Genomic DNA, 144179 nt, shown 5'->3' with positions numbered 1-144179 from the left:
TAGGTTCGCCTCAGTGAATCCCCACTGCCACCGAGCTCAACATTGTTTTGTCTCAGTTCCCCCCCCTCAGAACTGCGACATCCTTGTCGCAGTTATGAACTACACTTTTCTGCCGAAACAAGGTCGATACCGCTTCGAAGTGGGGAAGTATCGAAACAACACCTAATCTGTTCAACCAATCACGAGAAGCTTTTGTGGCATGCGCAGAATGGGAGAGTTTTGGCAGGCAGAAAGCACATGTAACTGTAAACTGTAAAAACTGTAAAAAAAAAAGAAAGAACGCTCCCGTTTCCCGCCATAACACAAGCGCCAATCACGATCGAGGAGCGAAACAGGCACCAAGATGATCCCACCCACTTAGCTCGGTTCCAGGGGGCCAACTCAGTTGCTGTGGGGACAGCCTGGAATCGCCCTACATAACTACAGGTTACGATGCAGAAAGGCAGCAGGAAACTGACAGTAGAGGAGACCCATTACCATGATAGAAACCACGACTCCGTTCGATAGCAGGTGTGCTGCCTGATATTGTCCCAAGATTCCTTTGATTTTGGCCGTTGGTTGTGTTCATATCAGCTGCATGTTCATTTAGATTTTTCAAAGTAATGTAGTGGTTAAGAGCAGTCGATTCAGCCCTGGAGAACCAGGTTCAGTTCTCCACATGAAGCCTGCTGGGTGACCTTGGGCCAGTCGCAGTTCTCTCAGAACTCTCTCAGCTCAAGTGGAGGCAGGCAATGGCAAACCACCTTTGAATGTCTCTTGCCTTGCCAACCTCTTCAGGATTGCCATGAGTCAGCTGTGACTTGACGGCAAAACCTCACATACACACAAACACACACACACACACACACAACAAATCCACCGTGGACAAAGCTTGGGAATCCAGTCCATTTCTGTGACGGCTCAGAGGCACTCTTCATCTATTCAGAGGCTGAATCCTTGCAGTTGGACATTGTTCCTGCCTGACCAGGTCTCGGTTGAATCTGAGCCACGTTTAACCAGCAGTGACTCGTCAAGACTCTGTCCTTTACCGTGCCCCAACAATGTCACCACATCAATTCGTCCATCTGTTGAGTGGCCCCCATGTTTATAAAGTTGTCCCTTTGGGGAACTGAGCTAAACTCCAATCTGGCATGCAGCCGATAGGCTGCTGCCGCTGTGGACTTTGGAAGTGACCTGCTTTGCATTATTGGGGAATGCACACTCTCTTCCACATGTGGCAAACAGATTGTGCCTGGGGCCATGGACTGGTGAGCGGGCAGCTTTGCTCCAGCTTCTGAGCTGTACAGCCTGCATCCTTTCACTTCCTGCCTCCTCTCTGTTCCAACTAAACACAGAAAGTGAGAGGGGGCCAGCTGGAGGCGAATCCTTCTTCTGTGGTTGCTGGTAACTTTCTAGCATAAGGTGGACAGTGGTTATGCCCTGTTCATTTTCCCTCATACCATTTTCTCAGCCTTTTAGCTAAGATTGACTGCATTTTCCCTTTTCCATAGGGCAACAATCTTCTGCTTTTCCAAACCCACTGAACAGGGAACCCACCAAGCTAGAAGGTCATGACAGGAAGTAATATGACATCACAGTCATCAGACAGGAAGAGGGGACTGAGAACTATGACCTCATCAGGGTCCAAGACAGGATCATGAAGATCAGACCAAGAAAACCAGTGAACAGGAAACACAAATGAAGTACCAGGAGATGGATCACAGTGAAGAACAAGTCAAGGGTCAAAAACACTCTGAAATTGTTCCCACTGCTAAATGATCTCACCTCCTCATTACAGTTGCCAGCAGGTTGGGAAATACCTGGAGAATTTGAGGGCGGAGCCTGGGGAGGGCGGGGTCTGGGGAGGGGAGCTACTTTAACAAGATATAATGCTGTCACCTCCATATTCCAAAGTGGCTATTTTTTCCAGGTGAACTGATCTCTGTTGCCTGCAGATCAGATGTAATAAGTGGGAAGTCTCCACCCACAACTTGTTTGGGTCACCAGCAAATCTATGCTGAGGACCACAGAACTTGCATTGTGCATATGGTGAGTAGGGAGGCAGGTTCATAGTAAGGAGGAGACTTGAACGCTACCAAGAGCAAAAGCTGGCTGGATCCAACCGCAATGATTTGACGCATGATGAACCCTGCCCTCAACCGCCTTAACATTTACACTAGAGAAGTCAGGAATGGAGGCTGAGGTGTGGGTGGGATAATGAGGGCGAGGAGCAAAAGTGAAGAGAGTTGTCAGTGAAGGCTACAGTGCTGAAGACATGGATTTGGAAGAGGGAAAGGTGGGGAAAAGGGATAGGGAAAGGCTTTTTCAGGTATGTAGAAAAGGAAGGTAAGCTGGGAAAAATAGCAGAGGAGTCCAAAGCCACTGCTGGATGATGATCCTATGTGAGGTGAAGAAAGCAACTGTAAGAAGAGACGAGGAGATGGTCATGGGGAGACAGGTAGAGCAATGGAAGTGAGACCTACGAACTGTGACACTCATTCTTTGAGCTCCCTCAGTCATGGTCTGAAGAAGAAGAAGAAGAGGAGGAGGAGGAGGAGGAGTTTGGATTTATGCTTACAAACTCCTTTCCAGTGGTGGGATTCAAATAATTTAACAACTGGTTGTTTACAAGCACCATTTTAACAACCGGTTCTGCCGAAGTGGCGCGAACCGGCTGAATCCCACCACTGCTCCTTTCCCTTCCTCTCCCCATGTAAGGCTGAAACCTTTTTAACTGGTCCCTCTAGATTATCATCTCCAGCAGTTAGCAGATGATGTGGTTTAACTTCATGTCATGAAAGTCTTCCATGTATATTAAACATCCACTAAAAGGACAGGCCTGTTTTGAAGGGGTATTTTTTTTTGCCCCCTGGCCAATTGGCAGCCTTATCCAGAACAGAACAAAGAACGAAGCTGGTTTTCCCACTTGTACATATAATTTCCCAGCATTCGTTCACAGTCACCCCATCAGTGTCAAAACTGGGCTTCATTCTCTTAAGACCTATCTGGAAGTGTTTGGGGTCCACTCCCACAAGCTATTCTGACTTATGGCAACCATATGGGGTTTTCAAGGCAAGAGACATTGAGAGGTAGTTTGCCGTTGCCTTCTTTTGTGTCACGCTGGTATTCCTTGGAGGTCTCCCATCCAAATACTAACCACGACTGACCATGCTTAGCTTCTGAGACCTGATGAGATCAGGCTAGCTAGCCTGTGGCTATCTGCTGGATAATGTGGCTATTCTGGTTGATTGGGGGAAGCTGACTGAGCCAATTTTTCTGAACTATGGGACCCATCCTCCCTCCATATCTGCCAGGGGTAGGCCCCTGGGAGTTTGGCCACCTAGGTGAGCCATTTCATCTTGGCACCTAGGAGAGCCAGTGTGGTGTAATGGTTAAGAGCAGGTGGATTCTAATCTGGAGAACCGGGTTTGATTCCCCACTCCTCCTACTTCACAAGGTGTCTGTTGTGGGGAGAGGAAGAGAAAAGAGCTTGTAAGCCACCTTGAGTCTCCTTACAGCAGGGGTCTTCAAACTATGGCCATCCAGATGTTCATGGACTACAATTCCCATCAGCCCCTGTCAGCATGGCCAAGTGGTAGGGCTCATGGGAATTGTAGTCTATGAACATCTGAAGGGCCATAGTTTGAAGACCCATGCCTTACAGGAAAGAAAGGGGAGGGGGGTATAAATCCAAACTCCTCCTCCTGCTCCTCCTTCTTTGTTATAGGGGAAAAGGGGGATTTAAGGGGGGGAGGCACCGGTCTGGAACCACAGCTGGGGAAAAATGCTAGAATCAACCAAGCACAGAGAGGTGAGGTGGGAAGGGAAGGTTCAGGGTTTTACTTCTTTCACATGCTTCAGTTTTTGTTCATAAAGAAACACGTCTGCCATCACTTGATACTTTGGAAACTCAGGGAACTCAGGGAAAAAACTCTCTCCTATGTTGTCACCCTGTGTTGGTTCTATAAGCAAGAATAGGAATTGCCTATGAATGGGGGATGCTATCTCCTTGCCTGTGTTTAAGCAGTGCCAATGATACAGGCATGCTATCTCTTATTCGACTGAGACTTGGCTCAAATGATCCCTTGGGTGAGGGAAACAATGCTGGGAATTTTCATCCCAGTTGAATGGGGGAGGGGAAAGTGACCATGGAGCTAAGCATTATCTATCCCCCTGCTCAAGTCTGCAGTTCTATCCAGGTAAGAGGTGTAGGAGCAGAGGTTGATTGAAAAGATGGCCACCTTGAGTGAGGATGAGGTCCTGTATCTACCTATATGAGGGCAAGGTTCAATCCCCACCATGCAGTTTGCAATATTTGCTAAGGCTAGTAGGGCCTGGCATGGACCAGTTACATCATGGATATTTGAAAAAGCAGGTGTTGTACAATAGCTAGTGTATTGAACTTAATTAGGGAGATCCAGGTTTGAATCTTAGCTCTGCCATGGTGGAATTGCCAATGTGTCCTGCCCCTTGAATCGAGGCTTAATAGGGTATTATTTTCTAGGTGATGTGATTTACATCCATGCCATGAAAAGCTACAGCTGACTATTTCCCTACATGATGCCTCTCTCTTGAGGGGGAGGAGTTTTGATTTATACCTGCTTTTCCCAACAGCAAGGAGTCTCAAAGTGGCTTACAAATTCCTTCCCTTCCTCTCCCTACAATTGACTCCTTGTGAGGTAGGTAGGGCTGGGACAGTTCTGAGAGAACTGTGACTGGCCCAAGGTCACCCACCTGGCTTCGTGTGGATGAGTGGGGAATCAAAACAGGTTCAACAGATTAGAGTTTGCTGCTCATATGGAGGGGAAACTCTGTGGCATTATGCCCTTTTCTTCCCAGGCTCCAGCCTCAAATCTCCATTGAAAATGCTGGGGGGAAGAATTAGGACTAATAAAAGGAAACATTTCTTCTCGCAACGCGTGATTGGTGTTTGGAATATGCTGCCACAGAAGGTGGTGATGGCCACTAACCTGGACAGCTTTAAAGGGTGCTTGGACAGATTTATGGAGGAGAAGTCGAGCTATGGCTACCAATCTTGATCCGAGATTGCAAATGCCTTAGCAGACTAGGTGTTCGGGAGCAGGAGCAGCAGCAGAAGGCCATTGCTTTCACATGCTAAATGTGAGCTCCCAAAGGCTTCTGGTGGACCACTGCGAGTAGCAGAGTGTTGGACTAGATGAATGAATAAGCAGCAACATAAAGAACATAGCTTCAGCTGGATCAGCACCAGGAGTCCATCTGGTCCGAAGCTATGCCTCTGCTACTCGCAGTGGCCCACCAGGTGCCTTTGGGAGTTCACATGTAGGATGTGAAAGCAATGGCCTTCTGCGGCTGTTGCTCCCGAGCACCTGGACTGTTAAGGCATTTGCAATCTCAGATCAAAGAGGATCAAGATTGCAGGTATGTAAATCGATTTCTCCTCCATAAATCTGTCCAAGCCCCTTTTAAAAGGCTAAGCATATCCAGGTTAGTGGCCATCACCACCTCGCTGTGGCGGCATATTCCAAACACCAATCACACGTTGTGTGAAGAAGTGGTTCTTTTTATTAGCCTGAAATTCTTCCCCAGCATTTCATCAATGGATGCCCCCTGGTTCTAGTATTGTGAGAAAGAGAGAAAAATTTCTCTCTGTCAACATTTTCTACCCCATGCATAATTTTATAGACTACAATCATATCCCCCCTCAGACGTCTCCTCTCCAAACTAAAGAGTCCCAAACACTGCAGCCTCTCCTCATAGGGAAGGTGCTCCAGTCCCTCAATCATCCTCGTTGCCCTTCTCTGCACTTTTTCTATCTCTTCGATATCCTTTTTGAGATGTGGCGACCAGAACTGAACAGATGGACTCTGGTCTGATCCAACAGGCTCTTTCTTATGTTCCTATGTTCCAGGAGTTTCCCAACCTGTATCTAGCCACACTTGATCACCTGTATATTCCACATGTCAACTGTCTATAGGGGGAAAACATCTGTCCCTTTAACTGAATCTGAATGGGAAGTTATTTACTAGGTTACTTGCCTGGAAGCCATGAAAAGTTTCATCTGCCCATATCCACACATTAAACGTCTAAGGGACAACAGCATTCTCATAGGCCAACAGAAAACCCTCTTATTTCTGGACAATGGCTGAAGAGAACTCTAAGAGTTGACTGCCAGGTTCCTCTGTATTGTAATTGGAAGGCGTTCTTAATGTAACCTTTGAAACATTTTATTCAGTTTTTAAATTATCGTTTTAAAGGGTTTTTTAATATATATATATAGATCCCTATTTTGTTATATGCTCTTTTATAAATTTGTATTTTTAAAGTATGTATTATTGTTATCTGAGGCTCATTCCGCACATGCAGAATAATGCAGTTTCAAACTGCTTTCAGTGCTCTTTGAAGCTGTGCGAAATAGCAAAATCCACTTGCAAACAGTTGTGAAAGTGGTTTGAAAACACATTATTTTGCGTGTGCGGAAGGGGCCAGAATTGCATTAAAGGTTTCAGCTCAGTTCAGTTCACACATTAAACCTCTAAGGGACAGGACATCCCCCCCCCCCGCCCCGTCCTGTTGGCAATCCTTGAAGGCAAGGCACTGTGTATATATGTACACACAGTGTACATATGTAAAGCACAGTGTATATATGTAAAGGTCTTGAACTGTGACTTCATTTCTGCTGTACCTTTTGGTTTGTGTCCCATATTTCTTCTCTACCCATCTACTCCAGCAGCCTCCAAAGTTATAGGAATTCAGCAGCCTCCAAAGTTATGGAGCGTGATGAGCTAGTTCAGGAAGTTAACAAGTTCCAGATCTGGGAGATGAAGGGGAGGGAGTGGTATTTGGGGGTTAAGCTCTCTTTCCCCACCTGCAGAACCGTTTATGCCACCCGGAGCTTATCGGAGAAAGGGTGGGATGAAAATGTGATTGATTCATTGATTTGCTGATGGATATCTCTCTCCTGGTCTTGCTCTGCAGAGAGGAAACAGCCACTGGGCTGGGAGAACGTGCCTTGGGATGATGGACAAATGTTGCTGCGGTCTTTTCTCCATTGCAGAATAAGGGGGGGGATTTGACTTTTGGGGAAAAGGCTGTATGTTACCTCATTTCCCTGTTATCCTTTTAAACTCCAAAACTACCCCCGCATCTATTTTCCCCCTCACTGCTAGTATTCCAAGTTAGGGATGCGGGCAATCCTGGAAGTGAAAATTTCCAGCATCTGGATAAAGTTGTCCAAGAACTTTCCCTTTTTGCACACAGAAGAATTGGAGTGTTGCAAGGCGATGTCGTAGGTATCAAGACTCTTTGTGCTAGCAGCGATTTGAGTTGCAGGAGCAAAGAGCATTCGTGATTCAGCGCGGCCTGCCATTGCTGCCTGGGGAAGGGCGCGGGGAAGAGGCTCCGCTACGCCTGCCCTTGGTAGGGCAGAAGACAGGGGGCGGCCATGCCCACTGTGGGCAATTATGTCAGCAAAAGCGGAGGCCAGGAGCCTTTATAAGGCTTTGCCCGGCCCGTTGGCCCCTCGAGCAATATAGCGGAAGGGAAGGCAATGTGGTATAGCTCAGTGTCATCAGATCTCCAAAACTAAGCAGGATCAGTACGTGTAAAGGGGATCTTCAAGAAGAACTCTGCAGAGGATGGAAACAGTCAACCACCTCTGCTTCTCACTCGCCTTGAAAGCCCCTTGGTGGGGTTGCCATAGATCTGCTGTGACTTGACAACACTTTACACAAACACAGCAAGATAGCAAACTTCTTTTTTTTAGGCACCAAAAAGATGTGCTGAGTCAGGAGGAAATGGTTGCCGCAGTGAGGTGACAGCAGTGAAGCGGTTCCAGTCTGGATTGGGAGTTTCAAAAAGGCGCGTTTTCCCATCCACACAGTGTGCGAACCTGCTTGGGCTACTTGCGAATTCCCGCAAAAGAGTGCGTCAACACTGGTTTGGGAAAGACTGGAACGAAGCCAGGGAAACCCTGGACAGTAGGATGACATTGGGCCTTTCCCCACTCGAAGGGATCCCCCCTATGCCGTGCGCTGCTCTCAGCGCACGGCATCCCTGGTGTGTGCCCCGGCGTCCCCACAACCCCACGCTCTGCGCGGGGTCATCAACAGGTGCCATTTTCTCCACCGCCAGGGATGCCGCGCGCTGAGGGGTGCGACCGCGGCAGCATCGGGGCGACTTCGCTGTAGCCGCCCCTGTCGTGGGGAGTGCCCAAGGACCCCGCGCTACTTGAAGAGAGTAGCGCGGGGCTTAAGGTAAGTGGGCAAAGGCCCATTGTGTGGATGCTCCGAAGATCACTGTTTACGTTTGGGAGTAAAACGTCTGTGGAGACTGCAGGATTTTTCATTCAATGAAGGGTCCTTTTTGGATTTTTCAAACAGAAGGCTAGAATAGGTTTCTGCTTCCTGTTCCATCATAGCCTATCTTGCCTAAAATCCACTGAAATGCTCTCCGTTGTCCTCTGAGAAACCTCCTGGATCTGGTCATGTGGAAATCCAGTTACGGCAGATGGGAGATTAAAGATCTATTCCTGTCTACTTTCTCCCCATGAAGCTATAAAACTGCCAACGGGAGGATTTCAGAGGCCTGTTGCTCTCCCCAAGCTGTTATTAACCTTGTCCTCCTCTTCAGCTCCTTCAGTTAATATTTTTTGCCTCCCACAATAACCATAAATTGGACTGGTTTTTCTTGGGTGGCACATTGTGTGAAAGGTCTTAAGCATGCAGGGACCACCTAGTCAGGTCTAGAAGTTCTGGCATGCCTCTGTCTCTGCCTCCCTTCCTAGGTTGTGTTTCTTCCTCCTCTTTTCAACTGGATATTAATTAATCAGAATTGATAATACCCTATTTGTTAATCATAGATGGAAAAAAATGACAACACTTGAAAATATTAATAAATGGTCAGCTCTGGCCATTATCTTAGCACCTGGTTCTGGCTGAGAGGACACGCATATCAGAGGGAGGAGTAGAGTGTAATTCCATAGATAGGTAGCTGGCAGGGGTGTTTGCCAATCAGCAGTTACACACATCAGAGAATTGTGTTGTTAGGTTTGCCTTTGCAAAGTATTATTTGCACCAATCACATTGTTTTGATTTGATGTTCTTTTCTTTCTAATGCTGTGCCAGTTGGGCACTGGGGGAAAAGTTTTGTTTTTGTTTTCACTGTCAAGTTACAGCTGACTTATGGCGACCCTGTAGGTTTCTCAATGCAAAAGTTATACCATCACCTTGGTATTCCTCGGAGGTCTCCCACCTAGTACAAACCAAGGCTGACCCTGCTTAGCTTCTGGCCCTCCTTAGCTTCTAAGATCTGATGAGATCAAGGAATAGATGGTGCATGATGTCGAGGCAGGCAATGGCAAACCACCTCTGAATCTCTCTTGCCTTCAAAACCCTACGGGGTCACCATGTTAGCTATGATGTGATGGCAGAAAAATCCCCTATATGCAAAACTGTACAAGCACCTTAGCCCCCTGTCCCTGAGAGCCAGCATGGTGTAGTGGTTAAGAGCTGGTGGATTTTAATAAGGAGAACTGGGTTTGATTCCCCACTGTTCCACCTGAGTGGCAGAGACTTATCTGGTGAACCAGATGGGTTTCCGCACTCCTGCATTCTTGCTGGATGACCTTGGGCTAGTCACAGTTCTTCGGAACTCTTTCAGCCCCACTTACCTCACAAGGTGTCTGTTGTAGGAAGAGGAAGGGAAAGGAGCTTGTAAGCCACCTTGAGTCTCTTCACAGAAATTTCTGAGCATGGGCTGCCAGGGTGCTGTCCCCTCAAAATGCACAGCAGCCTGATGATGAGTTAAAGGTGGGTGAATAGGAACATGTTTTCAGTGCCCAAGAATATGTAAAATTATTAAAAGGGGAGATGGTCTTTGAACAACCCCAGAGTTTCTTTCCCTGCTCATAGACCTAACGAGAGCAGCCGCCTTCCCCACATATTAGGTTATAAAAAGACTTCCAGTTTCAGATCTGCTTCTAAATTGTTGAGTCAAGATAACAACGCTGAATTAAACAACCGTGGCTATCGTGCAACGTGTAAACAAAAACTCTTTTCTGAAATTGGGAACATCTGGAGAGCTCTCCCAACTTCTCTTGCTGCCCGTGCAAGCTGTTTATTCCCTTCCTGTGGGAGGTTTGGGGTTTAAGAGGAAATGGGTTAAAATAAGTAGTTGCTTGACATTACTCCCAATTCAGGCTAGTGTTAGAAGGTCTCCACCACCACAAACACTTTGTGCATGTGATTTTCTACGGGGTGCTGCACAATAGTGCATAGCTAGATTTGAGTTTAGAGTTGCCGGCATGCAGGCAGAGAAAGAAAGAGAGAGAACAAGTTCAGCTTGCGATCACTCGTGGCCGTTTCCGCATGGCACAATTATACCGGGTTACAATCAGAATCTTACAATCCGGGTCTATTTTATCCTAGTTTCTCCCTTCGCGTGGCTTCCTGTTTCTTTGAAGGAATCGAGTGAAGATTGGAGGAAATACTCCAGTTTGTTTCGCACAAGCTCCGGTCTTTTGTATTTACACCGCAAGCGTATCTGTACAGAAAAGAAAACGGGGACATTTTGGGACTCCTGGGTTAACTTCTGGGTTAACTTCTGGTTAACCCAGGCAAAATGGCACCTGCTCAATACCGTAAGCAGAAAACGTGCTTGGGGAAACATTTCTGGAAGGGTGGGCTGCAATGGTTGGCAGCTCAGCAGAATTGAAAACGGACATGGTGTCAGGTACAGAGATCAGAGGGGCAGGCAGCAGGGTGTAAAGATCAGGCGGATGCGTGGGAAAAATAAACTGGTTCTGCTGTTGTGGTGTTTGCATGATTGTGGGTTCACAGAGGGATTTTAAAAAAGAATTGCCCAATTGGTGATTTTTGAAAATCCCGGGATGAGGGAAATATCATGGGGCAAACTTGCTTTAGGACCGGGAACCATGCAAACTTCTTGGCCGGACTGGGATATTTCCCTTGCTCAACCCGGGATTTGGACCTTGCAGAAGCAACCTATAAGTGCATATGCCCACATATTTATTCAGCTTTTGAGTATGTATGTACAGTTTATGTTAATGTGTGTGCAGAAACACAATATTCATGCATGCACATGCATGTTCAAATTATGCTTATGCGTGCATACACATAACAACCATGCAAAGGTGGAGTGAGGGGAAACTCTGCCCAGGGTACACACGCGCCCTGCGCCCTTGCTGCGGTGCTGCTCACCCGCCCTGGAACACTCCCAGAATGCCGCCTGCACGGACTCCACCGTGACTCCTTCCGGGGCGTTGCACCCCACCCTGTCCCATTGGCGCTACATCTCTGCAACCGTGCTCAGCCATGAACACGAACAAATGATGCTTATCTGTGCACTTACACATTATGTACAGCCATGTACACCCATGTACAAATTATGTGTATTCAGGCACATACAAATTATGTGCACACGTGTACAAATTATGCTCAGCCATGAATATACATGTACAAATTATGCTTATCTATGCACATCCAAATTATGCTCAACATGCTTGCACATGTACAAGTTATGCTAATCTATGCGTGTATATATACACATTATGCTCAGCCATGCACATGCATACAAATTACAATCATGCATACATGTACCTGCACAAATTATGCTCATATATGCACATCCAAGCACACATGCCCATGTTTGTATTCTCACATAGGAATTAGGTTGGCAGATTGAGTCACACGGAGCAGTTTTAGGACTGTTTTCAGTGCTGAAGTGTGCGAAGTTGTAATGCAAATGGGATTTCAGAACATGTGTAGGACGAGGGCTTCTCCTTCGTTGCAACTGGTAATCGTTGCCAGCTGCCACCCATTAAAGGTTTGAAGGAGCCCAGTCACACCAGCTTCCAGGCAGTCTTGTACTCTGGCACCTCTCGAGCCGATCAGCCGCAAGGGCTCAGGGAAGGGGGCTGTTCTATTGCAGGTTTTTGTATATAGCAATGCTGCCTTACAATATAAATAACCACCATACAGACACAAGTAAACCATTCCGATCTGGAATCATTCAAATCAGCTCCTCACTTCTGCAAATCAGCATTTCAATCTTTCCAAATTGGATACAAACAGGCATAAGCTGCTGATTGAGTTACACAGATAAGGGGCAGGGGTCATTTGGGCATTGACGTTTCCTGAGGGCTTATGTGTCAGCGAAGAAGAAGAAGAAGAAGAAGAAGAAGAAGAAGAAGAAGAAGAAGAAGAAGAAGAAGAAGAAGAAGAAGAAGAAGAAGAAGAAGAAGAAGAAGAAGAAGAAGAAGAAGAAGAAGAAGAAGAAGAAGAAGAAGAAGAAGAGGAGGAGGAGGAGGAGGAGGAGGAGGAAGAGGAGGAGGAGGAGGAAGAGGAGGAGGAGGAGGAGTTTGAATTTATACCCCACCTTTCTCAAGGAGACTCAAGGTGACTTACAAACTCCTTTCCCTTCCTCTCCCCACAACAGACACCCTGTGAGGTAGGTAAGGCTGAGAGAGTCCTGAAGAACTGTGACTAGCCCAAGGTCAACCAGCAGCCTTCATGTGTAGGAATGGGGAAACACATCTGGTTCACCAGACAAGCCTCTGGCACTCAGGTGGAGGAGTGGGGAATCAAACCTGATCAAAGGTCAAAGACTATCCCCACAGGAGGGGCTGTGACTTAATTGTACAGCATCTGCTTAGCATGCAGAAGTTCCTGGGTGCAGTCCTTGGTATCTCCAGCTGAAAGGGTCAAGTGATGTGAAAGAACTTGACCTGAGACAATGGACAGCTTCCAGTGAGAGCAGGCAGTGCTGACTCTTAGACCAAGGGCCTGACTCAGTAGAAGACAGCTTTATGTGCTAAGGTGGGCCTAGAGCCCTTTGGCAGAGCACTCAGAAGGTCCCCATTTCCATCTCTACCATCTCCATCCCTTGAATCTCCAGCTAAAGGATCAAGAGATGATGAGGAAGACCTTTTTGCCTGAAATTCCGGAGAGCTGATGTTGAACCAGACCAGACTTGACAGAAGGTGGCTTCACACCTATGTAGCCTCTGAAGAAAGGCAATGGCTTTGACTAATGTCAGACTGGAGTTCAGAGACCCTTGGAAGCCATGACAATCCTCATATGACATGTTGCCAGGTTTTGTGTAGCAGGACTTGATGTACATTACAGGATGGCCTGTGCTATAAGGCTTAATGCATACTAAGGTTATCTTACTAGAGTGCACTGTGATCTAATAGTGATAGCCTTTTATCTGCCAATTTTACTATTCCCTCATGCCTTGTTTCCCTTTAATATTTACACTCTTATCCAGTGGTGGGATCCAAAAGTTTTAATAACAGGTTCCCTCGCCAGCCCCCACCCCACTCAGCAAAGGGGGCAGAGGCGTATCTAGGCAAACCCGAGCCCTGGGCAAAACCTGAGTTGGGTGCCCCCAATGGGCAGCCACCCCACCACGACCCCCCCCCATTTTTTTTGCACCAGGTCATTTCTAAATCATCATCACATTATAGAAAATGCCCCAACTCACAAATCTGAACACAGCCATGGGGAAACACACAGGTTCTTTGATAGAGACTGGTGAGATAAAAGGTACGAAAGGCTGAGAATCAATGAATTGCAGTACCTGAAAGGGATTAACCCAGTTCAGGGAGTTATATTACTAGTCGCAATTGCTATATTGAACCTTCACGTTCAAAGGCAGTATGCCTCTCAGGGAGGCGAGGGCGTGGAGATGGAAAAGCGGACCCAATCAGTAACCCCCTCTCGGCCCACACAAATAATTAGTAACCCACTCTCGGGAACTGGTGAGAACCTGCTGGATCCCACCTCTGCTCTTATCCCATCCCTTTTTGTTTCCATACCATTTTGTGTTCTAATTTTCTTCTGTCAGTAGCTTCTTCCATGTATGTATTTATTGTTTCAATGCATTTTATCCTTTTAATTGTGAGTATCTCATCTACCCAATGCTGGTCCATTGACTCATAGATAGATTGGAAGCCATAAATCTTCTGTCTGCTTTCATGTGCTTCAGGGTGACTCTGGAGACAAGACCACACTTTTTTTTGAGTTGGTAGCAAACTTTGCTTGGGGGCCACCAACATTCCCTGTAAGCTGTGCGGCCACGCAGACACCGTATTGGTGCCACACAGCTTGGGCAGCCTCCAGCAGGAGGAAATCCAGCACGTGGCTCAGTTCCACGCAGAGGTAGGGAACTTCTGTTCAAGTCCCTACCAGTGTTAGAGGGATTATTGGAGGCTGCACATTTTGGCTAACTTCCAAGGCCAGTCCAAACAGTGAGAGCCAGTGTGATGTAGTGGTTAAGAGCAGCAGACTCTTATCTCGTGATATGGCATACAGAGGAGATCTGGCTACTGGAGTACTTCAAGCCTTTATCATCAGAGCTACAAGCAGCACACTATTTGTCTAATCAAATGTTTTTGATGGAGGATAAGCATTCATCGCACCGCAATTGACTTAATTACTGGTGGTCTGCTTGACGCTTACTACACTGCAAGGATTTTCACTGAAGAGATATTATTTATGTTGGAAGTGAAGGACGTTACGCTGTTTCCTGCCTCAACCTACAGAGGGGGTTTTACTAGAGAGCTAGTGGCTAGATAGGGACCTAGGGATTTGACACCTTTATATCATGCTGCTTCTATCCCTTTGATGTTAGACTGATACTCTCAGGGACTTCCTTCCTTCCGGCTTCTTCCTCCACCCCTTCTCCCTCTTCTATTCCTACCATGCCTAGAGAGAGGATGGATGCTCCTCACATCCATCTCCATCCAGCTAGATTAGGATAGCATAGTGACTCTATCTACCTACCTTTCTATCCAGAATGGAGTTCACTAATAAATACTCTTTTTATTAGACTAGAAACTACAACTGACTCCGACTTTCTTTTGTGTAAGCTTGCCACACATTGGGATCCATCAAGCACATGCACGCACACGAGGTAAGGGCTTCTGCTGTGTTCTAGCCACCCGTACCGCTCTGCTAACTACGATAAGGGGTAATCTCCAACTACCAGGAGCACTTATCCCAACAATTTATACAGAGACTTATTATCTTTTGTGTATCTTTTGGGATCCCTTTTCTGTTTGTTATGTATTGTATTGTATTATTTTTCATTGTTGGTATTTGGGTTATTTGATATTGTACTTTTAAATCATTTCTATTATTATAGTTTTACTGCTGTTTTTTGAGCCGGACAAAGTAATTTTTCTTGCAGAGGCCTTGGGCTAGTCACAGTTCTCTCTGAACTCTCTCAGCCCCACCTAACTCACAAGGTGTCTGTGGTGGGAAGGGAAGCGGAGTTTGTGAACTGCTTTGAGACTCCTTACAAGAGAGAAAGGCAGGGTGCAAGTCCAAACTCTTCCTCTTCTCTTCAGAGGACACATTGTTCATAAGCATAAGCATAAGCATTTTATTCTCATTGTGCACGCACAACGAAATTTACAGCAGCATTCCTCGATGCACACAATTTCAGACTCATACCCCATCCTCACTTTCCCCATCCTCCACCTATCCCTACACAGCCCCAAAACATCAACATGAAGCCGCAGAGTTTACCATAGCCACAGCTCATAGCCACTAACCCGGATAGCTTTAAAAAGGGCTTGGACAGATTTATGGAGGAGAAGTTGATCTCTGGCTACCAATCTTGATCCTCCTTGATCTCAGATTGCAAATGCCTTAGCAGACTAGGTGCTCAGAAGCAGCAGCAGCAGAAGGCCATTGCTTTCACATCCTGCACGTGAGCTCCCAAAGGCACCTGGTGGGCCACTGCGAGTAGCAGAATGCTGGACTAGATGGACTCTGGTCTGATCCAGCAGGCTAGTTCTTATGTTCTTATGTTCTTAGAGTAGAAGCTGTCTCTAAGCCTCTTTGTCCTAGTTTTTATAGACCTGTATCATCTGCCAGATGGGGGAAGGTTATGCTGCTAAATGTGTTTGAACACCTACAGTGCTGGTTCTCCCAAAAAACCCCACATGGCAGTTCAAGAAGCAAGAGACCAACACTGGAAATAATTCAGAAAGGGAAGGACGTAGTCTGTGGACATGCACTTTCCAGTTTTGGAAACTGCTTCCAGAGTGTGGTCTGAAGGCACCTGTTGGATTTAAGCTGGCCTGGGCCTGACTTGGCGCTGGAGGGGGGACCACCCAGGGGCTGAGATCCCCGTGGACATTATGCCAAGGATCTCCATGAAAGAAATAAGCTGCCACATGAAAACATGAAGGGGCGCTCTGACCTGCTGTAGGCGCACATGCTTGCTTGTCAATTAGCGCCAGTGTACTTGAACTGGCATATTAGGAAATACAAACAAAGGTGGTCCAGAATATTTATTCCTAAGAGCAAACATCTGTGACTGAACTAGAATGTCTGAAATAAGTGTATGCAGATGTTTACCTAAATCAGCAGTTTTGATTGCAAAGTAAACTTGGAGCGCTGCAGGATTTTTTTCCTTTCTTGCATGTTCCAGGGAAGGAGGCAAGATCGAGGGAGGAGGGATATACTGATCACTGGAAGATCTTGGGTGCTGTGTGGTTTCCGGGCTGTATGGCCGTGTTCTAGCAGCATTCTCTCCTGACGATTCGCCTGCATCTGTGGCTGGCATCTTCAGAGGATCTGAAGATGCCAGCCACAGATGCAGGCGAACTGTCAGGAGAGAATGCAGCTAGAACACGGCCACACAGCCTGGAAACCCCACAGCACCCAAGTGATTCCGGCCGTGAAAGCCTTCGACAATACACTGGAAGATCAATTGCTGGAATACACATGAAATGCAACGGGCACAGGTATGCATATTTATTCACATCTGAACAGTACACAGTTACAGTTGTCCACGCAGCCGCTACAAAATCATCTACGGTCACACAGGTGCATCCGCCCACCCCCAGCTGACCACCCCCCGCGTGTCATCCATCCATGCAAACTGAAAGGTGAGGGGGATGGCTCTTGGGATGAACCCAGTCGAGCCTATGGACCAATCCAGAGCGTCAATTACAGAAACATTTATTCACGGTAAGAATTTTCTAATAAACGGGCATTTGTGTCACAGGCAAACCATGGGACAGTATCAACAAAACAAATCTCCCACACATTTTATAAAACAAAAATAAAAATATAAAAGGCAAAAAGGTCATTAACTTTGGCTGTTTTAGTTCTCTTTCAGAAGCAGTAATTATACCTTCCTTCCTTCCTTCCTTCCTTCCTTCCTTCCTTCCTTCCTTCCTTCCTTCCTTCCTTCCTTCCTTCCTTCCTTCCTTCCTTCCTTCCTTCCTTCCTTCAGTTTGAAAGCATGCCAACAGAATTTTATAGGAAAACATAACTTTCCAAACAATGGCCTGTCTCTGACCACTCCACTAAGTAAAGTTTGAAGCTTTCCTCCTTTCTAAAGAGGCTTCCTTCAGCATAAGCAGCCGTTCCTCCAAAGGAAGAGCTACATTATATTAGAAGGACTTCCTCCCGCCTAAAGTGGGATTACCCCTCTCAATATTATTTTTTTCATGCGAATTTCTTTTAAAATTAAGCATGACTCTTGACAGATGAGTCCATTCTTATTGGTATGACTTAGTCAGTGCAACCCACCATGTTTTGATTCACAATCCCCCATTTTTGCCTGTTGTATTCCCCTCTCCCCCATCACAGATAACCATTCACTATTCTTTACTTCCTGGATGGGAACAGCATTTGGTCCTGGACTCCTATGTTCCATATACGCACCAAGTACTCCTTTGGTATTCTGAGCTCTCCATTGTCCTCACTGGTCAGGTACCATCAGGTGCCTCCATATCCACACTCCCAACAATATTGATTCAGCTAGTGCTGTATACTGGGTTAGATCCAAAGGTCTCATCCCACCAATGGCGGAACCTTCCTCTATGTCATGGAACCCTTCTTCAATATAAGAGGTTTGGTCTTCCAGAGAAGTGACTGTTAACGTTGCAACAAAGATCCATCAATAGTGGAACCACTGATATCCCAGTCACTATGAAGAAACAATATTGTGGTATGCTAAGCCGATGTTGTGCAAAGTCTGTATTATCGATGACTATTATTTATTGCAGTCCATTACACTAAAAAAACCACCTGTTGTATAAACACATTCAGAACATGGAAGTTAGAAATAAAAGATGCAGAGTCTACTGCTCAATGAAATGGGTTGGATCCAGACTGTATTCTCCATTGCTAGAATTTTCCACCTGCTGCAGGCTGTCTTCATGTGGTTCCTCTGGGTGCCCTATTCTCCAAGAGCGGGCGTTTTGTGGAGATCCATAGGTTGCCGTGGGAAAGGGGAGGCAGAAAATCCTTATACATAATTGTCTAAGAGGGATGGAATGTCCGATGATGAACTCCCAGCCAATGGGTGTACAGGACTCACAACATTCCATCCTGTCCCTGCCCACCTTTCTCCAACCCAGGAGCCTCCCCCACCCCAAACAATATGAGCTGCTTTCCTAGAGGGAGGAGGAGGTCCCCTGCCCTCCCTCCCCCCGTTCTTGAGCCCATTTTGTTTTAATTTAAAATGGGCTTTAGTGCTAGTCTCTATTGTATTGTTGTAAAATCTGGAACTGTAGAAGTCTGGATCCAACCCGCTGTGCAGTATATCTTTTGGTGTACTACCACAGATGTTCTTCTACAAGCATAACAGCCATGATTCGGCCTATAAATCCTGTAAGATTCCTAGAACATTTCTTTCTTGATTATTTCCTTGAAGGCTCTGGGGTGAGTCATGTAAAGGGGACCTCACTCTGGGTAAAAGCTGGTTGGTTGCTGTCTCTATGAAAATACATTTCTTTGCTTTGCCTCCTTTACCTGAGCAATGAGCCATGTTCACATGCTACAGTGAACATCCGGCAAGTACATAGGAACATCTGTTGGGCAGAAAGAGCCAATGAGCATTCACTTGGCAAATTAAACCAAGGGCCTGTACCTGGAGACATGCGGGATTTAAATCACACTTTCAGCTTGTACGTGCATTGATTGTAACATGAGAATCATTCAATGCTTCAATGGGCTTCTTAAAGCACTGGCCTTAAACTTGAGCAACTCTGCAAGACTTCAGGGTAAAGATCTTCAGTGCATGTATAACTCGAGTCTTGACTTCCCTGTGGCCTCATTCTTTGACATGATTCCTTGGCCTTTCTGTTTGCCCAGGTTGAACTTAATGATGCACAACACAAAGAAGACTAGTGTGTATCCTACCGCCTGCTCAGCAATATTGGAAACCTTCCAGCCCAACAACATAGACAGTTCTGTCGAAGGAAGTCTCCTTAGACTGGAAGAAGCTTCCAGTGTTGCTGAGTGGAATCATAGGACACCAGCAAAGTACCTTCCAAAGTACCTTCCAAACAAGAAAGCCAAGTCCCACCGATGTCCCCCTTGCAGTTAATGTTAAATAAGTTATGCTCCTATGTTTGTGTCTCTTCTCTCAATACTGTAAGCTCAGTGGTGGGATCCAAAAATTTTAGTAACAAATTCCCGTGGTGGTGGGATTCAAACTGTGGCGTAGTGCCAATGGGGCTGGGCGGGGCATGACAGGGGTGTGGCCGGGCATTCCGGGGGCGGGGCGTTGCTGGGCAGGGCTGTGGCAAGGACACAGCCGCTGCGCCGGTCCTTGGGCGGGAAACGAATGCACGCAGGCGCCCAGGCTGCCATGCACGCTGGTGCACCTTCTGCTAGACTGCTTCAAGTTCTGCGCACTACTGCTGAGAGGAGGGCAAAAATCACATGGCAAAATCACCAATTAGTAACCCCCTCTCGGCATACACAAATAATTAGTAACCTACTCTCGGGAACCTGTGAGAACCTGCTGGATCCCACCTCTGGGTGGGATCCAAAAGTTTTAATAACAGGTTCCGATGGTGGTGGGATTCAAACAGTGGCGCCGCCGTACACACACACCTCCAGTCCCTATTGGGCAGGGAGGTTGCTTTAGTAAACCCTTCTCGGCACTCAGAAAAAATTAGTAACCACTTCTAGAGAAGTGGTGAGAACTGGTTGGATCCCACCTCTGTGTAAGCTCCTTGCTGTTGTGAAATCATGATGGGAAATGCTGAAGCTCCTTCTTCACAAATGTAACAGTGACAATCTGAACTGAGCCTGGCACACCCAGGAATAAAGAATACCACACCCCTCACATGTGACTATTACAGAGGGCCCTGTGAGAACTCTGGGCCTGACACATCTTCCCTGTAATTTGTGAATGAGCCTTGTCACACAGCTTCTTTTCCCCCCAAGAGACTTGGTGTTTGGTTTTTATTTCCCCCTTGATGATAACTAGATTGTATATTATTGTCTTCATATTGGTGGAAATATTCCTGATTCTGCCGCATCACGCGGGAGAGGGCATCTTAAGACAATGCCATCAGCAGGTCTACTTAGATTGGGTAGGTGACACGGTTGGCCCTGGGGTTTCACCCCACGTGGGATATTCTAAGAAAGCGGGGGTCTGACTGCAAACGGTGCACTCTGTGAAGCCTCCCGTCAGGATTCCAGGATCACCGGGAATTCTCCTGGACTGGGGAGTCAGGAACTGTGAGCTGCTTGAAGCCATCCGTGAAGCTTGGATAAGCGGGACTGGTAACTATCAAGAAGCCTTGCCATCTGTTTGTCTTTGCTGTATGTTAGATGATCTCCTGTTGAGACTAGGAAGACTTCATTTGTTTTCTCACTGTCTAAATCCTTTCTGCTTCATAAACTTTTCGTCAGCATTTCTTTGCTCTCTTGTGGCTTGAATTAAAATGCAACACACCTTTCGGATTCCGTGCTACTGGTTAAGCAACTAAGAAGAGAAGAAGAGTTTGGATTTATACCCCACCTTTCTCTCCTGTAAGGAGACTCGAGGTGGCTTACAAACTCCTCTCCCTTCCTCTCCCCACAACAGACACCTTGTGAGGTTGGTGGGGCTGAGAGAGCTCTGAAGAACTGTAACTAGCCCAAGGTCACCCAGCAGGAATGCAGGAAGGTGGAAACACATCTGGTGAACCAGATAAGCCTCTGCCACTCAGGTGGGGAATCAAACCCGGTTCTCCAGACTAGAATCCACCTGCTCTTAACCACTACCCCACACTGGCTCTCTAAGCCTACCTTACAGGGCTGGTCAGCTGCTTTGTTCCCAACTTTGGGACAGGGCTGGAGTTTTGGTAACCCAGAGTTCCCCTTGGCTTGCGGGAACGTCTTGACAAGTTTTAATCAGCAATCTGGGCACAACTGCATTGAATAATCCAAGCATTCGTCAAGCACATAACTTTCACTGGAGGAGTTTGCCCTCAAATATTGAGACTGATCAATTCAATGGCTGAAGCAGGTTCAGAATAATTCTGACAACCAGAATTTCTCCACAGAGCCTTTCCAGCAGTGAAACAGCCGTTTGGCCCATTTCTGCCTTACAGGGTTTGGGAGTATAGAGCCATTCTTTTATCACTAGAGGCTGAACATTCTTCAGTGTGTGTGCACGTGCACACGCCAACAAGTCACAGCTGACATGTGGCGACCGAGTACGGTTTTCCAAGCAAGAGACCTTTGGAGGTAGTTTTCCATTGCCTGCCTCGGATACATGACCCTGGTAGTTTTTGGAGGTTATCCATCCAAATTCTAACCAAGGAGACCCTGTCTAGCTTCTAAGATCTGATGAGATCAGATTAGCCTGGCACTATCCCGGTCACACAAGTAAGGGATTTGTATATACGCCGTGTTCTACATGGAGTTTGCTCATGATGTTCAGCTGGATTCTCTTTTGTATATTACTACACTGTAGGTTTTGTTTTGTATTTTTCTGTGTGAAATCAAAGTAGGCGTAGCATTTGATTTGTATTGTTCCTGCATTGGGTTCAGTGTTTATCATGATTTGTTTTGCACTTGATTGTTTGGTGTTTGGCTCGCTAGCCAGGTTAGAGACAACACAACTGCGACAGAAATTGCATAAAACGATGGCCAACACATATGAGGCCCGGGAGTTTGTACTTTGTGTCGCCTGCAAGTTCTGGAGCAAGACTACTTAATGGCCTGGGGAAAATTCTAAGCAAGGTTGACTTGAGTGATCGGAATTTTATGGAGACCTTTCCTTTGCCTGCATATCTCTATGAGGAGTACAGATGCCAGCTTCCAGGTAGGACTGTGCCAACTGATTTCCAGACTAGAATCAGTTCCCCTGGAGAACATGGATGCTTTGGAAGATGAACTCAAGCCCCTTCCGCCCATGCAGAATAATGCACTTTCAATCCACTTTCACGATTGTTTTTTGCTATTCCGCACAGTAAAATCCAGCTGCAGAGTGCATTGAAAGTGGATTGAAAGGGCATTATTCTGCCTGTGTAGAAGAGGCCCCAGTGGCATTGTCCCCCCAAATCTCCAGATAGTCCTCAACCTGGAGCTGGCACCCCAACCCCCTTTACCCTCCGATGGTGGCCCACTTGGTCCTGGTAATCCTAACGTTCAAAAGTGCAGCCATGCTGAGAAAACAGCACATACACAGTGTGGTGGCATTAAACAGCCGATAATTACTTGTGTATGTTTGAGGAAAGCTACAATTGGTTTTTGGCATGATCTTTTTGCTTCTTTTGGATAGCAGTTGAAAACTGGGGGCACTTTCTTTCCCAGGAAGAAGAGGAAAGAAGGCTAATGCATGCTGACATGGACATCACACGGCCATCAAGAGGAAACTGCAAACAGCCTTCTGAACAAGATTGCAGATTAAGGCAGGATTTGAATGTCATCAGATACTGTGTTATTGTAGTAATGTAGGATGACAATAGCTCAATAGCATCTGATGAGTGGATCCAATCTAAGCTACTTAAGGCTCCATTACAAATTTGGCTGCCTCCTCCTTTCCAACCTGGAATGATTCTTATTTTTGGGTGGCTACCAGGATCTTGCCAATGAAAAGATGGACTCAGTTTCTTGCGGTGTATTCAATCATTCTGGTTTGTCTCCTTCCCACCCTACTAGGCAAAGGTTGCAGTTTTTCTCCAGCCTAAGAATCCTTCTTCCAAAGGATGTGGCTCTTCCTTCAGTGGATTAACTGCTCAAGGAAGAAGCCTCTTAGCTTCGAAGAAATCCTCAAACATCACTGAGAAAAAAAGGCATGATACAGGATCCTCCTTTTCGTCACTAGCCCTTTCTGCACAGCACAAATAGAATGTCCTGGGGATGGGGAAAAAAGCATTTTGGGGAAGAACTCCGCATAGCATTTCCCCAACATGACTTCAGAAAGGTTTATTTCTGCTCAACCTGGATGTTTCAGAAGATGCTAAGTTAGCAATGCTTTTCCCCCAAGACAAGGTCAAGTCGTTTTCTCTTGGCTGTGCAGAACAAAAAGTGTTTTATTTTTCCTGCCTGAGTTTAAATGGCTCTCACTTTCGATTTTCTCCGCACCTCATGGCGGCCATTTTCTTCTCTCCTCAGGAGGCTCCACCCTGCTGCCATTTGCTTAACGTTCCCATGCTTTCAGCTCATCTGCACATCCTTTCAGTGTCTAAAGTGCATTAATAAAGTTATTTTTCCTGGCGATCCCGTGCATGTGTCATTTCTCTCTTTCTTTTTTTCCTTTTAAATGAGATATCTTCGAAGCTTCAACATCATGATATGAGAATCGCAGCCGATGGGGGGAGGGAAGGCGGGAAAAATAAACACTTTCCCTGCCAAAGCTTTATTTGTCCGCACTATGTAGACAAAAAAAGTTTTTTAAAAAGTGTCTGCAAGACATTTTATTTGTGCCAAGCAGAAAGGGTCATTGTGATTTCAGAAACCTGTTTAGCACCACAGATCCATTTTTGCCTAATGCAGAAGTCTATGGCAAGGTTGGAATTCCTGTTCAGGTACCACAACATAACAAGTCAAATAAAGCAAAGATAATGTTGATAGGAGTAGTACAATTTCTCTGGAGGATTCTGAGAATTTTTTAATCATACCTGACCACTATTTAGGGCAGATGGCAGAAGATTCCTTCTTTCCTGGTCACCTGTTTGGATTTTCTCCTCACCCTTCCTAACGTTCTTTGAAGAACACCCTTCTCTACATTTTCCAGTTCAGAGAGACAGTGAAGGTGATGAGACAATCTCTTCACTGGGTCAGCTAGTTCCTTAAAACGCTGCAAGCTTGCACGTTCTTCTTCGGTGGTCAGAAGAGAAGTAAAAACAAATCATGTAATATATATCAAGCTAGGGAACGTGATAACATTTCAGTTCACATTTTTGTTGGCTACGGAAACTTAGTGACTCCTCTTAGCTCCTGGGGAGACTTTCCTTCCGTTACTACACTGTATTATTTTGCAGACCCTGCCCATGGAAAAAATTAGCAAGCCCCAGCAGGGGTGCTTTGGAGGGAATGACACCAAACCCAATTCTAGTTTGGACACATTGGTACGGAACCAACTGAACCCTTCTCTCCACCCAACATCTTATGGCCACCCCCCAAGGTGACTCTGCACGATGCTTTAAATAATGCAACATAGGTAATGGTTTTAGTAACCCACAGTGATTGGTTCACTAGTGTGAGGAAGAACACAGGGCATAGCTTCTGATATTTCACCAGTGTAACAGATAGGATGACAACAGAGATGACATTTGGCCTGGCTTAGAGTATCACAGTGATTTGTAATTCGCACACCCGTGAGCCACGTGCGCTATTTTGGTTGGCTGCGGGTGTTTCTCCAGCTCTGCTCTCTGGTATGGCTTTTGACCCCATCAGAGGACTCCGCCCACTTTTGATCAAGGAACAAAGCTGGCCAGAAAGTTCAGGACCAACTACAGGACTGCATCAAAGCAAGAAGTAGAAGACGGAGACTGAGGGTGCTCTTGATGTGTGGAGATCGTGGGTGGAAAAGTGAAGGGGAAGCCCACGTATCCCTTTTCTCTCCATCCCTACCCTTCCAGGTTTGATCTTCATGCAGTGACAGTTTTAGCAGTCAGGAATCACTCCTCCTTCCTTTGAGGAGGGTCTCTCATCTTGTCTTCGAAACATCTCTTTGCTGATTCCCTTCCAAGGCTGAACTCCCCACTTGGTTGAGCCGTGCAATGTGTCCCACCAAGCGTCCCTTTATCTCTTGGCTTAGGGAGTGTACAAGAGAAGAGCTGGTGACTGAACATAAATGGAGGGAGAGCGGAAAGAGAAGCGACATCGATCGGAAGCAGAGATGCCCGCGGGACGAGCAGTGATGTCAGAGAGGCACCTGAAAGAGAGGCATTGACCGGATGCGATTGCCCACCTTGTGTTTTAACAGGAACAACAAAACGCTGCCCTCCAGCCCAGGAGATATTTGATAAAGAAAACAAAATCCACTCCATTTACTCTCTTCCTTTTAGCATTTTCCAGTCTGCTACCAGCAAGAGGTACTAGGTGAAAATACCTGGGTAGGGTAGAGGGACAGCAATCAATTCAGTGCATACAGGATTGCTCCAAGACCCCAGAAATCAGGGAGAGGAGCAAGCTCTGTTTTTCCTTCACATACTTTCGCTCGAGAGGCACCAGCGAGGAAAGGGGGCGCGATCCAAGCTTGCCACCCAGCGCACTTCCTCCACCCCTCCTCCAGGCATCACACTGGTGAGCTAGCAGTGGACTCGCTGTACAGACTTTCCACAATGTCCCCTCTTTGGATTTTGCGCAAGGCGGAATAAAGAGCGTCTATGGTGGCGCTGTCCTTGCTAGACCAGTCGGAGAGGAGCGCGCGGACCGGATATTCCTCCTGTGTGAAGGAGTCTATGTGGTCTTCCTTGTAACCCAACTCCTCGGCCAAGTGGCGCCATGTCTCCTCCGTGGATCCGTTCAGCAGTTTCTCCACCTCCTCTCGTTTGTTGGCCAACAGACCGTTGTATATGTTCCCATCTCCTTTAAAGCCTGAATTGGGGAGAACAAGAGGAAAGCACAGAAGGGCAACCGCCATGAGTGATTAAAATGGGGAATCCTCCACCAGAAGATGTAGCGATGCCCAGAATTACAGGTAGCTTTCGAATGGTTCGTGTAGAACAGGGGTCTGCAACCTGCGGCTCTGGAGCCGCATGCGGCTCTTTCAGCCTTATACTGCGGCTCCGCGTGGCCTGGAGCTTGGAGGGTAGTGTGAGCGTGTCCCTCCAGACCTCCAAAGCAGCACTGGAAGGAAAGGTGAGTGGAGGGGCTGAACCAGAGGTGGCTCCATGTGGAGCTGCCTCTCCGGCTCGGTAGATTTTCGGGGCTGTGGAAAAAGGGTCCAAATGGCTCTTTGGGTGGTAAAGGTTGCCGACCCCTGGTGTAGAAAGATCCATTACTAAAAGGAACCTCCACTACTAAAAGGAACCTCCACATTAAAAAGGCAGTGAACTCTAAATGCCAGTACTGGAAATCAACATCAGGGAAGGCTTTAGCCTCTGTTGACCCTCCAAAGTAACTGGTTGGCTGCTGTCTAAGACAGGATGCTAGACCGCTGGTCTGATCCAGCAGGGCTCTTCATCTGTTCTCAGGATTATGAAAAATTGGTCAGAAACCACCTAATGTGGTCCTGACCAACAGAACGAAGCACTGCTGGACCTGACCAGGTCCTGGATGAGAGATAATGGGGAGCTCCGTTACTGGCTTTGCTTTGTGCTCACAATAAAGGGCAAAATCCAGATGTAACACAGGGATCAGGGAGGTTGTTGGGAGCAAGGGCATTGGTTTGAAAGGCACAGCTTCCGCACCATGGCTGCTTGGTTGGGGAAGGGGTTAGAGGGTGGGCGGGGAAATGGGTGGGCCACAGGGTGCAGCTTGTTGGAGGGTGGTTGGAAGATGGGCAACAGAGAGGCTGGTGTGGCGGGGCAGCAGGCCACATGGTGTTGCTTCCCCATTGTGGTGGCTTATCTGGGGGGGAGGTAGTTGGAGGGAGGGCAGGGCAACAGGAAGACTGTTGGGATGCAGTGGGGCAGCGGGCTTCAAGGCGCCACTTCCCCACCACACCAGGGCCAGCGAGGCCTTCCAGCACCCCAACAAACCCCCAACCGATGGGTGCACAGGGCAGTTCTGAGCACACATTGGTTGGGGTTTTGTTGTCAGCACACGTTGCATGTTAGTGAATTATATAGGTAAAGATATAGAGAGAGCCATCAAGTCACAGTTGACTTATGGCAACCCCACGACTTATAGCAACCCCATAGGGCCTTGAAGGCAAGAGATGTTCAGAGGTGGTTTGCCATTTCCTGTGTCTGTGTATTCCTTGGAGGTCTCCCACTCAAATACTAGCAGGAGCCACCCCTGGGGCTATCCAGGTCAGGACCAAGAAATAATTACTCCCTGTTTAAATTGACTGCGGAGCCTGTGCGAAGATGAGCTGGCGTGTGCACGTTGGCGCTACCCTGTTGTGTTTTTCTTGGCTCGCTTGCTCATCTCAGTCGACACTGTTGCCCTACTGACAACTTATGCATACCAGTTTTCTGCCTGGCCTACTGAGAGCAAGATTTCATGGCCCAATTTACTGGAGAGCTACAAGATCTACCTTCCATTGCCTCCTGTGACCATTGACGCTACTTGTCCTAAATTTGGTTCCTTCCCATTGTCTTGGCTCCCCATCCCCCCATTCCTGTAGAAACCATTCACTCCCTTACTTTGCATGGATGCCGTTTGTGTCTGAGGCTGTTGGTCGTGGAGGCTTTGGCTGTCGACTGAGATGCCGCTGTCACTGTGAAGTTTCTCTCCTTCTGGCGAAGGTGTCTGATTAACAGGGCGGTTGTTGGCACCTTGTTTGTTCTGCTTGCAGCTGTTCCACCTGCAGGTGAAAACATCCAACAGCCTTTTTCCCCCCTCGGACCGCGTCTCCTGCTCGACTCAAGGCACAGCGCAAATTTGGCACGATGGCTGACCTGCAGATTCTTCAAAGCTTTGGGTGTGGTAAATCAGGGCTTGCTTAGGCCCCTTCCACACGTGCAGAATAATGTACTTTCAATCCACTTTCAATGCACTTTGCAGCTGGATTTTACTGTGCAGAATAGCAAAATCCACTTGCAAGCAATTGTGGAAGTGAATTGACCTGTTATTCCCATCCTGTGAGTCCAGATTGCCCCCCCGCCCACCTCCACCCCAGAACCCTGCTTTGTGGGAGATGGGCACAATGCCAGCTCTGAAATGCATGTTGAGCATTTTGTTCACAGCTCCCGTTTGGTGGAATTTGTAAAACTATCTGTGGATAGTTTTACAAATTCCAGCAAAGAATGTCATGGTTTTTACTCTAGTTTGGAAGGGTGTCTGATTTCTGGGAACGCCACTGCTCAGAGGAGCAGCAGAAACGCCAGAGCTGGACAAAGGATGCTGCCTCCAGAGGACCTTCACGGAAGCATGCGGGAACATTCAGAGCGCTTCCCTCACTCTTTCACATTGCACATTAAGGGTAGCAAAGCTCCTGTGTTGTTGCAGGAAAAGAAATGAGTCTCAGGGCACCTGAAAGAGGAATCTCAGCCACAGGACATGTGTTTGTTCTTGTGCCCATTCTTTTCCACAGGCATGACAGGGAACAAGGGGGAGAAGGACGGGGTGGAGGGTGGCAGCGACAGGAATGAGCACAGGAATCTTGATGATGGTAGAAGAAGAAGAAGAAGAAGAAGAAGAAGAAGAAGAAGAAGAAGAAGAAGAAGAAGAAGAAGAAGAAGAAGAAGAAGAAGAAGAAGAAGAAGAAGAAGAAGAAGAAGAAGAAGAAGAAGAAGAAGAAGAAGAAGAAGAAGAAGAAGAAGAAGAAGAAGAAGAAGAAGAAGAAGAAGAAGAAGAAGAAGAAGAAACACCCTGTGAGGTGGGTGGGGCTGAGAGAGCTCAGCTGAGGGTGGGGTGGGGCTGAGAGAGCTCTGAAGCCCAAGGTCACCCAGCTGGCATGTGTTGGAGTGTACAAGCTAGTCTGGTTCACCAGATAAGCCTCCACAGCTTAAGTGGCAGACTGGGGCAATCAAACCCGGTTCTCCAGATTAGAGTCCTCTGCTCATTCGAATCTCTAGTTTACATTCTATGTTGCCACAGTGGGCACTATCCCCTTAACAATTTACACGCCACTTGCTAGTGCTGCTGTGCGGGGTTGTATTTTCTTGCCCAAGTCAAGAAACAGCTAAGTGAGCTCTGGCACATATAAGATTATGGTATAATACATTTGTTCAACTTCCTGATGCTGCCAGAGTCTTTCCCATCAAAGCTGACTCTCGTTCGGAGCAGAAGATACCATCCAAAAAGCATGAAATGAAGAGAAAGACTGTTTCGCTTAGACTGTTTCCTGGGTCACTTAGTCCTCTTCTTCCTGGTCTCAGGAGGAACACACCACACTTACCTCTTAAACACAATGTACGCCACCAGGCCCACAACAACGGCTGCCAAGATGGAGCAGTAGACGGGGATGAAGTTGTCTGGGGTGCCACTTCGGACAACTGGCTGAGAGCTTCCCATCACTGTGGCGGCTGTGCCGGCAACAGTGCTCCCGAAGCCGTCCAGCTCATTTGGATCATTTGTGAAAGGGATAGTGTTCTCAGAACCCTCTAGGTCGTATTCTGCACAGAAAGACAAGGAAGCAAAAGGACAGCCGAGTAACTAGTTTGGACAATTTGGGATTGCAGATCAGATCGCTACACACCTGTACACCTGAGGTTAAAAAAATCTACAAAACCATGATCCGCCCCATAGCACTCTATGGGTCAGAGTGCTGGTCTGTAACGAAAGCGACGGAGCAACGACTACACATCATGGAAATGCACATGATTCGCTGGACACTGGATGTATCCCTCCTCAACCACATCACCAACAACATGGTCTGAAAACAATTTGGCATCAAGCCCATCGAGACAAAAATGAGAGAGAGACGCCTGTGCTGGTTTGTCCATTTCCAACGAGCAGCCCCGGACTCTGTCGCCAGCATCACCTATCACACTGAGGTGTTTGGTCAGCGGCCACATGGACGGCAAAAGCAACGATGGCAAGATACCATCAATGCAGATCTGAAAGTTACAGGCCTCAACCAGAAATCGCGCTCGATCGAGAGAAGTGGCATTTAAAAATCCGAGTGGCAAACCATGCATTAGCGGGACAACGCTAAGAAGAAGATGAGATCGCTAGAGGGATGCATTTCGGGGCCAAATGAAACATAAGAAAGCTGTGCCAGATTGGATCAGAGTTGGATCTAGCTGAATTTTAACTGATTTAACTTCCATACATCCCCCAATGTATGGACTTTTTAAAAAAAGAGATCTCTTAAGTGCAGACTTGACATTTTCAGCAGGATCCATACTGGAACTCAAATTGGGTAAGCAGATTAGACATGGTTTATGCATAGCTGGGAAAAACCGAAATGTACCTGCATCGACGTCCAAGTCAGTATCATTGGTGTAGGACTCCGTTGGGAATGTGGTGGTTGTTGAAAACCGTGGGTGAATCTCTGCCAAGCAAACAGAAGTAGCACCTTAGCAATGGTTCATCTGTAGCCAGAATCAAAAGTCTTCGTTCTCCCTTACTGAAGATTCCAGTCTCCAACAAGGCAAAACCAGTGTTCAGATATCACAGTGTACTGTCACTTGAGCAAACCCTAGTTAGTTGTAATGTGTGGATGCACACAGTTCAACTAACTAGGGTTTGTTGTAATTGATGTCAAACAAGCTCAGATTCCCACTCTTCTGGGGGAGCCTGCTGGATGATCGTGGCCTAGTCATACCCTCTCAATCTAATTTACCTTAGCAGGTTGTTGTGGGAGGTAAAATGGAAGATAGGAGAGTAAGGTACGCCACCTTGAACTCTTTAAAAGAAAGGTGGGATAAAAACGTATGAAATAAATAATTAAAATAGAAATGATGTTCAGATTCGCACTCTTTAGAAGTTAATATTCACAGTTCCTTTAAATTCAATTATCTTTCCAATGTAGCAGGACACATTTCAAATAAAAACAAATGAATTTGCATGTTTGCATATTAGGGGTTCTGTTATTTTACTACAAAAAGCGAATGTTTGCAACGTGTCGGGTTCTTTGCTTCTATCTTGGCAAGCTTCAGATATGAAGATCTGGGGAGCCATCAACTCTCAAATACTAATTGCAAGTTATTTATCAAACATTGACAAACACTCCATATCACCACTTGATGTCTATCATATATTATCCATGGTTATACGCCAAGCCTCAGATACTGTAAAAAAACAAAACAGAAAATGCTTCTTGAATAATCTTCTGGAGAGCCTTCAACTCTTCTAATGCTTGCCGGGAGTTTCTCCATCAGAAGATGAGTAGTGGTTGTTTCCCTGCAAACATTCTCCCCACCACCACCTTTGTTTCCAAACTGGAGTGTGGTTTTAGGGTGAATCCACATGATATTGTCCTCTAATATATAAATGTAAGTGCATCGGTGGGATCCAAAAATTTTAGTAACAGGTTCCCATGGTGGTGGGATTCAAACTGTGGGTAGCGCCAATGGGGCTGGGCGGGGCACGACAGGGGCGTGGCTGGGCATTACGGGGCTGGGGCATTCCTGGGTGGGGCTGTGGCAAGGACGCAGCCGCGATCCTTGGGCGGGAAATGAATGCACGCAGGCGCAGGCTGCCATGCACGCTGGTGCACCTCCTGCTAGACTGCTTCAAGTTCTGCGTGCTACTGCTGAGAGGAGGGCGTAACTAAGGCAAAAATCACATGGCAAAATCACCAATTAGTAACCCCCTCTCGGCACACACAAATAATTAGTAACCTACTCCCGGGAACCTGTGAGAACCTGCTGGATCCCACCTCTGTGTAAGTCTGTTCATCTGGATAATTGCTTCTGTATTTGCAGACATCTCCCCCTCCTTTTAAAAAATTAAAGAGCATTCTGAGAAATCAGGAGGAGAGGGGGAATGTGGTTTAGCTGCATCGGGTCGTAATGCAAAGCACTGTCTGGCTTGCTCCTTCTCTGCCCATTTGATTTCCACTAAGCCTTGCACCTCTGAAAGAACCGGCATCGTAGAGTGTGCTTTCCTTGGGTTCCTTAGCTGCCTGACGCAAGCTCTTTTGCCATCTGCCTTGCGATTGCCCAGGCCTAGTGTTTGAATGTTGTGCATTACACACCACTCCTCTAGCTAATACGTGTCTCATTCATGGGCTTTGCTCTATTAAATGACTTGACAGCAGAAGCGTGGGGGGGGGGAATGGCGCCCAGGGCAACTCCTCCTCCTGGCACCTCCCCCCACTGCCTCTGCACCCCACCCCTCGCGCCCCACTGACCTTAGTTGGCAAGAGCCTGCCACAGGCTGCCCCTCTGAAGGAGCAGCCTGGAGGGGCCGGGCCAAGGGAAGGAGTGTCGAGGTGATTCTCTGCCCCCCATGTGACCAGCTGGCATGTGCCCAGGGATATGTGACCCCACATGTCCCCATGAGCTCTCCACCTCTGCTTGACAGTGCCAGATCTCAAATGGGTCACCTGTATCCAGACATCTCATTTGTATGAAATGCATCTGCAGCTTTGTGGCATGCTTCTGAATTCCTAGTTGCATTCAAATCGGTCTCTGTTGCATCTAAAAGGCTCCCCCATGGATCCACAGCCCCCCTTCTGACTTGACTCCCGCTCCCTCCTTTCAAGGTTCCCTGTCGTCCTGACCCACCCCCGCTTAGCTTTGTAATTTGGCTGCGCCTAAGGGAACAGCTGTTCCTTCTGCTGTGTAGCCAGCACAACCTTCCCCACCTGGAATCTTGTTACATCACGCCGATGCTTACTCATCATCATTGGACACGACTCAGTGATTCAACTGCTCCACCCTTCATCAAGGGAATCCTGAAGTCTGGGGCTGAGTCGAGGTGTCCATATGCGTCTTTCATCCCCAATATGGCTCTACTTTACTGTTATTGACTTACTTTATTTCTGGTCTAATTTTGAGCCCCGAAACTGTTTCCAAAATGACCATTAAGATCCAATCCATGTAGCTATTATCCCTGCACAAAATCTACAGCCTTCTGCAGCATTTCACTTCTCATATTTTTTTTAAAAATGTCCTTTTTAATGCTGACTTTATTATGAGCCATTTACGCACTTGCGGTCCGCCCTGCAGTGAGCGTACATGGCCTTTGGGGCAGATTCACTGCTGCGCACGTTTTCCAACTCCTGAACTCACCCGCTGCAGATCAGAGAAGCCCCACAGTTTGTGAAAGTGGGCAAAGTGCAACTTTCCCCCTGGGGAAAATGAAGCAGAGCAGTATGAGTTTGGCTTTTCCACTCCTGCCTATTTTTCTCTGTACGTATACAGTTCTCCCCACTCCTCCACCAGCACATCTGGCAGATCAATGGGGTGTCTTTGTTAGAAGAAAGTTGATGCTTTTGATCTATCGCAGGAGCAATAGATTGTTAAAATGACTCAAAAAGAAAAGAAAAAGGTGGCAGACAACCTCCTGATCTGGGAGCGGGTTGCAAGCAAAATTGCAGCTAGATTGGGAGGAGTTGCAAACTAAGAGTTGCAAACTAAGAAATGCAGGGAGACCGCACTGTGGTGCAAACAGCCTTGGGGTAAGTAGTGCATGCATAAAGAACCATGGTGTCTTGTAGAACTATTTAAAAGGGATAATCTGAATTGTCTTCCATCGGGGCCACCATGCTAAAAGATGCTAACACAAGCTTCTTTTATTGGATAGCATGCTATCATTGTGCATGTAACCAGGATTGCCAGCTCTGGGTAAGAAATACCTGGAAATTTAGAAAAAGAAGAAGGGTTTGGATTTATACCCCATCTTTCTCTTCTGTAAGGAGATTCAAGATGGGTTACAAGCTCCTTTCCTTTCCTCTCCCCACAACAGACACCTGGTGAGGTAGAGTTCCAAAGAACTGTGACTAGCCCAAGGTCAGCCAGCAGGAACATAGGAGTGTGGAAACACATCTGGTTCACTAGATAAGCCTCTGCCACTCAGGTGGAGGAGTGGGGAATCAAACCCAGTGCTCCAGATTAGAATCCACCTGCTTTTAGCCACTACACCAGGAGTAGGGAACCTGCGGCTCTCCAGATGTTCAGGAACTACAATTCCCATCAGCCTCTGCCAGCATGGCCAATTGGCCATGCTGACATGGGCTGATGGGAATTGCAGTTCCTGAACATCTGGAGAGCCACAGGTTCCCTACCCCTGCACTACACCATGCTGGCTTTAGGGGAGGAGCCTGAGGAGAGGGCAGGGTTTGGGGAGCGGAGGGACTTCAATGGGGTATAGTGTCCACTTTCTAACATGGTGAATTGTTCTGTGCTAGCTGGAATTAAGTTGTAATGCCAGGAGATATCCAGGTACCACCTGGCGGTTGGCAACCTTAGCATAAATATTTACAACTGGATTTTCCTTTGTGGTCAAGACAGTGTCATTGAAGACAACTGTTGTAGTGCAATATCTGTTCTGTTTTCAGATTTTAGGTTGGTTCTGTATTTCTACAATCCAAATCCTACTGCACTGTTAATTTGATGTCTCATCCTGTTAATTGTATTGATCTACTCTGGTTAATTCTCCTTGGGCCAAGAAAGGTGCACTGTACATAATGTAAATCAAACAATCAGTAACAATATCCAGCAACGTGTGAGCACACTCCTTGTTTTATATATCCAGACTTCCACCCTTTCTCTCCCGTATTTATCTAATAAAGACAGCATGTTGTAATAGTCAGAGTGTTAGACTAGTTTCTGGGAGACCCAGGTTCGAATTCCTACTCTGCCATGGAAGCTTGGTGGGTGACCTTGGGCTGAACACTGTTTTAGGCCCCTTCTGCACTTGCAGAATAAAGCATTTTCAATCCACTTTCACCACTGTTTGAAAGTGGATTTTGCTATTTCGCATAGCAAAATCCAGCTGCAATGTGCATTTAAGGTGGATTGAAAGTGGACCCTACATCACAGGGTTGTTGTGAAAATGCAGTGGAGGAGGGGAGAACAGCATTTGTTAAGCTGCCTCTGAAAAGTATTTCAGTAATGGAAGGAAAAAAGGGGGCGGGGAAATTCATAGCCATGTAAGTGGTATTGGAGGCATCTTACTGGCTTTTTTCCAGGAGCAGAGAAGGGGAAAATAAGGGATAGATCGCAGTTGGATTCTCATTCTTCTCTTATGCGCCTGATGAGAACGTTCAGGCAATGAGGACAAATCTCTCTAATATACAATAAAGGGAAGAAGCACTAATCTGGTCAAGGAAACATGGCTGTTTGTGTTTAAAATGTTATCAGAGTCTGAATCAATCTTTCAGCTTTCTGCTTTAACGTTTTTCGGCTGCATTCGGCTGTGTATTGTCCCAAGTTGCTGCAATCAGATCTTGGTTTGTGACTCGGTTATCCCTTGTGCAAGATGCTCTGTGTCCACAAAATGAGAAGCAAAATTATTTTTCAAAAAAAAAAAAACTATGATAGAGGGACTGCCGTTTGGAGCACTCTCCAAAACGAGCAGCGGCAAGAGGTCGAGAAGGGAAGCGTTGAATAAATGGGGGGTTGTGAAGGGAAAGAGACAGGCTGCCTATTGTCGGTGGCTCCCTTTGCTTGGGGGGCTGTGAAAAAGGGCAAGGTTGCAGCGAAGTCAGAAATAGCCCTGGCTGAAGTGGCACTTTGAAGGCCAGGGAGATCCAACAGGCAACGCTCTGTTCCTGGCGCTCTGAGGAAAGGGACAGAGGCCAGAGTCATGATCCAGCCGTCCCTCCTCTGGGCCAAGAGCTATTGTTGGCATGGGATAACCTCTTCTCATCTGGCTTTCAAACAAGGCTTCTCCGTTTCTGCAAGGGCCTCCATCCCCCACAGTGTGGGAAATGACAGGAACATGAGCCCGGACCAGGTCAATGGCACAGTGGTGAGAGACAGTGGATAGGAGGAGGTGGCCTGTCATGAGGTTCTGACTGGCAGATGCGCAGGGGCGCCATGGCAACCGGCAGTAGTCTGGGTAGAACAGCAACGTGTGGGGGACACGGTCAATGACAGTGTGGCATCCGGTTGCCAACCTCCAGGTGGGGCCTGGAGCTCTCCAGCTATTACAATTGATCCCCAGGCAATCTAAATCAGTTCCTCTGAAGAAAATGGCGGCTCTGGAGCATTCGCCCTAGGGCATTGCACCCTGCTGAAGTCCTTCCCTTCCCCAAACCCTGCCCTCCCCAGGCTCCACCAGCATGGGGGAGTGGTTAAGAGCAGGTGGATTCTAATCTGGAGAACCGGGTTTGATTCCCCACTCCTCCACCTGAGTAGCAGAAACTTATCTGGTGAACACCAGATGTGTTTCCGCACTCCTGCATTCCTGGGTGACCTTGGGCTAGTCACAGTTCTCTCAGAACTCTCTCAGCCCCGCCTACCTCACCAGCAGAGGTGGGATCCAGCAGGTTCTCACAGATTCCTGAGAGTAGGTTACTAATTATTTGTGTGTGCCGAGAGGGGGTTGCTAATTGGTGATTTTGCCACGTGATTTTTGCCTTAGTTACGCCCCTCCTCTCAGCAGTAGCGCGCAGAACTTGTAGCAGTCTAGCAGGAGGTGCACCGGAGTGCGTGGCATCCTGTGCCTGCGTTCATTCGTTTCCTGCCCAAGGACCGGCGCAGCGGCTGCGTCCTTGCCACAGCCCCGCCCAGGAATGCCCCACCCCTGGAATGCCTAGCCACACCCCTGTCGTGCCCTGCCCATCCCCATTGGCGCTAAGCCACAGTTTGAATCCCACCACCATGGGAACCTGTTACTAAAAATTTTGGATCCCACCACTGCTCACCAGGTGTGGGGAGAGGAAGGGAAAAGAGCTTATAAGCCACCTTGAGTCTCCTTACAGGAGAGAAAGGTGGGGTTTAAATACAAACTCTTCTTCTTAAACTCTCCAGGTATTTCCCCACCCAGAGCTGGCCACCCCGTGACAACCTCCAAGTTAGAATGTCTGAGAATATTCCTAGGCACCAGCCAATTGGGGGCTTATTAAAACCCTTACCTCTGCACACAGCGTCGGATCCTGTGGTACATTCTCTGACCATGATCTCATTCTCCTCGCAAATGGTGCAAGGGAAACAGGGGTCCACATGGTTGGCTTCCTCTGAGAAGGTCCCCAGGGGGCATTCCTCACAAACCGTGTTTTGATATTCACTGCATGGGTACACGAGGCCAAAGCCCACTCCGCAGATGGTGCACTCTGTGCAGTCGCCGGTTTCCTCATCCTGGTAGTAGCCGTAAACGCATTTGCAGACGGTGTTGTCTGACTCCACGCAGGGCGCCAACATACTTTGAAGACCCACACACTCCTTGCATTGCTTGCACGGCTCGGTGGCGCTCACCGTGTCTGAGTAGCTCACACCTGGAACGCGTCGGAAGAAAAGAATGGGAGTAAGACACAGTTCCGCAAAGAAGCAATAATCCGCTGCCCTGATAGTCCAATAAATGCACACCGAGGGCCAACGTGCATGCTACAATGTGCACAAGCCGGCCAGATGGCAGCTGTAGCTTCCTGGTGGGAATGCCATTGAAAGGTGCAGAGGCATTATTTGAATGGGTACTATGGCACAGTGCAATGGGGTAGGGAACCCTTGCCCGATTCCCCCGGCACTCGTTTCTCAAGCCAAAATAGTACCAGGAGGGTATTTTCCCTGTCGTGGGGCTGCAGGTGCAAGAACTCGATTTTGATTAGCGGTAGAGACAGACTGGAAGAAATGCTGGCTTGCATATTTTCACAGTGAAATGGCCACTGCTTCCTGATCCCAGGATGCTTTGGGGCATCTCAGTTTCTCATTGTACGAGACACAGACTAGCCTCATCGCCATGTTAAAATAACACTTTATAGATGGTGGAGTCTTGTACATCTTTTGACAAGAACTCACGTTTCTTATTTGTTTCAAGAAAACTGTTCTGGGGAAAGGTGAGGGATACTTTACTGCCTTGTGATTTCTGGCTGGACCTAAACCGGGTATTATGATACTGTATGTTTGGATTTTTTTCTGTAGAAGCAACATGGTTTGTGTTTGATGTGGAAACACAGAGCTGGAAGGAACCCCACAGGTCATTTAGTTCAACTGCCTGCACAATGAAGGAGATTCATAGCTACCACAACCCCACTACTCCGGTGAACCCTGCTCTATATCCAGAGGAAGGCAAAAAAAACCCCTCGAAGATCCCTGGACTGATCCGGCCTGGAGGAAAATTGCTTCCTGACCCCAAAGTGGCCATTGGCATTATCCTGGACAAATAGGAAAGGACACGAGAGCTGAGGATTGCCCTGGGTCTCAGGCAGATAGCTGTCTAGATAGTTAGATTTATCATAAGAAGAAGAAAAGGTTGGATTTATACCCCCCTTTCTCTCCTGTGAGGAGACTCAAAGAGACTCCTTTTCCTCCCCTCCCCCACAACAAACACCCTGTGAGGCAAGAGAGCTTTGAAGAGATGTGACAAGGCCAAGGTTGCCCAGCTGGCATGTGTTGGAGTACACAGGCTAATCTGGTTCACCAGATAAGCCACCACAACTCAAGTAGCAGAGCGGGGAATCAAACCTGGTTCCCCAGATTAGAGTGCACCTGCTCTTAACCAGTACGCCACTGCTGTTTCTAAGCTGCTTCAATGCCATTCTAAACAGGGTTATACCCCTTCTAAGTCCACTGGGTTAGTCGTAGGGTTGCCAGGCACTAGGGTTACCTACCACCTTCCAGGTGGGAGCTGGAGATTGCCTGGTTTTTGAGATGACAAACAGTAGCTACCCTGAAGAAACGGCTGCTTTGGAAGTTGGAATCTATGGCATTGTATCCCATGATGGTCCCTCCCCACCACAAATCCAACCTCCTCAGGGTCTACCCCAAATCTCCAGGAATTTCCCAACACGGAGTTGGCAACCTAACTAGGCACCTGTCAACTCTGCAAGGAGACTTTTTTGTGGTGGAGCTTGGGAAATGATGTCAACAATATAGTAGCATCCCTTCCAGAGGTAGCCAGGAAATGAAATCAGCAACACTCTAGGATTTTACCCAGTTTGATATAAAAACTATACTACACATCCTTGTACTATTGGAAGTGACATGAATGCATTGCCAATCCCTTCCCCTCCCCCATCCCCAAATTTTCCTTCACTGCTCAGTTGAGCATTTGGAGGGAGGGAGGGAGCATAAGCAGGAGTTTGCCCACCAACACCATAGAAATTATTGTTATTTTGATTTTCTTTAATTAATTTATAGGCCGCCTTTCTCCTTGTAGGCTATGGGGGGCTTCCATCATTAAACAGTACAATCAAATAAAAACAACATCCCTCAGCCCAGTTAACAATCTCTGTTAAAAAGTATAATCCCGACGGTAAATTAAAAACAAATTATTTAAATCCCAATGACTTAAAACAGGGAAGGGGAAAGAGAGAGGCCATTAAATGATAACCCCTGCACAGAAGGATGTAATTCTGTTTAGGATGGCACTGTAAACTCACCAACTAAATGCTGACTGGACTACAGATGTTCACTGGCTCGTGAATCATCCTGTCAAACTCAAGCCCCGTCCGCACATGCAGAAGAATGCACTTTCAATCCACTTTCACAATTGTCTGCAAGTGGATTTTCTCGCCAGGTTTAATGTTATGCCTTCTGCCTTGTTACATGGCAGATTTAATAAGCAAGAAAAGGCTAAAAGATTGTGCCCATGTAACGATGGCTCAGTTGAATCTCTGGCCCACCAATTACTTCACTGTCTCAGATTCAAGGAAATCAGATCCAAGTATGTGAATTTCACTCCTTCACATTTACCCAATCTCCCCGATTTATTTAGATTACACTACTTGTTGGACAACCCTGATCCTTCTCTCTGTATGATAGTGGCAGACTTTCTCCTGGAAATTACTAAATGCCAGTTGATTTCCTTCATCCTAACATGTATATCCTGTACTGTACATGCTTTTTAATCTGTTTTTTATTATTGTTGTACTGCTGTCTATGCCAATAAAGGCTTGCTTCTGCTGCAAGTGGATTTTGCTATTCCACACGGTAAAATCCAGCTGCAAGGCGCAGTGAAAGTAGATTGAAAGTGCATTATTCTGCATGTGCGGAAGGTTGATGAAACCTCATCACTGGCCCCCAGGTTGAAGCAGCAGGCCAAGTTTGAACAAGATGCAATTAATTAATTAATACCTTGCAAGTGCTTTCTCTCTCTCTTTTAATTTTTAAAAAGGGGGAGACTGAGGTGGCTTCCAAACTAATGCAAATGTCAATATGAAAACACCCGTGGTCTTTATTACAAAGAATAATAATACAAAAGACCTAGGGGTACAAATGAAGGGCTGAAAACAGTTAAGAAAAGTTGCTTAAAGTAATAAAACGCACCATCAAATAGCAAAAACAAAGCCAGCACAAGAGAACAGGGACAATTAAAAAATGGGTTTGCGGGAGGGATTCTTGGAATACCCATCAGTTTACCGGTAGTTCATATTCTCTGTTCACCACTTACAAGTCCACAAGCCGCTGAAGTCTGTTCATCAGGTTAACCTTCTTGTATTAAAACAGGGCAACTGGCAGCGTTTCACACATTCACACACGTTTATTTGCACACCACCCAAAGGAGTAAAAAAGGTGAAATGACAATTCTCATTCAACTTGACAAATGTTTGGCCATTCCATTCAGTTCCATAGCTTTTATTGGCAACACATAACTATTAACAGTACACCGGTCACAAAAAATAGGATCACATAGTTTAAAATTAAGTTATAAACTCCAAAATACAATATTATTAAAAGGGGGGGGGAGGAAATAAACCCATCAAATCTGTCCTGAAGTCACTGAAAAATATGGGAACCAAAGTTAAAAGTTCTATAGAGTACCACACCACAACGAAACTCTATTGCTGCTTGCAAGAAACTAGCTACATCTTCGCATATGATTGGATCAGAAGTGTTTAACAAACAAAATAGCTTTTAGAATATCTAGGGAAAATGTACAAGCGTATCTAGGGAAAATGTAGCCTGGTGCAAAATCTGACACACACACACACACACACACACACACACACACACACACACACACACACACACACACACACACACACACACACACACACACACACACGGTATGAGCGGCCACCCTCCTGCACCACAACCAAACACCTTTTTTTGCACCAGGTCTTGAAGTCAGTGTATGGACCCGGGGGAAAGGAGGAGGGGCATAGGGTGTAGATATAACTCTGTAGATACAGGGCAACTCTGTAGATACGGGGCAATTGACAATATTTCCCATGCTCACGTACGCATATTTCCACACTGCCCAATGGGGTAGGGAAGGTTAAATAACAATTCTGATTCAACTTGACAAATTTTTGGCCACTAGGTTTCCCTTTTTTAAAACCGTAAAGTCGACCTAACAGCAGTATCTTGGCTTTCCTAATTTTGGTCCCTCCTCCCACCCCATTTCCTCTCCAAATTAAGCAATTGAATTGTGACTCTCAAAGGATGAAGGAGGCCTGCTTAGAGTTTGTATAACTGCGCCTGACGGCCAAATTCACTTGCTATTCATTGCTGCGCCGTTACAATCAGCTCGTAACAATCAAATTGACCCGACTCCCTTGCAAGTCTCTTGCAGGGATGAATCGTGCACTAGTGAGTATTATAAAGTGAATTGGAAAGCCTGAAGAGGCCATATATTATGATTTAATGGTAAGTTAAACCAGCGGAAGGAGCGAGGCGTACACGCTGACTTCGGGTTAAAATATTTTATTTCGATTTCAGCTCAGGGCTTTGGCTCCAGTGAGCTGTCTACCTCTGCTTGGAAAACAGCAAAGATCATCTCCAGTTTCACATGTATAGAAGGCGGGTGCAGGGCAGGCAGAGAATCGCTTCCCGGTTAACAGAGCTACAAGGCCCAAGAGGGCTCTTGTATCTGTCCAAATTGTACACATGGGAGCAGAGGAGTAGGAGTACCCTCCGCTAGGAGCAGTCGGGCTAGGAGCCTGCTGCGGGCCTGTCGGGCACCCCCCCCCCACATGATCAAATGGGGGCGCCCAAGGTCAATTGCCCCCCATGTTCCTCTGGCAGATACGCCCATGCCTGGGAGGGAGGATGCCACCTGGAGTGGCTTTTCCCATTGCCTACTGGAGCAGCAGTGGCGTAGGAGGTTAAGAGCTCGTGTATCTAATCTGGAGGAATTTGGTTTGATTTCCAGCTCTGCCGCCTGAGCTGTGGAGGCTTATCTGGGGAATTCAGATTAGCCTGTACACTCCCACACACACCAGCTGGGTGACCTTGGGCTAGTCACAGCTTCTCGGAGCTCTCTCAGCCCCACCTACCTCACAGGGTGTTTGTTGTGAGGGGGGAAGGGCAAGGAGATTGTAAGCCCCTTTGAGTCTCCTGCAGGAGAGAAAGGGGGGATATAAATCCAAACTCTTCTCTTCTTCTACTACTTGCAATAACTGGAGAAGCTGCACTTGCCAGAATTCTCCCTTCCATGTAACCCCAGGAAGGTTATAGTACTGGCAAAATACATCGTGTTGGCGCTTCTGCGCTCATACAACAGAAGAAGAGTTTGGCTTTATACCTCACCTTTCTCAACTGTAAAGAGTCCCAAAGCAGCTGACAAACTCCTTCCTTTCCTCTCCGCACTACAGACACCCTGTGAGGTAGGCGGGGCTGAGAGAGTTCTGAGAGAACTGTGCCTAGCCCAAGATCCCCCAGCAGGCTTCATTTGAGAAGGGGCTCCAGTAATAGAGATGCAGTGGGGATGGCGTGGGAGGATGCTGCTCCCATACTGCTGACCTCTGCAATGGGGCAAAGATGTTGCTCCTGGCCCCAATATGGATGCAACCACACAGAGACCGTGGTGTTTCCCTATCCCCGGACCAAAGAAACAGGGACTCTTATGCAAAAGATGAACTACAAAAACTCTCTGAAATTCCTCCCCTCCAGCCACAGTTGCAAGTCTGCTGGGTAAAAGATCCATCCAAAGAGGTGGTTTTTCCGAAGGAATTTCTTTCAATGGGGCTCAAATCTGAATCAGCCACTGCTCCCTGACCCTTTACTGAGACGAGTACAAACCAAGCAACTTCAAAGCTCTCAAAGAGCACTTCAGTTGGAAGCACACAACAGCCTACACCTTCATGAGTGTGCAAACTCTGTTTTCTTTGGCCTCTTTGCAGCTGTGGCTCCAAAACCATTTGGAAGATTATGATCTGTTAATGAGAGTGATCTCATCTCGAGACCCTGGATCAGCCAGGGCTTACACAGACAACCCAACAAGTCACAAACCATATAAATCAGTCACGGATACATTTTGTGTTTAAAAGGAACTCTGCTGTTCAGCACTGGTCTAAGCAGTCCTTCGTGATGTTAACGGCTGCCAATCTGTTCGGTTCAACATTGTGTGCGTGCTTGCATGTTTTTGATCCAAAACAATTCAGACCTCTTGGGCAGGCATTTGAGTCATTCCACATCAAACTGGACAGACCCTGGAAATCAGATCACATAGGACTGTCCCTGCCAAACACAGCAAGTTCACCATGAAATCTGTGGCGTTGTCAGGGTGATTGCATCTAGTTGATCGAGATGCATTCCTAACTCAATGTAATTGCTACAGGATATATGTGACTAGTCTGCTATATGTTACCATTACTGTTCTGGGACATTGTTTCCTTGATCCTTTGCTTTATGGCTTCACACGTCAAGTAGATAACTAGGCTTACCCCTGACACTTCTGGTCTCATGGGAAATGGGATTGTTTCCATTGTCCTGCAGGGGCAGGATGCCAGGTGGCTCTATCTCTATCTATAGTCAACCTTGGGGCATCTTAGCTCCAAATTAACACTTTCTCACATTCTTTGGGGAAATGGGAGGAGGAACTAACATCAGAATAAAGAACATCAGAAGCCAGAACCGGCTTTGATAAGCTGAGTGCTTCAGTGCCAATCAATAAACGCTGCTGATCAACAAAACAGAGTCCGTTTATCGTTATAAGGTTCGAGACCTAACTAACATCCCTAATTGGAATCCCATCCTCCTTCAATAACAAAGAATCCTGAACAGATTTCTTGTGGCAGATGCTTTCATGAGCCAGTGTTCACATCAGCCGATGCAGCCCATGTTAGCTTATGTGTTGAGAAAACTGTTCAGTTTTAAAGACCCATAAGACTCTTCATTAGCATGACCACAGCAAACTAACATGGTGGAAGGATTTTTTTTCTCAAGACAGGGAGCAGCAACGGGGGTTGCCCCCCCCCCCCAAAGCCAGCTCACAACAGCAGCTGCTGACCCTGGATATTTCTGTCCCATAGAATTCTCCAAGGGGAAATACAGCAAAAACCTTCTTACTGCTGCTCCGATAGCTATATGTTACAGTGGCTTGTGCGTTGGTGGGGAGGGTTTGATCACGCATTCGGTTGCATCTGTTTTCCCTCTATTAGCTATGGGAAAGGATTAAGATGGTGGTGTCCAATGTAAACACTCAGCAAAGATGCCAAAATTGCTGACTTTCAGCTGACCCCAATCTACATTCCCTCTCCTTCGGTTTCAGCTGCTTTCCGTAGGGAATGAAAGCTTGTATGTAAATCAGCCTTTCTTTGCCTTGCCCCGTGTCCCTGGAAGTCTTCAATGCCCGCATTTCCATCAGCTCCCAAAAGTCCTGGAAGAAGCAGTGGTTGCTTCAAAATGTTGCAATCAGTGGGCAAGTAAAACGGATTGGCCGTGCTGGAACCTTATCACCACTATCTTATCACTATATTCAGAGTCTCTCTAACAGAGTTATTTCTCTATGGTCGTTTCCCCACTTACCTCGACCAAAGGTTGCTGTGCGCTACTTCCAGCACGCGTCATTTCTGGCGCGCTCCCGGGCTTCCCCATGACCCCGCGCTCTGCGTGGGGTCATCAAAAGGCGCCATTTCGAGGAGCACCAGGAATGATGCGCGCTGAGGGGGTGCAACAGCGGCAGCGTCGGGGCGGCTACGTTGTCACTGCCCCTGTAGTGGGGAGTGCTGGGGGACCCCGCGCTACTTGGGGAGAGTAGCGCACAGCAGCAGGTAAGTGGGGAAATGACCTATGTTTCGGAGTGTGCAGATTTGGCAGGGCAAACACAACACTCTTCGTTTTGTCTGGCATTAAAGAAATCTGCGTTATGAGGAAGATGGTACGTCTATATGCCAAAAAAGATGCTCCAGTAAAAGTTATCATCTCAAACAAATTCAGATGAATACTTGATAGGTTAGCACACTATTTAGGTATAGGCAGTCTTCTGTGCAAGCAAAAAAAGGTGATAGACATCGAGGTCTTCACTAGACACACCCTGCAGTGGGGAGGGAGAAACCGTGATGGAAAAGGAGGAGGAGGAGGAGGAGGAGGAGGAGGAGGAGGAGTTTGGCCACCTTTCTCTCCTGTAAGGAGACTCAAGGTGGCTTACAAGCTCCTTTCCCTTCCTCTTCCCACAACAGACACCTCGTGAGGCAGGTGGGGCTGAAGAACTGTGACTAGCCCAAGGTCACCCAGCAGGAATGTGTAGGAGTGGGGAAACACATCTGGTTCACCAGATAAGCCTCTGCCACTCAAGTGAAGCAGTGGGGAATCAAACTTGGTTCTCCAGGTTAGAATTCGCCTGCTCTTTACCACTACACCACACGGGCTCTCATCTATGGTGGTGGCCAAATCAGGTATAACTCTCTTCCTTAGATAGTCCTTAGAATACACACCAAAAAAGTTTTAAAATAGTTCCCACCCAAACACAACACAACAGCCAATCAGGACGAGGAAGAACAGACCCGTCGAGCAGATTGCATGTTTGTGGGGAGTGTTACATTGTTTGAAACCACGATAGACATCAAGATCTTCACTAGACACACACTGCAGTGGGGAGGGAGAAACTGTGATGAAAAAGGTGCTGTTTCTTTTAGAACCGGGATGTATGGGGATTCGACCTTAGTCGGATGTCTCAGTTGTGACCATTCTGCCTCAAGTGACTCTGATAGAAGTTTAACCTTTTGACAGAGTCTGAACTTCTTAAGATATTCCTTTCAGCTTTGTGGACATACGCACCATGTTAAGGTTTGAATCCAGGAGGACAAGAAGATAGACCAGTGTTTTAAGCAACTTGGGGCCCCCATTGGAGAGAAAAGTGGGGTGTAAATGAAGTCAGTAAATTCTGGGAAAGAACCCTTGTGTACCTCAAATTCCCAAGGCAAATTATGGGATGACTGGATTCAGTTTGCCTGCCAACACATGCCAGGCTTCTCTACCCCCTTCATTTGTTTTCCCTGGCAAGACTTGGGGCTCTTCCCCCAAAGGTTCTGAAGATATTACCATGAATCTGCCATTCACTGAATTCACAGTGTGGTTGAGCTCCCCTCCCTGCTCCTCCCGACCAGGGCATTAATCTTGAATGAGCTGTGCAATCTCCTGAGGACATTTTCGGGGAAATCACCGTTTTCCCTTCTGAATGGCAGGATGCAAAGACTCGCTGGTCAGATTGAAATGCCTCCATCAAAACACGCCTTGCTCTCATTTAAACTTGCCCTTGGCTGTCACTACCAATGAGGCAGTGACCTCTGTCGGGGGCCCGCTCCAGCCTCCCCTCCCCTCCCCACCACCACCCTGCTCCCTCCGTGGAACTTTAGTCAAAGAAGTAATAAGGTTAAATTGCAGGAAGAAACGTTGAGGCTAAATAGCAGGAGCAATTTTGGGATCAGGGCGAGGCTGACAAGAGCTAGGAAGGGTTTTTATGGGAGGCGGTTGTAAAAACAAATAAATATGCAACTTAGAAAATGGGGCAGACCGAACAGTTATCAAGTCCAACTGGGATGGATGGATTGAAAGAATCATGATAACACCAGATGTACGGTCCTTTTTCAACACTTACCAGCAGCAACGGGGCTTTTGGGGGGCTTTTGGGGGGTGATGGCACACAACAGTACTGAGTGCCAATAAAAGGGGGGGGGGGTCCTCTGGATGCTTGTGTGCCAGCCCACCCCACTTAGTTGCAGAAACAGAGAGGGGACCCTGAAGAACAGCCCAATGGAAATCTGCAGAGGGAAGGAGAATTGGCAGAAACCAGTGCTATTTAGAAACGTTCATATCGTTTCATATAGAAACTTCTGTATGAGCCCTGACATCTTTTTTTCAATAGCATTCCCTTCCCCTAAACTTAGAATTTTGACCAGGGGAGCTGCACTGCAGGGGTGTGTGTGTGTGTGCTTTAATCCTTTAAATCAATCTGTGCCCCCTTGCCAGCAGGAGATGGGGTAGAGGTAGGGATTTCTGTCAGAGGCGGCATGACATCACTTACAGGGAGAACCCAAAAGTGACATTACGTCCAGTGGTGGGATCCAAAAATTTTAGTAACAGGTTCCCATGGTGGTGGAATTCAAACTGTGGTGTAGTGCCAATGGGGCTGGGCGGGGCACGACAGGGGTGTGGCCAGGCATTCCAGGGGCGGGGCATTCCTGGGTGGGGCTGTGGCAAGGACGCAGCTACTGTGCCGGTCCTTGGGTGGGAAACAAATGCACACAGGCGCAGGCTGCCATGCACGCCAGTGCACCTCCTGCTAGACTGCTTCAAGTTCTGCACGCTACTGCTGAGAGGAGGGGCATAACTAAGGCAAAAATCACGTGGCATAATCACCAATTAGTAACCTCCTCTCGGCACACACAAATAATTAGTAACCTACTCTCGGGAACCTGTGAGAACCTGCTGGATCCCACCTCTGATTACATTTCTCTAGGAACTGCCAGAAACTGTACTATAAAACCACAGAGTTTCTACCAATGTCTAGAGAGGACTAATGTCACTTCCAGGTTTTCCCCAGAAGTGACTTCATGCTGTTGGGCTGGACAGCCATTTTTGTTTGTTTTTCGTTCACTGCTCTCAGCTAGAGGAAGGGAATAAGACATGACTGACATACGTGTGTTCTTTATGTTGTGGGGCTGACAGCAGCTTCAGAGAGGCAATTTAAATCAGGAAAATGGTGGTAGTGAGTTATAGCCTTCTTTAGCAGCACTGCCCCAATGCAAAACTAGAATCTCCAGGCAGCTATTCTTTAAAAAAACTTTTTTATTTGTTTGAAATTTATAAAAGTTTATTTATAAAAACTCACCCATTTCAAGCACAAATGGATTGTTCAGTGCACAATTTGGGCGATTCATAAGCAGCTCAAGGTAATTTTTTAAAAAAAATCAGAGCAATTGTAACTTTAAACAACACCTCTTTTTACACTCTAGCATAGATATATTTTTGCAGATCTGGCCAAAGGCTCTTCTAGTGATGAGCAAGTATCTGGTATGACTCCGAAACCATTTCTGACCACATCTGTAATACTTCTAAAGCAGTTGAGAGATCCGGTCACAGATCACCTTCCATTGTGTCTGTTTCATCCCCCAGGGCAAACAAAAACACAGGCATATGGGATAGAGATGCTGACAGACGAACTGGATCCAGATGTGTCAAGGAAGTGAGCCAAGGTGCACTTTGCAGCATAATAACGAACAAATGCAACCAAAACTCTTTAGCCTTTAGAGATCAGTGCATAAATTGCTATCCACTGTGGCCCAGAATTAGTCAATCAGTTAGATTCTGTTGCACAGAAAACCTTCAATTGCCTACTGCAAAAACCAACAAGTATTCAGCTCTGTTTCACTTTTCCCCCAGTCAGATGAGACATCACGCTAGATGTGTTGAATCAGCTGCCTGCAGGCGGTCATAGGCTGAATGAGAGCTGGTATACCACACCTCAGTCCCGACAAGCCTGTGATATATTGGTCAACAGTAGAACCAAGCAGAAGTTGAGGAATCAGCTGGTTCTAGATTGGATTGTATCCTTTGTCAAAAAAGAGCCAAGTTAACATCTTGTAAATTGTACTAGTCTCCTCCGTGGCATGTAGGACTTTTGTCATTTTGGGGTGGCATGCTGGGGTGGCCAGGAAGTCATCCTGGATCACATGCAACGTTGACTACTGCAGTACATTGCAACAGGGGCTGCCCTTGAAGATGGTTTGGAAATAGGGTTGCAAACCTCCAGCTCAGGGCCATAAGCACTGAAAAGGTTATGGTACCCTCATGATTCCATCCATTTTGGGGCAATGCTGGCCCTCCTGGCCTTTGGGTTGGGCGCCATCTGTGCATGCATCTGTGCATGTATTTTTATCTGTAATTTTTGGAATTGCTGCTATAATGTATTTTAATGTTTTTAATGTTTTATCGCTATATTGTATTTATGAGACCTTATATTGTATCTGTTTTATGTCTCATTGTACACCGCCCAGAGCCCTTCAGGGGTTGGGCGGTTTATCAAGCCTAATAAATAATAATAATAAATAATAGTATGCTGAATATGTAATTCTAAACAAAAACAATAGTAAACCATAAACTATATGCATTCTAATAAATATTATTTGTATGAAACAAAACACCTATTATTCCATTGCTTTCGTGCCTTGAAGATACATAACATTTTGACTTAAGCAAATCATGCAGAACAATGTTTACTGTTGCTTACTCATAACTTTACTTATACTACAAAAAGTTTTCTCCTGCATTTTTTTTTTAAAATGTGACGTCTTTGATCATATCCTCAAAATTAATCTGACGTACCAAATATGCTTCAATACTTAGCAGAGATAAGGAGGGGAAAAAACTATCGGGCCCTCTTTGGCCCCTTCCGCACAGCAAATGTGTAATGGGTTGCAATTGGGATAAAGGAACCTGTTTTCCTGTTTTCACGTTCACATGCATCTGTGCAGGCATCAATTAGAGTCCACGGAAACAATCCAGGTTGCTGTCGCGCCTTTGAACAGAGACAAGTCTATTTTATTGTTTACTTCCCACCGATGCGTAGCTACGCAAGCATGCACAAATGAACCCCCCATAGCCACGCTGATGTCTCACAATTCAACTATCTGCACCTGCGCAGCTACGCAGATGTAAGCCGTGAAACGAAAAAACGAAAAGGAAAAGAGAGGCAAATAAAGTGCCTCCTACCTGGCCTTTCTCTCACAAGTGGCTTCGACCTGGGATTTTTGAAAGACTCACTTTAACGATTTTCAAAAAAACACAGTTTTGGGGAAATAACACGGGGCAGACTCGTTTTGGGAGCGGGATCTGTCCTAAGTTGGCCCCCAAAACAGGTTTTTTAGCGACCTACACCCGTGTTTACTGGCCCATGCGGAATGGGCTTTTACTTGAGGTTCTAAGCATGTGCTTAATTTGCTTGACTGGGTGTTGCCCCTGGGCGTCTTTTCCCCCCGATACACCTCTGCTAAACTGAGGTCACTTTTTGGAAATTTGAGACTGGGGAGTGGCCGCCACCACAAATTGACTGCTGGTGGGGTTGGGGGAAATAACAAAATGGCTGCCAGGGGGTTAGGGCCAGTCACAAAATGTTGGCAGCTTCCAAGTCCAGTTTCCTCCTATGATGGAGGCAGCTGTTTGACGACGGGCGTTCCCTGCAGACACAAAGATAATACCTCCTGGGCTCTTCTGAAGTGCCTCCTGCTCCAATGAAATGGAGGAAAGCCAGGGCTGGCTCTTTGATTTATGGAAACGGCACTTTGGGGAAGAAAGAAATGGGTGCCAAGAAACACATCTGTGGGCATCATGAGGAACACTGCTCTATTGTTTTAATATTTTAACATCTTTTATTGCGCTATAATTTGAGGGATTAATTTTACAGCTGGTTTTAGATCTGATGCCTATTGTGATTCTCCACCTATTGTGAACCTAGATATTGTGATTTCTAATATCTATATACTTTTAATGAACTTTTTATTGCATCAGTTACCTTGGCTGAGATTAGCGCAGGATATAAACATTTCAAATAAATAAAGAACAGAAAAGGAGCTGGGAGAAGCCGAAACCTTGGCGTTTAGACAAGGGACAGAACAGATGGGATTTCTTGGCACCATCGAGAGGTCCCCAAAAGAGGCTCACAGTATATAAGGTGGCAACTTTCCCCATCTTTCTTATTGTAGGTTTTCCCCTCCCCCAACCATAACAGAGGAAGCTTCTCATGCTCCTTTGTCAGCAGAGCAGATGGATTTCTACGGAGTTAATTTTAGGAGGGATAGTAAATTATTCAGCAGAATAATAATTCACGCCAGGAAACAGGACTCAAAGCATGAAAGGCTAAGCGTTCCTGGAGCTCTGGCTGACGTGAGACGGCTTAATTGGGTCTCTTGCTCTAAAAAAGTCATGTTCTAGGAATTTCTGGAGATGTGGGCTAAAGAGAGGAGGTCCAGTAGCTGCTTCTGCTGTGATAGATTCGCCTTTTCGGCCCTCACTAGGGCCACAGCAGACAGGGTGCTCAGCCTTCTGTGAATGGAGATCTCAGCATCGTTGGGGCACCACAAATAATTGGTAAAGAAAAAAACTAGGAGCTTTTTTCACAAACTCCCAACATCCGTCTGGTTTGGTCCTTCAGATTCAATAAATGGTGTGCTTTTCAAATTAGAGTTGCCAACTCTGGGTTGGGGAAGTCCTGGAGGTTTTGGGGGTGGAGCCTAAGGAGGATGGAGTTTGGAGAGGGAAGGACTCTCCCCTCATCAGGGTATAATGCCACAATCCACCCTCCAAAGCAGCCATTTTCTCTAGAGGAACTGATTGTGAGTGACTGGAAATTAATAGTAATAGTAAGAAGACTTGCTATTAGATAGGCTGTGAAAAGACTACCAACCAAGTGGCAGGAGGCTTATATGGGTAGAGGGCATTTGAAATGCCATTGCTCTGACAGCATGACGACACTTCGAATGTGAACCCGGAAGTGACGTCATCATGTCAAGGTGACTCTCTAGGATTCCACCAAAACTCAATAGTTTCAGGGGAATCCTACAGCATTACCCCAACACGATATGATCCCTTCCAGGTTCAGACCAGAAGTGATGTCATACTGTCTGAACAATGACAATTTTCCCAGAATCCCACTGCAGCACGGCCCTACCAAACAGTGATGGAGATCAGGACTGCTGACAGGAAGGTTTTCTGCTATAACAAAAAAACCTGGCAGGCTTAAGTTGTGGAGTTTTTTGTATTATTTCAAAAACCCGTTTGACTGAAGAAATGGGCCCAGTAAATCTGGGCAGTCATGTCTCTCTTACATGTGTGTCGAGTAATTCTCATGCTACCTTCAACACTTGTTATTTTCTAGGTCCCCCAACCAACCAAGCAAAGCAAAAAAAAGGCCTAAGGTGTTTTCCACACAGCCCAAATATAACGGGCTGAGGAAGCCATTTACCTCATTTTGGGAAAGAACTCCACACAGGGCTCTTCCCCCAAATGGGTGCAGCCCATTATACCTCCCTCCACCCGGGTTTTATAAAAATTGCTAAAGTAGTAATCTTTTTGGAGAAACCAAAGGAGCCAAAGCAACCAGAACTGTTTGCAATCACTTCCTGCAGCCGTGAAATCTCCAGTGCGAAGGCAAACAGGGGGAACTGGATTAATCACATTAGTGTGCTATACAGAAATCACATAACTTTCCCCACTTCTGTTTATATTTTAGGGCCAATTTGTCACAAAATTGAGAAGCAATGGCCATTTATGCTCTTGCAATCTGCCCCGAAGTGGGCGTACATTTCCTTCAAGTCAGACTTTCAGTTGCATACACATTTTCCCCTCTTCAACTCACCACGCTGCAGATCAGATAACCCCTGAGGTTTGCGAAAAGCAGGTAAAGTGCTGCTTTTTCCCGGCCTACACAGGGAAAATGAAAGAGGCCAGTGTGTGTTTGCCTTCCTTTGGGTTGTCCATTCCTCCCTGCCCATGCAGGAGCAGTTCCTACCCACTCCTTGGTGAGCATTTAAATTTTTTTTGACACATTCAGTCTTTCACAGAAGTGATACATTGTTAAAATGGCTCCAAATAATTTTTTAAAAGGCAGCAAACAAACTCCCAACCTGGAAGCAGGGACAGGCAAAATGGTGGCTGGGTTCAGAGGAATCAGCACGGGGCTTCCTTGTGTGTAAACTAAGAAACACAAGGAAATCCCACTGCAGAGTGAACAGCCTCAGGGTGAATACTGCATGCTTTAAGGGCCATTGTTCATTACTTTCCTCTGGCTGTATTTTTAAAAGATGCATAATTTAGGTAAATGGTTCATTTAAAGGCACTGGGCTCCCCTGTTGGACCTGTCAGAAACCAATGGACTGTACCTTGTTGCATGTCTATGTGATTCACTCTGGCTCCATCTGTGACCCATCCCAGTTTATGATTGGAATCACAATTCCTACGCCCCCCCCCCCCCCAGCCCGTTTACACACTTGGTAACTGCTGTTTTTCCCCAAGGCTTAGTCATCTCCACCTGCCATTCTAGTCCCCACCCCATGTACTCAGAGTTCCCTATCCGTTTAATAAACCGATAAATCAGAATTACATTCAATTACAGCAAATTTAATTAAGAAGTGTTCATATTTGCATGTATGCCAATTGCATCCATACAGACAGGATGTAAACCTAATTAAACGGTGCGGCTGTCAGGCCTCGTCTGCTTGCGCAGCTGTTCTCTCACTTGACTGACAGGCGATCCCTTGCAAAGCTTATCTCACACCTAGTAATTCAGAAAGGTGTGGAGTTCTGGAGGAATGCCCTGAATTGTTCTCGCAGCTCAGTCGTTGGAAAGCTTGTCCTGAGCCTCAATCTGACAGCGGTTTCTAATTGTTTCTGAAAAGCTCCACCTCCCTTCGTTACGCACAAAGATTCCTTCTGGCCCACTGTTGAAACAGTTAATAGATTTTTTTTGAAACTGTAGGGCAGGGGTCTTCAAGGTGCCATGGTGCCCTCTGATGTCCTTTCCTGGTGCCCGCTAAGTATTTGGACAAAGTGGGAGGGGTTAAGGTGGGGCTTTTGTCAAATAAAGCTTCTGATTGGCCCCGGGAAATTTGGTTGGCTGTGCAGATTTTTTAAAAATGTTGCTTCAGCAGCAGCTGCCCTCACAATGCAAGGATCCTCATTGTCTTACTGCAGGGAAGTTGTAGCAGCCATTTGGCAGCTGGCTCTGTTTCCTGCAGCAGCCATTTTGTGGCAGCCATTTTGTGCCTGTGCCCATCACACTGTGTCAGAATTCCAAATGTTCCCACAGGCACAAAAAGGTTGGGGATCCCAGCTGAGGGGATGGGGGGAACCACAAAATCTACTTAACTAATTTATATGCATTCCTGCCTTATATCCACCATGGCCCATTTAGCTCAAGATTCTCTACTCTGATTGGTAGCAGCTGTCTGGGGTCTTGGACAGAGAGGGCGGGTCATCTGTGGTTTTGAGTCTTTTAGCTGGAGATGTCAGGGACTGAACAGGGATTGGCAGCATGCAAAACAGGTGCTCTGCCACGATGCCATGCCTCCCCCTCCTTAAAGTCCTTCCTCAAGACCTATAGCAAAGTCTTTCCTGTGGCTCCCACAACTCACTTGGCTTCCTCTATAGCAGCCATTCTCAACCAGGGTTACCTGGTACCCTGGGGTGCGGTGAGCATGTCCCAGGGGTACCGCGGCAACACTACCGCCCCCCCTCATTTTTGTGGTGTCTCCCACAGGCGCCAGCAAGGACATGGAGCTGGTCCATGGGGCAGGGCCTGCCACAAGGTCAGCAGCCACCACCATCCCCAGTGCTTCCCTTCACCCTGGGAGGGGAAGGTGGGGGTGTGGCAAGCAGGGGCAATGGGAGGGGAAGGTGGAGGGTGGCGGCAGGGGTACCATGAGATATGAAGAGTGAGGTCAAGGGTACCCTGACCTTGAAAAGGTTGGGAAACACTGCTCTATAGCATACCATCTACTTATCTGTCACCTCTAAATAGACTGCAGCACTCCTAGGCAGGGGTTCAGGGCATTGATGGGGCTAAAAGTATTCCATACCACTAGCGTTTTTACCACAGCCCACGCCTCTTCGCTAACTCGGCATAAGAATTTTCTGTGCTCTCCTTCCTCTGGCCACTGAAACCCCTTCCCCTTTTGGGTTAGATCCAACCAGCTTGTTCACTCAACCTCACCCAATTCTCCTTCCTGTTTTAGCCCTGTCCCCACGTGGCTTTTGTCCGTGCCGCTCCCATGTTCCCCAGCATAGTCTTTCCGAAGTAAACAAATGGGATTCCTCCTTCATTTTTTATGAGCAGAAAACCTGGAGGGATCCAACTCTCTGTCTCAGGAAGGATCCTTTGTTTCATATCTGCTCTGATGCCATAGAAAATAACTCCCATTAACCTGGGCAATTCCTTGTATCACCCTGAATTATTGATGGCAGCCATTAGAGTGGGAGGGGGAAAGGCAACGTGCTGGATAGTGGGGCAGGGGGACAGACGAGTTTCACAGGCACATTTTTGGTGGGGGAGAGTATTGGAGATGAGCCCTTCAAGTGGCGAAGCAAGGCAGATTCTGCGTGGCGATGGATGTTGAGGTGTGATGTGGTGGAAAGTGCTGTCAAGTCACAGATGACTCAGGGCAACCCCATAGGGTTTTCAAGGCAAGAGATGTTTGGAGGTGGTTGGCCATTGCCTGCCTCGGCATGAGCTGAGAGAGTTCTGAGAGAACTGTGACTAGCCCAAAGTCACCAAAACATGCTTCATTTGAGAGCAAATGGGAAGGGGTATCTGGTAAGCAATTGGGAAGAGTAAGGTTCTGTCATTGCTTGGCTGGGAGGAGTCAAAGGCTACACAGCGGGTAATTTCCCATGTTTCTCTTATGGCCAGTGGGCCTGCAGAACCCCTTGTCAATTACCAAGTAATTGACATATCACTCAGATGTAAGTTGCATTCTGCTATGTCCCAAAGCAGTTCCATTTTATTTAATCCCTAAAGCTAAGCAGAGTCAACCCCGGGTAGTATCTCGGGGCGTTTCCCAAGCGCACGGCATCCCTGGCACGCGCCTGGGCGTCCCCACAATCCCATGCTCTGCTCTGCGCGGGGTCATCAAAAGGTGCTGTTTACAAGAGCGCCAAGGATGCCGCGCGCTGAGGGGGGCGCGACAGCGGCAGCGTCGGGGTGGCTGCGCTGTCGCCGCCCCTGTCGTGGGAAGTGCCGGGGGACCCTGCGCTACTTGAGGAGAGTAGCGCAGGGCTTAAGGTAAGTGGGGAAAGGCCCTTGGATGGGAGATCAGCAAGGACATCCTGAGTTGCTATACAAAGGAAGGCGATAACAACCACCACTAGTGTGGTGGTTGTGGTTAAGAACCAGTGGATTCTAATCTGGAGAACCGGGTTTGATTCCCCACTCCTCCATCTGAGTGGCAGAGGCTTATCTGGTGAATCAGATGTGTTTCCGCACTCCTACATTTCTGCTGAGTGTCCTTGAGCCAGTCCCAGTTCTCTCTGAACTCTCTCAGTCCCACCTACCTCACAAGTTGTCTGTTGTGGGGAGAGGAAGGGAAAGGAGCTTGTAAGCCACCTTGACTCTCTTTACAGGAGAGAAAAGTGGGGTATAAATCCAAACTCCTCCTCCTGCTCTTTTGCCTTGAAAACCCTCCAGGGTTGCCAATGCCATATATAAGTTGTGACTTGATAGCATTTTCCACCAACAACATTACTGTGGTATGTCTTTTTTATTATTTGCTGTCAAGTCGCAGACAATTTGTGACAACCGCTCCCCCCCCCCCCCAGGTTTTCAAGGCCAGAGAAAAGTGGTTTGCCATTGCGTGCCTCTGTGTAGCACCCTAATAGTCCAAGTACAAACCAGCGGTGACCCTGCTCAGCTTCTGAGATCTGACAACATCAGGGTAGCCTGGGCTACATTTTAAATACGTTGTAAATGCTGAAAGTTTTAGTGTCTTGATCTTTGCTGTCTTGGGAACCTTATTTGGGTAGAAAGGCAGAACAGAGATGTTTTAAAAGAAATAAATAAAACTAGCAGGCCCAGCCACGCGTTGCTGTGGCAATTGTCCTTCTCATCACAGTCTGCAACCCACACAGATGTCCATGCAGGTCCAATGATCCCCAGAATAGCCTTTTGGGGTGGTCAAATGGAATCCCTCTTTCCCTTTTCAATGCAAATCATTATATGGTGGTGTCTTGTTTTTTTAGTATAAGGTAACCCTTCCCATTCCACAACCGAACTGTCCAGAGTGCGAATCCCACTGTCCATGAGGCTGGTTGACACGCACAGTCCTGGTTTGGGTAAGGCAGAACTGGGGCAAGGAGGCTATCCCAGTCAGGCAGCAGAGGCAGGGTGGTGAGGCACTCAGATCGAGGCCAGCTCCCTGGGTTCGTAAAGGGCCATGTGCAAAGAAGCCGGAGCCAGTGAGGTGTAGCCAGGTTAAGCCCCCCCACCCTGCTGGGATTTTCTTAGAAGAAAAAGGCAAAACTCCAGCTCGCTTTTAGTAAAAGAGAGCTGTGGCAAATATGGGTGAGGAAGTGGGTAAGTGGTGGTTGGATGTGAGGGAGGGCAGAGTAAGGTGTGTGAGGATGAGCTGGATGTGTATTGTGTGGTAGCAGTGGGTGAGGCACAGAGAGTGAAAGTTACCTGCGTGTGAGGGGGGGAAACCCCACCTGACGTCTCACACGGCAAAGTGTGTATGTGTTTGACTTCCACTCGTATTACCTAACAGTATTACCTATTTACTGTTTTCACTGCTCATCTCTGCCCATCTGCACGAACATTCTAAGCCCTCATACCAAGCCTTCGGGCCACAGACATTAGTGCTGAGAAAATCTAGGATCAGCAAGTCTGCATGAGCCGTGAGCTTCCAGAAATCGCATTCCCCTCCCCCCTCTTTAAAAAAAATCTGTTTTCTTTTCTAATTCTTTAGTCCTTTTGTTTTATTTTTTTTCTTCCACTGAGAAACAAAGAAATAAATAAAATAAAACATTTCATGGGACAAATGTTTTATGAAGACCTTCTTTCTATGACACTCACAGTGCCAACCACCCCATTAAATAGCCCTGATGATTCTGAGTAGACCTACTTAGCATTGCTCTCAATTTTGCTAAGAATTTCTCAGAAACCTATCCAGCCTCTTCTCTGCCAATCCTCAGAGAAGCCTGTTTCCAGATTTGTTCCTTCAAACTTCCTATTTATCATGTTGACCACACACAAGGAAAATTCCCCAAATTTCTTCCTTCTCTGCTTCTCTTTGAGTTTTTTTCTTTTAAGCTATTGCTCTCTGCAGTGGCAGAATGCATGAAGCCAAAACCAAAGACTCCGAATTTGCAACTTGACGGTTGAGATCAGCCACGCTCCCTGGAATCATCTTGGAAACACAGATACAGAAGGATGTTGCAAGGTCAAATTTGTGCACAGTAACTTAAAACAGCAGCACATGTGTTCGTGCACACAACCACCCACAAGCAGATTACTGTGGTCGTTCCAATGTGGCTGTCAAAGCATAAATCTGCAAATTGCGAGCTTCCCTCCCACCCATCTTCTCAAATAGATATCCCAGATGAGAGAGGAAATGTCTTCATCCAGCAACATCCTGGAATCTGGGTGGGAGGCAATGCTCCCTGGAGCCCAAGTCCGAGGAACACGGTGATACCTATGAGGTAAACATAGGGCTCGGAATGCGTCACTTCGTTATTAGATGTGGGCCGTTCACTGAGTTGACCGCTGCCACCCCCAGACCTAATTTTGCAAGCTATTTTGCGGGGGGGGGGGGGGCGGGGAGTACTGCATTTGGGTTTCATTTGCCGGTTCAGAACATAAGGCAACATCAGTTCAGTTCAGTTGGTTAAGTACAGTCATAAACCAGCACAGATGAAACTCAGAACAAAAACATTGTGCAGCAAGCATACAAGAACAAAAACACTCTGCAGCTAGTAGACTGACTAAACAAGGCCTTCCATATTTTATAGGCACTGTACCAAAACTTTGCTACTGTGTATGGCAACATTTGTGATGGCACCCCTCTGTTTCACGTTGAATTGTATTTTGCTATCTTTCAAAGTGCTTCTCAGATCATTCTGATCAGAGGCATAGCAAGGGAAAATGGTGTCCAGGGCAACACCTGCTCCAGGTATACCTACCCCCACATCCCTTCAGCTTGCAGAGTCTCCATAAGCGCCCCTCAGCCCGGCTGAAGGAGTAGCCTGGCTGGGTCAAGGGGGGAAGGAGGAGGGGTGTGGTTTTCTGGGGGCCTCCATGTGACCGAACAGTGGTCACTCGGGGCATTTGTCCCAGGTGGCCCCATGGAAGTTCTGCCTCTGATTCTGACACAACTGATTTTTCTCCTTTCAGTTAAACATATGCTGGGCCAACACTGGGCCCCTGCAACTGGCAATATCTTTGGCTGTGTGTTCAGTCCCTCTCTTTGCCAAAGGGATTGTCCCCTCCCACTCAGGGCTCCAAAGACTAGATACTGAACTAGGTCTATCATTGGACGCACCGGCCCTACTGAATGCTGACCATCAAAAAGAGACTATTTGATCTCGAGTATAGCTACCTGATGCAGCAGGCAAATAAACGTTGCTCTCCCTTGCACTTGGGCATACCATTAAGACTTCATACCATAGCCAGATATTTCCATTTGGTTTTAGAACCCAAACTGCGATGAGCTCTAACTCTTGCCAGGTGCAATATTCTCCCTTCAGCTACCACTCAGGGTAGAATACAGAAAGGGCCTTTAACGAAAGACTTTGTCCCTGTAGTTCGGCCTATGAAGAACTGATCCAACATGTGATATTATATTGCCCGTTACATAGCTTAGCTAGAAATAAATATCTAGACCCCTGTTGATTATACTGATTTATCCATTGTGGTAACCATGTTGGATTGTGGATCTGCAAGAGTATTAGAACCATTGGCTAAATTTTTGTGCTCTGTTATTAGCAAATGTCATAATTGTATTGGAGATCGTATTTATCACACTGGTGTTGCCATTGTTGCTGTTATCTTGCTGTTGTTTTAATTATGCCATTAAAGGTTTATATATATGGGATCAGTATCTAGTCTGTGCATATATATATCCCATCTCTCTCTAAACGAAAAATGTGCAGCCTCCATTTGTCTCAGGGTCATCCAGGGCTATCCATCTCCACTCAGTTTCACTGTCTGAACCCAACTTCCCAGCTCAGCAATTAGCACTTTAGGAAGAAAAAACATATTTTCTTTCTTTTAATATGCTACTCGCAGAGCTGAGCAGTTAATTTCAAGCTGTTAAACTGAGTGGCGACTGAAGAGTTAAGCCCCCTCACCGTTCCCTGTTCAGCCCAGAGGCAAATTAAGGCTGCAATTTGCATGTTATAGGCTTACCAGATGTAAGATCTTCATCTCCTCTGTCTGATCCCTGAGGGATTGTAAAATAACCAGGGTTGGGTTCGGTACAGAAATGTATGAACAGTGTGTGATTTGTGAGCCAAGAGGACCTCATTCAAATATCTCCTAATTTTAGAACTTGCTAGATAGCCTTCAGAAAATCACTTTTCTCTCCAGGTTCCATTCCGGTCCTACTTCTGTCCTGGCCATGAGATGGAAACCAACTTGGTGGCCATCACAGATGAGCTCTGTCTAGGCTAGATCGAGGAGGGTCAGAAATGCTTTCAGATCTCACCACAGCATTGGACACAGTCAAATATAACCTCTTGACCCACTGCCTCACCGTTCCTGGGATTCAGAGTATGGCCTTACAATGGCAGGTCTCGTTTCTTCAGGACCAGGGACAGCGGATGGCACTGGGGGAGGTGATCTGTTAGTTTGTGGGGTGCTGTGGAAGCAGTCCTCTCCTCCATGTTGTTTAACAGCTATATTTGACCCCTGGCACAGCTAGTTTGGAGCTTTGGGCTAGGCTCTCATTCATTCATTCATTCATTCATTCATTCATTCACTCACTCACTCACTCACTCACTCACTCACTCACTCACTCACTCACTCACTCACTCACTCACTCACTCACTTATTTATTTATGGGCAGCAAAATACTCCCCAGAAGGACTCGGGGCGGTGAACAACAATTAAAATACAATTAACCGTAGTTAAATTCATAACATTAAAATTAATTCACATCTATCTAAATAATAAAATATATCACATATATTATATTATTATAATAAAATATCTAGGTAATAAAATATATTACATATAAAATAAAACATAAAATAAAATCTATCTAGGTAATAAAATATATCGCATATTATATTATTATAATAAAATATATCACATATTAAAATTCCTTAAAACTCAGAACAAAACAAATGGCGCCATACCCCTCCCCTAATTCCAACCCTGCGTCTACAGGAGGCCTAGTTGGAATCGGGCATTGTTCTCCTCAGCTCGGCTGGCCAAATGCCTGGTGGAACTGTCTTGCAGGCCCTGTGGAAACGTTGTAAGTCCCGCAAGGCCCTGGTCTCCTTAGGGAGCCTGTTGCACCAAGTAGGGGCCAGGGCCATAAAAGCCTTGTAGAGGCCAGCTGGATTTCTCTTGGGCCAATATGCTGATGACACCCAGATTTTTCTGTCGATGGAGGGCCAGTCACCGCTGATGTTCTGGCTCAGGCCTTGAAGGCTGTGGTTGGATGGCTGAGAAAGAGCAGGATGAAGCTTCACCCATTGAAGATGGAGGACCCGTGGCTGGGTCAAGGGGTTTCTAACTGCCACAACTGGATGGAGTGACTCTAACACAGCCTGCGTGTGACCTTGGAGTCTTACATGTCTATAAAGGCCCAAGTCACGCAAACAGTGGCCTTAGATATAAATAAATGTTGTCCAAACAAGTCCGAGGGAAGGCAGAGAGGTTTGAAGAGGCATTAACTTCACCACTAAAAAATACAAAAAGTGGAGACAGTATGCAGAGGGAATGGGGACTGTGCCAGCAAGCGGGAGGACGCTAATGAAGATGCACCCAGTGAGGTTTTGGATGAGAGTGGAGGGGGCAGGAGGAACTGATTCGTCTGGAAGTTGGTCTTGCTAAACAGCTGTGCTTGCTTCTCTCTATCCAGTGTCAGTTTTCAGCTGAAATCCCCCAGCGGCCGCTGCCTCATTGGGCAAGGAAGCATTTCCTGACAATGCGTCAATGCAGAAAATAAATAAAAACTGCAGCATCAGTGGGGCGCAAGATGCAACCGAGCCACTCATCCCTGATCAAGGATCCACAAAAGTTCAAGGCCTTGGGACACAGAGGAACTCTGCTGGAGCCCTCGAGACAATCCCCCCCCCCCTCCAAATTCTCGAACAGAGCAGTGGGCGCTTCCTACGTTCTTCCTGCCCTGCCAAATGCCAATACAGCAACTCTTCCAAGGTCAGATTATCAGCCTGGTATTCGATATCCAGTTTCTCCGCTGCCATTCTCTGCGAGGTTAAGTAGCAGCCATTGATTTTGCATAGGAAGGTATTTTTAGTTATTTTTAACCGATTCTGTGTCGAGCAGAACAAATCGCAGGTCTTTCCTCCTCAGGCGGCTTGGTGCCAGGTCACCGTGCCTCTGAAGATTGAAAACGGGGCAGGTTGCCTTGGCCAGACCCCCCTGATATCACAGTAGGAGGTCAGCTATAGGCTTGTAGGGTAGCAAACACTGTTCATGTTTATTGTGTAAAAATATCCGTTGGCACACCCAATAAACAAAGCAGCTCAGTGGAATCCTTCCAAAGAAGCAGCTGTGTTCATCTCCTGGAGCAAACATAAATCAGGGTCTATTAGCACCTGAAGGACTAGCATAAAACTTTTGTGAAGAGGCAAGGCAGCATGGCACACCCCCATCTCGTCAGACCTCAGGTGCTAAGTATGGTCAATACTTGGGTGGGAGACCACCAAGGAAGGCTCTACAGAGGAAGACAGTAGCAAACCATCTCTGCTCCTCAGTTGCATTTGCTGTGAGCACCATAATTCATTTGAGACATGACAGCAAACGTACATGTAAGCTTTGGGGTCCAGGGAAGTTTCAGGTTAAAAAAATGTGCTCGCTTTTAAGGTGCCACAAGACCCCATCTAGAAGGAGGAGGAGGAGGAGTTTGGATTTATACCCCACCTTTCTCTCCTGTAAGGAGACTCAAAGTGGCTTACAAACTCCTTTCCCTTCCTCTTCCCACAACAGACACCTTGTGCGGTAGTTAAGGCTGAGAGAGTTCCAAAGAACTGTGACTAGCCCAAGGTCACCCAGCAGGCTTCATGTGTAGGAGCGAGGAAACCAATCTGGTTCACCAAATAAGCCTGCCACTCAGGTGGAGGAGTGGGGAATCAAACCCAGTTCTCCAGATTAGAATCCACCTGCTCTTAACCACTACACCACGCTGGCTCCTCTATCTATCACTGTGGTCCATTGCTCACTTTGCCCACTTGGCTACAAATTTCCCATATGCCAGTGTGGGGATGATAAAGATAAGCTTGTGTTATCAGGAACAGGTACTGTATATACTGGCGTATAAGACTACTTTTGAACCCTGGGAAATCATCTGTAAAGTGTGGGGTCGTCTTATACGCCGGGTACTCTTATATGGCGAGTATATCCCAAACTCTATATTTTAACTGGAAAAGTGTGGGGGTCGTCTTATACGCCCAGTCGTCTTATAGGCCGGTATATACGGTACTATTGAAGGTAGACAAATAGAAGAATAATCATTTGAGTTTATACATCACTTTTCCCAACTGGAACGAGTCTCAAAATGGCTTACAAACTCCTTCCCTTCCTCTCCTCACAACAGGCACCTGGTGAGGGAGGTGTGGCTGAGAGAGTTCTGAGAGAACTGTAACTAGCCCAGGGGTAGGGAACCTGCGGCTCTCCAGATGTTCAGGAACTACAATTCCCATCAGCCCCTGTCAGCATGGGAGGAGCTGATGAGAATTGTAGTTCCTGAACATCTGGAGAGCCGCAGGTTCCCTACCCCTGAACTAGCCCAAGGTCATTCATGTGAAGGAGAAGGGAAACAAATGCAGTTCACCAGGTAAGAGTCTACTGCTCAGATGGAGGAGCTGGGAATCAAACCCAGTTCTCTAGATTAGAGTCTACCACTCTTAACCACTATGCTACTCTGGCTCTCATACCACAATAGCTCTTATGCTGTCGGCATATGCTGTCACACACTTTAGAAAGGGCATACTGTGAATCACAATCCCAAAGTACTGCTGTAGATGTGGGGAGAAGAGCCATTTTGAAAGGACTAGGGAAATTGTGCACAGTCTCCAAAGCTTGGCCCAAGCATCCTCTGGAAGAAAGCTCTTTAGGTATCTAAAGAGACTTAGGAAGCTGGGGATGTTTAGTTTGGTTTAGTTTAGTAAGGGGGGACATGATAGCCATGTTTAAATATTTGAAGGGATGTCATGTTGGTGAGGAGCAGGCTTGTTTTCTGCTGCTCCAGAGACTAGGACCAGGAGTGATGGGATCAAGGTGAAGGAAAAGAGATTCCACCTAAACATCAGGGAAAACTTCCTGACAGAAAGGGCTGTTCGACAGTAGAATGCACTACTTTGGAGTGTGGTGGAGTCTCCTTCTTTGGAGGTTTTTAAAGAGAGGCTGGATGGCCATCTGTCCGGAGTGCTTTGATTGTGTGTTCCTGCATGGCAGGGGGTTGGACTTGATGGCCCTTGGGGTCTCTTCCAACTCTATGATTCTATCTTTAGTGGAATAGGCTTTGTCTTCAAGAGGTTTTCAGGTGTTGTTCATTGTTAGGAGGTCATGTCCCACCTTACTCCCATAAAAGGTGGTCAGGAGCAGATTTGGCATTAAAATAGCTCTAGAGCAAGCTGAGCTGAGTAGTTCCTGTAGCCCTCAGAACCAAGCCATGGCAACAATGCCAACAGGTGTAGGCTTACCCAAGACCACAACTGTTGCCGTTGTTGCTCTGAGTCAGATCTAAGTGCTGCCAAGACCCCAGGGGCTGCTCATCTCATCTCTAGAAAGAGCAGCAACTTTCTAGAATGTTCTTTAAAAAGGACAGTCTGTCCACAGAGCAGCTCACAACAACCCTGTGAGGTTGGTTGGAGTTAAAAGAAGAGGGCCCAGTGAGGATTTGAGCCGAGGCCTGCCCAATCCAAGTTCAGCAGCATTTTGTCCATCACACGACCTCATCAGTTCTGCTACCGAAGGACAAAGCAAGCCGTGTAGTCAAGCAAAACAAAAATAAGGATACACCAATTCCCACTGTGAATGTATCTTCCGGTAACAACTCCGATCGCAGCTGCAGCATTCTTCCAAGGGGTGGGGAGAAGAAACGAAGCTCATGGCTTACTTACTGTCCAGGCACGGCTCACAGACGGTTTGGTTTGTCCCACAGAGTTGAACGACCCCTTCCCCGAGGTTACAGGTTTTGCAGCACTCCCCGCGGGTGGTGAAGCGGCCACTGAAGCACTCTTCTGTGGTAGCTCCTGTGGTGTCCTGCACCAGGAGGTAAGCAAAATGAAAGAAGTCACTCGAATTCACAGGTAGCATCTGTGGTAGCGTGGTGCAGCTTAGCCACCTGAAATACCTCTACTTCCTGAAACAAGATACCTAAATGCGTGGAACAAATGCATATTTCCCCCCTTTTATTACTGCCCCTCCCACCTCTTTATTCACTTCATTTCTACCCCACTTTTTATCAAAATGGGCATAATGACACAATGTCCACCTTACAAAGGAGCCAGGATGGATCTCCGTCTCCTGAAGATCAGTTGTAATAGCAGCAGATCTCCATCTGCCACCTGGAGGTTGGCAACTCTACAGGCCATAACACAGAGAACATTAGCAACTGATATCTGGTCAAACGAATGTGTTTGCCTGGTGCCTAAATGCCGAGAAGCTCAAAGCAGAAGGAAGGAGAAGAGTTTGGATTTATATCCCTCCTTTCTCTCCTGCAGGAGACTCAAAGGGGCTCACAATCTCCTTGCCCTTCCCCCCTCACAACAAACACCCTGTGAGGTAGGTGGGGCTGAGAGAGCTCTGAGAAGCTGTGACTAGCCCAAGGTCACCCAGCTGGCCTGTGTGGGAGTATACAGGCTAATCTGAATTCCCCAGATAAGCCTCCACAGCTCAGGCGGCAGAGCTGGGAATCAAACCCGGTTCCTCCAGATTAGATACACGAGCTCTTAACCTCCTATGCCACTGCTGCTCCTATGTTTTCATCAGTAACACCCAAGGCCCTTTCCCAACTTGTAGCATAATGCACTTTCAAACCACTTTCAGTGTACTTTGCAACTGGATTTGACTGTGCGGAACAGCAAAATCCAATTGCAAACAACTATGAAAGTGCACTGAGAGTGGATTATTCGGCATGTGGAGCAGCAGTGGCGTAGGAAGTTAAGAGCTCATGTATTAATCTGGAGGAACTGGGTTTGATTCCCAGCTCTGCCGCCTGAGCTGTGGAGGCTTATCTGGGGAATTCAGATCAGCCTGTACACTCCCACACATGCCAGCTGGGTGACCTTGGGCTAGTCACAGCTTCTCGGAGCTCTCTCAGCCCCACCTACCTCACAGGGTGTTTGTTGTGAGGGGGGAAGGGCAAGGAGATTGTGAGCCCCTTTGAGTCTCCAGCAGGAGAGAAAGGGGGGATATAAATCCAAACTCTTCTTCTTCTTCTTCATGTGTAAAAGGGGCCCAAGATAAGGGCTTTCAATCTAAAATGCAAACTGGAAATCAAAGAAGAGAGAAAAGGAGCTAAAAGGAGTAAGGGTTCTATTCAGTGCCAGATATTCGGATCTCCTTTCGGTGGAGGTGGGAGGGAGGTATAGATTGTGCCAAATTCTTTACAAAAAAAAAGTGAGCACCGAAGAGGGATTTGGAGGAACTGACAGGCGATAACGTTTTCCGGGAGGGAGCTCCAGGCTTAAAGGGCAGCAAGGGAGCAAGAACCATTTAAGGAAGGGGGGATTTTTAACAGGAAGAATGAATGGATTTTTTAAAATAAATCAATAATAAATCATATTATAAAGTACTTATCTCATACCGTCTCCCCACGAGGCAGATCATTACAATTCCTGTTTCAGAGTCGAGGAACCCAATTGTCTGGCCCAAGGCTACCCGGCGAGTGCATAATAGAGCATATACTTGAATTCCTACCAATCTAACTTTTTATCCATTAAGGCCACACGGTTTCTTCCTGTTTGTTAAGCGCATGGGAGGGAGAGAGGGGCTACGATACGAGTGCAGCCTCCAGATCTGCCCCACACACACCTTGACCCAGAGATGATAAAAAATCTCAGTGGGCCTTTCCCCACTTACCTTAAGCCCCGCGCTACTTGAGGAGAGTAGCGCGGGGTCCCCCGGCACTCCCCATGAGAGGGGCGGCGACAGCGCAGCTGCCCCAACGCTGCCGCTGTCGCGCCCCCTCAGCGCGAGGCATCCCTGGCGCTCTTGCAAAGGGCGCCTTTTGATGACACCTGGGCGCATGCCAGGGATGCCGCGCGCTGGGAATTGCGCGCAGCACCGGCGGCCGAGGGAAAAGTGGGGAAAGGCCCAGTGGTCTCGGGCTCAAATGGGAAACTTTACTCCACTTGAAGCCACTATGAGCAGTAAGGTTGCTAACCTCCAGGTGGCATCTGGAGACCTCTCACTATTACAGCTGGTTTCCAAGTGACCAAGATTTGTTCCCCTGGAAAAAAAATGGTTGCTTTGGAGGGTGGCATTATAGCAGGGGTGTCCAACTCAGGTGCTTCAGATGTTCAAGGACTACAATTCCCACCAACCCCTGCTGGGAATTGTAGTCCATGAACATCTGAAGCACCAGAGTTGAACACCCCTGCATTATAACCTACTGAGGTCCGTCCCCTCCCCAATCCTCACCGTCCTCAAGATTCACCCCCAAAATCTCCAGATATTTCCCAACCCAGAGCTGGCAATCTCGTTTTAAAGCCATCTAAATTGGGTTTCCAACCCTCAGGCTGGAGAGCTCCTGGGATTAGAACAGATCTCCAGGTGACAGAGATCGGTTCAGCTGGAGAAAATAGCCGCTATGAAAGGTGGAATTGAAGAAGAAGGAGGAGGAGGAGGAGGAGGAGGAGGAGGAGTTTCAATTTATACCCCACCTTTCTCTCCTGTAAGGAGACTCAAGGTGGCTTACAAGCAGTGGTGGGATTCAGCCGGTTCGCACCACTTCGGCAGAACCGCTCGTTAAAATGGTGCTTGTAAACAACCAGTTGTTAAATTATTTGAATCTCACCACCGCTTACAAGCTCCTTTCCCTTCCTCTCCCCACAACAGACACCTGGTGAGGTAGGTGGGGCTGAGAGAGTTCTGAGAGAACTGTGACTAGCCCAAGGTCACCCAGCAGGAATGTAGGAGTGTGGGAACACATCTGGTTCACCAGATAAGCCCCTGCCACTCAGGTGGAGAAGTAGGGAATTAAACTCGGTTCTCCACATTAGAACCCACCTGCTCTCAACCACTACACCACGCTGGCTCTCTGGTTTGAAGCCCCCAAATCCCACCTTCCTTAGGCTCCACCCTCAAAATCTCCACATGTTTCCCAACCCAGAACTGGCAACCCTACGTCTAAGCCAGCAGCGTTCAACAGCCATGTAAACAGGAAATTATGCCTTGTGTCAAGAAACAGGAAGCGCAAGAGAGGCAATTATTGTTGTGCTGACAATTCCTTCCGTGTTCTCCTTTGAGACTGTTGTGAAGAGAGGGGAATGAATCTAAATAAATAAATAATTCATATGCACCCAGGAAGCAAACCAGCATGACTTTCATTTGTGCATAACTGGAATCATTATGGTGCTCAGAGCAGTTGAAACTTTCCCTCAGAGCCTCACTGGCATTCCTCGAAGCAAGATCTGAACCCTTCGTGCGCTTTCCAAAAACAGGATTTGCCGTGGGTCAAACACTCTTGACTAAGTACCTTTTATTAATGTAAGCCTGAGTGGATCCACTCTAGAAGAGAGCAGTGAATATATACAAATCTGATATAAAGAAAACACAGACTGACAAATGCATGAATGAACACTTGAACTTTTCTGGCCATTCCATCAGGTACCCCAAGTGACTGTCCTCGAACAAATTGATGCAGGCAAAATAATACAGTGTGCATAACGTTCTCAACAGGGCCCGAGAATTCCTGTCACCGTAAAACCAGAGCCATAAGAACATAGAACCGTGGTGGGGAACCCTTGGCACTCCAGATGTTATGGACTACAATTCCCACCAGCCCCTGCCAATTGGCCATGCTGGCAGGGGCTGATGGGAATTGTAGTCCATAACATCTGGAGTGCCAAAGGTTCGCCACCACTGACATAGAACATAAGAAAGATCCTGCTGGATCAGACCAGAGTCCATCTAGTCCAGCACTCTGCTACTCACAGTGGCCCACCAGATGCCTTTGGGAGCTCGCATGCAGGATGTGAAAGCAATGGCCTTCTGCTGCTGCTGCTCCGGAGCACCTGGTCTGCTAAGGCATTTGCAATCTCAGATCAAGGAGGATCAAGATTGGTAGCCATAGATTGACTTCTCCTCCATAAATATCTAGGGAAAATGGGCGGCTGCCCTACCCCACCACAACCAAACAACATTTTTTTGCACCAGGTCTTGTAGTCAGTGTATGGACCCAGAGGAGAAGAGGAGGGCATGGGGGGGTGATTTTCTCCCCCACGTGACCAATGGCCACAGTCCACAGACATTTGACCCAATATGTCCCCTTGGGTGGTACGCCCTTGCATAAAACCAGCTGGAAGACATCAAGGTGCACCACTTTAAGAGGAACGTTCCACTGTGAACATTCAAACAACCGCCTTTCTGAGCTTACCCCTGCGACGCAAGCCGCACCCGCATCTGAAATAAACTAATAAAGAGGCTTCAAAAGCTCAACATCAAATATATTAGTCTTTGAGACTTCATAAAGGCCAAGATCTGTTTGTTCTGAAAAAGCAACACCCCCATATTAATATGGCTTTCGCCGTGACTCTTCTATTTTTGCAAACAGCTGAGCTTGGCACTGAGGAGAGTGAGAGAAGCACATAAAGTTGCCAGATGCAAGTTGGAAAATTCCTGGAGATTTGTGGGTTGAGTAGGGCTGCCAACTTCCAAGTTGTGGCTGGAGATCCCCTGCTATTACATCTGAAAATGGCCACTGGGAGGTGGACTCTATGGTATTGTCCATCCCCAAATTTCACCTTCCTTAGGCTCCATCCCCCAAATCACTGGGCATTTCTCAACCCACAGCTAGCGAACATAGGGTGGAGTCTAGGGAGGGTGGGGTTTAGGAAAGGGGCATGTCCCAGCCATAAGCCCCACCCACCAAAGCAGCCATTTTCTTCAAAAAGACAGATCTCTGACTTCAGGAGATTGGTTGTAATTCCAGGTCCCACCTGAAGGCCAACAACCTATTTCCTTGTCAGACATTACATCCAAGCATACTCGAAGCCTACCAGCTTCACGCTTCCCAAGATCTCTCTGATACTTGTATGTGCTGTGTTGTGTGAACGGCAGCAATAGGCATAATTAAGAGGTATGTACAGCCCTTGCATGCGTACCCTGAAAAATCCAGTGGTCTGTTTGTGAGTCGTGAAGCTATACCCAAGTGTGAGATCTGAGTGTTGTCCTCGTTCACGCAACATGGTGTCTGCGCATATCAAAAGCAGCATGGCGTAGTGGTTAAGAGCAGGTGCACTCTAATCTGGAGAACCGGGTTTGATTCCCCACTCTGCCATTAGAGCTGTAGAGGCTTATCTGGTGAACCAGATTAGCTTGTGCACTCCAACACATGCCAGCTGGGTGACCTTGGGCTAGTCACAGTTCTTCGGAGCTCTCTCAGCCCCACCCACTTCACAGGGTGTTTGTTGTGAATGGGGAAGGGAAAGGAGACTGTAAACCCCTTTGAGTCTCCTTGCAGGAGAGAAAGGGGGAGGTATAAATCCAAACTCCTCCTCCTCCTCCTCCTCTTCTTCTTCTTCTTCTTCTTCTTCTTCTTCTTCTTCTTCCATTTGATGTGTAGCTCTAGGTTTGCCAATTTCCAGTTGGGGCCTGGAGATTTCTCAGAATTATGACTGCTCTCCAAACGGCACAGATCAGTTCCCCTGGAAAAAATGACTGCTTTGGAGGGCAGGCTCTATGGCATTATACCCGGCTGGGACCCCTCCCTTCCCCAAACCCCACCTTCCCAAGGATTCACCATGAAATTCTCCAGGAATTTGCCATCCCAGAATTGGCAGCCCTCAATAAGTGCAATCCTCATGTCTACGAAGATCTGTAGTGAAGCATTCAACTGCTTAAGACCTAAAATGAAGGTGTCAGACTCTCATCTTGTCCTGTGGCACCCGCCATGAAAAGCAAGTCAACATCTTGTGAACTGTGTACATTATCTCAAATTAAAAACAAATGCATCTAACATTCCCAGGTCGCCGGAGACCTTTCCCACATCTGCTACCTCAAGATATTTTTAACTGAATGCAAAGCATGTGGTCTATGGTCCTGCTTAGTTGAGGTTATCTTAATTAACCAGTGAGAGACCAGGGTGGAAAAGAAAAAAAAATTAAATAGCCATTGACAATGTCACAGCATTTCTTCTGGGGAAAACCCAGAAGCCACTGACATAAGGTCCAGTTTTTCCCAGAAGTGATATCATGTCATTCGGCTGATAAAATCTGGGGGCAAAGACTCCCCACCCCCACTGAAGTCTTGATAGCCTTTAGTACTGGCAGCCTACAGTAAATACAGACAGGTTACTAAGGTTGCCAACTCTAGCTTGGGACATAATTGGGACATATGGGGGTAGAGTCTGAGGAGGGCTTGGTTTGGGGCAGGGAAGAAGAAGAAGAAGAAGAAGAAGAAGAAGAAGAAGAAGAAGAAGAAGAAGAAGAAGAAGAAGAAGAAGAAGAAGAAGAAGAAGAAGAAGAAGAAGAAGAAGAAGAAGAAGAAGAAGAAGAAGAAGAAGCGGAGGAGGAGGAGACTCAAAGGGGCTTATAATCTCCTTTCCCTTCCCCACCCACAACAAACACCCTGTGAGGTGGGTGGGGCTGAGAGAGCTCCAAAGAACTTTGACTAGCCCAAGGTCACCCAGCTGGCGTGTGTTGGAGTGCACAAACTAATCTGGTTCACCAGATAAACCTCCACAACTCAAGTGGCAGAGCAGGGAATCAAACCCGGTTCTCCAGATTAGAGTGCACCTGCTCTTAACTACTAGACCACGCAGGTTCCTGGTATCCTGAAAGACCTCAACAGGGTACAATGCCATAGAGTCCATCTTCTAAAGCAGCCATTTTCTCCAGTGGGATTTGTCATTGTTGTCTGGAGATCAGCTGTAATTCTGGGAAATTTCCAGGCCCCAACAAAATGTTAGCAGCCCCATGAGTACCGCCCCACTAGATTGTTGTTCAGCAGGGGCAGCCTGCTGGCTAGGCAGCCCTAGGCTACTTCCTAGTGTGTCAGAAGATGGGTGCCAGGGGATTACCTGCCACAATGTCACTTGCCCAAGCAGCTGGCTGCCCCACAACTCAGAGCACTTGCTTACCATGTGTGAACCAGGGCAATGTATATATATTTACTATGCATGCACAGCCTTACTACACATGAATGCTTTGATTGCTTTGTTTATGCGATTGCTTTGATTATGTGTTCCTGCATTTGATTGCTTTGATTATTTGTTCCTGCATTGCAGGGGGTTGGACTTGATGGCCCCCGGGTTCTCTTCCAACTCTATGGTTCTATGAATGTAAACCCTGAACAATCCAGTTGTCGGTTCAGGTACGGTGAATGTATGTGCTGCCCAGTTTGCATCACATGCAATTGCGCATATCATGAAGGCTGTGGGTAGTACACGCTCCCATAATGTGTGGTTGGTAGGCTTCTGGTATTTGTGACCGTAATGTCGGAAAAGGACAGCAACCCTGATTTATAGAGATGGGCTTGTCACCGTAGACCCGGGATTTTAAAAAAATGACATTATTCATACGCCAAATTTAAAACATAATGACAGTGCAAAATTGTTGCTTCCCATCTCCAAACTGTGTATGTCTGATCAGGCCATGGGTTGAAGTCAGTGGTGGGATCCAAAAATTTTAGTAACAGGTTCCCATGGTGGTGGGATTCAAACAGTGGCGTAGCGCCAATGGGGCTGGGCGGGGCACGACGGGGGCGTGGCCGGGAAATACGGGGGCAAGGCATTAATAATTTCTCTGTTACTGTAAAAAACTCTTACTGTTAAAAAAAAAGTTCCTCATTTCCAGCTGGCATCTTTCTGTCCATAATTTAAACTCATTATAGCAAGTCCTATCGTCTACTGCCAACAGAAACAGCTACTTCTCCTCTAATTGACTGCCTGTCAAATACTTAATACTTTCAAATACTTAATTTTGTTTCTAGAAATCAAAAGAAGGATACTCTCTTTAAACAAGGAACTTTACCATATTTCTAAAACATGTTTTTAAAACAGCCCAACGGGGAGAATTATCCTGTTTTCTACCTTCGCTAACCAGCCACATAGGAAACAACAGGACTTTATGATTTTTGGACCTAATAGAATTTCTAACGGAAAAGCAGACCCAATTAGTAGCCCCCTCTCGGGAACTGGTGAGAACCTGCTGGATCCCACCTTTGGTTGAAGTCTTAGAGGAAGGCAGCTACAACAGAAGTTCCACCAGCAGCCCAAGGCAGCGGCCGAAGGGCACCACCTGTTCAGGGACTGTTTGGGGAGGGTTGATGGAGCCGACTCTATGCTAGTTCACTGTATTTTAGCTTTTGTAGTTGTGGGAACTGTGATTAGGGGGTTAGCTGATATAATCGGTTATTGTTTATAGTATATCATTGTGTTGCATTATTATGCTGTTGATATTGTTGTATTATGATTTATTGTTGTTGCTGTTTATGCTATGCTTTATTGTTTGTTCACTGCTGTTGTTTGCTGCCCTGAGCCCTCCGGGGGAGGGCGGGATATAAATTAAATGTGAAATGAAATGAAATGAAATACCAAAGGTGCTGTCCAGGCATCAGCTGTGAGATTTCAATCTGCCCCAGGGCTGAGCTGTGGTTTTGCTCAGTGCATTCTGCACAAGCTCAGACACACTGTGTCTTTAGCAGATCCTCACGGTTCCCAAGGCTGTTTTCTGACGCTGAACAAAACAGATCCCGGAGCTGCCCTGCAGGCTGAAAGGAAGTTCCCAGCAGCATACCAGGCCGTGTCGATTGTAAGGTTAGCCCAACTGGGAAGCCACACAATGAGCAAAGCGCACCTCCCCAATCTCTGTTGCCCCCCCTGCCCCAGCCTACATTTTCAATGATGCAGAAAATGTAGCTTCCACTCCCCATCCAGAATTCAGAACAGGCTCCATCGCGACCATGACTACAGCTTTTGGGTTTTCTGGAGCTCGATTCATTCCGCCGTCCCCTTAGATTAGCGCTCCCGGGGGAAGGCACATGGTCTGCATTAGGGCTATCGCAATGTGCTTGCCATTAACACAACCCCTGTTGACAAAGCCGCAGGTATTAACCCCATAAAGCATTTTGACAGGTGGAACAAAAGGGGGAAGAGAGAGAGCGCAACAGAATGACACTCTGCCTGAGCCTTTAATTGCTTTTTAAGTCGGGTTCCTGTTTGGGCTGTTTTTATAACTTTTTTTAAAGGAGGTAATGGGGTGGTATGAAAAACCGAGAATCCCCCACTTTGGGATTTCTTTTTATGGGGGCCTTTGGACAGTTGTCTCAACCGCACTGACATGGGAATGGTGTTTTTCTTTGGTCGAGGGAGGTTTTATAGAGCTGTTTGAAAGCAAGTGGGTTTCTCTCTGCGACTCCCGTTTGGCTGAGTCTCAGACCTTGCAGGAGAATGAGGAGGTGTAACACGTGGATAGCAGAATGGATAAGACAAATGGAAACTGGCTGAAGTTGCCAACTGCAGCCCATGCAATTCCTGGACGTTTTGGGGCACAGGGGAGGAAACGGTGCCTGGGGACAAAAGTTCCTCCGGGCACCCCCCTTGTGGGTCACAGAGCCCCACCCTCATGGGTCATGTACCCCCACCCCAGTGGTGGGATCCAAAATTTTTAATAACAGGTTCTGATGGTGGTGGGATTCAAACAGTGGTGCCGCCACACACACGCACCTCCAGTCCCTATTGGGCAGGGAGGTTGCTTTAGTAATCCCTTCTTGGCACTCAGAAAAAATTAGTAACCACTTCTAGAGAAGTGGTGAGAACTGGTTGGATCCCACCTCTGCCCCACCCCCTGCATAGCCCTCCCCATGTGCCACAGATTCCCCCCTCCCTGCTGCTGGCTCCTGCTCTCCCCAGGGTCTTGGGAGGGCAGAAGCCTGCCTGCAGGGAGCCTCGTCTGACTTGGACCTCCCTCAGCCCCGCCCACGTCATCGAAGAGGACGATGTGGGCAGGGCCAAGGACGGCCCAAGTCAATCGAGGCAGGAGGACGTCCTGCTGTCTCCTCTGACTTGGGCCTCCCTTGGACCCACCCATGTTGCGACGATGTGGGCAGGGCCGAGGGAGGCCCAAGTCAGATGAGGGGGAAGGCATTTGGTCATGTGGGGGGCCGATTTTGCGCCCCTATGTGACCAGATTCGTTGCACCCGGGGACATGGATTACCACATGTCCCCAGGCAGATATGCCCCTGTTTTGGGGTGGAACCTGGGATAGGATGGTCAGATCCAGGTTAGGAATCTCCTGGAGGTTTGATAGGTGGAGTCCACGGAGGACAGCAACCTCCATGGGGTATAAAGTCAAAGTGCCCACCTTCCAAAGAATCCATTTTCTTCAGGAAACTGCGTTACGCCCCTGGACTGTGAAATAATGAGACTCTGTATTCAGTTGATTTCTTTATTATAAAACCGCATCAGGAATAATCATTTAGGTTTCTATTGTCAGAACTAAGCATAACCAGCAATGCACCCTCCATTATATCCGACATCATCCCACACATCACACCACACCAACCCTGACTACCAGTTCCCAAGGGGGGGATGGCACCCCTCCAGTCCTATGGTGCAGAGATGAAGCAGCCTCCCTCGGGATCAAAACAACCTACATTCCATACTACTGAAGGAACTACAACAGCAGGTGACTAGTGAACTGATAAGTCATTGCCTGAGAAGCAAAGTAAGAAAATACAACCACAGCAGGGAGGAGGAATGAGAAGAGAAAGGTCCCCACATCCCAGGCAGGAGACAGGAGACATGGCAGGGTCAAACAAGGGCTGGTCATGAGAAACTGATCTCTTTAGTCTGGAGATCAGTTGTAATTCCAGGAGATCCCCAGACCCCAACTGCAGGCTGGCATCCCTACCTCTCAGAGGGCATTTGCTAATAGACCAGTGTGAATGTGTGCAGGGCTCGCAGCCTGATCTAGCTGTCATGAAGGCACAGCTTGCAAACTGTCATCTCCAGTTTGGGGCTGTATATATAATCCTTTCTGTGCTTGCCACATCGCTTTCTAAGGGCCACCATGAAACTCACACACATTGTGAAGTTGCCTCTCCACAAGACAAAAAAGAATATTTTGACATTGTTCAATCAGATTTGAGTAAGAAGAAGAAGAAGAGTTTGGATTTATATCCCCCCTTTCTCTCCTTCAGGAGACTCAAAGGGGCTTACAATCTCCTTGCCCTTCCCCCCTCACAACAAACACCCTGTGAGGTAGGTGGGGCTGAGAGAGCTCCGAGAAGCTGTGACTAGCCCAAGGTCACCCGTCTGGCGTGTGTGGCAGTGTACAGGCTAATCTGAATTCCCCAGATAAGCCTCCACAGCTCAGGCGGCAGAGCTGGGAATCAAACCCGGTACCTCCAGATTAGATACACGAGCTCTTAACCTCCTACGCCACTGCTGCTCCTTCATGACCTTTCTTCCTTTCTCCCTTTTGGTCTCTTATATAGCTACAAGTAAAAGCAAACCACTAGTCCCCAAGTGGATAATAAATCATCTATTGACAAGGTAGAATCCTAGAAAGAGATATTGGGGGAGTGGGGAGGCATGATGATGATGAAGAAGAGTTTGGATTTATATCCCGCTTTTCTTTCCTGTAAGGAGACTCAAGGTGGCTTAGAAACGTTCCCCCTTTCCTCTTCCCACGACAGACACCTGGTGAGGTAGGTGGGGCTAAATGAACTGTGACTAGCCCCAGGTCACCCAGAAGAAATGTAGGAGTGCGGAAGCAAATTCAATTCACCAGTTAAGACTCCGACACTTGTGTGAAGGAGGGAGGAATCAAACTCGGTTCTCCAGATTGGAGTCTACCTGCTCTTAACCACTACATCACGCAGGTTGAGATGTCCAGAGCCTCCCCCTCTCCCACCATACAGGACTCCAGCATGTGAGCTCCTAAACTGGCCAGTCAAGTCTGACGTCTGCCATTGTCTCACTGTGAAGCCATAGAAAGACCACCGGCTCCCAAGCTCTATCAAATGGGCACAGAGCTCTATCAAATGGGCACAGAGGGGGAACAACACATAAGGCACGTGCCCCTGCCATGCCCCCGCCCACCTGCCCCTGCCATGCCATGCTCCTGCACCGGCATGCACCCGGTGCAATACCACCACCACCACCTCCTGGGCACTACGCCACTGAATGGGCATAAATGGAACCCGGCCCACTTGGAGTGCAATGTGAATGACCCCAAACTGTTAACCAATACTTTATCTATGAGGAACAGAAAGAAGAGTTATTGTTGACGATGAGACTTCTTCTGTTCCCCAGCTGTAAGAAGTGTGTAACTTCCAGTAGATGAATTTGTCTGAAAGAGATGATTCACCCCCTTCACACTTCAGCCTACCAGAAGGAGAGTCAAACAGTCATTCTAGGATGACAACCCGTTGTGACTCTTCAAGATGTCTGCCATCACTCTTTCCTGCTGAATCATGCCTCCCTTCCCCCTTTCCCGGATGTTGTTGTGAAGATAAAATAAAGGAGAGGAGAGAACTGTAAGCTGCTTTGGGTTCCCACTGGGGTATAGATGAAGTAAGTAAATAAATAGAAGAAGAAGAAGAGTTTGGATTTATACCCAACCTTTATCTCCTGTAAGGAGACTCAAGGTGGCTTACAAGCTCCTTTCCCTTCCCCTCCCCAAAACAGACACCTGGTGAGGTAGGTGGGGTTGGGAGAGCTCAGAGAGAACTGTGACTAGCCCAAGGTCACCCAGCAAGAATGTGGGAGTGTGGAAACACATCTGGTTCACCAGATAAGCCTCCACCACTCAGGTGAGGAGTGGGGAATCAAACCTGCTTCTCCAGATTAGAATCCACCTGCTCTTAACCACTACACCATGTTGGTTCTCCTTTGGACATGCTGTGGCACCTGGTCCTAATACCTGCGTGCATTATACAGCAGCACGGGAGAACTCTGCAAGGGACCCCAGTCAGTAGCATCAAGCGTTCCCATCAAAGATGAAGCTGGTGTGGACATTCCGAATAAAGCAGAGTTTCTTGAAATGGTAAGATGTAGCGAGCTGCATGCTGATCTTTTCCAGATAATTTCTGGTCGGGGTGGGAATCAAATGTGTGGGATCGTTCCAGGGGGCTTGGTATTGATTCCACAGTGTGGGAATAGCATGGGAGCCACTAGGCGGGACTGTTCTGTCTGTAACTTCCTGGTGATGGGGGATACCAGCTCTCCCTCCCACACAAACTGCTTTGCAGCTCATGAAAAGTTCAATTTTCATTTTTAAATGAGTTCTTTAGAGCCTGAATTTTGCTGGCTGTCCAGCACACAGAACACTGGAAGGTTTTTTTAAAAAAGGATTTCAAAGAAGTTATGCGCACCGCAAAAGGAAGAGTTGTTGGCTAGTTGCCCAGCCTCTGAGGTTCGCTCCCCAACGTTTCCAGTCCAAAAGCCGTTTGGTCTTGAGAGAGCTACTTGGGAGAGCTTCTTCTTAAAGAAGAAGAGTTTCGATTTATATCCTCCCTTTCTCTCCTGTAAGGAGGCTGGAAGAGGCTTACAATCTCCTTTCCCTCCCCCACCCCAACAACAAACGCCCTGTGAGGTGGGTGGGGCTGAGAGAGCTTCAAAGAGCTGTGACTAGCCCAAGGTCACCCAGCTGGCGTGTGTTGGAGCGCACAAGCTAATCTGGTTTATTAGATAAGCCTCCACAGCTCAAGTGGCAGAGCAGGGAATCAAACCTGGTTCTCCAGATTAGAGTGCACCTGCTCTTAACCACTACACCACGTTGGATGCTGAACAAGGCCAGAAGGACCCCATTGACCAGGTAGCTGTAATTATTTGCTTCATTTAGGCCCCACTCTTCTCCCCAAAGGGGCGTACATCATTCCACTCTCCTCTATTCTATCTTCACAACAACCCTGTGAGGTAGGTTAAGCCAAGAGTGTGTAGCTGACCTAAGGTCCCCCAGCAAATTTCCCTGGGGGATTGAAGATTGGAACCTCCCTCTCCAGACCCTAGACCAGCACTAACCACCACACTTTTCTGGTTAGGGATACATCTTAAGGATATCTTTTCCCTTCAGTAGGACCCCCCCCCTCAACACACACACCTATTTCACAAACTTCTTTGCTCAATCTCTCTTCCTTGGGGGCATATTTCTTGGCATTTGTTCCAAATAAGGATTACCCAAAAGTAAATCTCATTCATTTGCTTCCAAGCAAACACCATTAGGATCTGGGTACTTAAATTATGAGCTCTCCGGTGCTGACGGATACATCTCACATGATTTGAGGGGGAGGGAGCAAGAAAGCAAACTCTCCTCCATGGCAAATCTGCCTTCTCTGATCTGCACTGTAATCAGGTTTGATTCCCCATTCTGCCACTAACCCCTTTCCCTTCCTCTACTCACTTTATGAGGTTGGTGGGGCTGAGAGAGGGCTGAGAGAACTGTGACTAGCCCAAAGTCACCCAGCAGGAATGTAGGAGCGGGGAAACAAATTTGATTCACCAGATAAGAGTCCTCCCCACATGTGGAGGAGTGGGGAATCGAACCCAGATCTCCAGGTTGGAGTCCACCTGCTCTTATCCGCTACACCACAAACAACGCGTTGCTCTTCCAAGGTTCTTGTGGAAGAGAGGACAGTTCTTGGGCTCAAGAGGGAAAAGTGAGGGGTTCAGGCAGTGGTGGGATCCAAAAATTTTTAGCAACAGCTTCCCATGGGGATGGGATTCTAACTGTGGTATAGCGCCAATGGGACTGGGCGGGGCACGACGGGGGTGTGGCTGGGCATTTCGGGGCGGGGCATTCCTGGGCGGGGCTGTGGCAAGGATGCAGCCACTGCGCCTGTCCTTGGACGGGAAATGAATGCACACAGGCGCAGGCTGCCACGCACGCCAGTGCACCTCCTGCTAGACTGCTTCAAGTTCTGCGCGCTACTGCTGAGAGGAGGGGCGTAACTAAGGCAAAAATCACATGGCAAAATCACCAATTAGTAACCCCCTCTTGGCACACACAACTAATTAGTAACCTACTCTCGGGAACCTGTGAGAACCTGCTGGATCCCACCTCTGGGTTCAGGTCCCCCATTCAGTCAGCCCACCCAGCCAGGGGCAAGACAGCCCCTTCGACATCTGGAATCAAGGCTGAAAGGAATGGACGGGGCTCAGGTGTCTGCAGCTAGAGGGAGACCATCAAAAAAAACACCAGACTTCGCTGGCAAGAAACAACTAGGGGGAAACCACACCAGCAACCCTGTAGTCTTCTGGTGCCAGGAAACCTATACGATGCTCCACATCTCTCCCTCCCTCTCTCCCCTCACTTCCCTAGCCCAACTTTCCTCCCAGGATAGAGCTGTGTGCCTGCATTTTCTCCTCCACAACAGCCCTGTGGAGTAGGAAGGGAGAACCTTGAGCTCTTTGGAGGAAGGAAAAACAGACACAGACAGACAGGTCAATCTTATCCCTGCCTGCAACAAAAGAGAGCATTGAATTTATACACGCGTTTTGCCTGCTACACGTCCACCCTGCAAGCAGGAACCCGAGAATCTGCTCCTTCGCGGTAAGCAGTTCTTCCCTTAATACCCAGCTCCAAGTTTATAAAGCTGCATCCCCCACCCATCTGCCACTTTTCTTTCTTCTGCGCCCCCCCCTTTTTTCCTCTCCCCTCTCAAACTTGAAAGCTTGACAGTTTCAGTCGCTTTGCATGTCTCTATCAATACCAGAGTCCAAATAATATTTGTCTTATAATAATAATATAGAACCTTTATTGGCATAGAAGTTAAACAAGGTTATTCTTTTTTAAAAAAAACCTTGGGCACGGCGGAAATAAAAGTCGACATTAAAATAATCATCGTTCCGATCATATCAAGTGAAGACCGTTTTAAGAATTACAAAGCACAGAGGTTTAGCTGGGGCCCCTTCCGCACAGGCAGAATAATGCACTTTCAATCCACCTTCACAATTGTTTGCAAGTGGATTTTGTTCCTCCGCCCAGTAAAATCCAGCTGCAAAGTGGGTTGAAAGTGCATGGTTCTGCATGGGCGGAAGGGGCCTGTGTTCAAGAACATCTGTAACTTCATTATTTGAAAGAAATACAGTCTTTTCTTGCTCAGTAAGTTCACTGCTACCCAGTAATAAGGGTTCAAGCAACCTAGTCCGGGCAATACTGTACAGGGGAGAATGATGTAGCATATGATCAACAGCTTTGTTGGGTTTTTTTCAACAGGGAAATAAATGGTTCCTCCTCACCCCTGCCCACATGAAACCTGGTTCTGACTATCCAGGGCAGAAGGCGATGCGCTCTTTGTACGCTCAGAGTCACTTTCAAATGGTCATTTCGAGACTAAACAGCTCTTGAATTTGCAAATGGGCCCTGCTTGAAATGAATCCCTGGGATGTGACTTCCAGGTTGCCCCCCCCAAGTCCACCATTTCACATTCTTTGCCCTAGTGCCAAATACGTATGTATTTATATATTTTTTAATATGGACCCTGCTTTCTCCCCCACCCCCACCCCAAAAATTGGGAACCCCAAAAGTTACACGGTTTTGGTTTCCCTTTTCTTTTCACAACAACCATGTGAAGTAGGCCAGGCTGAGATTAGCCAAAGGTCACCCACTGAGCATCCATGGTAGAATGAGGATTCGAACCCAGGGTCTCCCTGTAGATCTGGCTACCCAGTCTTCTCTCTGTTTTCTCTCCAGCCATTAACAGTGTCCTTGTAGGTCAGTCTTTACAATGCAGGTTCCTTTAGCCTCTGCTATAGGCAGGGGTATATTCTCTCTGCATGGCCATATTCTCCCTGCCAAAGCCTAAGTTGCAGCTGCCTCCGTCTGCTCTGCAAATGGACCCCACTACCACTGCCAACCCACACCCCCCCCGCCTGCCTCTTTCCCCACGCCCATATCTAACCCCGCCCACCTCGACTCCTGCCCCGCCCCTTTTCCTCCTGTCTGCTCAAGTCTGCTCTTAGGTGCAACATCAGGTTTGGGTTTAGGTATGTACGCCTCGTTTGTCTCTCCAGTGACCGCCCAGAGCGCTTTACAACACCACTCCCCTCCCCCGCCCTTTCATTTTCAGGACAGCCCTGCAAGGTTGGCCAGACGGAAAGAGAGTGTGGTCAAAGATATTTCTGTCCCGTTTTCAACGAGTCTGTGAGGAGCTTAAAATTTTCAGGAAGGATTGGGTGCGAGTTTGGGAAACCCCCCACCCCTACACGGGACTTCTTGTGGTTTCCAGTTCTGGTCCCAAGTAAGCAACCGAACACGGTGGGAATCTTCTTGTGCATAAGCTTACTTCGGATTGCAGGATGAGGTCCTTTGCTCTCTTATCCCGCCCTGGCATGGAATCGATTATTCCTACTAGCTGGGAGCCCATTCCCTTGAGATCGATCGGCAATAAACACAGCAAGACTCCTCGGCGCACCAAGTTCTTTTCTGATCCCTCGTTTCTTGAAAGTGACAGTTTATGAGAATTCCGTAACTCACCAAAATCCGCGCCGGGAACAGCTCCGGCGTCGCTACCGAAGCGACAGGTCCAAAGCGGAGTGACACCGTTCCAAGTCCATCCGAAGAGTCAACGGACCGAGAAGGGTGTAGGCTTAGGAGCTGCGCTTGGGACGTTCGCGGGAAATTCGGCTCAACTCCTGCGGCTGCCGGCTCCTTCAAGGTCATTTCCCCCAGATTCTCTCAGGTCTCGATCCTGAGCCGCTTTCTCCCCCCTACGCGCGCCACCATGTCCGGCACCGAAGGCGGAGTTGCCAAGCGCCGCGCCATCCCCCCCGCTCCGGTTCCGAGGATGTTCATCCACCCCAGGCGCGCCCACTTTGGGAACTCGAACCCAAGTCCTCCGCTCTGCCCTTCCCTTTCCACCTCCTTCTCCCAGCCCCACCACTCTGCCCTCCTTCCCCTCCGAGGGTAGTCTCTGCCCGGCTGCCCAAGCCCCAGATCTCCGCTCGAGGACTTGCCCAGAACCCAGGGTGGGGCCGGGGGACCGCCACCACCCACTCGCTCCCTGCCCGCTCTGGGCACCCCGATCGAACTCTTCCCCGTCCTCGCTGTGCCCTTCGAAGTGCCCCGCGGGAGGCTCCAAATCTTTACGCACGCCCACCCAATAAACGAGGCTCCCCGGGTGGAAAAGCCCGTCGCCCCATCTCCAGGAGCAGGGACCCTCTGCCTCGCCGGTGCCAGCCCCCTTGCCCCCAAAGGCACCCCTGGAAAAGCCACCAGCCCTGCCCAGTCTCTCGCCCGGCCGTGCCCACTTGGGTGCCCGCGGCGTCTCCAAGCGCGCAACTCACCCCGCTGAGCATCAGCAGTCCCAGCCACAACGCCAACCTCCGCTCCATGGTCCTCAGGGCCGGCGGGGCTCAGGGGGCAGCGGGGGGTGGCTCCTGCCACATGCCCTTGGGCCAGCCGCCTCCGGCCCCCGGGGGCCCCCTCCGGGCCAGCGAACGGCGCAGCAGCCGGACAGACCCAGGCGCGCCTCGGGGCTGAGACGGCACCTGCCTTCTGCGCCCGGCAAGCTCGGCCCCCTGGTTTTATGAAAGCGATCGATGCTCTCCTCCCACTGGCCGGGTGGCTCAAAAAAAAAATATGCAAGAGAGAGGCAGAAGCAAGCCTCGGAATGGTCCCCGCCTCCTTTTGCATGCCCCCAGCAAGAGATGAAGCCAGGCGGGGAGAAAAGAACAGGCATGCGAGCCTTTCCCCCAATGCAAACCGGCTTCTACTTTTCCCTCGGCTGGTGGGGAGGAATAAAACGAATGGGGTTCCGGGGTTTGGCACCTGAGATGTTGCCGCGTGTTGGGCAGACGCGGGTTGGCCTCCTGCTTCATCCCAGCTCTCGAAACTCAGGGAAAGAATGGCAAGTGAAGAAGAAGATGTACGGTCGAAGGCTTACACAGCCGGAATCACTGGGGTGTTGTGTGGTTTCCGGGCCATACAGCCCGTGTTCCAGTAGCATTCTCTCCTGACGTTTCGCCTGCGTCTGTGGCTGGCTTCTTCAGAGGATCACTGCTGGAACACGGCTATACAGCCCAGGAACCCTACAACACCCCAGTGAAGAAGAGGAGTTTGGGTTTATTTATACCCCACCTTTTTCTCCTGTAAGGAGACTCCAGGTGACTTACAAACTCCATAACAGAAGAGCAAGTAGGTGAGGCTGAGAGAGTTTGGAGAGAACTGTGTCTGGCTCACCCAGCAGGCTCCACATGGAGGAGCGGAGAAACAAACACAGTTCACTACTATTATCGACGACTTTCATGGCCGGACTCCACTGGTTGTTGTGGGCTTTCCAGGTTGCGTGGCCGTGGTCTGGTAGATCTTGATCCTAACATTTCGCCTGCATCTGTGGCTGGCATCTTCAGAGGTCTATCACAGAGAGAAGTGTGTATCAACCAACCAGATTAGAGTCTGCTGCTTATGTGCAGGAGTGGGGCCTCAAACCCGGTTCTCCAGATTAGAGTCCACTGCTCTTAACCACTACACCATGCTGGCTCTTCAGTGGACTCAGGAAGACTTTGAGCGTTGTGCTGGACCCTGATGCTGGGGTTGGGCCTCAATGCTGCCCCCTAGTCACCAGGAGAAGAACTACCCAGACTGTGCCTAGACACTTCACATCCCCTGAAATAGATATTTCTGCGCTGGTCAGGACACAGTGTCAGCTATTAAATACTCATGACAGTCTGCCAAAATGGGAGACAAGGAAATCTGGCCAACCACTGTGGAATGGGGAACATGGGGGGTGGGGGGCGGGTGGAGCTCATGCCCTCCTCCCAAGAAGGCCCAGGAATTATCAGGATGGAAGGTCCAGCCAATTGCAAGCAGACAAGATGAAGAAGACTGCTATTGAAATTGACCTTTCCCAGAAATTATATGGCAGATGGGAGTCTACCAGTTGAATCCTAGAAACACTTACCAGGAAGTGAGCACCACTGAATAAAATTGGGCTTACTTCTCAGTAGACCTCCTTAGGGCTGCTTCCTAGGACCACAATCCTCTGCAGACTTACTTGGGAGTAAGCCCGTCCCCCCCTCCCCATGAAACACAGTGGGATTTACTTTTTAGTAGATATGCTTGTGTTGTAAGAAAAGTGTTCGTAATCAAGTCTGACAAAATGAAAATCGACGCCAAAAAGGTGCAATTCACCATGTCCCAACAGCCAGTGATGGAATTCAAATAATTTAACAACCGGTTCAGGTGATGGGATTTCAAATAATTTAACAACGGATTGTTTACAAGCACCATTTTAACAACTGGTTCTGCTGAAGTGGTGCGAACCTGCTGAATCCCACCACTGCCAACGGCCCATCTTGAGTTCCCGTACCTTAAAAACACCAGGGGGGGGGGGGTGTTCCCACACCCTCATGGTACAATTCTCTGAAATGTTCTCCAGGCAAAATTTTTGCATGGGTCCCATTCTTTTCAGTACAGTTTGTGCAGCCCTCAGTTTCAGGCAAGATCCTGCCCTAAGAAAAACCAGAGCGGTGTAGCAGTTAGAGTATTCCCCTAGACCAGTGGTGGCAAACCTTTGGCACTCCTGATGTTCATGGACTACAATTCCCACCAGCCCCTGCCAGCATGGCCAATTGGCCATGCTAGCAGGGGCTGATGGGAATTGTAGTCCATAACATCTGGAGTGCCAAAGGTTTGCCACCACGGCCCTAGACACATAGCTTCTGTTGTCTCCAGTGCTGAGTATAAATACGTCTGTCTAATGGTTGCATACTCTGATATATCTGATAGAGCGAGCACTGATTCACAAAAACTTAAGGAACACATTTTAGGTATTTTAAGGCACTGTTGTGTGTGCATTTGGTAAGTGTTTAAGGTGCCGTTGGACTTCTGCTTTATTCTGCTGACACAAACTAACACACATGAACCCATCTGTGATAAAGATGTTTATTACACTGTATATATTGCTCATGTATATTACCCTGTTATCACGTTGTTCATCAATTTTGCCATCCAGCTGTTAACGTTAGCTGGACATATTCTCCAGTTTTAGCACGCTGTCCTCTCATTTGGTGACCTAGTTTTACCCACTCTTGGCTGTATGTTTTATACGTTTTTTTATTGCATAGTTTTTAATTGTGCAATTTGCCCGGCCCCTCGGCAAGAAAGGTGGACTAGTAACCAAGCAAATAAATAGCACGAATCATAAAAGATTAACCGACTCTGCGCAGAACGCAGCCCCGTCTGCTTTTGAAAACATCTTGTCACCTGGAGGGGAAAGCCCGGCTCCACCCTGCTCTGAAGCAGAACTCATTTGTTTAAACGATCCACACCAAAGGCGGGGAAACTGGGATTTCTTCTGGGCTTTTCTGCCGGGAGCATCTGCTTCGTGTTGCTTCCTGCTCCTAAACCTCCGCTGCTTCTTTCTCATTCCCCGTGTCTTGCAAGATGGTTTCACTTTCCTCAAGTCAGACAACTCCTTTCGGAGCCCTCTGCAAGATCAATAATAATAGAAACAAGGATCTAATTGTCTGACTCAACAAAAATCCTCCTATGCGCAGGCCCAGAGCCTACTGGGTCTTGTCTGTCCAGCGCTGTCTCTTTTGCTCATGAAAGGCACTGCTGACTTCTCAGTTCCAGGCGCCGGGCCGCAATAGCTAAATTGCCCACTTGTTTAAGGACGGACAGTTCAGAATGCCATCTCAACAAAGCATTCCCGGAGAGAAGTCCTGGGCACATATCTGCATGTCGGAGCATGACTCGGCTTCGGCACATTCTCCAGTTGTTTATCAGATGCTTAATGGCTGTAATTGGGGCTTTAATAATGAATGCCAGTTTGAGAATCCACCCTGAGAACACCGCTTTCCTGGAGAACGTTTCATTAAAGCTGGAATTGAGGACGAAGAAAATGTGGCACCTCTTTAACAATCCGGAGGGCTCCCAAATTTCTTCCCCCAACGTTGTTGCTTTGAAGTTCTGCTGCATCTGTAACGTGCTGACATTCGCACACGCCGCCCCAGCTGTGCAAAAAACAGAACGGCACATTTTGCTCAATAACCAGGTTTCTGGGGGGATAAGAAAACAGCCATTTTTCACCGCTCTTGTTTCCCGTTTCTGAATCCATTGAGGGCCGTGCGGGGAAGCTGATTTACAGCCACGGTTCGACCTTTCCGGTGTTTTACAATGCAAGTGTGATTTCAAGTTTCGAGTCGAGGGCAAAAATTGTGTCTTTGGTATTTGGCGAGGGAACTGCAGGGTGACTTTGGAGGCGGCAGCAAAGTGTTCAGATAGCTCTCATTAGACCTTAAAGTGTGGCTATTTTTGTCCTTTGAACCATCTGAATTCAAACTTAGGGAGCTCTTAGGAAGGATTGGGACTTGTCTGGGTTGAATGAATCTAGTGGAAGGGGACTGGTCTGGGTTGTGTGGGGCAGGGAGGCTCCCCGTCCTTTGCTGCTGGAGTATCTGTTCTCCGTGGATGTTCTTTGGCCATGAACTGCTTCAGGAGTCAATGTTGGAAATGGACTCCTGTAATGACCTTGTGCATATGTTGTGATCATCTGAAATCTTATCCTGTGCATTGGTAAAAAAAACCCCCAAAAATCAGTGGGAGAAATGGGCACTATATTGTCAAAGGGTTTCACAGCCGGAATCACTTGTGGGTTTTCTGGGCTGTATGGCCGTATTCCAGTAGCATTTTCTCCTGACGTTTCACCTGCATCTGTGGCTGGCATCGTCAGAGGATATAATGGTAGTAAAGCATGTGGAGAATGGGATGATTTTGGAGCCCCAGGTGAGACTTGAGGATGGGCCCCACAATCACTGAATGCAGAAATGAGGGGCACAGTGCAGAGGCGTTGCAAAGGGGAAAAGCGCCCGGTGCACCGCTGCGTCCTCCGCCCCTGCCCCGGAATGCCCTCACCACACCCCCAGAGGGGCATGCGCCCGGTGCATCATGCACCCCCTTATCCCCTTGGAGCTACGCCTCTGGTACAGTGCCCATTACGGTGTTGTGGGTTTTCCAGGTTGTATGGAAGTGTTCCAGTAGAATCTTCTCCTGACATTTCGCCTGCATCTGTGGCTGGCAACTTCCAAGCGGAGGCCCTCCCTAATTGATTATGCAACTTCAGTATTACATACATATGCTAAAATGGGTGGGTTCCATTTAACACATGCAAATTACACTTGCAAATTGCCCCCTTAACACTTTTAACCAATGCAAATGGTTCTTTCTCCCACCCTGGACATTCCACAGGTATATATACTCCACTTGCTTTACTACCATTAGATCCTCCGAAGATGCCAGCCACAGATGCCGGCGAAACGTCAGGAGAGAATGCTACTAAAACATGGCTATACATCCCGGAAAAACCAAAACACCCTGGTGATTCTGGCCATGAAAGCCTTCAACGAGACAAATCCCGTGAGTGTTGCTGCCATTCCATCCCATCCACCCAGTGGGAGCAAAAATAAGTAGGCCAATTAGGCAAAAGTCCTTAGCTTTGATCTCTTTGCTGGGGGTAGTCTCTGCTGAACAAACCCAGCCCTAGAGCTTGTTTCCCTTTTTGGATGCTACCTCCCACGAAGATAACCGGAACAAAGGGAAAGAGCGTTTGTACTGCGAATTTGGCGTTTTGTTTTGGTTTGTTTGTTGGCAACAGAAGCGAAGAAATAATATGTTCATTATGACATCGGTACGGTTCTCTTATTTCAGTGCAGTAAAACAAGGCTAAAAGGTTTTTACTTGGTGCAGTTGGTAGTCTTAATGGGAGAGGGAATCGATTCCCACACATTTTTCTGCTTGTGGTGAACGTGCCCTCATTAAACCTGGCTCATAATGGCCCCAGATCTATTTGAGATGTTTGTACGGCACCCTGCAGGAGCTGGGCGGGGGGGGGGGTGGCTTTTGAGAACCAGTGGGCAGGGCTAAAAATGAAGGGAGTCAGGAATGAGCATTGTGAATTTCATGAAGGGCCCCTATATCCCTCCTTCCAGAGGCATAACTAGGAAAAATGTAGGCCGGTGCAAAATCAAAGTTTCCTCCACTCTCATATGGGCAGCCACCCTCCCCCACCATGACCAAACAACATTTTTTTGCACCAGGTCTTGAAGTCAGTGTGTGGACCCGGGGGGAAGGAGGGGGGTGGGGGTGGTTTTCCGCCCTCACATGACTAAATGGCCGCAGCCCAGGGACATTTGACCCCATATGTCCTCCTGGGCCAGGGGTAGGGAACCTCTTTTGACTCTCCAGATGTTCGGAGCTACAGATTCCCCATCGGCGCTCTACCAGCATGGCCAGTGGCCATGCTGGTAGAAGAACTGATGAAGTGCTCAGTTCCTATTTTATCTGGAAGAAACAAAGTCCCTAATCCTGAGCGATGTACGCCTCGTCTGCGCCTCGTTCCCCATGTAACTGGGCCCAAGTGAGTCAGATCTCATCAGATCCTGGAAGCTAAGCAGGGTCAGTGTTGGTTAATACTTGGATGGGAAAACCCCACGGAATCCCTGGGCCTCTAAACAGAGGCAGGGAGTGGCAAACCTTATCTGTTAGTCCAGGGGTAGGGAACCTGCAGCTCTCCAGATGTTCAGGAACTACAATTCCCATCAGCCCCTACCAGCATGGCCAATTGGCCATGCTGACAGAGGCTGATGGGAATTGTAGTTCCTGAACTGGGGGGGGGGGGGTGGGGGGGGGGGGGTTGGGGGGGGGGGGGAGTTGGGGGGGGGGGGGGTGGGGGGGGGGGGGGGTGGGTGGGGGGGGGGGGGGTGGGGGGGGGGGGGGTTGGGGGGGGTGGGCGGTGGGGGGGGGGGGGGGGTGGGGGGGGGGGGGGTTGGTGGGGGGGGGGGGTGGGGGGGGGGGGGGGGGGGGGGGGGGGGGGGAGGGGGGAGGGGGGGGTGTGGGGGGGGGGGGGTGGGGGGGGGGGGGGGGGGGGGGGGGGGGGGGTGGGGGGGGGGGGGGGTGGGGGGGGGGGGGGGTGGGGGGGGGGGGGGGTGGGGGGGGGGGGGGGTGGGGGGGGGGGGGGGTGGGGGGGGGGGGGGGTGGGGGGGGGGGGGGGTGGGGGGGGGGGGGGGTGGGGGGGGGGGGGGGTGGGGGGGGGGGGGGGTGGGGGGGGGGGGGGGTGGGGGGGGGGGGGGGTGGGGGGGGGGGGGGGTGGGGGGGGGGGGGGGTGGGGGGGGGGGGGGGTGGGGGGGGGGGGGGGTGGGGGGGGGGGGGGGTGGGGGGGGGGGGGGGTGGGGGGGGGGGGGGGTGGGGGGGGGGGGGGGTGGGGGGGGGGGGGGGTGGGGGGGGGGGGGGGTGGGGGGGGGGGGGGGTGGGGGGGGGGGGGGGTGGGGGGGGGGGGGGGTGGGGGGGGGGGGGGGTGGGGGGGGGGGGGGGTGGGGGGGGGGGGGGGTGGGGGGGGGGGGGGGTGGGGGGGGGGGGGGGTGGGGGGGGGGGGGGGTGGGGGGGGGGGGGGGTGGGGGGGGGGGGGGGTGGGGGGGGGGGGGGGTGGGGGGGGGGGGGGGTGGGGGGGGGGGGGGGTGGGGGGGGGGGGGGGTGGGGGGGGGGGGGGGTGGGGGGGGGGGGGGGTGGGGGGGGGGGGGGGTGGGGGGGGGGGGGGGTGGGGGGGGGGGGGGGTGGGGGGGGGGGGGGGTGGGGGGGGGGGGGGGTGGGGGGGGGGGGGGGTGGGGGGGGGGGGGGGTGGGGGGGGGGGGGGGTGGGGGGGGGGGGGGGTGGGGGGGGGGGGGGGTGGGGGGGGGGGGGGGTGGGGGGGGGGGGGGGTGGGGGGGGGGGGGGGTGGGGGGGGGGGGGGGTGGGGGGGGGGGGGGGTGGGGGGGGGGGGGGGTGGGGGGGGGGGGGGGTGGGGGGGGGGGGGGGTGGGGGGGGGGGGGGGTGGGGGGGGGGGGGGGTGGGGGGGGGGGGGGGTGGGGGGGGGGGGGGGTGGGGGGGGGGGGGGGTGGGGGGGGGGGGGGGTGGGGGGGGGGGGGGGTGGGGGGGGGGGGGGGTGGGGGGGGGGGGGGGTGGGGGGGGGGGGGGGTGGGGGGGGGGGGGGGTGGGGGGGGGGGGGGGTGGGGGGGGGGGGGGGTGGGGGGGGGGGGGGGTGGGGGGGGGGGGGGGTGGGGGGGGGGGGGGGTGGGGGGGGGGGGGGGTGGGGGGGGGGGGGGGTGGGGGGGGGGGGGGGTGGGGGGGGGGGGGGGTGGGGGGGGGGGGGGGTGGGGGGGGGGGGGGGTGGGGGGGGGGGGGGGTGGGGGGGGGGGGGGGTGGGGGGGGGGGGGGGTGGGGGGGGGGGGGGGTGGGGGGGGGGGGGGGTGGGGGGGGGGGGGGGTGGGGGGGGGGGGGGGTGGGGGGGGGGGGGGGTGGGGGGGGGGGGGGGTGGGGGGGGGGGGGGGTGGGGGGGGGGGGGGGTGGGGGGGGGGGGGGGTGGGGGGGGGGGGGGGTGGGGGGGGGGGGGGGTGGGGGGGGGGGGGGGTGGGGGGGGGGGGGGGTGGGGGGGGGGGGGGGTGGGGGGGGGGGGGGGTGGGGGGGGGGGGGGGTGGGGGGGGGGGGGGGTGGGGGGGGGGGGGGGTGGGGGGGGGGGGGGGTGGGGGGGGGGGGGGGTGGGGGGGGGGGGGGGTGGGGGGGGGGGGGGGTGGGGGGGGGGGGGGGTGGGGGGGGGGGGGGGTGGGGGGGGGGGGGGGTGGGGGGGGGGGGGGGTGGGGGGGGGGGGGGGTGGGGGGGGGGGGGGGTGGGGGGGGGGGGGGGTGGGGGGGGGGGGGGGTGGGGGGGGGGGGGGGTGGGGGGGGGGGGGGGTGGGGGGGGGGGGGGGTGGGGGGGGGGGGGGGTGGGGGGGGGGGGGGGTGGGGGGGGGGGGGGGTGGGGGGGGGGGGGGGTGGGGGGGGGGGGGGGTGGGGGGGGGGGGGGGTGGGGGGGGGGGGGGGTGGGGGGGGGGGGGGGTGGGGGGGGGGGGGGGTGGGGGGGGGGGGGGGTGGGGGGGGGGGGGGGTGGGGGGGGGGGGGGGTGGGGGGGGGGGGGGGTGGGGGGGGGGGGGGGTGGGGGGGGGGGGGGGTGGGGGGGGGGGGGGGTGGGGGGGGGGGGGGGTGGGGGGGGGGGGGGGTGGGGGGGGGGGGGGGTGGGGGGGGGGGGGGGTGGGGGGGGGGGGGGGTGGGGGGGGGGGGGGGTGGGGGGGGGGGGGGGTGGGGGGGGGGGGGGGTGGGGGGGGGGGGGGGTGGGGGGGGGGGGGGGTGGGGGGGGGGGGGGGTGGGGGGGGGGGGGGGTGGGGGGGGGGGGGGGTGGGGGGGGGGGGGGGTGGGGGGGGGGGGGGGTGGGGGGGGGGGGGGGTGGGGGGGGGGGGGGGTGGGGGGGGGGGGGGGTGGGGGGGGGGGGGGGTGGGGGGGGGGGGGGGTGGGGGGGGGGGGGGGTGGGGGGGGGGGGGGGTGGGGGGGGGGGGGGGTGGGGGGGGGGGGGGGTGGGGGGGGGGGGGGGTGGGGGGGGGGGGGGGTGGGGGGGGGGGGGGGTGGGGGGGGGGGGGGGTGGGGGGGGGGGGGGGTGGGGGGGGGGGGGGGTGGGGGGGGGGGGGGGTGGGGGGGGGGGGGGGTGGGGGGGGGGGGGGGTGGGGGGGGGGGGGGGTGGGGGGGGGGGGGGGTGGGGGGGGGGGGGGGTGGGGGGGGGGGGGGGTGGGGGGGGGGGGGGGTGGGGGGGGGGGGGGGTGGGGGGGGGGGGGGGTGGGGGGGGGGGGGGGTGGGGGGGGGGGGGGGTGGGGGGGGGGGGGGGTGGGGGGGGGGGGGGGTGGGGGGGGGGGGGGGTGGGGGGGGGGGGGGGTGGGGGGGGGGGGGGGTGGGGGGGGGGGGGGGTGGGGGGGGGGGGGGGTGGGGGGGGGGGGGGGTGGGGGGGGGGGGGGGTGGGGGGGGGGGGGGGTGGGGGGGGGGGGGGGTGGGGGGGGGGGGGGGTGGGGGGGGGGGGGGGTGGGGGGGGGGGGGGGTGGGGGGGGGGGGGGGTGGGGGGGGGGGGGGGTGGGGGGGGGGGGGGGTGGGGGGGGGGGGGGGTGGGGGGGGGGGGGGGTGGGGGGGGGGGGGGGTGGGGGGGGGGGGGGGTGGGGGGGGGGGGGGGTGGGGGGGGGGGGGGGTGGGGGGGGGGGGGGGTGGGGGGGGGGGGGGGTGGGGGGGGGGGGGGGTGGGGGGGGGGGGGGGTGGGGGGGGGGGGGGGTGGGGGGGGGGGGGGGTGGGGGGGGGGGGGGGTGGGGGGGGGGGGGGGTGGGGGGGGGGGGGGGTGGGGGGGGGGGGGGGTGGGGGGGGGGGGGGGTGGGGGGGGGGGGGGGTGGGGGGGGGGGGGGGTGGGGGGGGGGGGGGGTGGGGGGGGGGGGGGGTGGGGGGGGGGGGGGGTGGGGGGGGGGGGGGGTGGGGGGGGGGGGGGGTGGGGGGGGGGGGGGGTGGGGGGGGGGGGGGGTGGGGGGGGGGGGGGGTGGGGGGGGGGGGGGGTGGGGGGGGGGGGGGGTGGGGGGGGGGGGGGGTGGGGGGGGGGGGGGGTGGGGGGGGGGGGGGGTGGGGGGGGGGGGGGGTGGGGGGGGGGGGGGGTGGGGGGGGGGGGGGGTGGGGGGGGGGGGGGGTGGGGGGGGGGGGGGGTGGGGGGGGGGGGGGGTGGGGGGGGGGGGGGGTGGGGGGGGGGGGGGGTGGGGGGGGGGGGGGGTGGGGGGGGGGGGGGGTGGGGGGGGGGGGGGGTGGGGGGGGGGGGGGGTGGGGGGGGGGGGGGGTGGGGGGGGGGGGGGGTGGGGGGGGGGGGGGGTGGGGGGGGGGGGGGGTGGGGGGGGGGGGGGGTGGGGGGGGGGGGGGGTGGGGGGGGGGGGGGGTGGGGGGGGGGGGGGGTGGGGGGGGGGGGGGGTGGGGGGGGGGGGGGGTGGGGGGGGGGGGGGGTGGGGGGGGGGGGGGGTGGGGGGGGGGGGGGGTGGGGGGGGGGGGGGGTGGGGGGGGGGGGGGGTGGGGGGGGGGGGGGGTGGGGGGGGGGGGGGGTGGGGGGGGGGGGGGGTGGGGGGGGGGGGGGGTGGGGGGGGGGGGGGGTGGGGGGGGGGGGGGGTGGGGGGGGGGGGGGGTGGGGGGGGGGGGGGGTGGGGGGGGGGGGGGGTGGGGGGGGGGGGGGGTGGGGGGGGGGGGGGGTGGGGGGGGGGGGGGGTGGGGGGGGGGGGGGGTGGGGGGGGGGGGGGGTGGGGGGGGGGGGGGGTGGGGGGGGGGGGGGGTGGGGGGGGGGGGGGGTGGGGGGGGGGGGGGGTGGGGGGGGGGGGGGGTGGGGGGGGGGGGGGGTGGGGGGGGGGGGGGGTGGGGGGGGGGGGGGGTGGGGGGGGGGGGGGGTGGGGGGGGGGGGGGGTGGGGGGGGGGGGGGGTGGGGGGGGGGGGGGGTGGGGGGGGGGGGGGGGGGGGGGGGGGGGGGGTGGGGGGGGGGGGGGGTGGGGGCAGGGGGGGGGGGCGTTCCCCCGGGCGGGGGCCGGGGGGCGGGGGGGGGGGCGGGGGGGGGGGGGGGGGGGGGGGGGCGGGGGGGGGGGGGGGCGCGGCGGGGGGGGGGCGGGCGGGGGGGCGGGGGGCAGGGGGGGGGGGGGGCGGGGGGGGGGGGGGGGGGGGGGGGGGGGTGGGGGGGGGGGGGGGGGAGGGTGGGGGGGGGGGGGGAGGGGGGGGGGGGGGGGGGGGGGGGGGTGGGGGGGGGGGGGGGGGGGGGGGGGGGGGGGTGGGGGGGGGGAGGAGACTGGATTTATATCCCCCCTTTCTCTCCTGTTAGGAGACTCAAAGGGGCTTACAATCTCCTTTCCATCCCTCCCCACCACAACAAACACCCTGTGAGATGGTTGGGGATGAGAGAGCTCCAAAGAGCTGTGACTAGCCCAAGGTCACCCAGCTGGCGTGTGTGGGAGTGCACAAGCTAATCTGGTTTATTAGATAAGTCTCCACTGCTCAATTGACAGAGCAGGGAATCAAATCCGGTTATCCAGATTAGAGTGCACCTACTCTTAACCACTATACCATGCTGGCACATATGCTGTGAAAACACACATATGCTGTGATCCAAGGGGTTTGAATACAGTGGCCGACATTCCAGGAAAAGTTAGCATGAATTATAGTTGTTTGAGAGCATTGGACTGATGAATGTATGCGTGCCTGATTTTTTGATTTCTATTTATTATTTACAGGAATAGGCTTAATAAAGCCTACCTAGGCGAAATAACAACTAACCCAGAAGTGTTTTGGGAGACTCTCCTGATGATACTATCCAGGTTTGGTGAGGTTTGGTTCAAGGGGTCCAAAGTTACGGACTCCCAAAGGGGGTGCCCTCATCCCCCATTATTTTCAATGGGAGCTAATAGGAGATGGGGGCTACACCTTTGAGGGTCCATAACTTTGGACTCCCTAAACCAAACTTCACCAAACCTGGATGGTATCACCAGGAGAGTCTTTTACTGATGCCACCCAGGTATCCCACTACTGTGGGTCCTGAGGAGGATGGGGTTTGGCGAGGGGATGGACTGCAATGGGGTATAAAGTCATCAGGACACAATGGAACAGATAGGGATCCTTTCCAATCAGCAGAGTCAGACAGAAGGAGTGAAATTGCCTTCTTGCAATAGACAAGGTTTTTCCTCCAAGGTCTGTCTTTCTGCAGAATTTCCCCCAGTTGAAAGGGTACAGTGGATGAAGAGGCAGCCTTGCTGCTACCCTTGGCAGTGGGTTTCCCCCAATTAAAGCAAAATGCTTTCTTGAGGTATCAGATGCCCAGCTAAGGGAGGAGCAGCAGTGGCGTAAGAGGTTAAGAGCTCATGTATCTAATCTGGAGGAACTGGGTTTGATTCCCAGCTCTGCCACCTGAGCTGTGGAGGCTTATCTGGGGAATTCAGATTAGCCTGTGCACTCCCACACACGCCAGCTGGGTGACCTTGGGCTAGTCACAGTTTCTCAGAGCTCTCTCAGTCCCACCTACCTCACAGGGTGTTTGTTGTGAGGGGGGAAGGGCAAGGAGATTGTAAGCCCCTTTGAGTCTCCTACACGAGAGAAAGGGGGGATATAAAACCAAACTACTACTCCTCCTCTTCTTCTTCCTCTTCTTCCTCTTCTTCCTGTTTTTTCTCTTCTTCTTCTTCTTCTTCTTCTTCTTCTTCTTCTTCTTCTTCTTCTTCTTCTTCTTCTTCTTCTTCTTCTTCTTCTTCTTCGGTTGTCAGCTTCCAAGGGGTGGCTGGAGATCTCTCACTATTTCAAATGATCTCCAGGCAACAGAGATCAGTTAACCTAGGGAAAATGGCTATTTTGGAGGGCAGACTCTCTCCTCTACCCTGACCTCCTTGAACTCTCAGCCAGCGTGGTGTAGTGCATAAGAGTGGTGGATTCTAATCTGAAGAACCAGGTTTGATTCTCTTCTCCTGCACATGAGCCATGAACTCTTATCTGGTAAACTGGATTTATTTTGCCACTCCTGCACATGAAGCCTGCTGGGTGACCTACTCACAGTTTTCTCAGAACTCTCTCAACCCCACCAACCTCACAAGGTGTCTGTAGTGGGGAGAGGAGGGGAAAGGAGCTTGTCACCTTGAGTCTTCTTACAGGAGAGAAAGATGGGATATAAATCCAAACTACTACTCCTCCTCCTCTTCTTCTTCTGTCAACCTAGTGGCTTTAAGGGATGTCTCTGTGTTTTGCCTATAGTCTCTGAGCATGTGCGGAGCATACTTCCTTCACCCCACAAGGATAAACCGCAATTAACTCCCACACAGCTGCAACTAAAAGCAAGGAATCATTGCCCTGTTTCCTTAAAACCATTAAAAAGGTTTATATGGGGCTGCCATTTTTACATGGGACTGCAATTTAAAGGAATATTGGGATGGAATAGATAACATCTGAGTACATTCTAGCCGCCAGACTTTCAAAATGGACATAAATGCTTTCTCCCGGTTACCAGTGCCAGAATCCTAGCTATGCCTCTGAATGGAATGAAACCCCACCCCAAGCATTTTCAATGGCAGGTCTCGTAATCTCTCCTAAACAGCACATACATGTGCTTCCCACATGGTTATGCTCGCTTGGAATATAAGGAAGAGGCTGCTGGCTTCCATCAATGCCCTTTTGGGAGGGGGGGGTGGAGGTGCAAGAGAAGTGGGAAGGAGCGGGTGGGGGGGGGGGGGCCAGGATCAGAGACCAGCATCTGGCTAGCTAAGACAGACTTCAAAACATGGGATTTTCTGTAGACACCCAAGAGGAGATGCCCAGACGGTAGAAGAGAGGGAGAGAGACTCTGCCAGATAAAACAATGAAAAGATCCCGATTAAGGAAGAACGTACAGATAGATCTAGCCCACCTCCTGCAGTTCTTTCCTGGAACGAACAGAGTGGGATGCCTGAACTGATAATGGGGTGGAGGAGAATATTATGGGCTACTTTACATTGCATGAGGTTAGAGCCCACTGGCCCTGCCCTGGATGGCCCAGGCTGGTCTGGTCTCATCAAATCTCAAAAACAAAGAAGGGTCAATCCTGGCAAGTAGTTGAATGGGAGACCTCCAAGGAATACTACAGTTGTGACGTGGAGGCAGGTAATGGCAAACCACCTCAGAATGTTTTTACTCTGAAAACTCCAAGGTCCCTTTCCGCACTGGCCATTTAAAGCGGGTTGCAGTTGGGGCAAAGTAACCCGCTTTCCCGTCAATGTGTCCGCATGCCTCTGTGCAGGCAAGAAGCAGAGCCCATGGAATCAAAGCGGGTTGCTGTCGTAACATCTTACTTTTTATGTACCTCCCACCAATGCATAGCTATGCAGGCATGCGCAAGTGAATCACCACAGCCATGCTGTCTCACAATACAACTCATCGCCCCTGCGTGGCTACGCAGATGTCATCCGGGAATTTTTTTTTTAAGGAACATGCAGCCAAATAAAGAGCCTCCCTGCCCTGCAGTTCACTTGCAAGCAGCTGCAAACCGGGCTTTTTAAAAAGACACGATTCTTGAATAACCTGGGGGTTTTTTAGGGGAAACGCAGAGCTGACTCACATTAGGGACAGGATCAGTGCAAGGTTCCCCTCAAAGTGGTTTTTATACCGTCCTTAACCCACATTTATTGGCCCGTGTGGAAGTGGCACAAGGGTCACCAAAATTCAGATGTGACTTGACTGCCAAACAGTGTGTGTGTGTGTGTGTGTGTGTGTGTGTGTGTGTGTGTGTGTGTGTGTGTGTGTGTGTGTGTGTGTGTGTGTGTGTGTGTGTGTAAGCAATTGCAAATGAACTCCACCCAGACGCATCCAAATGTGCCTCAAACACCTTCCACTGCCACCTGTGAGGTGGACCCACTACAAAATCTCTCTCTCTCTCTCTCTCTCTCTCTCTCTCTCTCTCTGTCTCTCTGCCTCTGCCTCTCTCTCTCTCTCTCTATGTATATGTGTATATATATGTATATATGTGTGTGTGTGTGTGTGTGTGTATCCATCCATCCATCCATCCATCCATCCATCCATCCATCCATCCATCCATCCATCCATCCATCCATCCATCCATCCATCCATCCATCCATCCATCCATCCATCCATCCATCTGGATACACCAGATAGGATTAAACAGAATGATACAGCTGATAAAAGTGTCAGGAATGTACAAGCATCATTTATACAAGGGAGAAAGCCCAGACAGTTATTTCAAGGTATTAACCAAGAAGTTGTATCTTCCAGTATCTTAGGATCCTGATTGTTCGGGAGTTTGGAAAGAACGGGGGTGCCAGAAAGAAGCTAGGTCTAAATTCCGTCAATCTAGAGCAAGAACTTACGGGAGCAGGAGAACCCTCAGAGGTTGACCATAATGCAAAGAAACAATGCACATTTAATAAACACATATGCATGGGCAGATATGCAATATGAGCCCAAAGTTCATGGGGAAGGAAATATCCCTTCAAAACCTATAGTCTAGTTTGAACAGCCAAACACTGAATGTCCAAATAGTCTTAGTGGACAAGTTCTACGCCTGATTTTTTGGAAATATTAAATCCACATCCTCCACATTGAGTATAAGTTCTTGCTTGCAATTTTCCTGGGATCACAGTGCAGTAGACATAATTCAAGTTCACAGTAGAAACATTCCTGCATAGTGTGTTCCGTCAGTGCGTGTCTGAGAGTCAAACTGCATACTGCTCTATTGCATGTCTGTCCATTTACATGTGTATATTAACTGTATGATGCACCTTATTATTTATTTATTTATTTATTTTATTAATTTTATTAAAGCTTATAGGTCATAGCTTCTATCCTCGGAAGGGCCTCATAGGCGGCTTCCCCAACTATGGCTGCTGTTACATAGAAGGCTAGCTTAATCATCAACAACATAAAATACTAAAATCATAAAACCTAAGAACTAAGCAGCAGTTTACTACAGAACTATAGGTTAAGCAACCCAGTTCATAAATTAATTAATCTTAGCATTGTTATCTAAGATTATTTGGAGCATTGTCATGGCCTATATTTCCATATATTTTAAATGCCTCCGAAGATGCCAGCCGTAGATTGTGGACAAGACGTTAAGAGCAAAAACTACCAGACCATGGCCACACAACCTGGAAAACCCACAACACCCTCTTGATTCTGACCATGAAAGCCTTTGACAATACACTGTTTAAAAAAAAGATTAAGTTAAAAATGGGAGTGGATACTTAACCCTTCCCCTACAGAAAATGTCTCATACATATTTCTGCATTTGAAATCATGCAGAGTAAGAAACTATTTTAGAGAATCAGTTCAAAGTGGGAGCGGAAGGCAAGGGAAGAATTAAGCACCATCTTGGTTCTGCGTTGCAAGGAAGGACTGGTCATTTAACTGAAGGGAAATTTTCTAATGGGCCTTAGAGAGTCAGGCCCCCTTCCGCACATGCAAAATAATGCTCTTTCAATCCACTTTCAATGCACTTTGCAGCTGGATTTTACTGTGCGGAATAGTAAAATCCACCTGCAAACAATTGTGAAAGTGGATTGAAAGTGCATTATTCTGCATGTGCGGAAGGGCCCTCAGTGGTGACCAGGAGCAGGCGGAGCTAAGCCCCAAACAGGACTTCATGAGCCACTTGGTTTAGATCCTTCATCAGCAGTGGTAACTGGTATCCATTCACCAATTTTCTTTTCCTGTTGTTTGTTTTCAGTAGGAAGCCGTGATTGAGTTAATGCCCACCGTTTGCCCCTCTGAGCAGGGTGACCCCACAGCAGAGGTGGGATCCAGCAAGCTCTCACAGGTTCCCGAGAGTAGGTTTCTAATTATTTGTGTGTGCCGAGAGGGGGCTACTAATTGGTGATTTTGCCATGTGATTTTTGCCTTAGTTACGCCCCTCCTCTCAGCAGTAGCACGCAGAACTTGAAGCAGTCTACCAGGAGGTACACCGGCCTGCGTGCATTCGTTTCACGCCCAAGGACCGGCACAGCGGCTGCGTCCTTGCCACAGCCCCGCCCAGGAATGCCCCGCCCCGGAATGCCCCACCACGCCCACATCGTGCCCCGCCCAGCTCCATTGGCGCTACACCACACTTTGAATCCCACCACCATGGGAATCTGTTACTAAATTTTTTGTATCCCACCACTACCCCACAGCCCTGATCTGCAGCGCTACCAGGGCCTCTCCATTTGTTTTCAGGGCTGTTTTCGAAACCTGCAGTTCCTTTTTTAAAAAGGGCGTCCAGATTTGACACTATACTCATTTGCGTGTAGCATCAAGTTTGGCCCTCTGCGTCAGATCTCCAGCAGAGACGCATCTGTTTTTGGCAGATTTTCAAGTTCCACTAGCTGCTTTCAAGTCCTGAAATAGTTTTTGAATAGTTAGCATATCATAGGGCTGGGGGGCGTCTTTTTGTATATTGCTTTGAGTTGTAAATTGTGGCCAAGCTTTTCAAAATTGCTTTTCTGTTTAATTGTTCTAATTGCTACAGTGTGCTGGGGCTGTCGACCACAAGGGGTGCTTGAGGGAGAGAAAGACAGTATGGAAAAAATTAAAACAAACAGGGTACTGCAAGCCATTGTCACTTTGAATGCAGCATCCGCCAGCATAGGGCTCAGCCTCCCTTGAGTGGAGCCGAATCCACGATTGTGCGAATTCGCCTTCCTTGTCAGTAGCACGGAGCTAGTTAAAACCTCCAGCCGTGAACCGTGATCACCCGCAGCGTTTGGAATGCTGTGATTGATTCCTGCTTTGCTTTGGAATTCCACTTTTAGACTCGATCAAAAGCAGGAGTCCCTTTTTGGCTCAGCCTGTGAGTCTGGCCGCTCTGCTTTTTTGATGTTTAGGAGGTGCTGTGGACCATCCTGAACTCATCCCAGTAGCATAGTATCTCTCTGCCAGCACGTGACAACGTGCCTGTGTGTGTAGAGGGGAAGGGTTGGGCAACAACAAGCAATAACAGAAACTACTGATCATGTAAAGCAGAAAGGTGGATAAGGAAAGGCAGGCGAGCCAATCAGATTGGTTGCATCCGCTGGGCCAGTGGAGTAAGTGGAATCTGCAGCTCCCCACAGCAACTTCACACACCTCCCTTTGAGAAATGTGTTGGTTCTGAGTGGAGAGTAAACCCCTGGCAGGAGTTTGGCATCTACCCTGTCCAAGCTGTTGACCATCTATGATTAGAGGTGTGCTCTTAAATACGCAGAACTTTGAAAAACCCCAAAACATCCGTTTTGGTTTTTGGAGCCCCAAAAAATTAGTTGAAATAAAAAAGCCAAAATCTGACAAGCCAGGTTTTTTTTTGGGGGGGGGGGGGGCTTTTTCAGCTTTCTGCTTTCCAAGGACCATGTAGGGGCACAGGGGGATTTGAAAAAACTCTTAAAATAAAATTAAAGCCCATTCATAAGACTGGAAATTGAGCTTTAAACAGCCTCTTCTTTAAATTTACCTTGGCTAGTGCTCTGCTGGGCTTCCAGGTGAGTTCAACAAAGTCAAAAGTCAAATACCATTAATGGCATGTAAATAAACAAAAGCATAACATCACAGCATTCCAATTAACACACGTTAGAACGACTTAAGATTACACCATTTAAAAATTTGGCCACAGCTTCCAGCACCCCATAGCAATGACTGTTTAGAAGAGACATAACCTTCAGTTTATCAATTGTCCCTTCCCTTTCACGCAAGAAGGGGGTTATATACTTTTCCCTATCTTGAACATAGAAGGAATAGTATAACAACATGTGGGTTACAGATTCCACACAGTCCAGGTCACATGGGCACTTCCTATCTTTATATGGAATCCCAAGATGGCGTTCTTGTTGGAGGGAGGAAGGTAGAATATTAGCAAGAGTGAGTACCCTATGCCACCGAGCCTCGATCAATAGGTGACTATATCTGGCAGCTGTTAATCTATCGAAGGGGATTCCCAAAAACACAGGGGAGCAGGTTTTATTAGCTGCCTCCATTAACTGTTGGAATTCTCTGTTAAAAAGTCTTTTCTTAATGACACTGAAGACCTCCTGCAGGTGAGTTCTTCTGGGCTGGCAAAGGTGCCCCCCCCTTGCTACATTGCTCTGGAAGGAGCAATCTCCTGTTGCTCTTTTCATGCCCTTTGGCTGCCCTTTTCCTGGGCAACAGGAGGGAGGGAGAGAGGCATCTTGAAGGGACAAATAGGAAAGCTCACTGGGGCTTTCCAGTTTGGCAAATGGCTGCAATGCATTTTTCATCCCATTTTCACTAGGTTGCTGCAGTCCTGATATGGATTGCAACAGCCTATAGAGATGGGAAGGTGGAAGTGGAAGTCAGAGTGGCCAATAGGATTTCACGTTTGAGACAACACTACTCTTTAGCCAATCAAAGGCCCTTTCCACACATGCAGAATAATGCACTTTCAATCCACTTTCAATCCACTTTGCAGCTGTGCGGAACAGCAAAATCCACTTGCAAACAATTGTGAAAGTGAATTGAAAGTGCATTATTCTGCATGTGTGGAAGGGACCAAAGGGGGTGTTTTTTTGCCTCGATGTCTTTCAGATTTTTCTGTGTATGACCAAAGAGCGTAAAAAGGAGGTCTTGGTTTGAGGTTGTTCAGTGCAATGCTTGGCTGCTCCTGTGGTTCTGTGGTTCTGTTTAGTTGGTTGCAGAGGTGGTTTTTGTTTTGTTTTGTCTTGTTTGCCCTTTTGTGGGAAGCTCTGGAGTTTTTGAAACAGGCATTTCCTTTGGTTTTGCGTGGGTGTGTTTTTTCACCCCTGTTTTTTCTTTAGGTTTCTTTTTCTGGGTTTCGAGGACAGCCTCTTTCAGTCGTGATTCTTCCCTCTCCCATCCCCTTCATTTTCGGATGCTTCCTCCTCTGGTGTGTAGGTGTTGCAGGGAGCTGGGCCCCTGTTCTCTGTTTGTCCTCATTTGCTTAAAGGGTGTGTGTGTGGGGGGGGGGGGTCTGTTAGTTATTGCTCTGTTAAGTTGGTGGAGTTACACTGTACTGCCCCTAGCATGTTTTGTTTGAGCTATTTTTTGAAATAGTAGTTGAAATTTAAACCGAGGCGAATTTTCATAAGGGCAAGTTAGGGATTATTTTTAAAAACTTCAAATGTTAACTTAGGTTTTTGGCTTTAGTTTCTTCCTAGCTCCTCAGAAGAGCTCTCAAGTTTGCTTAAGTTTGGGTCAGGGATCTGATCCTACATGTACCCAGAGGAAAACTGGATGCCCATAGAATTGAACCCCCAACCCAAACTTCACCAAACACGGGGTATTATTTTAAGAAGAGTCACCTGCAGTTGTGCTACAAATTTTGATGCCTCTAGCTTAAAAAAAAACAGCCCCCCAGACCTCCCCCCAGATTCCTCATAAACTTTAATGGAGCCAAAAAAAATCAGAAATTTTTTTTACTGGTATGGGTATTTGGCTTTTTTAGTTTAAAATATTTGGGTCCAATAAATCCGAATTTGAGAAAAGGTGAACACCGCTATCTATGACTTCATAGGGTGATGACAAAGAGGTCTGCTTCTGGGGTTAAAGGTCACACTTCCCTTGGCTCCAAACTTAGGTGAGAGGTTACCTTTCAGTTTGGGCGCATTTGAACAAGATGTCAATGCCCTGTCTACCTCAGTATCTGTTCAAGACAGCTAAAACGTTTCTGCCATCGGCGTCTAGAAGCAGCGGGCTGATTGGTCAAGGAATTCAGTATCCAGGGAGTACATGTCTTTTTTGATCATACCTAATATTTCCTGGACAATGCTATTGGCTGGTGCCAATTGCAACAGCTGAGCTGCTAACCCGAAGCAGAACTCCCTGCAAGACCTTTGCTCCCCTGCAGGTCACCTAGTGCAGAAATCAGGAAAGTTAGGATTCGGTGGAAAGTTAGGGATGCCAGCCTCCAGGTGGGACCTGGGGATCCCCTAGAATTATAGCTCATCTTCCGACTACAGAGATAAGTTCCCTTGGAGAAAATGGATGTTTTGAACAAGAAGAGCTGGTCTTTATAGTCTCCTTTTCTTTACCGCTAAGGCATAGGTGTCAAACTCGCGCCCCTCCAGATATTATGGACTACAGTTCCCATCATCCCCTGCCAGCATCATGCTGGCAGGGGATGATGGGAGCTGTAGTCCATAACATCTGGAGGGCCGCAAGTTTGACACCTGTGCTCTAAGGAGTGTTAAAGCAGCTTACAACTGCTTTGCTTTTCCCTCCCCACCACAAACACCTTGTGAGGTAGGTGGGGCGAGAGAGTTCCAAGAGAACTGTGACTGGCCCAAGATCGCCCAGCAGGCTTCATGGGTAGGAGTGGCGAATTAAACCCATTTTTCCCAGATTAGATTCCACCTGTCTCCACCACTATGGAATACTAGATTGACTCTGTGACACTGTACCCCTGGGAGTCCTTGTCCTTCCTAGGTCCATTCCCAAATCTCCAAGAGTTTCCTAACCTGGATCTGGAAACACCCCCACCCCATCCCCTGACGGTGGCCTGAAGGGCAGAGGCGTAGCTAGGGAAAGTGGTGCCCAGGGCAACACCTGCTCTGGGCACGCCCCTGCCCCCCCCCACCACTGAGGTCCTGGGAAGCCTGGTGGGGCCCGGCTGAGGGGGGAAGGAGGAGGGATGCAGGGGTGATTTTCTGCCCCCCGTGTGACTGAATGGCGGCCCGCCCGGGGCATTTGTCCCCAGGTGGCCCCGTGGAAGCTCCACCTCTGTTGAAGGGACCTGGCAAATGAGGGAAGTGCCCTTTACTTACTCCTGACATTATTTTTTTCATGAGTTCAGCCAAATTATAAACAAAACTTAACTTGCAACTGCACATCTACTGTCACTCTCAGCAAATGGACACCGTGGTTGTGAAAGTCAGCGGGAGTCCACACAAGGTTCAGAATTACCGAGGCAAACTGGAAATCCTTTCAAGAGCTGAGCATGAGTTTGGCCACAAATCAATTAAGATGTTATCTCGCGCAAATTTTTTTTAAAAAAAACAGAATGAAGGAGGGAGTTTCAAGTAGGAATGAGAGACATGTTTTTTTTTTTTGCAGTGCTCCATTTTTAAGTCCAAATGGGGTGTTTCGAAGAGACTGATGCTGCATTTCCCAAACAGGTTCTCGCTGTGTTTGAAAAACCCATTTTATTTTAATATAATATGCAGATACAATAGGTATAAAATTCAAGTATAAAACGTGATCTTTTCCTAACAGCATTTCTCATCATTCACCAGACATTCGTCCTTTTTTGCTGACATCATACGGCACCAATTTTTCAACCCCTTGTACGTAGTTTCTGGCCCCAGTGGATTCATGGCTTTCATTCGATAATCAAAATCATCTGTTGGTCCACACAGCCTATGCACAGTGATTGATTGGTTTCAGAAAATGAGACACTGTCTCACCAAAGACCTCTTTGAGGTCCAATCATAATGCACGATTACTCAGAAGTCAGCCCTCTTCCTAATTAAGTATGCACAGGATTAAAGTTTGGCAAAGAACATTTGGGTCATCGAGAAAACAGCCTCTTCCTCAAAAGGCATAAAGATCTAATAGAAATGAATACTCCTAAGGAATCGGGATCTTAGAATGCCATTTCCCCAGCGATGGCGTGAATTAAGCCGTACAAATATATGAACTTCCCTCTCTAATCTGACGTTTCAACACATACTAAAAATGTGCCTTTCAAGTATGAAACCTGTGGGAAATCTTTCAAACACCACAAGAAGAAGAAGAAGAAGAAGAAGAAGAAGAAGAAGAAGAAGAAGAAGAAGAAGAAGAAGAAGAAGAAGAAGAAGAAGAAGAAGAAGAAGAAGAAGAGGAGGAGGAGGAGGAGGAGGAGGAGGAGGAGGAGGAGGAGGAGGAGGAGGAGGAGGAGGAGGAGGAGGAGTTTGGATTTATATCCCCCCTTCCTCCCTCACAACAAACACCCTGTGAGGTAGGTGGGGCTGAGAGCTCCGAGAAGCTGTGACTAGCCCAAGGTCACCCAGCTGGCGTGTGTGGGAGTGTACAGGCTAATCTGAATTCCCCAAATAACTCTCCACAGTTCAGGCAGAGCTGGGAATCAAACCTGGTTCCTCCAGATTAGATACACGAGCTCTTAACCTCCTGCGCCACTACTGCTCCAAGGTTTGTCCCATTCTAGAGAGAAGCCTCTCCAATATGTGGTATGAACCATTCTCGTTCAGGGTTCCTTGACCTGGACAACCAGACTTAATCAGATCTTATGAAGCTAAGCTGGGTCAGCCCTGATCAGAATTTGGATGGTGGACCACCAAGTAAGTTCAGGGTTGCTACTCAGAGGCAGGCAGGGGCATAGCTATAAAAAATAGCATCCCCGGGCAAGGAGTAGAAATTCCGCCCCCCAGCATCCTCCCTCCTGCCCCTTGCTGGCCCTGTGTCCCCCATCTCTCTCCAGAGGCATTTGAGTGTGAGGAGTGCAGAGCTTCTCTTGAAAGGGCAGCCACCGCTCCATTTGCTTCGGCTTTTCCACCCCCCGCGTGACTAAATGGCCACAGCCCGGGGACATTGGACCCCGTATGTCTCCCTGGGCATTACGCCTCTGGAGGCAGGCAGTGGCAAACTGCCTCTGTTTCTAGTCTTAGAAACCTTCTGTGACCATCTTAAGTTAGGTGTGATTTGATCCAGGTAGAAAGAAAGGAACCTGAAAAGCACACAAATGCTGGTGAGCAGAAGCAGAGGGTAGGTAGAGGTGACTACCCCAAGGCAGAAATGATAAAAGTGTCAAAGAAAGGGACAATCTTGTGCCATTTTATTTTTAATTGCTTTTTTTCAAAAAAATAATAATAACGTTTTCTTTCTTTCCACAGGGAGGTTACAATGGAATGTTTAAAAACTGTAAAAAGCTATAAAATCCTAGAAACAGCTATAAAATCCAGTGGAGAAAACAAATGGACAAAGCAAAAATTACAACCTCAACAGCAGAGCCCGGTCCTCCATTTACAGCCCTTCTCTCCCAGGTACTTTTTGGCTGAGGGACATATTATTGTTAGTGGAGAGGCAGAGACACTTCCTTCTCCCACTCCCCTTTGTGCAGACTTGAGTCGGGACCCTAAAGTTCTTCTAGATGGAGTTGCCACTAGAAGCTTGCAGCTGCAGTATGGCTGCAAATCCCCATGGCAACGTCAGTTTGGCCTTTGGATAAGAATAAATCGGAGAAGCCGTGTCCATGTGCATTAGGGGAAGTGGAATCCATGGAATATGGTTTTTTTCCCCACTCTCCATTCTAAAATGTTGCCTGTTCTAAAATTATCTGTCCGCTGCTCGATCAAATCCCAGGGCGGTGAGTCAGTCCGGGTTGAAAAGTTCCCTTCTGGTGAAAAACCACAGATTACTATGCCAAGTGCAAAGTTCTGTGCAGTTGTATACAAAGTCTGCCATGTCGGATTGTTAAACTTAATTTTTAAATGCCAGATGTTGATTGTCCGATGTAGGTTTGTTAACAGGTAGCCAAGAGTTTTGCTAATTCAGATGTCGAGGATCCAATAGGGCTCACAACGGGATTGAGTGGGATGGAGTTGTGGTGGAAGTGTTTCTGTCTTGCAGAGTTGTTGGTGTAACACAAGTAGGAGGAGGAATAGTAGTTTGGATTTATATCCCACCTTTCTCTTTGGAGGAGGAGGAGGAGTTTGGATAAATTCTCTCCTGTAAGGAGACTCAAGGTGGCTTACAAGCTCCTTTCCCTTCCGCTCCCCACAACAGACACTGTGGGAGGAAGGTGGGGCTGAGAGAGTTCTGAAGAACTGTGCCTAGCCCAAGGTCACCCAGAAGGAATGTAGGAGTGCGGAAACACATCTGATTCACCAGATAAGCCTCTGCCACTCATATGGAGGAGTGGGGAATCAAACCTAGTTCCCTAGATTAGAATCCACTTACTCTTAACCACTACACAACGCTGGCTATCAAGCTTACCAGACCACAGCCACACAGCCCAGAAAACTCATGACAGCCAGCTGATTTCAGGCATGAAAGTCTTCGACAATATATTAATTTTAAATGTTTTGAAATGGATGGTAGTAAAGCAAGCACTGTTTTATAGTTTATTTTTAATCGTTGTAAAAGGATATGTCGGTGTTCATACGATTTGCTCAAATTGTTTTAAATGGACGTTTCCTGCTTGGTTGCACTCTGAAACTAGTTGTATGTTGGTCAATGATGGTGAGAGCCAGCGTGGTATAGTGGTTAAGAGCAGGTGGATTCTAATCTGGAGAACCGGGTTTGATTCCCCGCTCCTCCACCTGAGTGGCAGAGGCTCCTCTGGTGAACCAGATGTGTTTCCGCACTCCTACATTCCTGCTGGGTGACCTTGGGCAAGTCACAGTTCTCTCAGAACTCTCTCAGCCCCACCTACCTCACCAGGTGTCTGTTGTGAGGAGAGGAAGGAAAAGGAGCTTGTAAGCTACATTGAGTCTCCTTACAGGAGAGAAAGCTGGGGTATAAATCTAAACTATCATCATCATCATCATCATCATCATCATCATCATCATCTAAACTTTAAAAATCAGGCCAGGAGAGGAAAAGTAGAAAACCCAAGTTGCAGCTTTCAGCCGGCTCATCCTCAGAACCTGTTTGTGAATTTGAATTTGAGTCACAAGTCTGCCTTGAGGATGTGCAGACTGCCTTTCTCTCATGAGAGAGAGAATGTACAGAGGAAGTGACTTCCCATCTGGGTGGGATTCGCATCATTCCTGTTCAGAGATTCTCTCCCGCTCTCCTTCATTGCTGTGAGAACATTTGCCTTCCTGCTTCTCAGGGCCACTCAGAGATGTGTTGGGACAGCCAGCTGCCCCGTTTGAATCTGCCAGGCACTGGCTCAGATGGGAGCATCCTTCATCTTGAATAAACAGCCCCATGTCATTTTTGGGCTGGCTTTCCTGTGGGAAAAGAAGGACCAAAGAAAAGCATTGTTTTTACAAATGTCAGAAGACAGAATATCCTGTCTTGGGTCAGATCTTGGCAGCCAAGCTACAGACCCACACAAACTTCAGGCATGCAGGCTGGTGCATGGGCACATGTTTCAAGCAGATGAATTAGCGGCATCTGATCCACCGGGACATGGCAAGGGACGCCGGAGCTTGAAGAAAGAGGAAATGGGAATTCCAAGAAAAACAGCAATTTTTCTTTTTGTAAGCCTTCAGGGCTGAGGAAAGCCAGGGTTTCTTTGGTTCCCTCAGAAACTAACACGGCCATGAACATGTGAACTGGGAAGAGGCCAGATCTCTGCAGTAGAGTGTCAACTTTGTATGCAGAAGGTCACAGGTTCAATTCCTGGCATCTCCAGGTAAAAGGACCAGGTCGCAAATTATGTGAAAGACCTCTTGCTAAGACCCTGGAAAGCCAGAGTAGACAATATAGTGACCTTGATAGGTCAGTGATCTGGCAGTAGAGGGTGGATTCATGTGTTCACATAATGTATGCATTTATTTATATGTATTTTATCCCACCCTGGTGTTTTAATGTTTATTATTTTTAATGGTTTGTTGGTTGTTGAATTTGAACCTGATATTAATTTGTGGTTGTTTAACTATTTGTGATAGGGCGGGATGAAAAGGAATAGATAGTTGGATAGATTTTGTTCTCAGTCCAGCCTGTCCCAGAACTTGAGAGTGGGTGAAAGCTGTCTGAGAGACTGGGATCTTTGCAGAAGGCATACCCCTCAGTCTTCTGGGGCTGCTACTCCTAGCTAGTCCTAGTTAACAAGCCATAGTTTGTGCTTTCAGGAATTACAACAAAACACAATTAATACAACCCCTTGTTAAACCAGCTACAAATTGTAGTTTGGTGCCTCCTACCTACAAATATCAATTGGTTGGACTATAGACATGCAGACACTACAGCTAACTGTGTTTACTTAAACCATCGTTTATCATAATATCTAAATGTAGGCTCCATCTGTTCCAGCACTGCAAAAAGGGAATGAATAGCTCAAAGCCAAACTAGATGTAAATGTCCATTTGGCCACCATGACTGTTGCCATTTTAAAGTGGTTTTAAAATTCCGTGAAGACCCAGTCCTGATCCATGTCCCCAGCATGGTGGTCTAAGGAGTTCTTGCCCCATCCCAGTGCCCCATTGAAAAGATACAGGTTGAGATCCCAAAAGCTTCTTTTCAAACCCCATTGGTGACATGGAAACCACTTCCAACTTATCTCATGCTCATCCATTCATCTTCTCTCTTCCCAGTCCTGCTTTCTCTTCCCATTTCTCCACACCCCATCTTTCTGCTTCACTCTCCTTAATAACAACAATAACAAACCCTATAAACAATATGAACAAAAGACACAGAAGGATGTGGTATTGGCAGAGACCGACCCAGAGCAGCCCAGTTTCATTTGGACTCTGACCCAGTTTTGATTTCCAACCCACCAGGTGGAGACTGATGCCTTGGATAGAAAGCCAGACTTTTGTGCAAGTGTGCAGGTGTGAGAATTGCCGATGAGGCTCTTCCTGAAACGAGCAAACTGTAAATCTGGATCCCTGCAGATACATGCGCGTGCACATGTGCTCACACACCTGCCCTGAGCAATATTTGAAATAGGGCATCTGTTCTTCCTGCTGTCTGGTGGGCAAAGAGTGCCGGGCCCTGCCTTCCAGCAGTAGATCAAGTTAAACACTTCGTGCTCATTTGCACCTTGCAGAAAGTTTTCCATTGATTTTGCTAAAAAGCAAAAAGTAATTACATTCATGATGGAATGGCCATGCATTAGCGGGAAGTTATAAATAACAGGGTATAAATAAGACAGTGAAAAGGGGAAAGGATTACCCAGAAGCCTGTGCAGCAGAGAACATAAAAATGGCATAGGAAAGGGAGGGAGGAAAAACACTCAGCAATATACTAAGTTATGATACTCAGCTAAGAGACTGCATGGCGTTGTGTTTAGACATCCTTGATAGAGTATTTAGATAAAACAGGGGGGAAAAGATGATTAGTGGCTTTGATGATTAAGAATTATTAAAATAAGAACCAATAGAGACTTTTATCAGTAATAATGCTAAATATCTAATTTCTTTCTTTTAAGTATTTATATTCCACAACAATTGGCCATGCTGGCAGGGGCTGATGGGAATTGTAGTTCCTGAACATCTGGAGAGCTGCAGGTTCCCTACCCCTGTCCTAGGGGTTTGAATACAATGGCTTACACCCCAGGAAAAGGAGGAGGAAGAGGAAGAACAGGAGGGAGGAAGAGGAGACTGGATTTATATCCCCCCTTTCTCTCCTGTTAGGAGACTCAAAGGGGCTTACAATCTCCTTTCCATCCCTCCCCACCACAACAAACACCCTGTGAGATGGTTGGGGCTGAGAGAGCTCCAAAGAGCTGTGACTAGCCCAAGGTCACCCAGCTGGCGTGTGTGGGAGTGCACAAGCTAATCTGGTTTATTAGATAAGTCTCCACAGCTCAAGTGACAGAGCAGGGAATCAAATCCGGTTATCCAGATTAGAGTGCACCTACTCTTAACCACTATACCATGCTGGCACATATGCTGTGAAAACACACATATGCTGTGATCCAAGGGGTTTGAATACAGTGGCCGACATTCCAGGAAAAGTTAGCATGAATTATAGTTGTTTGAGAGCATTGGACTGATGAATGTATGCGTGCCTGATTTTTTGATTTCTATTTATTATTTACAGGAATAGGCTTAATAAAGCCTACCTAGGCGAAATAACAACTAACCCAGAAGTGTTTTGGGAGACTCTCCTGATGATACTATCCAGGTTTGGTGAGGTTTGGTTCAAGGGGTCCAAAGTTACGGACTCCCAAAGGGGGTGCCCTCATCCCCCATTATTTTCAATGGGAGCTAACATCTGGAGTGCCAAAGGTTCGCCACCACTGTACATGTCCAGGTGGCTTACATATTAAAAAGAAACCACAATAAAAACACCATCAATAAAAATAACAATTAAAACGACAATAAAAATAGCCTTAAAATAGCCTCAACCACAACTCCCCCACCTCTAGACCAGCAGCTAGAGCCGGGGGGGGGGGGTGTCCAGGGAGGCTAACCAAATGCTTGGGTGAAAAGGAAGGTCTTCACCATGCATCTATCCACCATGCATCTATCCACTTCCTATCCACTCAAAACCAAGCGGCAAGCAAATGAAAATATAAATTACATATTTGTTGTCAACATTCCTAAATGTGAATTAGAGGAAGTCATTGCCAAGTTATGTGTAACATGGTAGAACTACAATTTGATCTCCCCATGATTTTAGTATTGTTTTTAATCCAGAGGTAGGAGGCCCCAAATGGGATTAGTGGATTAGTATTTGGCAGAGAAGGACTTGACACTTTCCCCCATTCTACGTTCCGGGTCTAAAAGGTAAACCTGCAACTGCTGCTAGTTGCGCTAGTTTTCCCAGCGGAAGCTTTGAGACTGTTACAGATCAGGAAGCTTTGAGACTGTTACAGATCAGGAAAACAGCAGGAAAGGGCATGTTAAATCTCTTTTCCCCAGTTGCCATCACTCCAGCCCAGCCCAGAGCTTTCCCACCCCTCCATGGCTGCTCTGAAGCTTAAAGCATCAGAAGATCCAACCGCATATCTCCCCGCTTGCATGTCACTTGTTCCTGAGCATGTGTAAATATTTGTAAAGTGCACCTTCCCTGGCAGCTTTCCTAGCCATCTGGATGTGTTTCCCAGCCCAATGAACTTCCAAAAGCAAACTTATTTGTTTCCCAACCACTACAATGGCAAGCCTGAACAGAAGGGCTGTCTGTCTGGTTTTAGAAGCTCGGTTCTATTCTGTAATCATTTGCCAATCAGATCTGTACTGAGAGACACAGAAGCACGAGGCTTTGGGAATCTGTAATTTCATTGTCGGGATTAGAACATATTTAGAATACCGCCTCTTGCAGAAATGAGATGATAAGATATTCTACCAACACCAGCCTCAGGGCAGTAGGGATAAATTTTACTACAGTAGGGATAAATGTTTTGACCATAAGTGCACAGTCAACACAAGCCACCTCTTGTGTGTTATGTCCTCTCAAAGTCGCTTCTGATTTATGGCTACACTATGAATGAAGGACCTTAAATGCCTCGCTCGGTTCTTGCAAACTGAAGGCTGTGCTTTCCTTTATTGAGCCAATCGGTCTCAGGTTCAGTTTTCCCATTTTGCAGCTGCCTTCAACTTTTCCTAATGTTATTGTCTTTTCCAGTAAGTCATGTCTTCTCATGATGTCAGCAAAGTACTGTAGCCTCAGCTCAGCCATTTTAACTTCTAGGGAGAGATTGGATTGGTTTGGAACCCACTTATGTCTCTTTTTGGTGCACCATCATATCTGCAAAACTCTCCGTCAACACCACATCTCAAATAAATCAATGCTCTTCCTGTCAGTTTTCTTCACTACACAACTTCCACATCGACACATAATAATGGGGAACACTAAAGTATAAGTCATCTTGATCTGAACCTCCAGCCACACTTTCTTATACTTAAGAATCTTTTTCTAGTTTCTTCATGGCTGCCTTTCCAAGTCTCAATCTTCTTCTGGTTTCTTGGTTGCAGGCTTGGTTGTTGCACCCTCTTAATAACCACCTAAAGGCCTTGCAAATAGTTTTGAAAGCTGGGCTTTGGACCCAATCCTAGATAATCATTGCACAAATTAGCACCAGACAGAAGAACACTGATTGCACCCACAGCATTATTTTCTACTCACGTAATTCCATTTTCTGCATATTGTATGGAATACTTTATGCTTTGTTTCTGATTTTTGTCAGCGTAGTCCTATTATATTGCTTATTAGTTGTTTCACCCTAACTGTGTCAACCTGCACTGTGTTATCTGCCTTCAGTCTCAGTGAGAATGGTGTGTTACAAATACAATAATGGGGGCCAGAAACAAAATTGCCTTGATAGTTTTTAGTGCCATTGATTACCTGATTACCTGACAGGCAAGATAATTTTAAAATTAAAAGTGGACTGCCTGTTCAACCAGCTAATCAAACTATCTGAGGAAATAGGGATTCTCCAGGGATGTACACTAAGATATTAACTAATGAAATTCCAAATGAACTCTCCTGTCCTTTAATATCTGTAATCTACCAATTCCAGTTGCTAACATTAACAATAGTTGGTAATATCTCTAAACTGCAGCAATATCTAGTTTTCTGGCAACTCCTTGTCAGCTTTCAAGGCTCCAGCAGGAGTACTGAAAAGCTGGGCAAAAAAGTGACTAACCAGGTGATCTAACTGAAAAGGGCATCTTCCAACCAGAAGAATTAATGAATATTCCCATTGAATAGGATCAAATTCTAGTGCAACATTCTAGCCGCTACACCACACTGGTTCATCTGGGGCTACAAAACAATCCCTCTACGCTGAATATATTATTTTATTTTATTTATTGTTAGATATACACTGAGCATGTTCAGCACAAAGATTGTAGCAGAGAAGTAGGCCATAATAAGATAAAAGAGAGGTTAAAACAAATACAATCAATTTAAACCTTGTTTTAAACAACAAGATACGAGTGCATCCATAAAACCTTTCCAAGAATACAGTCCATCAAACCAAAGGCCTTTGTGTGAAAGTGGAAGATCTTGGCTAATTTTCTGAATTGTAAGGAGCTTCCCAAGTTTCCCAAGAATGAAGGTTTACAAAGGGGGAAAGCGAATTGTAGCTGCAACTTTACCTTGTACTCAGGTAGAGGAAATGTATGCTGGGATCTGTCCCATCTAATGAGGCCCAGACAGCCCCAGTCAGTTCTTAGGCCCCTTCTGCACATGCAGAATAATGCTCTTTCGATCCATTTTCAATGCACTTTGAAGTAGGATTTTACTGTGCGGAATAGCAAAACCCACTTGCAAACAATTGTGAAAGTGGATTGAAAGTGCGCTATTCTGCATGTGCGGAAGAGGGCCTTAGCTAAACTGTGGTATTATGAGCAGCACCTACTAGCAGCCAAAAAGGTTCACCCTGGATCTTTACTAAGCCATATATTTGAATTTAGGATGAGAAAGAGAATGTAGGATCTTTGTGATGATCCAAATCCATTAGTTAATCAAATTGAGATTGTTTAAAAAAAGCGACAGGTGGCCAGTGGCGGCTATTGGCCTGGCTGGCATTAAAAGGAAAGATGGCGAGTCTTGTAAAATCTATTGAGAAGAGAGAAAGAACTGCATTGACTGTCTGGAGTATTTTAGAACTCAGTTGATTAATTGGTTGGCTAACGAGTTAAAAGCAACGCACTTAATCAGATAAAAATGCTAATTGTTCCAGCAACCCTCGTTTGGGTATGATTTACACCCTGTGAGAGATACACTTGCTCCTTGGTGCATTTAGCTAAAGTTCCTATTCATTTCCAGAAGTCCGTATTAAATTACTTTTATGCCCATAGCTCCTTTTTAGACATTGTGCACCCAGGATCTAAGCAGGTGTATTCAGAAGTGAGTCCGCAGAATGGGCTAGTGCTAAAACCAGCGGCTTTTTCCCCCCTTTTCATTTCAGCAAGGCTTGTGCATAAGAAATTCGTGCTGCATAGGGCTCACGTACTTAAGTCAGCTGGAGCACCTGATTTGCACATTACAGAATATACAGGTCAAGGTCGGAGGTTAGGCTTTTTGGTTGTCCGCCCAGAAACCTGCTGCCTTTGCACTCCTATCTGCTCCTCTGCTTTAATGAAGAAACAGGAGACAAAAAGCGGAAATGAGAGGCGGATGCTGTGACATCACTTCCAGGAGCAGCAGTGGCGTAGGAGGTTAAGAGCTTGTGTATCTAATCTGGAGGAACCGGGTTTGATTCCCAGCTCTGCCGCCTGAGCTGTGGAGGCTTATCTGGGGAATTCAGCTTAGCCTGTGCACTCCCACACACGCCAGCTGGGTGACCTTGGGCTAGTCACAGCTTCTCGGAGCTCTCTCAGCCCCACCCACCTCACAGGGTGTTTGTTGTGAGGGGGGAAGGGCAAGGAGATTGTAAGCCCCTTTGAGTCTCCTGCAGGAGAGAAAGGGGGGATATAAATCCAAACTCTTCTTCAGGTGAGCACCCAGAAAAGACATCACAATATTTGCAACATCTAGGGTTGATAGGTCCCCCCGGCCACCTGCAGGGATGGCAGGGGCGAAAAGGTTGCCATTTCAAGGTTGGAGATTTGGAGATCTGGGAATACAGACTGGGGAGAACAGAGACCTTAGTGGAGTCCAATACCATACAGTTCACCCTCCCAAGCATCCATTTTCTCCACGAGAACTGATCACAGTATTCTGGAGATGACTTGTAATTCTAGGGGATCCCCAGGCCTCGCCTGGAGGCTGGCATCCCTGCTTTGGACAAGAGGTTCAAAGACCTATTATACGCAGCATCACATCTTTCTGTTTTTTTCCCAAATACAGAAAAATTGGAAGTTAACCAGCCCCTTTTTTCTGGTTTTTAAAAGAGATTACGTATTAAAACTCAGGAATTCTCACCTTTTCCTGCCCAAATCCAGCCCGTAAACTCTAACACCAGGCTGCCTGTAGCTTTCCTGTTCCCCTCCGTTTCCCCCATATCCACGGCAACATACTGTTTGAAGTTCATTTCCTTTGAACAACAGAAATCCTGTTCTATCAACAACATAAGTGGATCAATCGGCTCCTAAAACCCCAACCGGTGAGAAGAAAGCCGGCCCGGCTCTTTGCATGTGGAATGAATCAATATTTTAAGCAGAAAAATATTGATAATGCGATCCACAAGCTGCTGCAGACATATTTATGTGCCTTATTATTCTGGCCACGAGGAGCTTTGGACTTTTTCCCAGTTTCCCTCCCAGAACTCATAGTTTTATCCTTGGGATATATAAACGAAATTTCCTGAAACAAACACCTTTCCACGCAGACACATGCATGCTCTTGCAAGCCATCTTTCCCTAATTCATGACTTTTGCTGTCTGTTAATGGATCACATTTCATGGACAATTTTGCCTCTGGTTGTGCTAGCTCCTTGCAAGAAATCAAAGCCGCGTGACGTCGGTTGCCCCCTTGGCCTGTCATTCTTCAGACCGAGACATCCTGTTGAAAGGACACTTTGTACGAAAAGAATAGGAGATAGGAAACCTTTAACCAAAGGAGATTAACAAGTGAACTGAGAGGGGGGAGGGGGGTGCATTAAGAGAAATTATAGGGTTGAGAATCAAGGGCTGTAATGGAAACCAGAGCTCGATTCTTTGACATTAATCGAAATCAGACTTTGGTGTAGACTAGCTTTCGGGGGCGGCTCTACCTCAGCTACCTCGTACAAAGTTGCAAGGATCAGGATGCCAAGATGTGACACACTTTGCGGAGGGACATCCTACTCCAAATTGAGAGGTTGCAGGCTGAAGAGAGAAGGGCAATATTTTGGAAGAATGGGCTGTTCATTGGCCTTGTGACAAAATTCAAAATGTTGGAGGCATCTGTTGTGGGGAGAGGAAGAAGCTTGTAAGCAGTGGTGGGATTCAGCCGGTTCGCACCACTTCGGCAGAACTGGTTGTTAAAATGGTGCTTGTAAACAAACAGTTGTTAAATTATTTAAATCCCACCACTGCTTGTAAGCCATCTTGAGTCTCCTTACAGGAGAGAAAGGTGGGCTATAAAGCCAAACTACTCCTCCTCCTCCTCCTCCTCCTCCTCCTCCTCCTCCTCCTCCTCCTCCTCTTCTTCTTCTTCTTCTTCTTCAGAAATAAATGAAATAGAGATTCCTCCACATGAAGCCTCCTGGATGACCTTGGGCCAGTCACAGTTCTCTCAGAACTCTCTCAGGCCCACCTATCTCACAGGGTGTCTGTTGTGAGGGGGGAAGGGAAAGGAGATTGTTAGCCACCTCCTTATAGGAGAGAAAGGTTGGGTATAAATCCGAACCCTTCTTCTTCTTCAATCAACCTGACCTGTGTGGTACAATTCCATCCTGACTCTCATTACAGGGATCAGTCCAACTAAACATATGTATTAACTCATCTCCAAGCTGTTGGGCACAACTTCGTGTTACTTCCAGATCACTTGGGCAGAGGTTTCGCAGAGCTCTGAACTGATTTCCCATCTGTGATTTGCATGGACGTCGTGAAATCACCGGTATTCCATCTGATCCCTGCCCTGGCTTTCTCCTCGGACGGCTGCCAGGAAATGGCTCGGATTCCTGCTCGTGAATGGGATTCCCATCCCTGAAATCGTTAACGCCAAGCATCGTTAAATCACAGGCCACCATCCCTTCTTTGGACAGCTGTGAAGATTGGTGCGCTCACCCCCTGCTGCTGGGGGCACCTCCAGAAACCGCTGGCGTCTGGACAGCAAGATTCATTGAGACAGTCACTGCTCGGCTCGTTTGTCATCCGACAATTTGGGCTGCGTGGCCTTTGAGGTCGCTTCCCTCTAAATCAGGTTTGCTGCCGTTCTGCAGGCACCTGATTTCAAGAAGGCCTTTCTGAGGCCAGAGGGAAAATGCCAGAATGGATGGAAGACGTGAGCAGGCCAGGGCAACACGTGAACGGTACAGTCCTGCAATGTAAAGGGACCGTCCCAGATCCCAGGTGCTCCCAAGCTGTGGAGTTCAGATGTCGTTGTGGGATTGAGTCCATAAAGCAGCCACTTCTGTCGCTTCTTGACAAGGGAGCGTGCTAAAGAGGACACTGGAAAATATCTCTTCAGCCACCACAGCTGCATTCTTCGTCTTTTCACATCCTCTTCCCCTAATGCTCGCAACAGAAATCCCACAATCAACTCCTGCTCACCTTTAAGCCAAAAAGAAGTTTCCATTTTTTAACAACCCAGGCAGGGGTAACCCCGGACCCGACTCACTTTCCGCACTGCCACACAGCAGTTGTGAAGAAATGCTTTTTAAAAGGCTGCCAGTTTCTCCACACATGCAGAATAATGCACATTCAATCCACTTTCACAATGGTTTGCAAGTGGGTTTTGCTATTCCGCACAGCAAAATCCAGCTTCAAAGTGCATTGAAAGTGCATTATTCAGCATGTGTGGAAGGCGCCCAAATCAGTTCAACAACACAGCCCTCCTGCCTTCCTGTTACATCACTAACCATCAGTGGCGTATCTGCCTAGGGACAAGGGGTACCCCTTGTCCCCGGGCGCCACTGTTCTAGTCATGTGGGGGGCGCAAAATCGGCCTCCCACGTGACCAGGAAGTCCTGCTGTCTCATCGTTTTCGCGTGCCTTGACCCCATCCGAGGCACGCAAAAACAATGAGGCAGCAGGACTTCCTGCTGCCCCCAAGCGCCCTCAACCCCACCCTGGACTCCCCCCTCCCTTCCCTTCACCAGCTGGGCTCCCAGCTGGCAGCCTGCAGTCTGGGCTCCAAGCTGGCAGGGGGAGTCTGTTGGGGGGGGAGGTGGGCACCCTAGCCCTTGCCCATGTCCATGGTGACATGGGTGGGTTCTAGGACAGTGGGGTTGGAGCCTGGGGCATCAGGGGTGGAGCTAGGGTGGTGGGGTCAGAGGCGGGCGGCAGAGCCTGGGGGGGCGTCCTGGAGACAATTTGTCTCCGTCGCCATGTACCCCTGGTACGCTTCTGCTAACCATAGCCAAAACAACCCCAAAAAAGAGTTACTTACACCATTTTGCAGTAGCATCTTTAAAATCCAGACCCATTAAGAACATCACATGTAGGTTATCCCTTAGAGAACAGCACACAGTTTGAGCCCATCTGAGCCCTGGACCATGAAGGACCATCGCTCCTTATTTCTGTGTTCCACTGCATTAAAGATGCTTTAACTTACACCAGTTCAACTCACATCTTGTCATGAATATGGAGCTTGGTTTTCTATAAATTGTATGTTAATTAGTCCATTTGTGTCTATTTGGAAATGAAGTGAGGATTATAAAGCCCAGAACTCAAGCATTTTTTTCTCCTGTGGACCTTGTATAAACTTGTAATAGAGGTTTCCATCTGTGATTCCATTCCAACTATACAATTCCATGAACCATGGAGAAAAAATCATAGCGTGCCATAGGCCCCTTCAATACATGCAGAATAATTCACTTTCAATCCACTTTCAATGCACTTTGCAGTTGGATTTTACTGTGTGAAATAGCAAAATCCACTTGCAAACAGTTTTGAAAGTGGATTGAAAGTGCATTATTCTGTATGCATGGAAGGGACCATAGATATACCATATGTGTTAGAATGCATAATGTGTTGACTCATGACACATAAGCTGGGTTCTGGAGCTCTGGATTTCTGTAAAGTATATCCAATATTTTCTCTTGTACATCCACTGAGAGAGACTACCTTCTCTTCCTGTAAATCATCTTCAAATGCAGCCTCTGAAACACGTTAAATTTACCTTTACATAAGGTGTTTGTAGCCTGTTTGTCTTCCCAATGGAGACAATAATTCTTTCTCCATGTTATCCTCATGGAGTCCTGTGAGGTAGGGGAGGTTGAGTGTGGCCGACCGGCCCAAAGTCACCTGTTGGCCTTCAATAGCAAAGTGGGGATTCAAACCTGGATCTCTGAGATCAATGTCTGACTAGTAGTCTAGGGACATACAACTCATCAACATCAAATCTGACAGTTTTGGGGCATGACTTATAGGACCATGTATTTGGGCCATTGTAGAACTTGTAGAATGTGTGTGACTGGGGAATACTGGTGCCTCTGAGTCAATGGGGCATGTAGGTGGGACCCAAGAAAGCGTTGTAAACAACTCACCCTGTCACTAATGGCAGGAGCTAATCCCCATTTTTTCTCCTCCCCACCTCTCCTCCCACACAAAGCAGAATAATTGCCACATGTTGCCTTACACTGCTTTTGGACAGCAGTAGTTCGGTCTTAAGCAAGACTTTTGTGGTTAGATTGTTGCTCATCTTGTGGGCACACTTCTCCAAAACTTACCCGCAACCCAACATGTGCGGGCCCTGACCACAAGACACATGTTGTTCCAAGCATTAAATAAGACTTTTGCCATCTTTCTTTCTTTCTTTCTTTCTTTCTTTCTTTCTTTCTTTCTTTCTTTCTTTCTTTCTTTCTTTCTTTCTTTCTTTCTTTCTTTCTTTCTTTCTTTCTTTCTTTCTTTCTTTCTTTCTTTCTTTCTTTCTTTCTTTCTTCCATTTATCTCTCCATCTTTCTGTCTTTCATTTATGTATCTTTTTTCTTTATTTTCTTCCTTCCTTTCCATTTATCTCTCCATCTTCCTTCCTTCCTTCCTTTTCATTTATCTCTCCATCTTCCTTCCTTCCCTTCCTAAAATTGCAGATCCTGTCTTTCCCATAACACAATGTCTCCCCCCTCCCCCTTCCTTTCTTGTCTTATTCCCAGGTCTTGCATCAGGAGTTCTGGAAGCCATCCTCTGCCAGTGCCTAGGAGCCCTTGCAATTTTCTTCCAAGCAATTAAGTGTTTGTAATAAAATTTATCATATTACATCCTTATTACAAGACTATGACATTTCTGATGAGGGAACAGAGGACTTTAATATCCCTCCTCTGATGGCTGAGTGCTTTCCCAGCCATTTTCAAATTAGTTTCAACTCTACATATTTAATTATCTTGCTGACTTCCAATAACAACAAAAAAGAAGGCTTCCAACTAAAATAGGCGACGCTGAATTTTCAGACATAATTTCCAGTCCCATGAGACAACCATCTCTTGACAAGTGGTGGCTTGGATCCCCCGCCCCCCGCTTTGCTTGGATATTGCAGATGTTGGGGTGGGTCATGGACCCAGACAGTGATGGGAAAACAGAATGTCAGTTTTGGGCAAGAAGGTCTTGCAGTGAGAATCTTTCATTTCTCTGAGTGTCCAATGTCTGGCCAAGTTTGCAATTAGAGAAAATATTTTTCGCTCATCCTCCCTTGCTTTTTCTCATTTACCTTCCTGTGGTACTACCATTTCAAGTCCATATGTGTGGCATCAGAAGTGATCTTGCACTACATAATCTGTAACATGCATTACCAAACGGGGGGGGGGGGGCATGCACCACACTGTGCCACCTTTTTTGTTGTTGTTGTTACTGGAAGTGAGGCTGGCAACTAGACCAGATCAGGGGCAGAAGGGTGGTGTCTTGCAACGTGCCTTACAACACCATAATGACATTTCTGGCTAAAAACCAGGTCAGTTCTCCTGAGTTCTGAGTTTTACAGGGGCCCCTTCCGCACACGCAAAATAATGCATTTTCAAACCACTTTCACAACTGTTTGCAAGTGGATTTTGCTATTCCGAACAGCTCTAAAGAGCACTGAAAGCAGTTTGAAAGTGCATTATTCTGCATGTGCGGAATGAACCATAGAGATCTGGAAGATTCCTAGAGCACTGTATGATGGGGTGATGTCACTTACATATTTTTTAATGGGCAAAGACATTGCAACATTGCATCATGCTGTTTCTTCACTGGCAGAGACTGACGGGAATCATAGTCCATGAACATCTGGGGCTCCAGAGTTGGACACCCCTGGCCAAGGCTATTCCACTTGTGAGGCCCCTCCCAATCCCCCATCCTCATGACTAGAGGAAGCTGGGGTCCACAAAATGGGGCACAGCATGGAAAGACAAAATCAATACAGAAATCTCCGCTAGTGTCGAGTTATCGGCATAAGACAGCACGATTCTGAAATGGAGAACAAGGAAAATTACTGAAGGGTTGTTGAGAGACTACAGTGCATTATGACGACATGTGTAAGAAAGGCCTGTGACAGTGTGAAAAATGTTATACACCTTGTGTGGAGGCCCCCTGGATTATGAGGTCTTAGGCTTCGGTCTGCCAAGCCAATAGGTAAATCTGGCACTGGGTGGGAGGCAACCTAAGGGCAGGAATTTGACTTCTGTGCACTGTTTGTTGGCCCTCCAGGCCAACTGGGTGACCTCTGTGAGACACTGGATGCTGGACTAGATAGACCTTGATCTGATCCACAAGGGATCTTTCTAAGTTCTCACTCCCAGAGACCCAACTCACACTCAAACACTACACCAGATCTTAGCCAAAAGACCAAAGTGCAATAAGAGACCAACCTCATATGCTGTCTTGTGTTGCAGCGTCTGGAATGAAACCAGGATCCAGCCGGAATGTCTGCATTTTTACTTCATAGCAAATCATGGTTAAAGCAAGAGATGTCATGAACAGGTCTACATTGGTATTAGACAAACCTGGACATGCATGAAAGCACTGCCAATCTAAACAGATCAGCAGCCATTAACATTGCTGAAGACTTCTTAGACAAACACCAAATGGCAGGATTGTTTTTAAACATAGCACACTGTTCGTGGCTGATTTATGGAATCTGTGGCTGATTCAAGTGTCTGTTTAAAGAATTATCTGCCAAGCAGAATAGGCTATCTGCAAAGAGACAGTAGAACTCCATCAGGATGTGTGAGAACACAACACACAGGTGCAAAGACCAGTGGTGTATCCAGTGGTGTAGCAAGGGGGGGAAAGCGCCCGGTGTACCAGTGTATCCTCCACCCCCACCCTGCCCCAGAACATCCCATCCCACCCCAGAATGCCCTCGCCATGCCCCCGGAATGCCACCAGAACACCCTCACCACACTCCCATAGGGGCGCATGCCCGGAGCATCGCCCCCCCTGTCCCCTTGTAGCTACACCTTTGGGCATATCTGCCTAGGGATGAGGGGTAAAGAGCCAATAGCACAGTGCTGTTTGGAAGAAATAGTTGAACAACCTGCCCCAAAAGCTACAAACTGGTCAATGACCACATGAACAGTGTATTTTAAAAAAACGACTTCCCATTTGACACCGGAGAACAAGACCTGTGATGCTACAAATTTTGCTGTGCACGTATTTGATGGTTGAACTTCCTGAGCTTGAAGGCAGCAATTCGATGTACTCTGACTGCTTGGCCTGTTTGGTTCACGCTGAGCATCTGTGAAACTGCCAAAGCAGTTTGCTTCAGGTTTTCCAGAAACGCTCGTGCGCAAAGCTGCTGCTGATTCAAAGCGATCAGTAGCCATTAGCATTCTTAGCCAAACAGCATTTTGAAACACGGCATTTATTGATGACTGGTTTGCATGATTTGTGAGTGATCTGACTGTCTGTTTAAACATTTGCCTGCTGAGCAGGACAGTTTTGCAGTAAGGGTGGGGAAATAGTAGACCTCAATCAGACTGTGCGAGCACCTGCATGTGGTGCAGTGGTTAAGAGCAGGCGGATTCTAATCTGGAGAACCAGGTTTGATTCCCCACTCTTCCACCCTGAGTGGCAGAGGCTTATCTGGTGAACCAGATCTGTTTATGCACTCCTACTGGGTGACCTTGGGCTAGTCACAGTTCTCCGAACTCTCTCAGCCCCACCTACCTCACAAGGTGTCTGTTGTGGGGGAGGAAGGGAAAGGAGCTTGTAAGCCACTTTGAGTTCCCTTGCAGGAGAGAAAAGTGGAATATAAATCCAAACGCTTCTTCTTTTTCTTCATGTGAGAGAGGCCAATTGTGCTATATTGCAAGATTAGTAGGGAATGCAGTGAAATAACCCACTGAACAACCACAGATTGATGAACTATTGAACTAATCATTGAAAAATCTTGTTTTTGTTCACACCTGGCAAACACTGTACAAATTGGACTGGTTAATATTCGAGCATCCCAAAACAAAAGGTGCCGAACCAGAGGCTTCGAAGCATCTCTTCTTAAGACCATGATTTTAGATCATGACTTGACGGATCTTGACAAAGCATAGTTAATAAAGTGACCCGTGTTGGACCATGATAATCGTAGTTAGTTTAATTAAACCATAGGTTCACCTAACGCCGTGGTGGCGAACCTTTGGCACTCCAGATGTTATGGACTACAATTCCCATCAGCCCCTGCCAGCACGGCCAATTGGCCATGCTGGCAGGGGCTGATGGGAATTGTAGTCCATAACATCTGGAGTGCCAAAGGTTCACCACCACTGATTGGTCCTAATGTGTGAACCAAGCTAGTGAGTCTTTCAAACTCTGTCCCGGTGCCTAGTCATTTGCAGAGCGGCCTCTCGCCCTTCATGCCTTGCTTGTGAGTAATCTACCTGCAAAGATTGCTACCAGAAACAGAACAGTGGATGAATCTAAGCCTGCAAGATACTTCCTCTTTTCCTGGGGAAACCAACAGTTAGGTTCACCCAGCGTGTGCCTGGTTTTGCATTCTAATGGAAGTCTGTAAAATGTTTTTTCCAGTACATACCAAGTTTCCCTTCCCACCCACAACCCACCAGAGGATTTTCAGGTGTCCTCCAAGCTGACAGCTCTATGAATCTGTAACGACTTAGAGACAAGTATGGGTCAATTGACATGACCTTAGGTAAACTTGCTGAGAGGAAGCGTACTGGGCCTCGGTAATATGACCAAAGATGTCATTGGGGGTTACGGAATAACACGGGTGGAAAATTTCATCGCCAGCTGAGTATACACTTCCAGAGACAGTTAATCTGAAGAACTGCATTTATCTGTTGATTTTCTCCCCGATGGGGACCCGAAGTGGCTTACGTCATTTGCCTCGCCTCCATTTTACCCTTACACCAACCCTGTGAGGTAGGTTAGGCTGAGAGTGTGTGACTGGCGCAAGTTCACCCAGCAAGCTTCCAGCAGCAAAATGGAGTTTTGAACCTGGGCTTTCTATATGCAAGTCCAGTACGCTAACCTTTGCACTACTTGAGCTATCTGCTTGTCAGTTCAATCCATGACTCATTTTATGCCTCAACAACTCAGCACAATTCCTGCATGGTCATTATTATTCCCTGGCATCTGTCACAGTCGCAGGCCAGGTATGTATCTTCCTCACTGTAGCACTTACAGATTAATATCATAGTTGTAAAGAAGGCTGTAGCTTTAGTGCCAGGTAAGGGAGAATCCAGTGGTGGGATCTAAAAATTTTAGTAACAGGTTCCCATGGTGGTGGGATTCAAACTGTGGCGTAGTGCCAATGGGGCTGGGCGGGGCACGACAGGGGCATGGCCGGGCATTCCTGGGCGGGGCTGTGGCAAGGGCCTTGGCCTTCTGCATGATCCTTGAGTGGGAAGCGAGATGCACGCATGAGAGCAGGCTGCCACGCACGCCGGTGCACCTCCTGCTAGACTGCTTCAAGTTCTGCACACTACTGCTGAGAGGAGGGGCGTAACTAAGGCAAAAATCACGTGGCAAAATCACCAATTAGTAACCCGCTCTCGGTTACTATTAATTAGTAACCTACTCTCAGGAACCTGTGAGAACCTGCTGGATCCCACCTCTGGAAGAATCCCTATTTTGCCACAAAGCTCTTTGGGTGACCTTGGGCCAGGCACTCTCTGTCATGCTGCAATTCCCTGTTGTGAAGCTAAAATTGAGCTGTAGAGAAACACACATGCTGCCCTGAGCTCCTTGGAGGAATGAGGTTAAAGGTTAAAGGTTAGGCAACCTCCCATCCTTGGCTCCTAATCCCTGCTGCCAGGTAATGAAACTGCTCTTGATCGATGGATTGAAATGATGTCTAGGGGTGCTGCGATGTTAATTCAGGCTGTGGAACCAGAAGTGATGTTAACTGCATTGTAGGGTGCTCTAGGATTGACCCAGAACTCTATGGTTTTTACCATAGAGGTTTTCACTGAATCCTAGCATACTGCAGGACACAGTGATGTCACTTCCAGTTATACAAAGCCAGAGGTGAAATTTATGTAGTCCAGCCACATTAGTCTCCTGGGGAGTTGCTGGCTCTTATCAGGCAACTCTATAACAGGTAGGTAACAAAAATGTTGCTCCTGGTCCCATTATAGTGTATCAGAATGGATATGAAACAGATGAGGCAGACACCTTATTGCCTTCCCATACTGTGTAGATGCATCCTTTCACCAGGATTAGGATGGCATGTAGAGACTGCAATTTTGGGTACTGATGATCCCCATCTGCTCAAGTTTACATTTGGTTGAGATGGAAGAAACAAGGAGATACTATAGAGCATTTCATCCTAATAATGGTGGTGGTGGAAGGCAGAGGTGTAACTCCAAGGGGACGGGGGACATGACACACCGGGCACGAGCCCCTATGGGGGCATGGCAAGGGCAGGGCGGGGCGGGGGCAGAGGACACACCAGTGCACCGGGCGTTTTCCCCGCTTGCTACGTCTCTGGTGGAAGGGGCTGTTAAGTCACAGCTGACTCATGGTGACTCCATACAATTTTTTTAAAGGAAAGAGCCTAACAGAGGTGGTTTGCCATTGCCTGCCTCTGCATAGCAGCCCTGGACCTCTTTGATGGTCTCCCATCCAAGTACTAACCAGGGCCGACTCTGCTTAGCTTCCAAGATCTGAAAATTAAGCTATACTGGGCAGCCCAGATCAGTGTACATTAATAATACTTGGTTTCAAACACATAAAGTTCATGCAGTATCTCAGACTGACGCTTTTTTCCCTTTCAAAATGCTAACAGCACAGCAGAGAAACAAGTTTCAAATAGGGAAACCAGGTTGAGATTGAGGGATTAAGCATCTTCCCAGCATGGCCACGAGGCAAATTGAGGCTGTACAGCATGTATTTTGCTCTTTCTTAATACTAAAAAAGTTTATAATGGGTTAGAAAGCAGTGAAATTGATTTCTCATTTCTCCTCCTTAACATACATATGCATACAATTTATTCCAGTCAATAGACCAGCATTTGTCAATACATCAAGGACAGTTCAGAGTAAAAGCTTGCATTAAAATTTTTATGCAAAAAAAGCAAATATCCTTCTCTTTGCTTATGAAATCATGAAAACCTTTTTACTGACCAAAACGTTCTGTTTCTTGACTGCTAAATGACAAAAATTATCTACACATACAATACCGTAACCTCTTTGTCTTGAAACAAATATGTCATCAAAACTGTTTCAGCATTCTTCAAATAGTATTCCAGGGGTTTTAAATGAAGTAACAGTGGGCGATTCCGCACACGAGTAAAATAGGTTCGACCCAGTTCCCTGAGAAGGGTACTAACCTAGGTCTAAGCCATTGTTATTCCCCACTGCAACCAGCTTGATCCCAGCTCGGAGAGCGGATTCATCCTGTGCCTCTTTGCTGCTCTGTTCCAATTGGCTACTGTTCTACGGCCATGTTCCATCTATCCCCACACACGTTATAAAAAAACTGTCACTGGAATGGAGGGACGAAGGTGCCGTTTTTTGATTGGCCAGCTGTATGCATGCCCGAAATACTCAGCTGTGATTGGCTGAATGGGCGACTCCTGGCACCAGAGATTCCGCACTTTACTGGAATCAAGCTGAAGGGTTAGTGTTAGTTCCCAAAAAAAAGTGGTAGTTCCCAACCCGAGGTTGGAAGTTGACGTTACATGGGGCGAGAAGCTGGTACAAAGGCTCTGTCGATCCAGTGGTTGTGCGGAGCACTTAGGTTGAACACAGCTTGAACTTAGGTCTATAACGCAAGTGCGGAATCGACCAGTGGAGTATTTAACTCTGAGGGAACTGGGACTAGCCCAAGGTCAGCCAGCAGGCTTCGTGTGGAGGAAAGGGGAAACAAATCCAGTTCCCCAGATAAAAGTTTGCCACTCAAGTGGAGGAGTAGGGGATCCAACCTGGTTCTCCAGATTAGAGGCCACCACTTGTGGTGTACACCATGCTGGAGCAGCCACAAAAACCAGAAAAATAAAACACTTTTGTCAGTGTCAACTGGTAATAACAGGGTTGGGGGGTGGGGGAGGCTGATTTTCATCCCCTCATGGCATTCCATACATCTATTTTGGATACCAAACAAAATTCAGGGTGGGTTTTGTTTTTTCAAATATCACATAGAGGGATGATAAACTGGAGAAAGATTTTGAATTTTACCAACTAGAGGCTTTGGGGAAAGTATTCCTTTTCACAGGCTCCGATCAAAATTCGCACAAGTGGACTTGAATGCAAAAGCATTGCTTAAAAAATATATATCTTGAACGAATAAAATAGACTTTCCAAAAAAGGGGGAAACAATTATGACGGTTTCCGTTTCGAAACGCACGCACCCATCTCTGCTTGCTGGAGAAATTACCTTGAAACTTCATTACTTCCATGCAAGATGGAATCGATTTTAATATTTCCTCACCAGACTGCTGCCATTTCACGGAAATTTGATCATTGGAAATTGGCCTTCTTCACTATCCTGGGATGTCCTCTTTGCCCTGTTTCTGTCCATCTGTCCATGGACATTTCCCATCCTCTTTTTCACGCTTTCTCCTTCATCAGCTTGACAGCACTCAAACGCTAATCGATAGGAGAGATTATTGATTCCCCATTGGAACACAGAGGCCCCTGAGCTAAACACCTTGTACTTTCCCATCAGCTCTGGCCTTTCAGAGAGGGCTCTCTGCGACAGGGCAAATGCAGATTCAGTTACAAGAAGCTCCGGGCTGTATTTCTTGGCACCAGTGAAGAATTTGGTTGCGTGAAGATACCAGGAAGGGAAAACGAAAAGGAAATGGAGCAAGGCTGCCGAACAGCTCTAGCTGCCACTCAAAAAGACTGTTCCCATGGCAACCACCCCACTCAGCCTCAGTAGCATCCCCCCACTCCGCCCCATCTTCTTTGCCTGTTCATCAAGCTGCATCAGCAGCTTGAAAGGATGGATTGTTGATTCCTGCATGTTCAGATCGAACAACTTGCGCCTCTCATGGGAAAGGTTTCTCCAAGAGGCTTTAAGCGCAAGGGGAAGTGTGGTAGAGAGCTGGATTTGTGCTCTGGGCTCTTTTCCAAAGTGTGGAATGTGATTGAATCGTAGACACAGAGCGGAAAGAGCTGGGGGTGCTCGAACATTCACCTGTTCGGCTCATGTCCTGTTTGCCAGTAACAAAGAGGGAGTGAATTTTTCAACAGACGGTTTGGCTGTCAGGCAAGACCTTTGGTCCCTTCCGCACATGCAGAATAATGCACTTTTGATCCACTTCCACAATCGTTTGCAAGTGGATTTTGCTATTCCCTTACTTGACTGCAAAGTTGCACTGAAAGTGGATTGAAAGTGCATTATTCTGCATGTGCCTTTGGCCAAACTTTTGAGGCTCTTCAGCACACTTTACTGTGTTCCTAACAGTGCTGTGTTCTTTCTGCACCCATGCCTTCTCATAGAACAGTGGTGGCGAACCTTTGGCACTCCAGATGTTATGGACTACAATTCCCATCAGCCCCTGCCAGCATGGCCAATTGGCAGGGGCTGATGGGAGAGTATGGTCATAACATCCTGAATATAAAGTCGCTCCTGCAATCCTCAAAGCTTGTTGTTCTACTTGCCAGTCGCTGTTGTTCCACTTGGTAGATAATTGCTTTTAAAAAAACCTGTTAAAACCATCACAAATGTATAAATCAATCATTAATAAATGCTTTGATTTTTCTTATAATCCTACCACTCAATGTTAGTCAAAGTGACTCTAGGCAATATTAATGGTTGCTGATCCATTTGGGCTGGTGGCATTTTTGCACATGGGTAGGTCTGTGAATGCTCTGACTACTTTGGCAGGGATTCAAATTGTGGATTGTGGACTGAACTGATTGGGAGATCAGCTCACATCTGAATGGCCACAGTTCAAAATGGTGAGTTCTACTGTCAAACATATTTGCAGAAAAACGTGTTAGGAACGAGGGGTGATGATTTGGTAAACCTGAATCACCTGGAATCCTGGAAAGACCCTTACATAGGTGTCAAACTCATGGCCCTCCAGATGTTATGGACTACAGTTTCCATCATCCCCTGCCAGCATGATGCTGGCAGGGTGATAGAGCTGTAGTCCACTGGCATCTGGAGAACCAGCCCCAGGGGAGGGTTAGGGGTTACCAAAAAATACCCAGGCTATTCAGCAAAGCCGAAAAAGCTGGCAAAAAAGCTGAAAGGTTTGGGGTTTCTTTAAGCTTTTGTTTGCAAACAGTGGACTGCTCCATTCTCTGCAAGTAATGTCCCCACCCCCATTTCCCCAGTCACAAAGCCAGTTGGTGGAATGGAACAATCCACTGTGCAAGCATCCCCCCCCTCCGGGGCAGGAGGGGATGTTCTTCCTGCTGCTATTTCTCAAGTTCACGTGGAAAACAAAAAAATTGGTAATAGCCAAACAAAGCCGATGAGCATCAACTTTATTTGGCTGCGGTGAAAATTTCCAGAGTTAAAACCCTGAACCCAAAATTTACCAAGCACAATCGTTTGGCCTCAGCCCTACCGGGTCTCCCATCAAATACTGAGAAGGCCGACTCCGCTTAGCCTGGGCTATCCAGGTGAAAGCACTATCAGTAACAAGTAAATCTGACAGCACCTGCCATACAAAAAAATTATTCCAGCATAAAGTTTGTTGACTAAAGTGCTCAAATTCATGAGAATTTAAATAAAACCTTGTCAGTTTTAAGGTGCCACAAGACTCCTGTGCTACGTTTGGCCACCAACACAGCTAACCCTCCGGAACTGAATCCAAAAAGAATAATTTTTAAGAATGGCTCTTTTCCCTCCCATGCCTATCTGGGCCTGTTTCCATAATTGCTTCACAACACTTTGTTTACATGTTGCTGGGTGATTAATGGAGAATATTGCTTTGAAGTCTGCAGAGATACTGAGGGAAAGTATACTCTGGCTCTTGCTCGTTGGAGAAAACTATTTGTGTATGTATATATATATATGATATTACCACTCACATAGTGCTTACAAATGGTCAAGACTCTTTTGTGGTATCCTGTGATCATCCTTATAGCCACTCTGTTGGGCAGGTGAGTATTGATTCTTTCCAGGCCTAATTTAAAGTGCTCGCACTTACCTTGAAACATCTAAACAGCATCTGGAAGTCCCTGGTTCAGCTTCCAGTATCCCAAGTTAAACGTGAAATGTTCAGTTCTGGTTGCTACATCTCAAAAAGGATATCTAAGAAATGGGAAAAGTGCAGAGTAGGGCAACGAGGATGATTGAGGGACTGGAGCACCTTCCTTATGAGGAGAGGCTGCAGCGTTTGGGACTCTTTAGTTTGGAGAGGAGACATCTGAGGGGGGATATGGTTGAAGTCTATAAAATTATGCATGGGGTAGAAAATGTTGACAGAGAGAAATTTTTCTCTCTTTCTCAAGGTACTAAAACCAGGGGGCATACATTGAAAATGCTGGGGAAGAATTAGGACTAATAAAAGGAAACACCGTGTGATAGGTGTTTGGAGATATGCTGCCACAGAATTGGAGGTGGTGATGGCCACTAACCTGGATAGCTTTAAAGGGGGGCTTGATTTATGGAGAAGTGGATCTATGGCTACCAATCTTGATCCTCCCCTTGATCTAGCAAATAGCGAAATGCCTTAGCAGACCAGGTGCTCAGGGCAGGGCAGCAGCAATGAAGAGCCATTGCTCACACATCCCTGCAGGTGAGCTCCCAAAGGCACCTGGTGGGCCACTGTGAGTAGCAGAGTGCTGGACTAGATGGACTCTGGTCTGATCCAGCAGGTTCTTTCTTATGTTCTTAAGTCACCCTATATGGAATCAGACCTTTGGCTCATATGGGTCAGCACTATCTACTCAAACTGGCAGCCGATCTGCATGGTTTTAGATACTTTCACATTACCAACTATTTGAGCTTCTTAACTGGACTGAACCCGGCACTTTCTGCTTGCCAAGAAAATGCTCTACCACTGAGCCGCAGCATCTCTTGGTTCATATAGTGGGTGACATGAAAGGCTTCTGCTTGAGATTATGGAGATCTGCTACCAATCAGAGCAGACAGTACTGATGACCGTAATAGTCCAGTGGTCTGTCTCAGTACAAGATAGCTTTGTGTATTCATTAGTTTAGGCTTGGGTTATGGCTTGGTTGTACAGTTGTACAGTTGTGCATGGAGATGGTCCCGGGTTCAATCTCCAACTTCTCCACTAAAAAGGATCGGGCAGTGTTTGAAGAGAAAGATTTTGGCTTGAGACCCTGGACAGCTATTGCCAGTCACAGTAGGCAAGACTTGCCTCTTGGTGCAGTGGTGTAGTGGATAAGAGCTTGAAGGCACCTCTAATCCTGGAGGGAGCAGGGTTTTGATTCCCCGTTCTGCCACTTGAGCTGTGGAAGCTTATCTGGTGAACCAGATTAGTGTGTGCACTCTAACACATGCCAGCTGGGTGACCTTGGGCTAGTCACAGTTCTTTGGAGCTCCCTCAGCCCCACATACCTCACAGGGTGTTTGTTGTGAGGGGGGAAGGGAAAAGAGTTTGTAAGCCCCTTTGAGTCTCCTTGAGAGAAAGGGGGGATATAAATCCAACACAACTTTTCTTCTTGTTCTTGTTCTTGTTCTTGTTCTTGTTCTTGTTCTTGTTCTCCTCCTCCTCCTCCTCCTCCTCCTCCTCCTCCTCCTCCTCCATCATCATCATCATAGTCTGGCACAGTATAAGACAGTTTCAAATGTTTGAGTGAAGGAAGCAATAAACTTTTATTCTTTCTCTTTTAATCTCTCTTCAACACACACACTGTCTCCCTCCTTCTGTCTCTCCAAGTTATCAGGATAATATTCCTGCTCTAGATTTCCAGAAAACCCACAAGATCCTCAGTCTATCCTTTCAGAGACGTGATGGTCAAAGCCTTGGAGAAATGGAGAGTCCACTTCGAGGCAAGTTGGATACATTATCTTATAGCAATGTGGTTCTGGTAAATGCATTTTCAATCCATCTCCTTACTGTGAAGAGACTTACTCTGAAGTGCAGCTCAGAAGCGGAGAAATGGATTCCTCAAGGTCAAAAGAACAAATGTGATAATGGGGTAGGGGGTTTCAGCTGTCGCACCGATATTCATTAAGCTTCCTGGGCAAGGAAATAAATTTTCAGAGTACATCATCAGCGACTTCCAAAGAAAGGGTGCTGAAATCTGCAAAAAGGGATGTCAAGCTCTGCAGAAGCACCTGCAATCCACAGGATCTGATTATTTTTTGTGAATTTGACATCCGGTATTGTGAAGCTGAACAGAACGAGAATTGCCAGGGCTGGGTTTCTTCCACTCCATTGCAAAATCTTATTAGAAAGCTATTGCAAAAACAAGGCCAGGCAGGCAAGTGAAGAGAACAAGAATCATTTTTAAATGACTGTTTGGATTCACTCTCGGCTATTTACCAAGTGGTTTTATTTTTAGCCCCGAAGATGCTAGGCAAACGGACGGTTTCATCTGCGTGCTTCTTTCTGTGGAGCATTTTGAATCTGTGTTGCTTGATCTATCCTAGACAAGTATCTGATTCCAGCCTTATCAGAAGGCGATAATAGATTCATAGGACGCCAGACCATTTCTCTCTCTCTCTCTCTCTCTCTCTCTCTCTCTCTCTCTCTCTCTCTCTCTCTCTCTCTCTCTCTCTCTCTCGTGTGTGTGTGTGTGTGTGTGTGTGTGTGTGTGTGTGTGTGTGTGTGTGTGTGTGTGTGTGTGTGTGTGTGTGTGTGTGTGTGTGTGTGTAAAGTGCTGTCAAGTTGCAGATAAGTTATGGTGACCCCAGCAAGGGACTTTCAAGGCAGAGAAGCAAAGTGGTTTGCCACTGCGTTGTTCTGCAGGACCACCCTAGGTGGTCTGCCTCCCACGTGCTGACCCTGCTTAGTTTCCAAGATCTGACAAGCTTGGGCTATACCACACTGCTTTCTCTCCAGACCATTTCTATAGTGCTCATAAAACATTCATGTATTGAGTGAGGCTTCGTTGGTGGTGGTATGCAAGAGCTCACAGAATCGATGTTACCATCGCAGTGGTTCCCCTACGAGATAGAAGTCCTGTGCAAAAAAAGATAAGGTATTGCAAAGAACTGATAAGCATTTTACACCCTCGGGTGCTCTGCTAGCTTGCCCAGGAGTTGAGATCAAGAAAACAGCTGAGCATTTTCATTTCAGGGTGCCAGAGAGAGCCAGTGTGGCCTGCCCTGAAGACCCTATTTGGGTCAAAAGTACCAGCCTAGAGGGGTTTTGAATAAATAGTGGTTTGTGTTAGACTGGGAGGGAAGGAGGAGGAGATTGGATTTATACATCACCTTTCTCTGCTGAAAGGAGAATCAAAAGGTAGCTTAAAACAACTTTCCTTCCTCTCTTCACTTAACAGAGTGGTAGGTGGGGCTGAAGAGTTCAAAGAACTATGCACCTAGTCCAAGGTGGCGCTACCAATTTTATGTTTAATGTCTTGATCTCTTTGATCTACAGGTTGCAAATGCCTTCTTTAGTCCAGGTATAGCTCGGGAGCAGCTTTTAGCCATGACAGGCCATTGCTTTCACCTCCTGCACGTGAGCTCCCAAAGGCACCAGGTGGGCCACTGCGAGTAGCAGAATGCTGGACTAGATGGACTCTGGTCTGATCCAGCTGGCTTGTTCTTATGTTCTTATGTTCTTAAGGTCACCCAGTAGGAATGTAGGAGTGCGGAAACACATCTGGTTCACCAGATAAGTCTCTGCCATTCAGGTGGAGGAGTGGGGAATCAAACCTGGTTCTCCAGATTAGAATTCACACCATGCTGAAGGCGTGGTGTGACTGGTCTTGTCAGATCCTGGAAGCTAAGCAGGGTCAGTACATGGAAGGTAGACCACCAAGGAAGACTGCAGAGGGCAGCAACGGCAAACCACCTCTACTTCTCGCTTGCTTTGAAAACCCCTTGTCGGGGCCACCATAAGTCAGGTGCGACTTGACAGCATGACACACACAAACAGTTTTCGATTAAGATCTGAGAGATCTCGAATCAGTCATACTGTTGTGAGGATAAAGGGAGGAGGGGGAAACAATATAAGCTGCTTTGGTTCCCCATTGGAGAAATGGTGGGGACATAAATTAATATTAATATAAATATTTGTATCAATGAACGAAGGATTGAATAGCTGTATTGTTGAAGGCTTTCACAACCGGACTCAACTGGCTATGTGGGGTTTCCAGACTGTGTGCCCATAGTCCGATAGCTTTTGCTCCTAACATTTTGACTGCATGTATGGCTGGCAAATGCACTTAAAATGATGAGGTAGCTCTTTTTGACTACCAAGATTCAACCTCACCTCTGAGAGCTTTTTGCTCCGGAGGACTTGCTAATTTTGCTCCGGAGGACTTGCTAAGGTGCATCAAACAAAGTTAGGCCTACCCAATTTTTATTTATTTATTTAATCTTTTGATTTATAAACTGCCCTTCCCCGCAGGTGAACAACAATAATATAAAAAAGTACAAAAACACAACAGTCATAAAAGCATGAACAGCGTAAAAACATTAACAGTAGATGGCGACAACCCAACCCCTTATACGTCCCCGGCAGGAGGCCACTTAAAAATGAAATTAATTCAGTTTAGACCCAACTGGCCAGATGGCGAAAAGCGTGGTAGACACCTCTGTTTTCACAGGCTCTGGAAAGGCGCAATTCAAAGTACAAGTCGAAGGCTTTCCGGCCTTAATCGCACTGGGGATTGCTGTGGCAGTTTCCAGGCTTTGTATGGCGTGTTCTAGCTTAGCGATTCTCTCCTGGCGTTGCGCCTGCATCTGTGGCTGGCATCATCAGATCCTCTGAGATGCCAGCCACAGTCGCTCTGAAGCTCAGGAGAATGCTACTAAATTCTAACTCAGCAACCTGAAGCTCCACAGCACCAATCCACCATGGGGTCCTGATTTCCCAGGGGAGCCTGTTCCACCAGGTAGGGCCCAGGACGGTAAAGGTCCTGCCCCTTGTGCTGGCCAGCGGGGTAGCTTTTGGGGCAGGGACCACCAGCGGAGCCACTTCTCCAGTGAGCAGAGGGCTCTTGAGGGGAATACGGGAGAGGCAGTCCTGCAGGTATGCAGGTCCCAGACCACGCACCGCCTCAAAGGCCATTACCAAAACTTTGAATGTGATCCGCTCCTCGATTGTCAGCCAGTGGAGATGATACAGGACCAGAGTGATCCTTTATACGAAGTGGAAGGGCAGGACCTCAGTGGGGCATAATGACACCCTTCAAAAGAGCCATTTGCTCCAGGTGAACGGATCTCTGGGCGTTTTCCCACCTACCTCGCCTCCGCTTTGCTGCACGCTTTTCTCAGCACGTGTCCTTCCAGGCGCGCACCCCGCTTCCATGCATTTGGAAGAAGCCTGAAAGGCGCTAGCTGAGGGAAGCGTGTTTTGGCAGCAGCGTTGGGGCGGCTGCGTTGTCGCGGCTCCTGTAGTGGGGAGGCGCGGGGGACCCCGCACTACTTGCATGCAGCAAAAGGTAAGTTGGAAAACGCCCTCTGTTATCTAGAAATCAGCTGGAGTGCTGGAGATCTCCATGCCATCCCTGGAGACTGTCAACCCTAGTTATATGGGTTATGGCACAGGCGTCAAACTCGCGCCCCTCCAGATGTTATGGACTACAGTTCCCATCATCCCCCGCCAGCATGATGCTGGCAGGGGATGATAAGGAACTTATCAATCCACTAGCACTTTATCAGTAGTTTCTGAATTATGGTATTTACAGAGCTCTGGAGGTACAATTAGGGCTCGTGGAAGAAAAAGTCATTGGATTGGATCCAGCTTTTCCCCTCAGCCTCTCCCAATTTCCTTCCTTACTACCTTCATCACACAAAGCTTTTATCCATGCTGTGTTTGGGGGGGGGGGAGGGGTGGTGGTCCAAGGAGACTCCTCATTTCTTTTTCATTATCAAGGAAGCTGGTTGGATACAACCTATATTGGCTCCATCTGACTCTGGTGAGCATCCTCCCTGCCTCCCCCCCCCCTCCCGGGTCCCAATCCATTTCCAAGTTTTGGTGACTTTTAAAACGGACTCCAACCTCTCTCTCTTTTTTGAAATCAGCTGAGGATAAACAAGAGGAATTCTTCTTTCCTTCATCAGATTTTGGCAAGGAACGCTCCATTGAGGCCAGATTAACACGAGAGCCGGTTTATTTGTTTTAGCGATTAGGAGTGTGTTCGGAGACCGGGAGATCCCAATAAAAATTCTTCATTAGCCACATGCTTAGCTCAGGGGACCAATTGCAGTCCCAACACTAGACGAGGAGATAACTTTACGAAGGGTTCCTCCCTCCCTTTGAACAGGCGTTGAAGGTTTCAGAAGCCTTTACGAAGTGTGGACGTTTCGGCAACGCTCTGTGCTTGTTTCAGCATCTCTGCGTGTATCACCAGCCGCCGCCACCTCTATCCCAAAACCAAAGAAGCAGTTCTGTGCATGAAGCAAGTTGAGGCAATGCTGCAGGAAGCACATCCAGGCCATCATTTGAGATCGCAGAGTGGGAGGCTGGCAGATCGGACGTGGCGGGTGGAATCCTGCACAAGCTGCAGGTTGCCAATGTTTGCACAAGTGAGTTTGACGGCCAAACTTATCACGTTCAGCTGGGATGATAAGTCCTGAACTGATTGTCCAGTCTCTTTGGTTTGGCCGCCGACCGACACTTGATGAAATAGCCGCGCTGGTGGTTTTTTAAAGACAAAAAACCACCAATGTGTATGCAAGGAACTGCAGATTCAGGCAGATTGACAGCTTGGTGTAGTGGCTAAGAGTGGCGAACTAAGGCCCCTTCCACACATGCAGAATAATGCACTTTCAATCCACTTTAAATGCACACTGCAGCTGTGCGGAATCGCAAAATCCACTTGCAAACAATTGTGAAAGTGGATTGAAAATGCATTATTCTGCATGTGCAGGAGGGACCTGAGCAGAAGAACTGGGTTTGATTCCCCACTCCTCCACGAGTGGCAGACTCTTATCTGGTGAACAACTCCTCCACATGAAGCCTGCTGGGTGACCTTGGGCTAATCACAGTTCTCTTCAAACTCTCTCAGCCCCAGCTAGCTCACAGGTTATCTGTTGTAGGGAGAGGAAGGGAATGAGTTTGTAAGCCAACTGGAGGCTTAAAATGTTATTACATATTATTACAGGCACACAACCTACTTAGAATGACAAAACACAAAAGAATGAATTTGTGTTTCTTATTTTTTTGCCCAAAAAGAAACAACTTTGATAAATAGATATAATCCCATGTGTTCTACTTTAATAAATAGATATAATTCCATGTGTTCTAGATATAATTCCACATATTACCAATGCAAATATTATATATTCAGTGTTTACTTCTTTGGTGACTCCCACTGGCGTAATGCCCATTGGGCAAGGTGGGCAGCTGCCCAGGGCATCACCTTGTGGGGGGCATCAAAATGCTGGGTTCGTTTTGGGGTATTTTCGTGGTTTTCCATTTTTGGCCTGCAGGGGGCGCAGTTTTTAGGCTAGCGGCACCAAAATTTCAGCCTTATTATCATCAGGAGACTGTCCTTATGCAACCCCCCAAGTTCGGCGAGGTTTGGTTCAGGGAGTCCAAAGTTATGGACTCCCAAAGGGGGTGCCCCTATCCCCCATTGTTTCCAATGGGAACTAATAGGGAAATCTTTTGTTCCAAAACTCTATAAACATAACCCATTGTTAATGGTTGATGGTATTAGACCACTTCTTAGCCATCAGCTCCTTTTTAAGCTCTATTTCCCAACTTTTTCTAAATTTTAATTTTTTTTTGTGTAGTGAATTATATATTTTAGACAATAAGTCTTTCTGTTTTGGTAATCTATGTAACCATTTCTCCATTGTGGTTACACCTAGTTTTGAAGCTGGGAGCGCACCCAGTGCAGGCCTCAAACTTAAGCCTCCCAAAAGAGTGCCATACGTCCAGTGGTGGGATCCAAAAATTTTAGTAACAGGTTCCCATGGTGGTGGGATTCAAACAGTTAAGGGGTGGGCTGAGGACACGTGATTGGGGATGGGGTGGGCATTCGAGTGAGGGGCGTTGCTGGGAGGAGCTGTAAGCAGGGACGCATTGCCCAACCACCCTCGCGCCCGATCCTTGAAGCGGAATGCACACAGGTGTAACCTCAGCTTGTGGGTTCTGTGGGGCAGTACTTGGAATGAGTTGCAACAACAATTTTTTAAAAGCAACAACATGGTTTACTTTTTCTTTACAATTAACACTTGTAAAACATCAACATTTAACGTTACAGTTCAAAGGTCCATATTGAGTTTGCATTTCCAAAGTCCTTCTATTTACAGTCTACTGATATTTGCCAAGTCCAAATTCTCCTTTGCAAAGTTGGCGGCTGGCTCTGAAGACTCAAAGGAGGCTTGGTGAACAGGTTTACTAACATGATGAAGGTCTCAGGAGAACTCTCACCGTTACAACCACAAAACTTCCTGAAAACAATAGCTCCCAACATTTACAACATAGCAAAAAACAACAACTACCTTCCCGAAGTAGTTCCCAACAATATTGCCAATTACCTTAACAAGGTGTTAAGGGCTTATAGAAATCAAGGTCCGAGTCTGGTACTTGCTGATGTCTTCTCCAAAGTAGCTCTCCTGCAGCACTCTTAGCTGCTTACTGGAATCAACCATTGCAGTTGACCCACATTCCTGGGCATGGGGTTACACAGGCACAGGCTGCCACGCACGCCGGTGCACCTCCTGCTAGACTGCTTCAGAGGATTCTCTTGGCAGCTGCACTGCTGCAGGGAGGGAGGCGTAACTAAAGGTAAAAAAAAGAAATCATAGTGGCAAAACCACCAGTGGTAACCCCTCTCGGCACACAAATGGTAGTAGCCTACTCACCGGGGAACCTGTGAGAACCTGCTGGATCCCACCTCTGCATACGTCCATTTAGCCCTCTGGAAGGCTTTCAGGAGGCCAAGGAATTTCTGCAGCTTGCCGCCTCCTCACACTGCCCGAAAGCCCTCTGGAGATGCTACAGCAGCACCATCCCGACATCAGAGCCCTATGGATTGGGCTGTATCTTTGTCTGTACCCTTTACTATCAAGTATAGTAATTCCTTAATAAGCATATATCAACACTTTAAATCCAGTTTTCTGCTTCACGCCAGCATTTTACACCAGTGATACAAAACCTAGAGCTATTCTTCCCTTCGCTTCTTCACTCCAATATTGCCTTCTCTCATTTGTTTACTTGATAGCAGAGGCTAAAATTATTTAACCTCGGGTTTGAGATATCCCATATTTTCTCGTTCTCATCTCTTCTCGCCCATTCTAAGATCATTTTTAACACTGATGCATGATAATAATTTACCCTATTGGGAGCAGATCATCCACTATTCTGTTTCAGATTATATACAACACTACCATTTATTCTAGGTCCTTTTTTTGACACCAGATGAATTTCTCAAAGCGAGTTATAACCACTTTCCCATGGAATCATGCAGCGGGAATGTCAGAGAATTGGAAATTTTTCATATAAAGTACTTCCGTGCTTCCTAGCCAAGAAATATTCATCTTAGAGCAGCACTTTGGATAGTCCTTTATTTTTGTATGAACCAACTTCAGATTGTATGCTAATATTTCATTAGTCCTGTTAATTATAGTTAAACCCAAATAGCTACCATCTTTAGATATCCAGTTTGATCCTATTATCTGTGCTATTTCTAGCTTTAATTGTGCATCAACCTTACTGCCCCTCAGGTCTGGTTTTGATCTATTGTGATTATAGCCAGAGACTTTGCTGAAAGCTTTTATAATATTCATCAAAGTTCCTATAGCTTCTTGATGTTCCTGAATCACAAACCAAATGCCATCTACACGTAATAAGACTTTTATTTCCTCATTTTGTCCTTTTATTCTTTTTGTGGACAAATTTCCTTGCTATTGCATCGAAGAAGAAGAAGGAGGAGGAGGAGGAGGAGGAGGAGGAGGAAGAGGAGGAATTTGGATTTATTCCCCACCTATCTCTTCTGTAAGGAGACTCAAGGTGGTTTACAAGCTCATTTCCCTTCCTATCCCCACAGTAGACACCTGGCAAGGTAGGTGGGGCTGAGAGGAACTCTAGAGAGAACTGTGTGAGTACAAGGTTCACCCAGCAGGAATAGAATGCCGGAGGCTTACATCTGGTTCTGAGATGAAGCCTCTACCAATCAGTTTAGCGGAGTGGTGGGGAATCAAATCAGTTCGCCAGAATAGAATCTTTTCTCTATAACCACTACACCACACTGGCTCTCAATACTCTATTTAAGTGTTATATAGAAATGGGATATTGGGCATCTACACCTTATTCTTTAACCATTTGTGAGGACAGATGACTATTAGCTAAAATCTGCTTTCGGACATAAATAAAAGGATGTTGGCCATCTTGAAAATACAGGCCTTACTTCAAATTTTGCCCATAAGAATTGCCAGTTAACCTCATCAAAAGCTTTTCCAGCATCTACAAAATAGTAGACCACAGGCATTCCTAAACACCTGGCTTTGACCATTTAAGCTTATAAAATGTCAGCTATTCCAGACTAATTGCCTACGCTTCATGAAGCCAATCTGATCACACCTTATATATTCATCTGGAAACGTGTTTAATTATTTGGCAAGCGTAGAAGCTAAGATCTTACAGTTACCCCACAAAATACTAGAGTTGCAAGTGAAAAAATGCAAAATTGAGGTTGCATGGGAATGGTATATGGGGAACGGGTGTGGGATAAAGTGGGAGAAAAGTTGGAGGGGAGAAGGAAGATGGCTGCAGCATGGAGAGGTTACCCCAAAGAAATCTTTGTGCATATCATTCTACTTCGCTTTCTCTGCAAAGGGAGGGGAAAGTTGCTTTTACCAAGCATTCAGAAAATGTGGGGATTCTCAGCTGAGAAAGAGCAGTCACTTCTGGAGAGGGAAAAAAGGGTTTATCAAAATAAAATTCAGATCACAAGAGAGAATGTAGCTAGCTTGAAGCTAAAGAGACCACATGTCTTAAAACTACAACAGTCTGATCCAGGATAAGGCAGCTGCATGTGTTCAGTGTGATGTAGTGATTAAGAACAGGTTCATTTTAATCTGGTGAATTGGGTTTAATTCCCCACTCTGCCACCTGAACTGTGGGTGTTTATCTGGTGAACCAGATTAGCTTGTGCACTGCAACACATGCCAGCTGGGTGACCTTGGGCTAGTCACAGTTCTTTGGAGCTCTCTCAGCCTCACTTGCCTCACAGGGTGTTTGTTGTGAGGGGGGAAGGGAAAGGAGTTTGTAAGCCCCTTTGAGTCTCCTTACAGGAGAGAAAGTGGGGATATAAATCCAACTCTTCTTCTTCTTCATATACTGAACTGCCAAGAAGGTATACAGCGAAGCAGCCTGTTGGACAGCTCAGCAAAAAGATAGAAATCTGGTGTTATCGCTGATTTTTGAAAAATCAACCACTCCGTCATTATGCAATGCAGTTGTAAACATGGAAAAAACTTGTATATATATATTTAACACTTACATTATTTGTGAATGACTCAGGCTGCATTAGCCTTTCTTCGTTTTCTTATTATATGATGGTCTTCTACTATGTTTATGCATAAATTAAAAAGAAATAGAAAGAAAGAAAGAAAGAAAGAAAGAAAGAAAGAAAGAAAGAAAGAAAGAAAGAAAGAAAGAAAGAAAGAAAGAAAGAAAGAAAGAAAGAAAGAAAGAAAGAAAGAAAGAAAGAAAGAAAGAAAGAAAGAAAGAAAGAAAGAAAGAAAGAAAGAAACCAGCAGACTGTTGGAAAACCTACTTCGGTTAACGCGGATGCAGTGGTGGGATCCAAAAATTTTAGTAACAGGTTCCCATGGTGGTGGGATTCAAACTGTGGTGTGGCATGTGGGGTTGGGCTGAGGAGTGCAGCCAGGGCATTGTAGCAGACATTCAGAGGCAGGGGCATTGGGAGGGGCTGTGGCAGGATGCAACCCACTCCATGGGGTCCCTTAGATTGGGAAAGCAGATACCGCCAAGGCACAGGCTGCCACGCCTTGATTGCACCTCCTCTAGACTGCTTCAAGTTCTCACTGGCGCTACTGCTGAGAGGAGGCGTAACTAAGGTAAATGTTGTGAAATCACCAATTAGTAACCCCTCTCGGCACACACAAATAATTAGTAACCTGCTCTCAGGAACCTGTGAGAACCTGCTGGATCCCACCTCTGCGCGGATGGCAGCCGCTCACAAGTGAATGGCTGCCCCAGGAAGTGCTTTCCTCGGCCGCTTCCTTTGTAACAGTCCCACCTGACTCACGTATGTGTAGGAGTCACAGCTGTCAGCTTGTGGCAAGGGGTCATGCCAGCCTACCTGCATAGTGACGCAGTGAGGAAGGTAAGGTACAAAAAACACCCCGCACCTCCGTGCGAAGGTGTGAGAGCAACCCGCATTGCTTCCATGGGCTCCGGTCGCTGCCTGTGTAACCTCTATCTGTGGGTTCTGTGGGGCAGAACTTGGAATGAGTTGCAACAACAAATTTTAAAAACAAAATGGTTTACTTTCTTAACATATAAC

At 48.4% G+C, this 144179-nt stretch overlaps 1 protein-coding gene across 1 annotated transcript; it reads right to left on the bottom strand.

Annotated features, from left to right (window-relative positions):
* Positions 1–23632: 23632 nt before the first annotated feature.
* NGFR (nerve growth factor receptor) lies at positions 23633–83402 on the bottom strand. The gene is made up of 7 exons (XM_048517361.1): positions 83141–83402; positions 64805–64946; positions 36763–37122; positions 30205–30285; positions 29188–29404; positions 27491–27651; positions 23633–25775 (listed from the first exon to the last, which is right to left on the bottom strand). The coding sequence occupies exons 1-7, from the start codon at positions 83186–83188 to the stop codon at positions 25474–25476; spliced, it is 1311 nt and encodes a 436-aa protein (XP_048373318.1). The 5' UTR covers positions 83189–83402; the 3' UTR covers positions 23633–25473.
* Between the last annotated feature and the right edge of the window lie 60777 nt (positions 83403–144179).

This window comes from Sphaerodactylus townsendi, linkage group LG15 (genome assembly GCF_021028975.2).
Source record: "Sphaerodactylus townsendi isolate TG3544 linkage group LG15, MPM_Stown_v2.3, whole genome shotgun sequence".
NCBI classification, from domain to species: Eukaryota; Metazoa; Chordata; class Lepidosauria; order Squamata; family Sphaerodactylidae; genus Sphaerodactylus; species Sphaerodactylus townsendi.
Note: the sequence above shows the minus strand (reverse complement) of the source record. Positions and strands in the feature narration are given on the sequence as shown.

What these genes read in the sequence shown, in the direction of transcription:
- NGFR (XM_048517361.1), bottom strand. Translation starts at nt 83,188, where the DNA reads ATGGAGCGGAGGTTGGCGTTGTGGCTGGGACTGCTGATGCTCAGCGGG. An exon ending in GACTGCTGATGCTCAGCGGG is followed by an intron (nt 64,947 to 83,140) that starts GTGAGTTGCGCG and finishes CTCCTGGTGCAG; the next exon opens with GACACCACAGGAGCTACCAC. An exon ending in TGACTTGGACGTCGATGCAG is followed by an intron (nt 29,405 to 30,204) that starts GTACATTTCGGT and finishes CTTTCTGTGCAG; the next exon opens with AATACGACCTAGAGGGTTCT.